The following is a 144,179-nucleotide window of genomic DNA, read 5'->3' as shown; positions in this document are numbered from 1 at the left end:
TCATTACATTCAAAACTTGAATCCACAACAGTCTGAAGCCTGTGTTGGTGTATCTGGTACCATAAAGCTGACTTCCCAGGGGAGGGCTGGACCTCTTCCAAGAAAGGCTTCAATAACACAGGAAATGGAAGGAAGGATAAGAAATATAACAATGCTGAGAGCAGACTGTAGAAGATAGATCATCAGATAGTGTAAATTGTGCTGGCACCATGGATGTTAATGATGCATCAAGACCTTTTCTTCCTCCAGGCCCAGCTTGAGCAGAATATTGATTGCTTTAGAGTAAGTTCTTGTTTACTGCAGCTAGATTCAAACACAGAGCTGAATGATAATGTGGAAGTGAAATTAGAAGTTTTCTAGAAAAAAAACAACATTGTAGAAAAAAAACATAGGCTCCAATTCCATACAGTTAGCCCTTAAACTATTCTATTTTTAAGCCACAGGCCAGAGCAAAAGAAGAGAAAAGAGTTACAAGATGTTCTTTTTACCACCAACACAATTAATCCTGGACACAGTGCTGAAAATTACCTCAGTTCTTACACTGGGTGCAGATAGCTCATGTAAAAGAATCTTCCAGATCATCACTACTTTGTTATCCCTTCTTCTTGTCTCCCACACCCAAAAGTGTTCAGAAAAATCACTGATGTTTCTGGTGCTTCTGTCCCCATGTGTTGTCCCAAAAAACACAGCACTTTAAAAGCCCCAGACACTGGTGCTGTAAGTACAGGAACAGGAATGCAAAACAGGCATTGTGTCACGCATGTCAGATAGTTGAAAATGCATCAGGCTGTGTGCCTGGCAGCACGTGGCAGTTGTCAAAGCCAGAATGCTGTTTGTGGGCCTACAAGCTGCATTCTTCATTTACCTTTCTGACAGTGAAGGAGTGAGCAGAAACTGGAATTCAGAGCAGGGGACTTGAGGCAATGGCTCTTTGATTCCTCCATTTATTTACCCAACTTTGTTAGCAGCTCGGTACTACTGTAAGAACGGAAGCACGTAAAGTATTTGTGCATTTCTGGATGTAAAGTGCCATTGAGAACATATTTCTTGACAGTATTCACAGTCAGTGTTCATCTTTTTTTCTGATGACAGGTTTTTGCATAATGGAAATAGTCCCAAAAGATCCTTGATAGCAGAACATACCCCACTGTGTACTACCCTGCTGGTCCAGGCATATTCTGTGCACCTGAGAAATGATAAACCATTAATTTGTTATTTCTTTCTTCTCCTTCCTGAATTTTCAGTGGACTCAGGGCAATTCAAGGTTATCCAGTGTCATACAAACATACTTTGCATCAGGAATCTCTGAAGCTCAACTTTCAACAGAACATATGGATAAGCCAATAAAAAAATGGAAAGGAAAGCCTTTAGAAAGGTCAATAAACTACTTTTAAGCAGGAAGTAGTAGAATTTTAACCATGGGGTTTTTTTCTCCATGAATTATTAACATATGCCATAAAAGTGCTATAAACAGACACCAAACAGGACATTCTGAGAGAATTTCAGAGTTTGATATTTTCTCCTGGAAACCAGAAAAAAAAAGTCCTCTTCAATGATACAGCTATTAAAATAAGGCCAACCATAAAAGCTGATAAACATAAGGAATTTTACTCTCATGGCTGTCTCAAAAGCCAAGGAGCCTGCTCCTTATGTAGCAGAGACAAAGTTTATCATTCTACCATTATGACCAAGAAATCAACATGAATACTTAGGAAAGTAGTCAGACAAACTGGTTCATTATATAAATGTCTTCTCCTGAAACTACTTTTCTAAGATACTGAATTAATGCATCTCTACCAGAGATAAATATTTTTCTTTTTACAAATTTAAGTCATGTCATAAATACTTCTCAAGAAGGAAAAATGAAGCCTTTCCTGGAAGATTGTTTCACAACATGTTTTCAGAACCTCAAAATCAACAACAAATCTTCCTTTGCCTTGCTGTTTTTTAATAGGCTGAGTGACACAGCCATTAGTTTTGCCTTGGTACACAAGTTGTTTCAAAGAGGTCATACAGAGAGGACTTTGGTGTTCTGCAATGTTTCCAGGTTTGCCTGACTCCAGGACAAATTATAAATAACTCCAACACTAACTTGGAATAATAAATGAGGGAACTAGCTCTTGCTTCAGCAGGCAAAGGATTCTGATTCCCACAAGTAGCATGGGGAATATTCCCCTGGCCAGCCCACACAGGAGCAGTCTGGCTTCCCAAGGTTCCAGGTTTCCGAACTCCCATTTAGAAGAAATCCTAACCTAGCCTGAGTAACACACTGAGGAAAAGCAAGAAACAAAAAGTACAAACCCCTTGACTAATATTTTCAGTTCCTTGCCTTCTGTGAACTGCAGTTTGTCTAAATTGCTGACAATTACTTTTATTCCTGAGGCTATCAATTTTCCAGTACCAATCAGTACCCTGCCCTTAAGCCTATCCAGGCAGAGAATTACACTTGAGAAAAGATGGGCTGCAATTGAAGGCAGCCACCTTCATAACCTCTCAGGTGCTACAAACATCCTTGGTTAGTTATTGGATTTTAGAGGACATGAGCAGCTATGAAGATTGCAGGTGTGGGTATTTGGTGAGGCCATCAGTCCTCTTTCTCCATGGGGTTCAACATTACATTTGTAATCAGCTTTCAGAAGCATCCCTGATGTACACTAAGGCACTCAGAGTGCAAAAGGTGAGAAAAGCTTTTGACACAAGTCGTGCCAGCCTTTTTCCTAGCTCAGCCTCCTGCACAGTGAGGTTTCCATGGGTGGGATAGGAAGCTTTGGTTTGCTTGATTCAAACACCAGATAAAACCCTCATCTGAACGACAGCCCACAGACCCACTCAGAGATGCAGGCAACAAAACCCCTCAGTTATCACCCTCAACTACAGTCCCAGTGGTGGTCAAATCCTACTACAGCAATGAAAAATTTGTGGGCTTTGCACCAATTCTTTATAACTCTCACAGAAACCATAACTTTGCACAAGAGCTACTGAGAAAGAAAATAAAAGCCCTTGCCCCCTAAGATAACTGTCTGCTTCCCACCAGTTGGATCCTCAAGCCGTGGTGAGGCCTGCCTCCTCCAGAGCCAGCTGAGTGAGGGACAGCCCTGGCACAGAGCAGAACCAAACACTGTTAGCATCTTGCAGAGGGAATAACCATGGTTTGGTTTCCCATGAAGTATATACAAAACGATACCCCCAAAAGCAAAGAAAACAGTGGATGATGCTGGAAGTTGGGCCATGGCCAGGCATCTGACAGGCTGTCACTGAAGTTCTGTTTGTTCTTAGGGTTAGGGTTAGGAGATGGAAGAATGGCAGAAGGCTGCAAGGTGATGTCAGAAGAAAGCTAGGGTTGATGAGAGCCAAGGGCTTTTCCTCTGTGAAGGACAGGACCTGCTTCCTGAACTCATCAAGATGGTCAAACCAATTTCCTCCTAGGTCTGGAGAGGGTATAGAAGGTACATGAATTAGCGTAGGCCTTCTGTTGCTTGAGTTTGTGGGAGTCTCTCTGCAGTTTGTTGAGCTGTGACTAGTGGTGGCATTAGGCTTAGAGTAGGAAAGTATTTCCAGAGGACAGGTAGGGTCAGCTTCTTCTATAGAACAAAGTGAATGATGAAGAGGTCTGGTAATTTTGTAACCAAAGTTTATTGCCTGAATGCTAGTTGTACAAAAAGTCAAAAAAGTATACTTTGATATTCTTGCACTGTTCTGACTCCAGTGCTTTAGAATAATTTGAACAGATATGCATATCAAGCAAAAAAATAACATATCTATGTGCTGGGCAGGCTGAACATGCCAGGTGTGTAATTAAAAGCTCAGCACTTGCTGCTTAAGTGATTGTATTAATCTGATACAAGCAACATTAGAGGGGTTAACAGAGGTGATCAGGGCAGGTGATGGTTTTCTAGTGGTAAGTGAAAAATTGGAGACAGCTCTGCTCTGAGACAAGTGGGTGGAGAGGAGAAGGTGGCCAAATACAGGCAAAACACCCATGGCCTCCTGTGAAGAAGGGGGAGACATTTCTTTCCAGAGAGGGTTTCAGGACACCTGTACTATGGGGGCTGTCTAAACTGATGGTCTCCAAAGCAGGGTGTGCACACATCAAGGCTGTGTAACACAAGCCATTGGGGATCCAGAAGGAAATATTTTTTGTGTCATTAACTAATTAAATTTAAAAATAAAATAAGCATTTTTTCACCTTTATATCACCTTAATTTCTGTTTTTGTGATACTAGTACAGTCCTATATATATGTAATTTATACATAAAGAAATAAATACACATATCTTGGGGGCGTTGTGCTCAAAACATTTTTACTGCCCAAGCAAAAAAGTTTTGACATCACTGATCTAATTTCCCACCAACAAATGCTAGGGGTAGGAGGGCCCAAAATCCTGCTTCTTGCTTAACTTCAGCCATGCACTAGCAGCTTACTTGAGACACAAGCCTATCTCTTTGTCTGGGTCCTAGCTTGTGGCTCTGGCTACAGTGACCACTCTGCTTCTTGTCAGATGGCCTCTGTTTCATTGCATGTGGAACTTTATATAAGACCTAAAGAGCAAACATGATTTTCTGCTCATTTTAGTTTCTCCTGTGAGGCTTTCCTGCTTTGTGGTGAAGCCACAGGTAGGAACTCCAGGCTACCTGCTCTGTCTTCTCACTCCTGTAAACAACCCTGACACCAAACATAAAAAGTGATGGCACAACCAGGATCCATTATGTTATAACAAACATTATAGAAATAGGCATCTGACCTGCTGCTGATAAATCCCTGATACCCACTGGGCCATTATTTCCATGATTTACACCATCTGAAAGCTCTGTACCCAATGCTGCAGATAGCACAGGGACCTTCTGCCTTTATGTGGGGAACACAGGAGAGACAATGACAAAAAACACATGTGGAAACTTAAAAGGCATTTGAGAAAAATTTTAGCTAACACTGGAGATTAAAAGCTGATAAACGTGTTATTGGAGGAGCAGGGCTGTTTTCTGTGGCAGATGGATGTACACTGAGTGCAGCCCCAGGAGCTGCAGCCAGGAAAGCCCAGCTGCTAGGACCCACTCCGGGACTGGTGAGCCACGGTCAGAGCCTTTGCAAATCCACAGTGGCAGTGAAAATACCACCAATTTGTTTTTTTATTATGCATGTGACCATGACCATAGGGCTGCCGAAGGAAGTGCTTCTTGAAGCGCTGCAGCATTTTGTCTTGCCAGCCCTTTCACCATTGTTAGCAATTTCTCCATCTTTTCCTACAGAGATATTGAGTGGATTAAATCAGTTGTCTGTTGTGCCAGTCTGTGTCAGTAACTCCCCACAAATGAGAAAAACTATCTACAGAGTTCTTTTGCCTCTTTTATGCCCATCAGCCCAACATTTAAGTCTCTGTGAAATACATCTTACATTGTTTTTACTGAAATTTTTTTACTTTTCTGCTCTTCATTTGGAAAAAAACCACAAGCACAATTCAGCAACTTCAGTGAAATTAAGCCAGCTATGACTAGTTCATAAGCTAACTATGTATTTTTACATACTTAATTGCACTCCACATCTCACAACCGCTGCTGCCATGAAAGTATCTTGTTTATAATTTTGTTATCAGGTGAATCTCCACAAGGAATCCCTCTCATTCCCGGTTTCCCAGCAGATGAAATGCAGACAAACTGCAGTACCTGATTTTATTCTCTCTATGGAGCCAGAAAACAGTAGTCACATATATGAATCTCAAGATGATTCCTGTCTAGAAAAATTAAATTAAGGCTTTTCAGTTGAAGTACAGGATGCTTACAGTACAGAAATAGACTGCTTCTAGTCAGCGGGATTAAAGGAAAGAAAAGCTCAGCAATAATGAAGTTTCATTGCAGAGTTATCTCTCTCTAGGCAGTAGAGTGCAATTTCCATAAACTAAATAGAAAATTTTCTTCTCATCATTGCTGTTCAGGTCAAAGACCCATTTTGGAATTCCTTTATCTTCTCTTTCTTTTCCTTAATTCCCTCACTGTCTTCTCTTCTGTGCTTTATTTGAGAATCAAAGAAGAGTAAAGTATAGGAAAACAGAGTCAGTGATTTTATAGTAATTTAGTTGTTTATATAATAGCATTATTTTTCAAGTACAAATTTAACAGAGGAGAGGATATGCCCTTTAATAGCACTACCTATTGCAAGCCATTCACTGAAAAGGTGTTATTGTCTCTTGGACACTTAAAATCAATGTGAGTTGTTTTTTACTAAAACGGTTGTCCTACAGACCTCACTACCTTCTCCTCATTCTCTTTAATACCTTCCTTGACCCAGTCCTACCTTTGCCCAGTCAGCTTCTGAAAATTAACCTGTCAATGGCAGTTACAAAAGCAAAGATTATCTTTGAGCCAGATAAACTGTGGGATTCAGCTCACTGCACTGCCATCCGAACACTGGTACCAGTTTGAGGGACACCAGAACAACATGCGGCCAGTGGCAGGATGAAAGGTGACGGAGGCAAGATAAAATCCCCTCTTTTGACACTAGCCTACCCTTAAATCAGCTTCTAGGGATGGCAGAGCAGAACTCTGAGCCAAGCAACAGGAGTGCAGTCGTGGAGCTTCCCTGTCAAAGCCATAGCTTGTACTGTGTTGTTTTCTATACAGCACGTTGTAACAGGTGTCTGAGCTGTCGCAGGCAGTCAATAGTCCTGAATACAGTACGAGAAGAAAGCGTCATTAATGAAATACTGAAACTGCAAAAAAGTGCTACTGCTTTCTCTAGTCTCTGATTCAAAGTCTCAAGACGAGGAAAACTGAAAATAAGGAGCAAAATCCTGGATTTCTCACAGCCCATGGAAGTACCAAGGCAGAGTCAGGTTTACACTCCTGAAGCAGTGATATGAATGTGGACAATGTGAAGTATGAATATTCTGGCTTGTCCAAAATCCACTGAAATTAAACAGAGATTGTAGAAGATGAAAACTTTTCCCTTGAAGTAAAGTCACAGGAGGAAGTCTTGGCAAACCAGACTCACTGTCTCCCTCCTCCTTGCAAAGCAGCCGTATGACCGGATATGTTGTCCCCTGGCTGTGAGATACAACACCCTTCATCACACTGCAGGGCATCCCCAGTGGGATTTCCAGGCCTTTCTACATTATTTATTAAAATTATTATTTTTTTCTGTTGTAATTATTATTTTATATTACTATTATTGCTGTTATTGTGATGATGCTGTATTTTTAACACCTCAGTCCTCAGTAAGTAATTAAATAGTATCTTTCCCATCTTTTGAATTTCACTATCCCAGATCAAAAGAATAAATACAGGAGATGATAGGTTTTTATTTTTCCATGATAAAATAAATCTCAAGATATTTTATACATCCCTTCAAGAACAACATTCTTGGTTAGGTTATCCAAATACAGAAAAAGGTAGGCCAAATGCTCATGCCTTTGTGAGCATGTAAAATAACAATATTTTTGATGGCAAAAGTGTTGCAGAATACCTACAGTGAATGCATACTTAAAAACTAATTGCACACCTTTTTTTCCCCCAAAATGTAGGTGAATGTGGACAACTCTCAAAACATATGAGATGTTAACTACACTATATACACCTCTGTGCAGATAGAAAGCTAGGAGAAATATCTATGAACACAGAACAGTGCAGAGCATATTTTCTAAATTCTTGCTCAGTAATAAATCTATTTATCCACATGCCTTGATATCCAAATAATTCATTCAACTAGTATACCATTGATTTGTCAAGCTGGCATGGTTTTCAACTAAATGAACAGCACAGTTTATGAACACTGCCTCATTAAGCTATTTAGGGATGGCATTTAGCACCAAGGAGAAGCAAAGATAGAGAAAATTATCCAAACAGCCTACAAGGATGACTATTTCTGGGTGCCTTCGGCTACATCCCAGGGTAACCACCACACAGCCTCCTATTCCCACTCCAGACCAGCCAAGGGGTTGACCCTCTGCTTGCCCCATTTGGGAAGCTGCTGGAGCAGGCCTCTTTTCTTGCACAGCTTTCCACCCTGTGGATGAAGACATGATCTGAGTTAATGCCATCCCATTTTTGCCATGACAGGTTTTTGCACATCTCTCTTCATTATGGGAGGAGTCAGAGATGCCTGGGAGCTGCTGTGGCACCACAGCTCAGCAAGAGTGGGTGAGCAGCACCCACAGGGACAGGGGAGCCCACGGGGACCATCACTCTCATGTACCATATGCCAGGTCTCAGGGACCACATCACTGCAAGCCCTTAAGATGGTAAGGGAAGACTAGTTTTGCTGACACTGGTGTTATGTTCAGCTAGAGGAATTGAAGATGGAAAAAGCAAAATATTATAGTAATCACATGAGAAAACTTATCCATATTTTGTACTGATGAGTACTGGCTGGGGAAAGAATTCTTTTGCATTTACCAGCAGTTTTTAAACATTTAAAATATTGTATTTCTATACACTACCTGAACTTCTGCAAAATTTTTACACAGTGTCTGTAATGAAATTCCAACAAGGTTATCTGGGACTTTCTATGTATAAACAGCTGTGATTGACTCACTGCTTCTGGGAGTCTAGAAAAAAATGTATGCGTGGCAGTTTTTGCAGCTCTTCATGAAAAGCACAGTTACAGACATCTCTGTATGTTTGCATCAGTGTGACTGAAAATGAATGCAAGAAACACTTTATTCTTATGCTAGATCTTGCCACTATAAAGACAGCACACACTTGTTCTGCAATGAAAAGCAGGACTACGTGGCATATTTGTAAGTTAAGTTCTGAGCAAAAAGAGTGTTTGAGAGAGATTTACACATCGCTGTTGTAAATTCTGTTTTATCCTTGCTAATTTCATCTCTGCTTTTGACTAAATAATAAATCCCCATTGAGTATCCAAATGTATAAATGCTGGCAGGACTTGCTGAGTGGAACACCCACCAGTGTTATTCATGCTGCCACAGGAAAAAGCAACTCCTTTATGTTGTACAGCTTAATTTCAATCAAAGCCTCTTCTCCAAAGCCTTTCTGAGGTCCATTACAGGCATTGTCTTGCTTGAGCTAAGGAAATTACTCCAGGGCACATCATTAATAAGATGCAAACTTGGGCAAAGAACTGAGGACTTTGGCCCTATCCCTCACTAACACACCTCTCAGTGCAGAAACAGATGTGTCCTTCGGACTGTTTGCGGGAAAGGTGTCTGCTTTCAGAGCAAGTCTTCACTTCTTTCTGGATCCCAGAGAAAAGTGGAGCAAAACTTGCAGCGCTGCCTTCTGCTCTGTGCAGTTCACAAAGAACCTGGTGCCAGCCCAACTGGGAGTGATGCAGAATCACAGCCTCTCCCCCTCCACACACAAGTTTTCCTTGGCCAACAGCCTTGACCAAAGAGCCCTGGGTTTTCAAACTGGTGAGTCTCCAAGGGTCAGATTTAGTGGCTTTTAACAACCACAGAAATTTGGCTTCAGCTTCCCCCCTTTCCCCCACGCCCCCAGTCCATCACTGACTTCTTAAGAGCATCTGGTATTTACTGCTGGAGAACGTGTGGGCATAGGGCAGGGAAGGCAGAACAGGCTCAGAAAGAGAAAAAAGATAGGAAACACAGGAGGCACGTAGCATAGATAGAAGAGTAAAGGTTAGGACTGCAGGGAGGAAGACATGAAGGAAGTTAGTGTGATATTTAACTCTGTAACACTATTGGTTCACTGTGTTGATTTAGGAAGATATACTGCTATTAAAAGCTTTTCTAGTGTTAAGAGATCTCTCCTGCACCATTCCCCAGAGCATTTTCTTCATGGAGCCCTGTAAGATTGGGTTACAAAGTAAAGGAGTGTAGGTACCACCTTGAATTCAGAGGCAGCAACACCAACATTGTCCAGTTTTTTTCCATTGTCTAGGGCCCCACGACATCAGATGATACCTTCAAATTCCCATGTATGGCTTAAGCAGGGAGATCAGATTTCTAATACAGAAAATATGTGAGGTAATGTACTGCTTCAAAGCCAGGTTTTTGGATGGCTGTAATCAGCCTGAACACCAAAGTCACATGTGTAGTCAAGTAAAGCCAGTCTATCACTGCACCTACAACAGTCCCAACACTGTCAGCTCTGTTTATTAAGTGATTATCTGAAAAGAAAATAGAAATAAATCTGTCAGAGAAAGCCTTGAATTACATCTCAGCATGTTCTGAGCAAGTGCTGGATGCTCTTCTCTGGTGAAGGAGGTTGTGCAAACTGACACTTTACCTCTCTCAAAGGCTGTATGAGCACAGCTGAGGACCACCCAGGGGGCCATGTCCTTGCTAGCTCACTCCACAGCCCCAGCACTCAGGGTGCTTCCTTCCTTCTGTGGAGGCAGTTTTGCAGGTGAAATATTCAGGATAAATGAAATGCAGTAGGGAGAATAGCTTGCTTATAGTATGAGACTCTGACAGGACACGCCCCTTCAACACTGAAAGGTGTGATTGCAGTTTCTGTAGTTACACCTGAGTTAGTGTTAAATGCTAAAACTCAGGGGCAGCTCAAAGACTGGTGCCACTGAAGCACTGGGTTCATCTGGGCTCACTGCCTGGGCGCTGTGAATTACATTTCTTGTGGATTTGGCTGACAGTTTTGCAGCTCAGGTGTTTCATGCCTGGCTCAAGCCTCCTTTACATCCTGTGTTCCCCAGTATCTTGCTCCTGCCCTCTCATCACCTATTATATATTTTATACATAATATAAATATATAAATGTTTATATAATATATCAATGTAAATATAAATATAAGAATATATATATTATATTAGTGCTGGCACTGTCACTTCTGCAGTTGCATGGTGACCCAGGTCCAGTGGAAGAATAAGCAAGCTGCAAGTGACCCCTGAGCTTCCTCACTGTGCTATGCCCCAGCTGGAGCAGCGGGCAGCGTGCTGGGATGAGTGCAGTCCTGGCATAGGGGTAAGGGGAGCAGGGAAAGGGCTGCATGGGCTGGAGCAAGCCACCTTTGTGCTGACTCTACTGTCACAGAGGTGCCAAAGGTGCAATGGTTAATGCTCCAGCCGCCCATCCACAAGCCATTGCCCAAATAGCAGGCAATGGTGCAGTTTCCAGTGCAGGTTTACATTTAATACATTTGTATTGGAACAACTGGCAGAGCCCATGATTGCACTGCCACCGAGGGGAGGATATTCTGTTGAGCTTTATGTGCTATCTGTGCTGCCTGTGCAGCAGAGGGCCATGACAGCAGCTAGAGCAGCACCCATTTCTGCCTTGGACTAATAAAGTCTGCCAAGGCCACCTGTTTTACTTCCCTGGCAGCCTCCTCACACAGCTCTGAGATGCCTGTGGAGAGCAAGTCAGACCCAGGGGCATTTGTTAACATGGAGTGGGACCTTTAAACTCCTCTTCTTCCTCTGACATGGCTGTTTTCCTTGGACAAACTGACTGGTTAACACTTTTTCTCATTTTGTTTTCTTCACTGCCTTAGTTTTTATGAGTCTAACGGCCAGGATTCAAAGACAGTGAGACAAGGAAGGCTACCACATATATCTACCTTTATCTTCCATAATATACAAACCACAGGACTGCTCTGATTCAGTCTTTGTTACTTTCAGGCTTTTAGAAAAATCTAGAATACGCCAAATGGGGCATGAACTGACTAACTATACAGTGTGTGTGTGCGTGTGTGTGTGTGTGTGTGTGAGAGAGAGAGAGAGAGCACACTGACTGGCTAGCTGGCATCTGTGCTAGACACCATGACACATAATCACAGCTGCCTTCCTCTGTGCAAGGGAATGACTGATTCCACACAGTGCTCTGCCCATGTATCCCTTGTTTTCTTTCTCAAGAAACGTGTTTTTCAGTCCCTCAGTAATTTCTGTGGCCCATTCTTGAGTCTTCTCCAGTTTCATCATCATCTTCCTTGAATTTGTAGGCATCAGATGAGACAAACATTTCAGCAGAAGCCTCTCAGTGGGCATGACACAAACCTCTCTGTTCCATTTGCTTTGTGCTGCTATAATCAGGATACAGCAAAGACGACAGCAGGTGGTTTTGCTATCACCATTCTTAAGCTCATGTTCAGCAGGTGATGTACCAGGACCTCCAGCCTCCACTACAATCCTCCCCAGGACTTAACTTGCGGTCTTTGTAGAGACACATTTTCATTATAGGCCACACTGAAATACATATTGTTTACTTGCATCTTATTTATTGACAGGCTTATATTGCTCTGCATCAGAGACCTCTTTTCTTCATAATTGTTTAGTACCTCTTTTATTTCTTTTAACATTTGCAAATGACTGCATTTCTCCAGGCTGTTACTGAAGAGTTTTAAATGGCATAATAATAAAAATTGATCTCTGTGGGAACCACTAGAAATGTAACCCTTAAAACAAAAATCTCCATTACATTTTGAGACCTGCCAGCAAGTTTTTAATCCACCCTGCCTCTTAATCAAAATGTCATGCCATACAACATCATACACACTGTCTATTACAACAGCCACAGCTAGCTTTTACAATCAATCTCATAATATTATCAACAGATAAAAAGCTACTTTTTCGTAATTGCACTTTGTTCAGCATTAAATATACCTTTTAATTTTGTATTAGTTGACTCTCAGATCAGTTACAGAGTATTTTACCTGGGATTAGTTTCAGGCTGTTGGACTTATAATTACATCGACTCTTTCACTTGTCTTACTTGAGAAAATTGGCAAGATACAGCTGATTACTTGGGTTTTTTTCCATGGGTGCAGCAGTAGATATTTATTCAAGATACAATGTGACCTCGGCTGGACTGTTTTGGGAATTTTTGAACTAGAAGATGAGTGTGTGAGACATTAGCTTTTTTTGTTGCCTGGGAAGCTGCTGGGTTCTGGTCCACTGCACAGCTTCTTTGCTTTTCCCGGGCTGAAAATCTTGGAAATGGAATGTTTCATTCTCCAAGGCCAGAAGTGACTTATCCAGAGGGGAAGAGAATGGAGAAAACCTCAGACCTGATACCAGGAGAGACGGGAGAGAGTATGCAGGGAGGCTGTGGTGGTGTGGGGAGGGTGGCTGGGGGTCCTGCAAGTGGCATCATCACTTTTAGAGTCGGTGTGCAGGACCCAAATTCCCTCTGTTGTGCTCATCACTGCTGCATCCCTGAGCCCCTGTCTTTCGTGCTTATGACCTTTTTGTGGGGGTGTAAAAGTCCTGTGTGTATCTCTGTACTCTGTTCCTTTGTGTCCCACTTAGTTCTTCATTAACCAGTGCTGGAAGGGATAGAAACTACAGCTTGTTGTACTTTCTGTTTCTTACTCTGGGTCTACAAAAGAGACCTTACATCTACTGAAGAGTTCAAGTTCTACTCAGGTTTCCTGATAAAAACAAACTTTCTCTACCTGAAGGTCATGGAGAGAGGCTGTTACCTTCTTGAGATTTGTCTGCAATGACAGCATTGCTTTTCTATTTTTTACCTTTGGTTCCTCCAAAGGGATTTGATGTACATCACAAGAGCAATAGGAGGGGGCTCCTAACTACAGTCTGAAGCCAAGAACAGGAGTTTTGGTGAAGCTGCAAGCCTGTATTTATTTTCACTAGCATAGTGTGGAGTAAAGCTGACGCTGGTACAAATCAGGACAGCTGGTGTGTCTTCTATAGACTTGTCCCTGGTGGGTCAGACTCTGAAATGCAGGACATGCTGAACAAGGAAATATGGAAGCAATTATTTTTTTCTGATTAATCCAAAATATGTGGAAGAATGGAGTGGGTCCTTTATATAGAAAAGAACCCAAATGAAATAGCTGAGATAATAACTGTGCCCTTTTGCCCTTCACAGGCAAGTAAAAAGTAAAATCAGCTCTTTCATTAAAACAATTTGGCAGTAGAACTAGATTTGTTGGGTCCCTGTAGTCATGCCTAAGACCTTGTCCCAGTTTCCTCCTTTCCCCTTCCACCCGCTCCTTTAGTAGCTGCCTGAATAGTTGTAAAAAAAAGACAGTGCTGAAAACCAGACGCATTTTTCCTAAATAAAGCAGCAATTTTAAATCCCCTACACGAATAAATAATCCATATGCTGCCTGAATCTTTTATGACATGAATTCCAAAAAACAACTTAAAAAGCTTTCTCTGTTGTTTTGTAACTGGGTCAGAAAACTCACTCAGGGAATTTTTAATGAGCTAGGAAACCTCTCAGCTCTGGGTTACTGGTTCAAACATGAATCAGGTTAGTAGGGAGCAGAATTTGTCACTGCAGCTGAAGAAGTTAGACACGCTCCCTAACCCAGACACCCACATCTCCACGGGCAGTAGTGGCATGAAGAGCAACAAAAGCCCAGGGAAAAATGGAGAAAGGGTCTAGAATATGAGAACTGCTGAGTCACCTTTCACTCAACACCTGCCCTTTAACCCATGCCTCAGCTTGGACATTGTCCTCCTGTGCCCTTAGTTTCTTTTAACACCTTCCCCACCACCTCCAGCTGTAAAGGGACCATTAACCTCAGCTGGCTCACAGATAATGAAATAACTGCTTTTGTCAAGGGAGACCTTAATACACATAAATTAATATCAGTCAGCAGAAGCTGAAAATATAATTTTTTCTGGAGTTATGAGTCTTCACTCTTGATAAAATTACCAGGGTTGATGTTGTCTTAATCAGCAAAGGAAGCCTGGTTTTGACCCTTTATCGTTGTTTTGTTAGATCTTATACAGACTATGCCAAAATTGTTCAGTGTTTTTCTCAATAATTTTACTAAGATTCACCCTTCCATGCTTTTTTCTTCCTTTCTTCCCCATGCTTACTCATTCCTTTTCATTTCTCAGCTTTTCCATCCTAATTTTCCTGGTCCCTTCAATTTTCAAAGGAAAACACTGCAACTAAGATCATATTTCTTTCACCAATTCCCTGACTACTGCATACTGCTCTTACTGTCATTCCTGGCTCTTCCATCAAACTACTCAAACACTTCTGTTTTCTTTCTAGCTTTCAGACACTGACCATAACCAGTCCCACCACCTCTATCATTCACCCCCAACATTTTGATTGATCAATATACCAGATGCACCATCTTAATGTTCACAGGTTGGGTCCCACAGCCCTTATGTCCCACATGGGTACAGTCAAGGGACAGTAGAAAGGACATGGAGATTAGAGGAGCTACCCAAGCTCTGCAGCAGCATCCCAGCACCCTGGCATCCCCAGCTGGCTTCCTATCTCAATTTCTTCCTCCTTTTTCCAGGAAACTGGGGTGCTGGCAAGGACTGCAGCATACTAGAATCTGTTGAAACAGAGAGCATGTGGGCTGGACAGTGTGTCTGGGTGACACTGCTGTGATATGTTTTTTCCTGTTTCTCCTATATTCCAGGCAGGTCAGTGGACTGGTAAAATCAGAGGGGGTGCTCACCTACTGCATGGGTCTCCTTTGTCAAACTGAATGGCTTACACGGTCTGTGGATCCTCCTTAAATGCCTCATCCAGCCCTGGCATTTTTCTGCCAATGAGGAAAGCATTGCCAAAGGATCAGGATAGGAACACCTATTTTGTTCAGTTACCCCTTTTTTATTATGAAGGATTGATAAATACGTAAAATGTATCTTTCACACATCAGAGGAAAACAACTAAGAACTAAGTTGAAGATACAAAATGACATTTCCTCTGTGTCTTTCACAAATTGATAACAACTATTTTGTGTCACTGATGCTGCTTCACCAGCGTGACTCACGGTAGAAAAGCCTTAGGGAAAAAGATGGAGGAGAAAGAAGAGCATCACAGAAGTGCCTTTGGTCAGATTTGTACTTTCTGGTATTTTTAAACACATATGCAAACATATACAAAGAACCTTCTAACATACGAAGAACCTCATTCTGTCTGACCAAGACATAAATGTTACAAAATCCTATAAAAATCAATAGTAAAACTTTCAGACTGTACTGGACAGGATGGCTATCTTCTCACAAATCTCATTTTCCAGTTGTCCAGCTGCTGGGAATGAGAGGATCTCCAAACAAAACAGCGTCTGTCAGGTTTAATCACTCCCCTTAGCTGTATTTCTGGAACTTACAGAAGGGAATCAGTTAGTATAGTGGGACAACCAGTAAAGAACATGTTTTTGAGGGAAGGGTAAAAAAGGTAAGATGTGTTTCAGACTTCACAGCCAGAGGAGATGCTACCTCTAGGACCTAGCCCAGTCATTAAAAAGCCAGGGGAATGACACTTTTCATGCATATTTCAGTAGAAATTGTGATCATGTCCTAAATATCCAAACACAGCATTTTTTGTATGCTTGAAGGGAGGTTGTGAATTGCCACAGAAAAATTTTACTGAATTTTTGCAAAAGAGAATTAGCAATAAGAAAATAATATAAAATAGAAGCAATAACAGACAATAATTTCTACATTATTTTACTTATTTCTTCTGTCAGATTGAGAGCAAAAACAGAGGCATTTACTGAAAAGCTTTTTTGTGAACACTACAGATAATACCAGAGTATGCACTCCAAATGCAGTGACCTGTTTGCATTAAGAAATCTATGTGTTATTTAGGGTGGAGTAGGAAAAGTAAATCTCCTGTCACTCCCAGCTAAACCAGAATCAGACATTTAGGATCTTTTGGTTTACCTGAAAAGAGAAAAGCCAAGGTTATGGCTGGGTGAATGACCTAGAAAAAGCCATTTCTGGAGAGAGGAAGGAAGGAAGGAAGGGAGGGAGGGGGAAGCCCTAAGGAGTCAAGCCCTAAGAATGCTAAACATAAAGGTGGAGGAAGGCTGTGAAATCTTGACTCCACTCACTTTGGGACCTTGTTACACTAAATAAACTATATTCCCAGAAGAACAAAATGTTGTTTGGACAGGCGCTGGGTATAAACAGATTATTTCTGAAGCTCAGTAAGGAACATATTTGACTCATCTCTATCGGTGAGGGTTCTTTGGCACCAAACTCGGTATTATTAAAACTTAGGGGAAAAAAAAACATGTAGTAGCTTACTTAGAGATGCAGAAGATGGTTAGTAAAAATCAAATGGCTGTCTGAAGAGACCTGGAAATAATACAAGACTGAAGGAGACTGCCAAGGTCACTGAACCACAGATCCCAGCAACTGCATCAGGTGATCCTTTTGTTTCAAGCCTGGTTAGATTTGGGACTAATACATGTGCTAGTCATTCCCAGGTGAAATCTAAATAAGGGGCAACCATTTACACAGATGACATATATTTGATATATATTCGATTTTTGCCTGTGTCACAGTTTGACATGTTAGGGTATTTTGCCTTGAAGCATGTGTCGTCAGCATTATGATGTACTGATGACACATGTCAAAGTGCTCTGAGGGAAAGAAATTTCCTAGGGAAAATTACCCACAAATGGCTTTTTGGCAACTTCTCAGGGATGAAATGGTGCAAGAGAGGACTTTGGACTCTTCTTCTACTAGGTTGTAATCCTTGATTTTTTTAGTTCATATCTGTCTTCCTTACAGGAATATGTTTTTAGGTGGTAAGGATTAGTATTTCAGGTAAGTATTTAATGATAGAAAAGTTGCTTTCCTCTGGTCCAGATGTCTGGATATGTGTCACAACAACTCTGTAATACTTTGTTACACTAATGAGCAATTAATTCATGAAACACCATGACTTGAAGGTGGAGATATCTCACTGTATTTTGACTTGCCTGACTGTTGCTTTTTACACTGAGGTTTTTTTCACTTAAGTTTCCGAGGACTCCAAATTTTTGTTCCCAGAAAAGACCTTGCAATCTGATAAGTACAAGCGATTTGTTCCAGTACTGATCAGACTAAACATGCACGTTTTGTTCTTTATGTTTCAACAATGAAGTCTTTGTGGTAGGGCATGGCTCCTTGCCACCCAGGAAAGAAAGGACAGAGAGAGCCCAGCACCGGTGCAGCCGTGCAGCTGAATGCCGCGTCGATCGGCACTTCCTGGGCACTCTGGGGCATGTCACCGTGCCAGACACACATACATACTGCTCCACTAAATCCATAAATATGACCTACTGCTGGTGTGCAAAGGCAAGTCACGAGTTTTTGACAGATCAGGGTATGACAGGAGGAAATTGTGCTGGCTTCCTCATATAAATATTTTTGTTTAAGGAATTATGATTGAAGTCTGTGAAATCATCAGACACTGCCATTGTCACCACTGCTTCCAGTTACTCTGCAGTCCTTCAGTGCAGGACAGCAGGCTCCAAAACAGGAAGGTAGCTACAATGAGGGACTGCATTTACAGCTGAAGCTGGGGGAGAAAACACTTGTCCACTTGTCCTGAAGATCCTTCTGTGACCATTCTTCACAGATAAATTTTAGGAAGTGTTTGCAGGAGAAAAAGACTTTCCTTTGGAGGAAAAGGATGTCTTCAGTGACAGGAAGGGATTCATGGGCTTTTCCAAGTAAACTCCTGCTACAGAAACTCAGTTTTTTTGTTTGTTTTGGTTTTGTTTGCTCGGTTTGGTTTGTTTTTGTTTTTGTTTTTCTTTTGGTGAGGGAGTGGGGCACAACCCAAGATTTTTTGGGGGGAGACAAAGAAAAAAAGATAATTGTTTCATAGTAGAATGTTGAGACTGAAAAATAAAAAAATCAAATGCCGAAACTTTAAGACTGAAATGCACAGAAGCAATCACACTGAGATACAGCCCTTGACCACTGTCATTAAGTTTGTTCTTCATCTTTCCATCTCTCTATTTGTTGTCTGCTTTCTAACTTTCCTCAATCCAGGCATATTCTTGACTCATAGAGAAGGAAAGAAAGGCTAAAAGTGATGAAAGGTCAGACTAGGGTGAAAAGAATTGGAGAAAAAGGAAAGATGATGAAAAGGGAATAAAAAATGGGGAGGAATTTGTTGTGTGTGTCTTATGTCTATTGACTTCAGATCTCCCCTTCTCCAAGGTGCATAATATGCAAGAATCTTCCTGGATCATGATGTGTAGGTCCTACAACTACAGGTGTAGGATCATGATGTGTAGGTCCTACAGCCACTACTGTGGAATGCCTCCCTCCAAGTATTCAAGTAGAATTTGGGTTTTAACCTCCACTATCAAGCAGGAATTCATAACAGCACTTCACAGCTTTGATGCTTAGAAATATAATTTCCAGGTGATGGTTATAGATGGCTGGTTCTGATGCCTTAAGATCCTTAAGATCCTAGTATATAGAATTTTAATACGGTTCCTATCTGTATGTTCTTGTGACAACAAGACAACACTGTTCTTTAACTTCAGTAACTCCTTTCATGGCTATATCATGTTGGTATCTCATAGCCATGAGTAATGAATGCACCCAGGTCTTGGTTTTGTTAATGGTAACATGCAGTGGAAATTTATATTGTCAGCTTTAAATGTCTATAGCTTAATAGTAGGAGTGACATTTAGGTGCTAAGGAATGAGTGTTCTGTCAATGCTTTTGGAGTGAGACATCCTAAAATAGAAAACACTTCGCTTAAAATACCATATGGTTTCTTACAATTTTATGGTCTATTTTACTAAGACTACTCCAGCTGAGAATGAGATTTTTCTCTTCTTACTTTATTTGCATTTCCTCTTCCAATCTGAGGATTTCTCTGTATCCCTTTCTTTGTATCCATTTGCAGAAGACAATATGGAGGTGCTCTTCCAAAATCTCCTTAAGAGAACCAGGAACAACAGGAAAAAGTAACAGGCAGCATATACAGAGAAGAAAGTAGAAGGAGAATGCATGTAGCAGAAAGCAAACCCAAAAGATCTCTTCAGGGATCATTAAGACACAGAAATGTATTAAACTCTCGTAAAAAAAAAAATCAAAACCCATGAAAAATATGTCTCTAGGTCAAGAAAATGAAGACTCTTTAGATTCTCTATACAAAAGCTGTGTGATTCATTGAAGTTTCCAGTATTTCACTTAAAACGTGTCAAGTAACAGCTGTACTCATAAAGAAATGCAAGCAGAGTTTGTGCCTAAACCCCCATGCTGCTAATGGTCAACAATTCATCGTAAACTCTACTATTTTCTGATGCAGAATTGTACAATAAAGATCAAAACAAACATTGGTTGAGAACGTGAAACATAAGTAACTTCAACATGTACTAAAGAGGCTTTCTTGCCTCACAACCCTTCATCTTTGCTGCAATGAGATGGAGTTTTTAAACTGTATCATGACATGTATTGCATCACTCTGGGAGTGTCAGGGATGTTGCAATCTAGTCAAAAATGATGAGCATGGAACTCCTTTGGCCTCTGAGTCCATCACTGGTGTCTCTCTTGTACTCCTGCCCCAATTCTTCTGGTTTAGGAATTTGTCATGAGAGAGTTAAGGACATCTTTGCATGAAACCCTGCATGGATTTTGTCAGAGTGAGGAATGTATAACTGATTATCACTTCATGGTCTTTGAAGCTGTGTGGGCTCTTTTGTTCCTCCCCCCCCCCCCCCCCTTTTTGAGCATTATGCATATTTCACATTGCATATTCAAATACAGTCAGACTAGACCTTACTGACTAAGAAAACAAATTTTACATCAATGGGATTTTTTCCCCCCTTTGAATCAGTGCCGCAGGATTGTCCTGGCATTAGGATCTGTGGGAATTCCAGATAACACACTTATCTGTCTGCCCACTTAGCAGCTTTTTATACCATTTTCTTTTTCTGAAGGATCAGCAGTCTAACTTGGTAGGACACCAGGGCTGGATTCTGCAAGAAGTGCATAAGCCAAAAGGTATTAAAAAAAAAAACAGAACACAAAAAAACCCCCAAACCAAACAACAAATGAAATAACCTGACTTCAAAAGCAATCTCTATAGCATCCAAATCAGTCAGTCACAAGAACAAAGCTTCTCTGGTATATTTTGAAATGGTGTACATTTACTTTTCAGTGGAAAAGTTATATATCCTTCTTGATCAAAGCCTGTCATTGCTAGATTTCAAACTGTGAACTTAAATGTTTGCAAAGTTTCCTCACTCTGAATTCAAAAGAAATATAACATTACACAGATTTCAACTTCTACTCTGACACTGCCTTAAGAAACATCTTTAGGATTAAATATTACATAACAAACCAATCCTGTCACCTGTCAATGTAACACTATCTGTGAGCAACATGCTGCTGACTTCTTCCCCAGAGGGAACCAGTAGCCTGTTTATTTAGAAATCTGTTATATGGCTCAATCAATGACTCCTATGTCTTGTTCCCTTGACTATTCATTAGTTCTAATTAGAAATAAATGCCTGGAAGAGCAAACTGCCTCTGCTCAGTTAATTTATGGATTGCAAAAATTTAAGACAATAATCAATAAAGACATAAAGTCCTCTCATTTCTAGAGACCTAAGGCCTTTCATTGCTGCTAAGGGCCACTGCTCTTTATAGCTGTTCAATAACCCACACTCAGAGACCTCTTTTCTAATATGCTAAATACCCTCCACTTCCTATTCCTTGGGGGAGTTAAGGGTTGAAATAGCCCAAGTGATGAAAGACTTAGCATGCCTTGTGGGGCAAGGACAGCAAAGTAGCACCTGGCAGCTTCTCCTGACTCACTGTGGTGCGGCAAGGGTTTAGCGCAGTGTCCAGTGGGATCTCCTCCTACTCACCGTGCACAGACTGGCCGGGGAAGCAGCAGGGTCACATGCTGTGTCCTGTCTGGGACATTAGACCATTTTAACCAACCATCTGGGATAACTCACCTCAGGGCTCAGATTTGTTGGTGTCTGAGATTTGAGTGTTGCCGGCAGAATATTGCCCGCTTCCACCTCCCAATCAATTTCTCAGTTAGGTGAAAGTTTAACATAAATAAAAGAAGTTTAACATAAATAGGTGAAAGTTTAACGTAAATAAAAGAAGTAATCCAGGATCCTGACCCACACTGACAGTGTTTAGTCTAAGTGTGTGAAGGGGTTTTCTTCCGTACATAATCAGGGAATTCAGAAAAAGTAGGGCTGGACTATTGAAGGCTAGGATGTGAGAGACAAGTGTCAAAAATACCCAGCATAGGTGTGTCAATCTCTTAATTAAAGCAAAATGTTCAGCCAGATTCATGTTATACTGAGAATTTAGGAATTTAGGAGAGAAGAGGAAGTGCATCTGGGAGTACGTTCCTTGTAACTGAATTATCTAGCTGAAAATAATAATAATGATGATATTGATTTAACTTGAAATCCTGGCTATCAGGAAAAGATTTTAACTTCAAGTAGTCTGAAAATGGCATATTTAGAATCAGAAGAATAGTTATCTTACATGAACCTTTATCAATTACTGGATTAGAGTTTACTTAAATCAGAAAAATTACATTTTTTGCATTTTAAGTATGTACTACCTTAGCTTTTAATGTTAGCCACCTAAAATATTAAAAAGTAAATTAATCAGGTGAACCACAGAGGAGACCATAATCAACAAATACCTATTGGTGTTGTAACATCTGGCTTTTGTGGCTGTTAACATATTTTTAAATAGTGCTTAATTAAAAAAGTGAGACCCTTGTACTCTCATTGTAGACACTGCCCTTGACAGGAAATTATACCTGTTCAGACACCAGGTAGAGCAAGGAGTACATATGTGTTCTGGTGAGTGACTATAACAACAAGGAGGACAAAAAGAGCCTGAAGCCAGAAATAAGCCGGAGATGAACATCCCCAGTTTTTGCACCAGGACCACTTTAGCTGGAGCATGGAAGCTAAAACCAAAGAGCTGCAAGTTAGGAGATACAAATTATACATTTACAGAAATGCAGGCCCAAACTAAAAAGTTGTCTTCTTTCAACATAGAGAGAAATTACTTCCCAGTGACAAAATTATATAAATTTGGAGAGAGCAAGTAAGTTGAAATAAGGTGCTCTAACTCAATGCATTTTTGTTTAAAAAAAAAAAAAAATTCTGCACAGTATTTTCCATGTTGAATACTCCTTTACTGCAAGAAACCAGAAGAAGAGAGAGGACTGAACCACATCTCTTTACATGAGCATGACTTTAATCACCTTACTACTAAATTTATGCAAAATGTGAAGTATCTGCAGTTCAGGAAATTTCAAGCAATCCTGAACTGTGCTTGTTAGATAGCTTTCAATGATGTTATGAGAACATGTACAAGGAAAAAACGTTTTCCCTTTTTTATTATTCTGCAAAATACTCACCAAATCGAAGGAGCACTCCAGGGGCAGGAGGATTCAGGGGAAATGTCCTGCTACTTCTGTCCTCTCTCCTCTGTGACAGGTGTGACAGGCTGCACAAACCTGCATTCCCTGTTTGGCACCTTTGACAGATGCATTTGATGACCTACTGCTGCAAGAGCAGCTGGGAGAATCTTGGAGGCATCAAGGCAAAACTGTCCTCCTTTTCATACAAACTGACCAGACACCAGAACACAGAGCATTTAGATAGCACAGATTTACATATGGGTGCTCGCAAAGGGAGACCATTAAAAAAAAAAAAAATTATTAATCATTTTGCAGTTCTTTAAAAAAACACTGAGCAGACCGGCCCATTTTCTTCAAAGTCTTCAAAGAATCACTGTCTTTCATCCCCCAAAAGCTTTCTGATGGTGGTAGGAGCCTGGCTGGTTGCTCTTCTCTACATGGTGGAGTAGAAGGCTTCTTGTGCCTTTCAAGGTGTGCCTGTGGAGGTCCTGGTAGCAGATGAGAACTAAAGGGGAACACTTACTTCCAGATATTCAAGAGCTCTCCCTATTGCCAAGGTCTTCAGGGCATCAGCCCCTTCAGTGTTCATGGGAATTGTGGTGGACACATGCATGCCTGCCCACCAAGGGACAGGACAGCTTGCTAGCCACTGTCACATCCTTCAGAAGCATCAACCCTCTCTGTCTGGGACAGGCATGGAAATAGGAGGAGAAAGTCAGAGACCTGTGGGCAAGACTCATGTTCCTGATTTGCTGCAGGGATCATGTAGGTGGTCCCAGTGCAGCCCACAGCAAAGGCTCTGCCTGAGGGGGCACCCAGCTGGCAGAAGTATGCACAATAAGAAAATTTTTATTTCAAATGACCAGTCTTCTGAGGCAGTTTATGGTGTCTGACTTTTGAACATCTACATGAAAAGACAAGGGAAGAAAAAAAAAAAAAAAGGAAAAACATTTTAATGTCACGGCTTTTTTGACAACACAGATGAACATCAACCCTTTCTAAGTTTTAAGCTCAGGATCAAAAAAATTGTTGGTTGCTTGAGTTTTCCTGCTGGAAAGACCAAAACCTTGTAGGGAGCCCACCCCCACTTGCTGGCTTGGCAGGAGAGAGAACAACAACCACACAACAGTATAAATGCACTTCTGAAAAGGCTCTTAATTAAAAAAAGAAAAAAAAAAGGATTGTATTTATCATCCACATGACACTGACACATTCCAATTTGTATTATATGACACATACTTGGAATATTTACATGACTGATAAGCATATTAACAAGCCAAGCTTTGACAGGAAAATATATTTCAAGGTTTGGATTTCTTTGACATAGAGTTCTTCTGTTCTGGAGATAATTAGTGCTGCCTGCTTTCCTCTTGTTCTCAGTAGAATTTTTTCCCATACTAGAAAGATTATTCAGAGCTTTTAAAAATCCTGTTCAGTTAAATACAACTAGTAAAGAGTGATGGAGCACATGTCAAATAAGAGACAAAGAGAAAATAAAAACTGATTAATTTAAGGAATCATTTGAAAATCAACTCTGCATTTTGTTTTGATTCTGAAATAGCTGGTAATGAATATTGATTTTGATAACTACTTTTACTATTTTTTTTTTTTTTTACTATGAATTGTATCCAGTGTTCCACTCTGAATAGGAATGAGCAAACCAGCTTGGAAGAAGATATGTTTACTACTCCAAACATTCTCTGAAACCTTACTCATTTAAAGCATGAAACCCAGACTACATCCAGCCTAAGAGTCTGAACTTCAGCATCCACAGGAGTTTCTGGTTTAGTCTCCATATAAACTCGAGCCACACCTCTTCTTGCATGGTGGCCTTTTCACTCAGTGTGCTATGCTACAGGAAAGGTGGATCCCCTGTCTGTAATCTCTAGTGTGTGATAAGTGTAAATATGTCTTTAGAGACTGAGATCGGATAGTTCCATTGTTTCTTCTGTAGTAGGGATGGAGGCAACCCACCTTCAGAGTGACTTTTCCCTATCACAGTGTTGTGCAGTGTGTCAAAGACAGAAGAGTTCAAATATCTGATTCGGTCATTGCTCTTACAAGGCAATCACTCAAAAATTATTGTCATAGACTTTCTGGCTTGTTTCCTGCAGTGCAGACTGGAAGGGCCCAGTCTTGGGTTTTTCTGCAAACCCCAAAGAGATTGTGACAGAAGACAAGCATATGTCAGACACATTTCTGCAGGTCCAACTGGGAGTAGCTGCCACCAGCAGAAAGTCTGCAGCAGAAATCAGCAGCAACCTGGGAAATCCAGTGGGAAGGTAAAAAGAGATGTTCTTTCTTAGTAATTTTAAATCAAATTGACCTAATATATTTTTAATTTTTACAAGCATGAATACCAGTTTAATTTGCTAACAATACTGTTAAAATACACAGTTAGTACTTATTAAACCATCCACCTCTTTATGGTGGTACATCATCACGTGTAATGGAGCAGTATCCTTTGGTCTGACAAAAGAGAGGTTATATTAATCTATAATAAACTGTCAGGGAGATATGTTTGGGGTTTTTTGATCAGACTTGATTCTTCATACTTTAGAAAATTGGAATTTGAACAAGTGTAATGCCTTCCTTATTACAAGGTGTAGCCATTTTATTTTTTTTTTTATTTTTAAATGAAGAACCACTGGTATTTTTGCACATCTGAGGTGTCCCAGAACAATTAGGGCTGGAAAGCACTGCAGAAGGTCATTGGTCCAACCTCTCTGAGCAACCTGCACCCCTGCATGGCAGTTCTCACGGTGAAAACTATTTTCAGCATATGTCCATTTTCTCTCAAGTTCTTGCCATACACCACTGGGAATAGCCTGGATCCCTCCTCTCACCCAGCACCCATAGGTGCTGGGAGGGCTGCTGTTATGTCCCCTCAAAAACCATCTCTTCCTCAAGCTTAACCAGCCCCATCCCTAACCTTATCCACAAAGCACAATTTCTTCAAACCCAACCACTTGGGGTCCCCCTCTCTAAACTTTGTCCAGTGAGACAACTTATTGATGTCTTTCTTGTCATCACAGGTCCAAAACTAGACACTGCATCTCGAGGTGGTTCAGTTAGTACTGACTAGAGACAGAACTAACCTCTTCTCTTAGCCTCCTTTCCTGTCAGGACACACTGCTGACTTGTGATGAGCTAATTGGTCTTCCTCATAGAGCTGCTCCCCAGCCAGCCTACATAGCCTACGCTATTGCCAAGGGCTCTCCCTTTCCAAGTACAGGACTTTTCATTTGTCTTTGATTAATTTCCTAAGGTTACTGTCAGTCCCTTCCTCCTGCCTGTCTAAACTGTCTAAAGTCAGTCCTAGAGTGGCTACCCTCCCCCTGTGGATATTGATGGTGCCCCCAGTCTGAGTTCACCTGATGAGAGTGCATACAGTCACCTATTCCAAGTGATAAAGCTGTTAAACAGGACAGGTCCCAGGATGCACTCTTGCAGTTTTCCTCATGTAACTTGCCTCTAGGTAAAGAGCAACCCATTACCTGCTACCGTTTGAGCACAATCCTTCAACTCTTTTTTGCTCAGTTGCCTGCCCATGCAGTTATTCACAGCTAACCCGGATGCAAGGCCATTGTGGGAGACAGAATTGAAAGTCTTGCCAAAGTCAATGTAAACTACATGCAGCGTGATCACAGAATCATATAATCATTAAGACTGGAAAATACCTCCAAAATCATCGAGTCCAACCTTTGACCAAACACCACCATGCTCTTGCCTCATCTGCAACGAAATTGGACTACTCAGGTATGACTTATCATTGGTAAATCCATGATGGCTTTTCAGTCATCTTCTGCTACATGTGCCCAAAATGTGTTCCAACCCCAAATAAGTTCACAATATAACAAGCACCTCTTCCTCCACAAGAACTAAATATCTCTCTGTCTTTTCAATAAAGCCTTCTAGGAATCCACCCTGTCCATCAGGTGCTATCGGGAAGCCCTATTAGCATTTCCAGAAATATTCTTGTCCTTGAGGTAAATCTTCCAGCTTGGTGTTTTGGTTGCAACTTTTGTGATGCTTTAAACCTCATCGCTCAGATTGTCTTTCAACTGTGCAAGAGATTCATGCTCTTACATACCTTCAGCATTTCTACAAAATCCAAATCAGTTTTTTCTTCTGAGAGGAGCCAAGGTGCAGGATGCCACGTGGAGGCTGGAGCATGCTCAGTTCTTGCTCCAGCATAAGTCAGGAATAAGGTTGATCAAATTGGGTGCCAGGACATGTGACTCACCCTTTGGACACTTTGGAGTCCACCAATGTAGATGTAGGTCCTGTAAAGCCAGATAGCTGAGAAAAGTCTGTGTTGGTGCCTGAGTGGAAGAGACATTTTGGAACAATGCTGCACCCCAATCGAAAACCAGGTCCACTTCTGGAGAGATAGCAAGTCCATGCACAAGGCACATACTGTTTCTTTCTTGGGGACTGACATCAAAATATTGGTAGACCAAGCCTCACATATTGTTAACTAGTCTTTGTCAGGTGAGAAGGTGGGGTGTTTTGATAAGTAAAGTGAACAAGATAAAATCTGACTTGGCCCAGTCACAGGGGTTAACAGTCTTGGCAAAACACATAGCAAGCAGTGGTGGCTGTAAGGGATAGAAGGCAGAAGAACTGTAGGCTTAAATAACTTCTGAAGTATGTCACTTAACGCACCAGCAGCATGAGCCATAACTTCAGGAGAAGGGAAGAGCACCATCTACTGAATAACAGAGGCAGTTGTCACTTTTCTTACGCTTTCATAGGACCATTAAGGTTGAGAAAAGATCTCTAAGATCATTGAGCTCAACACTAACCCACCACTGTCAAGTGACTAAACCATGGCCTCAAGTGCTCCATCCATGCTTTCAAATACCTCCAGGGATGGTGACTCAACCACCTTCCTGCGCAGCCTGTCCCAATGCTTGACAACCCTTTCAGTGAAGACATTTTTCCTTATGTGAAATCCAAACCTCCTCTGACACTTGAGGCCCATTTCCTCTTGTCGTATCACTTATTACCTGGGAGATGAGACCAACTCCCACCTTTTTACAACCTTCTTTCAGGCAGAGAGCAATAAAGCCTTCCCTCTGAGCCTTCTTTTCTCCAGGCTAAACAACATCAGTTCTCTCAGCTGCTCCTCATCAGATTTGTGCTCCAGACTCTTCACCAGCTCCACTGCCCTTCTCTGCATATACTCCAGCATCTCAGTGCCCTTCTTGCAGTGAGGAGCCCAAAACTGAACACCTTCAGTAGAGGTTGCTCATTCACAGACAAACCAGCAGATACTGGGAACTGTGTGGGTCACTGGGGAAGTTACTTAACCTGTATTAACAATTGGCTGGATCATATCAAGGAGACAAAAGGATTACATCCCTCTCAAACCTTTAAGACCTTTCTAGAACTCTTACAATTCACAATAGCTATAACATCTGAATCCTTTCTTCACACTGCTGTCTATTACTTACATGTTTATCTAGCGAAGCTAACTCATTAAACAGTAAAAATATTTTAAAATTAAAAAAAACAACCAAACAAAAGGGGATTAGTTCAAGGTTAATCAATTATACTGTTAATGCAGTGGATTGTGAGCCAGCCAGGAAATCACTTATTTGGGTTGACCTTCTTTCCTACTATTGTAATAATGTGCTCTTCCACCCATCTCCAGTCCTTTTCTCTCCACTTAGATATGCTCTCAAAATAAAATAAGCCTCAGATTTATATTTCTAGAATTTTTTGGTCATGACTTTATTATTTCTTAGTTTGGCTTTTTAAAGCACTTGCTAAATTTGCTTGTAATATGAAGCTACAGTAATCCACCATCCTCCTACACTGCAGTCTGTTCTATCCTACACTACATAAAGACTCCTTTGCTGTCACGGGGTGGGAACTGTGCATTGAAGCACCTAAAATAGACTCAAAAGGAAAAGAAGGGCTACAGAGAAAAATGGGAAGACATTCTGAGTGCTCGGTTCTGTGCTCAGGACAAAACTGCATTTTCATATCACCATGTCTTTTGAAAAAATGACTCCTTTACAAGGAAATTTGAGACAGTTTCACTGTTTTGATTGATTTTTTGAAAGATATAGCCTTCTTAAAAATTCACTTCTGAACTCTGGCCAGCTCAACAAGCACAGCTTTATCAGCTCTGTAAAAAAGGAATAACAGGTCTTGAACCAGAGATGCAGCCATTTTATTTAAAAAATCTGGCCTGCTTGTATTACTTGAACAATGGGAAGTGCCGATCTCCATAACACAGCCATTGCCAGAGACAGCATAATCACACTGAAAGCCCCACCTCCATGCTTCCTTAGCTGCTGGTACTTCACTAAACATTTTAGCAAAATTACATAGTGACATCTAATTCACTCCTGCCATGATCCAAATGAAAACAATACATAACATGATAACATTACTTTTCTTCTTTTCCTTGAAAGTAATTTTAAAATTATAATAAAGAATTCACAAATAGATGGGTTTGTTAGCTTTGGAAATAGAAAACATACCAGGAACATATCAAAGGATCATATCAAAGTTCTATCTTTCAGGAATACAACTTATGCAATTTTTTAAAAAGTACAGAAACATATCAGGTTAAGTTTTATAGGCAAGCAAGGAACAAAGCCTGATCAGCTCGTCAGTTCAAGGATGACAGCAAACGAATTTCCCATTTCACAAAGGTTGCCACAAAATCATAACACAGAGGTCAGAAGAAACTTCAAACAATCAAAATTAAAAATAAAATAAAAAATAAAATAAAATAAGATAAAAACCAAAAACAATTAAAAAACCCCTAAGGTTATCAGTAATTCTGTTTTGGTTTTAACAAAATATTCTTTCTGTTGAAATGAATGCAGTGCAAAATTCTTTTGAGAAATTGTTGACTGAGAAGCAGTCTCTGACAGAGAAGCAACCTTCTTCTGAGCCATCTTACTGCAATTGCCTGTGATTTTCCTGCTCATGTCCTGCTGGGTACTGCGTGTTTCTCACACACAGCCATACTACTGTCGAGATGACAGCAAGTGTGGGATGATTATTAGGGAAAGTCCTTTGTGGACAAACTCTCTGCAGTGATACACAAATCCTACTCGCTCTTACAAGCTGCTGCCAATGGCTGTAGTGTCACATTTTTCTCTGGGTTGGATTGACAAAACCTCTACAGCATGGCGGGAACACTATCTGCGGGATCTCTGGATTCAGTAAACCCCTGCAACTGCAGGTGCCTTTGGGCACTGGTACCATCTGGTGTCTGGCTCTCAGCTTAGCATACACCATTTTATTTTTGAAAGATTGAAGGTCACGCCTCAGCTCCTAGGAGGGAAACTGACTGATCTTTATGGGTTGTGATCTGCAGAAGATCATGATGCAGATGTAGACACCTCTCCTGATTTGGCCTTCTATAAAACTGATGAACTGCATTAAGACCAGGAGTTCTCCACAGAAATATCTAATGTGACAGTTTGGGTTTTTTCAGTAACAGCATGTGGAGGCAGAAGAATGTATAACCTATGCTTTGCAACCTGTGATGCTGGAAGAGCATTGAGTTCTTCCTTTGGTAAGTCTCTGAGTCAATTTGCTTTTAACTATTTCCTTAGCCACGCTGAACTCCTTTTGGTGTTACTGGTGAAGCTCATAGCTAGAAATGACACCCAGCTCCCAATCTTGGATTTGTCAAGTAGCTTAGTTCCACCTCAGAGAAGGTAATGGCCCTAGGCCATGACAGTTTCACTTAGAGGATGGGGATAAATACTTATGATATTCTAGTTTCTACAACATGGGAAAGGAGGGTGATTAACTTTGTCTTTTTGAAGCTGACCTTTCTGTGTTGGTATCTGCACAAAACTTCTTAATTTGTGGGAAGCTGAGCAGACCTCTTCCCTGAAAACTCAGTTGCTTTATAGTCTTCCAGACACCTGAAAGGTGCCCACATGCTCCCCACCCCCACAGGAAACTTTAGGTGAGTAGAACTCCTGACTCTGTGATTGGATAGAGGTAGCAACTCCAGTACAAGGAGAGTAAAAACACAGTGGTGTACAAGAGAAGAATAGAAAAGAACTCTACAAATTTGAGATACTTTTTAGAAGAACAAAGGCAAGTGCAATTTAACAAGTGAACAATTATTCACAGGAAAGCAATTGCCCAAGTACAGAGTAGGGGATGTTGGTTAGAGGGTGCCCTGCAGAAAACACAACATCCTAGACTTAATCACAGTCTGAGAGCAAGTTAAAAATAACCATCATCCTTAGGAGAAAAAAACCAGAACATCATCTCAGAATTTAAAAAATGGAGTATCTATTATAGTATAGTAACATATAATTCCTTTGGTTTACTCAGTACTGGTGAGACCCAGCTGCAGTACAATTTTGGTTCTTCAGGAAAGCAGCTGAGCAATGGGAGAAGGTCAGCTAAAGAGCAACAGGAATTATCAGTGGTCTAGAAAGTATAACCTACAAAAAAAAGTTGGAAGGAATGTAAATTGTTTGTCCTAGATAATAAAAGAAGCAGAAAAGATATGACACAAGTCTTCATGTACTTCAAAAGGGAAGATTTTAGAAGAAAGGCAATAATTTGCTCACAACATTTACTACAGAGAAGAGAAGCAGCAAATTGTCTCCAGGAGACAAAAGATCAACACTAAAACATCAAAGGAGGATTGTGAAGCTCTGAAGTTGATATGGTAATATTTCTCATTCATATCTGTACTGTATATTCTTATTTACAGGCACAGAAGGTCTCTGTTGAAAATTTTCCACAAGATTAGTTCCCATCCGTTCCACTGACAGGTGCACTGAGAGATTGATCATAAAGCTAAATGAAATGGTCGTCTGCTTCTGAGGAGTTAGGGCTGCCCTTCACTGTATTACTAGGTGAAGATACATCACAGCAAAAAAATTCTTACATGAAGATGCTCTCCTTACTGTTCACTGCCACCATGCTGATTTTGTTAAATGTGCATTCACAGACTAGGCAGACAGAGACACATATGGCTCATAACTGCTAATGTTGTCACTGTTCTTAAAGGTGATTGCCAAGAACAATTCACTGAAGTGAGTAATTTTCTTACTGTATAAAGAAAATTAGCACCTTTGAAGCCAAAGTCTGGAAAATTAAGGAAATGCCTTCACTATTATATATTTTTGTGAAATAGGTAGCAATTAATCTATGTGAGTAGAAGTGTACACTGGGTCAGAATAGAATTAGTAAAAGGATCTATTACCCTCTATTATCACTGAGAGGATGGTAATTGATAGGTACAACAGATACTTTGCTTTAGCATCATCTCTTTGTGATGTGGTCAGCTTAGCTGCAGCTGCAGATACTTTTTTTGTGATTAAACTGTGGTTTAAAAAATTAAGGAGCCCTCTGTTACAACTAATCTTTCCTTAGTTACCAGTGACCTGAAATAACACAAATGTGGTAGAACCAGCATGGATGCTACAGGATATTATTCCCCAAGATCATTCAGAATGCAGCCCCTCACTCAAGTGACTCAGGGTCCTGGGGACTACAGGAGTGAACAAACCCCTATCCCAGGCTCTGTGCTGAACTCACAGAACCGGTCTGAGCTAGAAAGTGAAGATCTTACCAAAAGTAATCAGCCTTAACCAAAGCTTTTCCGCTTCAGAGAAAGAACTGAGCCATGCCAGCTGGTGTCTCAGGAGTCTGCACACACAAAACACACATACTTCAGCAGCAGAAGTCAGTGAAGAGGGATACCCAGCTAACCCAGTGTCTTTTGGAGCCTGACTTACTTATGCACCTGATAAAGCAAGACCTTGTCTTTTTGTGTGAAACCCGTCACTGCTAGCTGTTCACCAGAGACAGTTTTGGAAGCACAGATTCTAGAAATCTAGCTGGCCTGGGGAGGAAATAGCCCAGAGATTTTGCTCATGGTGATTTTCAGACTGTTCTCTGATTTCAAAAGCCCTGCTCGAGCACAAGCACTGAGGAAACAAGGCAACCCAAGCTAGTGCTGTTGAAGTGCTCAGCAGAGCCAGCAGGGCTGTGCCAGTGGTAGTGCTGGCACCTGGGGCCCATCCATGTCTCACATTCTGCAGATCTTGCAAGTGGGATGAAGACATGACTTATGAGGCAGCTGGGAGCTGAATCTAAAGTGATAACAGAACACACAAGTATGATAACACACTAGTGATCCCAGAAGACTATGTTTTCCTTTCAGGGAAGAAAACAATATTCTTTGTGAAGAAATTATCCTTAAATACCGTATTGCGTTTTGGGAAGTACATGAAAGATGTAGGTCTTTAAGCAGGGTATTAGGTAAAAAGGGGATAGCAGTCAACTGGCAAAGAATTGTGGTTTCTTCAGGAATAAATCCCAGCAGTATTGCAAAGCAGAAACAGTAGACTGTGTTCAGCCAAGAAGTCTATCCTTAGAGGATGTTATTTTTAAGTACTGTGTGAAACTTGAACTTTAACTGTTTTTCATGACATACATTTTGAAGACATGACCACTGTGTTTTACTGTACATGAGAAAAGAGAAATCAGCATGAAATTTCAGGTTTGGAATGAGATATACATGTTGGCTGAGATATACATTATATCAAATAAGGCTTAAGTGTTAATTTATACCTTTACAACAGAGCAAAGTATGAGATGACATTGCTCTGCAGCACCATATGGTATCTAGTGTCCATCCATATTGGAAAAGAGGGGAAAAATAATTTAGTCTTGGAGAACAGGTTGCTTTTCATAGAACAAGTGCTACGGCTGTTCCTTTTAATAACAGGAACAGCAAAGCTGAGGCCCTAAAAACACTCTAGTCATGGTAGTACTGAGAATAGTTGCAGAGCCTAGTTACTCTGGTCACAAACTCAGACACTTGAGCATCAGATCACTTTTCAAAATATAATTACACAGTTCAATGTTTTACCTTTTAGTAAAATTCTGCCTTTAAATAAGGAGATACTTTGACCTTTAATTCTCCATATTGATATGGCTGGAATGTGTCATTATCACTCTTGATAATTTTTGATCAATCATGAAGACTGGGAAAAGTGCCTGAAGACTGGAGGAAAGTAAAGGACAATCTTGATATGAAGAAGGGCAAGACAACTACAGGCTGGTTAACCCTCCCTTGATCCCTGGGAATGTGAAGGAGCAGCTGATTCTGGAAACTATTTCCAGGCATATTAAAAACAAGAAAATCATCATGAGTAGTAAGCATGGATTCACCAAAAGGAAGTCATTCTAGACCAACTTGATAAATTTCTATAATGAAATGACTGGCCTGGTAGATGAGAGGTTATTTTCTACCTAGATTTCAGTAGGACTTTTGGCACTGTCTCCACAAAATCCTCATAGACAAGCTGTTGATGTATGGATTGGATGAACAGACAGTGAAGTGGATTCAAAACTGATTTAACAGCCAGGCACAGAGAGTGGTGATCAGACACAAAATCTGGTTGGTAGCCACTAACTAACAGTGTACCCTAAGGGTCAGTACTGGGCCCAATCACATTCAATATCCTCACTAACGAGCTGGATGATGGAGCACACTGTACCATCAGCAAGTTTGCTATGATACCAAACAGGGAGGAGTGGCTGATATGCTGGCAGGTCATGCTGCCATCCAGAGGGACCTCAACAGGCTGGAGACATAGGCTGACAAGAACCTCATGAAGTTCAAGAAGGAATAGTGCAAAGTTCTGCACTTGGGGACTAGGACATGCTAAAGGCTGAGCAGTTGGAAAGTAGCTTGGCAGAAAAGGACCTGGGGGTCCTGGTGGATGACAGATTGAGCATGAGGCAGTAGTGTGCCCTTGGGCAGAAAAGGCCAGTTGTGTCCTGGGCTGCATTAGGAGGAGTGTTACCAGAAGGTTGAGGGAGGTGATCCTTTCCCTCTACATGGCACTTGTGAGGCCACACCTGGCATTCAGTTCTGGGTTCCCTAGTACAAGAGAGACATGGACATACCGGAGGCTGTCGAGTGAAGGGCCACAAAGGTGATTAAGGGACCGGGAGTACATCTACTGCAAGTAAAGGCTGAAAGAGCTGGGACTGCTCAGTTTGGAGAAGTTTCAGGGGGATCTTATCAATGTGCATGAATACCTGAAAGGAAGATGCAAAGAGGATGGAGCCAGGCTCTTTTCAGTGGTGCCCAGTGACAAGAGGGACAGTGGAGGGCAGTGGACACAAACTGAAATACAGGAGATTTCGTCTTAACATTAGGAAGCACTTTTTCACTAATATGCCTTTGTTATAAACACTTCCTTGTAAAACTGAAATAATGTATTGAATTATGTATTTCAAAATGAGATTGTGCAAAACTGGAGATGATAGCTCAGTTATCCAGGAACTTGACATCAATCTGTTTTCCAGTGCAGTGACTACAGTATACTGCAGTTCTATCTTTGATTATTCATGAAACAAATTATTCTGGGTGTCCTAGTTACAGGGGCTGGGACCAGTTTATTGCTATGTGGATATAGCCAAAACTGTGTATTCTGCATCCTCTATGTAATTTCTGATGGACTGCTAATAAATGGATGGTTTGCAGCAGCTGCCCAGGGCACACCTGCCACCTCAGGCTACAAGCTGGGTGCTAAAAAACCCCTGTGAGGCAGAGGAGTGTTTCTTTGTCTTCACACCAATGACTCAGCTGTGGTAACTCCCCTCCAGAAAGGCATTAACACCTTCACACCCAGCCTGAGGGGTCATCTCTCCTAACAGGTCGAAATGGACTGGCATAATAGGCAGCTGCAATACATAGACCATCAAAGATTCCAAAAATATCCCATGACTCACAGAGTTAAATCACCCATTGTGAAACTCCCCATCCTGGGGGAGGTACTGGGCATTCCCACCTAAATTGAGCATATATAAATTTCAGGTTTTGGGACTTCTGGTACCACTCATTGGATCTAGAAGAGGACCAGAACTTCAAGAGGACTGTGACTGCCACTTTTGACAGGACTGAAACCAGCATCCAGACCAACAGGTTTTTGTTTTCTTTTATTTTGCACCCAGGGGGTCCACGTGGTGCTCAGCACAGGGGGCAACAAACACTGTTCTGCTCTTGTCCCAGGGTGCCAGGTTATACATCTGTTTGTTGGGGGTGTGTCGCAGTTGGGGTGGAAACGACATGGCTTTAGGATACCAGGACCTTTTATTACAGCTGTGCAGCTACTTTATACAGTGTTAGGTGACACATGTATAAGCACCATTGGTTTTTTAGTAACATAAATAACCCACAATTGGACATACATCCACGCATGTCTGAATACAATGAGCCAGCATTCTTGACAGGAAATCCATTCTGTGTCACAGTCCTCTCCGTACGTGGCTGACACACTGCCAGGTGTAGACGTTCCATCTTCGATGTCTCAGCTTACAGAGACCCCAGAACCAGCTGGGCTCTCCCATGGGGGTGAAAGACAGTTTTCTCTGTATCATTGCATTTATTGTAATCTTTTTTAGTAAATTGTAACTCTGACTTGTAATCTCTCTTGAGCTGGGTTCATATGAGCTAGATGGTATTATTCAGTGTAGAATACTTACTTTAAAGTATTGATTTTATTGAGTGCAAAATTCAAGCTATTTCTTAAGAACAAAAGTCTTCATGAAGTTGAAGGATTTGCTGCTTTAAATTTCCACTGGCATCAGCAAAAGTCTCTTGCACCTTCCAGAGTATGGCCCTTAGCAGGGCCCTTCCATTTCCTTTCTGCCAATCCCTCTACTAAGGTGTTGAATCTCAATATATGGGTACAAAAATCCATTGCAGAACAGGTTTTGAACACCAGTTATTTCATAGAACCCATTAACAAACATAGGTGATTGAATAACAAACAATTTTCACTCAGCAGCAGAAGCATCAGAGCTGCAACAGAACTTATGAACTCTGAACAAGTCTCCGCAGTTATGCTGCCACCAGATGATTAGCCAAACATTCCCCCTTTTCTTCCATATCAGGAGCATTATCTCCTGATGGAATAATGATCATAACTGTAATAGCAGCTGTGACAATTACGGAAAATGGAGGTCACATTGCATCATTGCCAATTCCACTGCAGTGGCTGTACTCTCGGTTGTTCCCTTTCATTTCTGAATCTGAGCACGACCCAATGAATAATTATAGCTTTACTACTGTCCTCTATGCAGTGAAATGATTTAAACTGAAATCCCTGTGATCATTGTTTCATTTCAGGCTTTTGACCAAATGCCATCTGAAAGGTCCAGGCAAAAATCCTGGCTACTAAAGGTAGCGTTTGGATGAAGCAAAATGTCATCATATATACACAGAGGTTCATTTAGACTGTCAGCTAACTACATTTTTAATAATGTCCTCAGAGCACTTGGAGTCAAGTTGCTTTTTGAAAACTCCCTTTGTCATTCTATTAAATGAATTTTGTATCTTGGAAATGAGTCAGATTTCTACTTATCTGGAAATAACGTGGCAGAGGTCAACATACTTGAATTAATGTATGAGGTTTCCACTTATTGACTCTGACCTCTAAAGCTCTTTTCAGTTCCTTTTGGTGCACCTGCCCAATCAGATTATTTTCAGTCACTGGGTTTTTGTCCAAGCCTCAGCCTGGCTGGAGCTGGGCTTCCCCTGCAGCTGTCTCCATGGGCTTCTGGGGAGGCTCAGGCCACTCATTTTTTCACAGCAGCACAGAATAATGCAAAACATGTGCCTTTGGCTCATCTAGTCTGTTATAAGAGCTTTTCAATCCCACTCTTTACCTCCAAGATTTCTGCTGAGAAATACATATTTCTTCTCTTCCATTCTCAGTGATCATCGTAGTTTTTTGGAATCCCAATTCTGGAAAAGAAGCTCAGATCTCCATGCTATGCAGCCCATATAAAATAGTGTTGTTGTTGGAGGAAAATTAATATTTCTGGCCAGAAACTATTTTGAATTGCCATCTAAATGGATGTTTTCTCAGACAAAGAGTTCTGGACCTGGAAACTCTGGGAAACCTTGAGGACTGTAGGCTTTTTAAATTAATTAGACATTAAGACATCTACTACTAGTACTTCAACTAAATCCCTCTGGTCTTGACTCCTCGCTCTTTTACCACTACACAGATTGACCATCAAAATGAGAGACCTGATGATGGCATCATCACTCTGTTCACACAACCAGACATGCAGAATTACTTGTATTACATCTGGGGACTGTGCTCCTTGATAGGGCAAAAAAACCCCTAATGAACTCTGCAAGGGGATAGATAATGCCACACAAAGAAAGAAATAGGCTCCTGATGGTTTCCTGGAAAGCGATAAAAGGATTAAAAGGAAGAAAGGAGTGATATGGAGATAACACAGCCTTTTTTCACCAACATCCCAGCTGCCAGGGAAGTGGACCCTTAGGTCTTTTTCATCTGTCTATACTCCCAAAATTGGTTTATTGACTATAGCCACTCAAAAACTGCCTAAAGAAAAAGGTATAAAAAGAGATTTGACATAAGCAAAAAACGATGCAGAGGTAACCGACAGGCTACCCTTTCTCCCTCCACCTTCTCGGGATGCCTTGGGGTGAGCAATCGCTTTTCATACATATACACTAATTTTACTTTTGCTCCATAGTACTTTAAAATCTTTATTTACTCTTTGTTAGTTCTTTTGGGTTTAGAGTTTTTGCTTAGGTTTTGTGGTATTAATATGCTTTGTAAGCTGCTTTTGCTTCAGCACGTGTGCCTATGCTTATTATTATTATTATTATTATTATTATTATCACTACATAGCTTAAGTGTGCTTTTTTTGCAGTTAGACCCTATTCCAGACACAGGGAACCCCAAAAATTGTCACAATTTTGTACTAATAAACGTGTTATTTTGTGAACTGTTAGAGTGAGTCTTAGGCCCTGAGAGTTCATCGATGGCGAAATAACTCCTAGGAAAAACCTACTGAGGGGTCTTTCTACTGCTATTTGGTGTAGTCCTTATATAAATAGGTATCAAATGTCCTGTCCTCTTGGTGAATCTGTTAAGTGAAGGGTCTCATTAGGTGAGACGTTAACAGATTGTTTTGGACATTAAAAGGCTTTGATCTCCTAGGTGAGGCTGGTAGCCAAAGAAAATAAATTAATACAAGTTGGGCAGAAAATTCTTCTTTTCTTCCCCTTTTCACGTGACAAACTCTCAGCAGGTTGGAGCTTAAAAGCCCAGCTCATGCTAATGTGACTCCACATGCCCCTCTCATTGCCTGTAGGATGCCTGTGAGTGATATCCCTCCTGCACTGAGAGTAGCTCAAAATCCTAACTCTATTTGAAGCAGATGCTGCCAGGAACCTTTTTCTGTACCTAGAAAACTACATGCAAGAGTCAGAAAAGGTGCTGTAGCATCTGAGAAGGCTCATGGTCATTGCAGTCAGTAACAGGGATAGGAGATGTTTCAGCTGATGCCAAGGGATGCAAACGTGGTGCGTCTGGGCAGGGAATATAGGCTGTAGGATGGGGAAGACTAGCACCCTCACAAAAAGTATCATCACAGTTGTGTGCCATGTAGATATGTCTGCAGCTGTTCTTGGAGCTGTCCCCAGGTTTTGGCCTTTTGGCAAAGTGGATCCCATGGGGAAAAGAGGGTAGCCAACAGCTGGGGAATGGGGGAGAGGGGTGGGAATGAGATTGAAATGAAAATGAAAACCATTGTCCCACTGTTGGTTTTAAGCTGTGCAAATTAATTTAGCTTTAAGCTGGTGGTCCCCCCTGACCTTATCTATAGCAGAAATGTCTGTGTTGCAGATTGCAGTGCTCTGGCTGAGCAACCACCGTTTCATAGACCTAAGGAGGAGAATAGGCTGAAATACCTAAAGGTAAATACACTGACATTTCTGTGACAAGTGGTCTTAGAGTTACTGACCAGTCAATGTAAAGAGGCTTAAAAATCTCACTAAATCTAACCAGAAAAACAAAGCAGGATGCTTGTTGGGCAATTGCATTGTCTAGGAGAAGCCTGAGTTTTCTTACCACAACAGTGATTTGTCTTTAACTTAAATCATAAAAACACAGAATCATAACATAACTAATTTTGGAAGTGATTTGTTTTAATTTTCACTCAAAGCAAGGCTATCTTCAAAATTAGAGCAGACTTCTCAGAGTTGTGTCCATCTGAGTTGCAATACCTCTAAGGATGCATAGCCTCACTGACACCTGGGGGTGCCACCCAGGGCCTGACCAGTCTTCTGTGATACTTCTTTCTCCCTATGTTCAATCATAATTTTTCTTGCTGCACCTTGTGTTTGTTGTCTCTTGTCCTTTCAGAGTGCACCTCTAAGAAGAATATGGCTATGTTGTTTCTAACACTATCCATAAGGTGATTGGTAGAAGAACATGGTTACCTCCAAAGCCATCTCTTCCAGATGAACAAGCCCAGCTCCCTCAGCCTCTCCTCCTATGTCATATGCTTGTGTTTTCCAGTCCCATACATTTGGTGTACTTATTATTTGGTGTATCCCAAACATATAGGTGTATTTACACCTATAGTAGGGGGTCCAAAGCTGAATACAGTGTTCTGGGTGCAGACTCACAAATGCCAGTTAGATGTAAATGAATCATTTTCCCCTGCTTGCTCCTTAGGGTCTGGCTAATAATATCTTCACCTAAGTTTCAGGAGGAAACCTCACACGGAGGCAGAGTGCTTAGGTAGGTACAGACCCACAGTATGTGTCTGCTCCCAAGCTTTTCCCCTGGAGTGTTGGGGACCAAGGTGAGCAGTAGCCAGGCACCTGTCCTCTTCCTCCTAAGTCCCAGAGCCAGAAGTCATCACCTTTGCTTCTTTCATAACAACTGGGAGCAGAACCAGGACTCTCTGGACCAAAAGAAAAAGATGGTGAGAAGATGAGGTCCTACATAAAATTGCCATAATATTGTTGGTGCAATACTAATAATTTTGTGTGCTTGCACACAGAAGGGTGAGATATCTGTAGAAGTTAAGCTAGTCAAATGCTTGCTGAAAAAACCCATGAAGGATATCTTCTCAATAATCTTCTTGCTACATTTTCATAAGAAAAACAGAGTAGGCAAAGAAATAATTCAGCCTAGCATTTATTCCTCCATTATTTCCAGACATAAGAGGCATGTGACCTCCTGCGGAAACTTAGATAAATCAGGGGGTCATCTAGAGTTTGCATATTGCAGCTTCTGCTCTGAAGCTGAGCATGTCCTAAAAAGATAAAAAATCAACCCTTAAATGTAACTGAAGCTGTGATGCCTTATGTGGAATTTAGCAGTAGGCATGATTGACACTCCTCCACACCTAGTTGTCAGCTGATGTGCTTCTTGAGAAGGTGAGTCAAGATAAGCTGGCTGTAAGATGCTGTCTCAACTCACCTGATGCTGTTACAGATCAAGCTCCTCCTCAGGTCCAGAGGAGGGTTTGCATCAGACAACTCCCTCAGTGAACTCATAATGACACCGAGAGACTGAGGGAGCCTTGGCCTCCAAAGGGCACAAGCAAAGGGTAATGGATGGTGGAGGCCTTGAGGGACCTGAGAAACATCGTAGCAGAGGGCACCAGGATGTAATTATAAATCATTCAGGCAAGTGCAGGTCATGGAAGAGATACAGCCTTCAGAGCTGAATGGACCAAATTTTACTTCACAACAAAGGAAAATAAAAAAACAAGTGCATATGTGTAAAAGCATCCATCTCTGGTGTGAGCTCAAAGAAAATAATATGAAGGTACTAAAAATGTGAGCAAAGGCAGAACAGCAAGAGCAGTAAGGGTTTAGTATAGTCATCCTTGCTAAGGACTCCACTCCTGATCAATGCCACTACTCACCTGCAGCAGGTCTTCCTCGCCTTTAGTAGAGTCAAGGCTGCTTTTTAAATTTCCGCTCACCATATTTTGTACTATATGTTGGAAATTTGTATGTGAAGTTATACTTTCCTCCACACTTAAGTAAATTATCATTTTAATTCTAATTTAATTCTGAAACATCCTTCAGATAACAGAAGCTTTATTGAGAGTAACACCCCATTTACCATTTATCAAACACAATCATCTAAAAATAATCCTTATTAAATTTACACACACTTCAGGCAACTGTAGGACCTGAGTCTGTAGGAGGGATTTTTCTCTGCGCAAAGAAAAAACTGATGCATTTGCCTCACATCAACACCTTACTAATGGCCATATCCACAGTCCACTGAAACCAAAGGCCTGAGTGTTGCTGAGTGTGGTGGTCTCTGGATTGGGCCTCTAGCTACTGAAATCTGAGTAATCTGTTTGAAGAAAGAACATCTGAGCTCTCCGAAAGTTGTGTTAAGTCTTGTAATAGTCAAACCATCATGTATACTACTTTCTAGTTTGCATTTGACATCTGCACTTCTCATCACCATGACAACATAGCAATGTGACCCATCATAGATTCTTCTAAAAATTTAGAACAAAGTGTTTTATCAACTTGTTAATTCTGAATTAAACCTTTCTAAACAAAGGGAACATCAAGACTTCTGTTCATTAAACTGAAGTGCAAATGCACAGAGTTTCCAGGGTTCACGGTAAACAGAAGTCTGCAACACTTTTCAGAAAAAAATGTTAATCAATTTGAACTACTTTCCCGTTCAGGCACAGAAGCAAGGATATGTTTTTACTTTATTTTTACTTCAATCTCTAAAATCATTGCTTTTAAGTTTGGGGTTTTATTGAAACTATAAAAAAGTACTGCATGACAGCATGTTGGAAAATATCCATCAGTTTAAAAGACAAATATGCAATTAAATTATGAATGGATTTCAAATATGATTTAACTAAAATTATGCAAGATTTAAAGACTGTGAGATAGATTATTCTTTTCTCCCCTGAAGCCCATGTTATGCAATGTAATTTAAGAAAAGTATTCTGTTTATTTATCTATTGGTCTGTATAATAAAAGGGTCAATTCCAAACAAAGAGGCTGACTTCACAGATGGATTTAGCAACCTCCTTGTCCCCAGAATGTATATGAACTACAAAACCTTCATCGCTGCAACCTTTCAAGTGTCTCCCATTGCTGGATTTTTGTGCTTCCTGTAACAAGCTCCTTGGGTTCCTGCTTGAGGCATCACAGCCCCAAAAAGCCATGTTCTCAGGGAGATCACTTCCCTCCTGACTCCTACTCTGGGATCCTGCTGGGGTTGGTACAAAGTGCCCATCACTCTCTTGTATATTGTGAACAAAAGCTATTGCACAGTGGGGATACTGTTCTATTATAAGTGCCTTAACCACTTATTAGAAGTCTCACCTGAGATAGGAAGACCAAGATTGTTCTCTTCATTGTTTGCATGGTGTTCAGCCCACATTTCCAATGTACTTATGGATAACACAGCCATGAGATACTCTGCAGCTTACCAGAGAGTACCTCAAGTCTCCTGGTTTGAACTATACAATTTTGCATGGCAAAAAGAATGATAAGACTCACTAGCTATTTTACAGCTTACTTACTGTGTATCTTGAACTAGGTCTTAGATATTTCATTAGCCCAGTGAATTTAATAAGGAATTTAATGGTCTAGACAGAAACCTGATTAAAAATTAAATATTACAATGTCCTGTTGTCCAGGAATATTTGTAGGTGCAAAACCTTCACCTGGGTTCTTACACAGAGCTACTCTTAAAAGTATGATACTGTTGCCTTCCAAAAGGCTCATGAGGGCCACATGGATCTGAATGTTGGATCAGACATGAAAGCCTCAAGAGGCTTTCTAACCTCAGGATAGGTTAGACCTAAAACATTCTTTCAACATCCTTGAATCATCAGCCCTTGCAAGTTATGCAATGGTTAATGCTAAGTTATGGAAAACCTCAGCTAGAGGCTGGGGAAAAGTTTCAACTTTCAGTCTGATAATTTGTGGCATCACAGGAAAATTTAGGTTGGAGATCATCTAGTCCAATCTCCAGCACAAAGTTTAGCTACCTGTCATACAATTGCAACACCAGCACCAAGAACAAGATCCTAAGGTTAATCCGTCCTACACAGTGAATCCTGGAGGTTCCCCAGTTGTTGCTGTGCTCACACAGACCAGACATTCAATTCAGCTGTGTTGGCCCACACCTGAAGCATGGAACTGGTGCTTGGATCTGGTACCATTCTGTCATCAGCAATTCTGCTTTAAGGCCCCACCTGGGGAGTCTGCATGAATCCTATTTGCTGTGTTACTCTACTACCTTTGAAAACCAAGCCTACACAGGCCCTAAAAAGACCTCTGCTGGACTCACCTGCAAATCTCCTTGAAACTAGTATTAAACTTAGGTCAAAGGTGTGACTTGATGATCTTTCAGGTCTTTTCCAACCTTAGGTTCTATGATCCTGTAATAATGAGTAAAAAATGAGTAAAAAAATGGATTTATATTAAAGGTGAAATAGTTGGGCTATCCAACTGTTCATTTACAGCTATTGTTCAGTAAAGAGAATGCAAAATAAAGAGTAGGTTCCCCAGATGCGAGCCTCCTTCTACCCTGTTGTTGTTCCTGTTTTTCTCTCATTTTTATTTTGTGTTGTAGCCTCAAATAATATTGTAATATCTCAGTGATGAGATTTAAACACATCTGGATTCACATAGCATGGTATTTTAATACACAGGAGTTTTAAGATTTTACCCAAGTAATTCCCATTTATGGCTGCTAAAATGCATGGCCCGACGCTGAGAAGAACAGGACAGCCCATAAAAAGTCCTACCCACAAAAAAAGACCAAAATCCTAAATCATACCTTATTTTCAGTCAAATCCCCTAAGCCTAGTATTTCCCCTGCCAGCACAGAGTGAGTCAATAGGAAATTCTTTATCTGGGGCTTCACACAGATTTTTGTCTTCTGAAATCTGGACCCACAGGGGCGGACTCAAATCCCACCTTGGTTCACAAGAGTCTTTCTGAAGAGGTGCATGTGAACAGGAGCAGACCACCATCTCACAAGGGAATATAGGATTATATAGCAGGTACAACTTTTCTATGCTTTCCTGTGGGTAGAGGGAGGAATCCCAGCAACTACATTAAAAGTCATTATTCCCTTAAAATTGTATTTCTGAAAGAGACAGGTTATCTGGTACAGAGGAGAGAAGTGGGTAGAAGTGAGTAATGTCACAGTCTGGCTACCCACAACTAGGAACGTTGCCTGATATTAGGAAGCAGAGCAAAGCCTGGATGTGTAGGAGTCGAGTGCACTGTGCTTTTTTAGAAAGCCTCTGAAGAAGAGAAGGCTCAAGGGAGATGTTATGGCTGTCTGCCACTACCTGATCAGAGCATCTGAGAAGACAGACAACATGAGAAATCTCTTTTAGATATTAGTAAAATCTTCTTTGGCATGAGGGTGGTCCAATATTAGAACAGGGCCCAAGGAGGCTGAGGAACCTCCATCCTTGGAGACCTGATTGGATACAGCACTGAGAAAAGCCATCTGGGTCAACATGCTTCAAGTAGGAAGACAAAGTAGATGGGACTTTCAGAGATCCCTTCCCACCTAAATTATTCTGTGATTTTTCTGGATCTGTGTTTCAAGACACACAGAGCCTGTCAGGGATAAGCTGTTGTTCTTTGGTCACACATTGGTATGATCCCTCTCTGAGTAATCTGGTCTAGTGGAGGGTGTAACTAGAATTAGTTGATCTTTAAGGTCCTGTCCAACCCAAACCATTCTATGACTCTATGATTCTTTGATATGTTGAACACAGAAATAATTTTCAGTGTCCACACATACAAGTGGACAATCTAGACAAGGTCAAACTTCATTTTCTTTAAATATGTTCAGTGGAATTAATCAGGAAAATTTTTATTTCTGAACTTCTGCACAGTACTCCAGCAGATAATCTTGGAATTTTGATCCATACTTTTGACAGTAAAAAAAAAAAAAAATTCATTCCCAAGTCTGGATTTCCCAGATGGAGACTTGGACTTTGATATAGACCCCATTAATTGCAATACATGGGTTTATTGTTGTTTTCAGCAGTTTTTTGTCTGAGGAATTTCTGGAGATAATTTCCACAGAGATATACTCAAGTTGGTGTTGGGACATCAGTACATTATGGATGAACCCCTGGTTATACTCCAATGCCCATTCTCACTCACACGCATAGAAGCATAGGATTTTGCCTCTTTTGCCTGTTACTTGTAGGTTCTTGTTAGAAGCCTAAAGAAAAATAAATTATACTGAACATGATCAAACTGTCACACTTTTGAGGTCTGCTCATTGTCCACATGGGCATGCTGCAAAAATTTGATATAGAAGTAGACATCAGTCCAGAGAAGGCTGGTGTTGATTTCACCCACAGCCTGTACCATGAAGGTACCTCTGCCCCTGAAAGTGGCTGTGATGCTTGTGATTCAGGCTTATAAGCTGTGCCTGAACTGATGCAGACACACAAAGCTTCATGCTCTCATCTGTTCCCATTCTAAATTAATAAAGCCTTGATTATAGGAACAGGGGAGCGGAAACTATTTTTGAACAAATTAAAATACTCCATCATGTGTTTTGTGCTTTTTTCTAAGCAATTGGGTTATTTCCCCTCCTCATTAATGCTTTTCACTGAGGATGCTAATGACTCACTCAGCAATGATGCCATTGCTTTTAGTTAATCAGTGCATTAGCAGTCACTGCCGGTGTCAAAATGAGACCAACCTCCTTGTCTCCCATTGAGTATAGTTCACACAGTGAATGTTAAGCAGTGAAAACATCTACAACAAAAGGTTTGTTGTAAGGTAGCTTTTACCCAGCTACCTTTCTGTTGCAACCATCATACCAAACTCACAATGAATTGTTAATATTTGTTCTCCATAAAGAATAAAGTCCTCTGCATTTTCTTCTCATCTGAAGAGAGAAAGTTACACAGTTAGAACAGAGTCAACCCTTCAATAAAATGGAAAGAAAAGTTTTCAGTTGAATAAGTTATCTAAAGATTATGTAAGGCATGCAAGGAAACAGGCTACAGTAGAAACTTTTGAGGAATTATCCATTTACATGGTAGTATTGTCAAATCTTGATAGCTGGACCAGGGATACAGAACTTCATACTCTCATTTTTTTACTACTGTTTAGGTATCTGTTTTCACAATAATTTATCTTTTGTAAAGATGAGAAGAATATTGGTTTCAGATTACAAGAGGCTTGGATAACTGTCTGACAGACTATGGTGAGGGTAATTGGCAGGTTTCACTGTCAGGATAGACAGAGGATGTGAAGCAAAAATACAAAACAGTGAAGACCTGACTGAATTTTTTCCATTTGGTTTGCTTGTTATTATTTCTATAGGTAGATTGGCAAGAAACCATTCTCAGTACTGCTCATTACTGGTTCCTTTTTTTCAGAGTTTATTTTTTGTTTATGCTCTAGTGCTGTATTTTGGACACTTTGTGCTGGCTTCTCATACATGTTTCCTCCCACTGAAATCCCCTTCTTTGACCCCAGGATGAGCCAGCCAGCCAGATTGCCCATGAATATGGACACTGAACTGGAGGATACAGAAACTTTTGAGAATTTCTTGAATTTCAATCATTATCTCTTCTCAGAGCCAGTGGAAAGACTCTTATGAAATTCATTAGTTATGAGATTGGGTTCTTGCCAAACACCTACTTTGACAATGATGAAGATAGAAACTTTCTATTTAGCTAATGTAATAGAAGTGTAGTGGAAATAGATCAACACTGTTGACTGTTTCTCCTGCAAGGAATGAAAAAGATAGTTTAGCATCTCAGCTCAGGAAAAATTTGGGAACATCAACTAGAATTCCTCCTCATTAGGCCTGGAGTAGAGGGTACAAGGAAGGATTGTAGGAAGATTCCCCTGAATTTTCCAGAACAATTAGCTGAAGTTACAATTTTTACTCAGTTTAATTTATAGTCCTTATGCGGTATCTGATGAAATATGTAAAGCATCCCTCCTGACAACACCTTTCTAGAACAGAGGTCTATGAGACAAGACCACAGGTTCAGAGGAAGAATAAACAGTGTAAGCAATCTTTTTTGAGTTTTGATCCAGTGCCTTCATGCAAGATGATCCACCTCCTCCAACCTGTAGCATGAAAGCTTTCACAAAGAAGCTATTGCCTTCCTATCAGACTTGATTCTGTTTAGATGTACAGCAATGGAAAAGCATGAAATAGTCTTACCGCCCTGATATTCACAGAATCACAGACTATTCTGAGTTGGAAAGGACCCACAAAGATCACTGAGTCCAACTCTTAGCCCTACACAGAATATACCCAAGAATCACACCATGTTCCTGACAGCATTGTTCAAACGCTTCTTGAATTCTGTCAGGCTTGGAGCTGTGATCACTTCCCTGGGGAGCCTGTTCCAGCACCCAACCACCCTCTGGATGAAGAATCTTTTTTCTAATATCCAACCTAAACCTCCTCTGACACAAGTTCAGGCCATTCCCACAGAGAAGAGATCAGTGCCTGGCCCTCCTCTTCCCCTCACGAGAAAGTTGTAACTGCAATGAGGTCTCTGCTCAGTCTCCTCTTCTCCAGGCTGAACAAACCAAGTGCCCTCAACCTCTCCTCATACAGCTCAAGGCCCTTCACCATCTTCATTACACTCTTTTGGACACTCTCTAAGAGCTTAATATCTGTCTTGTATTGGAGTGCCCAAAACTGCACACAATATTCAAGGTGAGGCCACACCAGTGCAGAGCAGAGCAGGACAATCCCCTCCCTTGACCAGCTACCAATGCTTTGCCTGATGCCCCCAGGACACAGCTGGCCCTTCTGGCTGCCAGGGCACTGTTGACTCATATTGGTTGACTTGCCATCAACCAAGACCCTCAGGTCCCTTTCCATGGCACTGCTTTCTGGCATCTCATTCCCCAGTCTGTATGTACCTACAGGGCTGCCCTGTATTGAAGGAAATTATGAAGGAGATTCTTAGCATTTTATGTAAGCAAGATTAATGCAATAAAAGTGCCTATCTTCTGTTATATTTTCAACAGAAGGCACCAGAACATTACAGTTCTTCAGGAAAGAAGGCAATTTACACCTGATCTCACCAATTTCAATGGTACAGAGTAAACAAATATATTTATAGTTATTGTTTGTAAGAAAGTGTAAATCACTATTTATCATTCAATTCTGTCTGAACTTCCATAAAAATTCTGTTTCACAACTAGCCTTTGGTCTTATTGAATCTTGTGAAATATTAAAAAATAAAAAAGCCATACTGAGGAGATTGTTGACAGAGCATCCTCTTAAACAAGCAGAGCCTTAGAATAGTCTTTAAAAATATAATATTGCTCCTTGCAACAAAGCAAATCTTATACATTATTGAGTCACTTTAGAATAGTTAAAAGTATCCCTTTAGGAAGAACACCTATTTTGAAGATCGTGTGGAAACTATTTGTCATCAGTTCCTTTTTCTTTATTCAGGTGAAGTATTTATAGGAGCATTTGGGTCACTAAAGCTTTACTTCCCTAGCATGTATTATGTTTTCACACTCACAGTTCCAGTGTCATCTGCCTTTGCTGGAGCTTATGAACAAATAGGTGGAAATCTGCCCCTCTGTAGGTGTGTTGGTGTCCCAGCTCAAACAGGAATGACACCATCAGACCATTTGTTGTTAACTCCCAAGCACTGATAAAAAGCCTCATAGCTTTCCTTCACCATCAGATTGTGGTGCAGTCGGTCAACCTTCTAAGGCAAAAGCTGTGACTGTTAGAACAATAACAGAAAAGGGTTGTTCCTTACTTTGGCTTATGGTGATATGACTGCTGATAAATTCAAACTAGAAAATGCACCTCTATTAACTCGCTGGGTAGTTGCTTGTTACGTAATTTGCCCTGTTTGTGATTCAAACTACTCAAGGATAAAAATAAGGCAGAGTCTCACTTGTATTTTTTTTTAAGCGGAATCGGTAGCAGTGATGCTGTTGTCCTAATTTTGTCCATGTCAAAAGCCAAACAGAGGCTACTACTGAAAAGTTTTTTCATCATAGAGAACGTTGTATGATAAAATGTTTTCCCCAGGCAGGTTTAAGAGGGGCTGATCCTCAGATGTGGAAATGCACAGGAAACCACTGTTAAAGAGTAAGCTTTGTGCAAACAAACTTGTTCAAATAAACTCGTCAGTGTCCTCTCAAGTTGCATAGATAGTAATCACTCATTAATCCAAGGACAATTCACATGCTTTTAATGGCCCATTAGCCAAAGGCAGGGCTGTGGGAACATGCTGGTGAGATGAAAGGACATGCTTCCCACGAATGGGAAGCGTGGCAGAGTGAAAGTGAAGGGAGGAACCACGGGGAGATAATGGGATCCAGAGGGCCAGGAGACTCAAACCAGGCTCTTTTGGAGGGTGTCAGAAAGGACACGAAGGGAAAGTGAGCCAGGTGTTTAAATGCACGGCTTTAGGTCACACGTGAAGAGTAGAGACTACCTGTCCTCCCTTACTCTTGGAAACAAACAGCTCTAATTATTCCAAAACAAATATTAACCTCTCAGATCAAAACAACCTAAACAACTCAATAATTCATTCAGCTAAACCAAAACATGTGCATAATTAAATTCCTTTCAATTTTGATGGTTTGGTTGCTTTTTAAAAATTTTCCTTCCTTTCTACCTTTCTATACTAAAACCTGTTGTTTTGAATGAAACGTCAAAGCATTGTAGTTCAACAGCATAAGCCCTTCGACATTTTCAAACCAATACTTTGTTTCTATGTCACTTTTTTTTTTTTTTTAATAGATCTATGTTGTGAGGGGAGAGAATGCAAGCAGGAACTGACCCATTTATATATGAGGGGCTGTTTTCTGAGGTGCTAGTGTGCTGTAGCAGTGAGGGCTATCTGAATGTGTACATGTAACGTACAATTAGATTTAGAGAGGAACTGGACAAGATTCATGACTTATTACTATGCAGGACCCTATGAACATCACTTTCAACAGCAAATTCTTAAATTGCATATTATGAATGGTATTTACTAAATTATTGACATGCATAGAATTATTAAATAGTGTATATTAAACACAAAATTATTGAACTATTTAAATACAAGTATAAAATACTTTAATAGGATTTTATTTCTACTAAGATCATGATTTTCCCCTGCTCTGATAGAAGCCTACATTAAAAATTCTTTGGCCCATCTGTTGGTAGGGAAAAACAACCCCACCAGAGATGGCTTTTGCTATTCTGGCACTGGCTTGTGGCCCACTATATTCACTCAAGGTCTACAGAATCCAGAAATTTCTCTTGAACTTCAAAAGCTTTTCTGTAATCTGACTTCCACATCTTTTCTATTGACAGGGAATCAAAAGTGTTTACAGAAATGGGAAATGTGCAATGGCATTGTAGTAGAAAAGGCTCCTGATAAAGATGTATTGCATTTGTCAGAGCAAAAAATAAATGTTCCTGGTTCATATAAGGAAGATATAAGATGTGCTCACACAATATAGGCTGAGCATGGCACTGTGGCCTCACTGCTGGGCAGGGCTAGGCAGTGTGCCGTGTGGTTTCTGACCAACCTTAAGAGTAGCGGTTGCCAGGGACGTGAATATACAAGCCCACTGCGTTTGCTGCAGTGCAGGTTCGCCCTTCCTGCACTGCCACTTGTGACACGGTGTTTAAGCTGCCGCCCAGTGGCAGCCTGCAGCTGCAAGGAACAGCATCGTGGGCAACCAGCACCAAACTCGGCTCTTTTTAAGCCTCCCTGGGGTGGCCCCTCATCCCAGGTCCCCTGATGCCATCTCACCATGCTTGTCTCAGCCTGGGGAGACTGGTGCACATTGCCTATCCCTTTGCCTCTGCCCCTGTAAGGCAAGTTTCTGCCTACTAACAATCCGTTCAGCCTGAGAAATTATTCAGGTAGACAGTGCTCAGGTGAACAACAGACTAACCCAGAGCATCTCTAGCTCACTGCAAAGCTTGCTCTACTCATCCTTGCTCTCCTGACCCTCAGCCAACACAGGGAAAGTCTCTGCATAGCAAGAAAACACCGCAGTACATCTTACCTTTCTTTCTGTTTCATTTCAAAACATACTGACAAAGAACTGTCCTCTGCTTTTCTTTTCTTTTCATGTTATTTCCTTGTGATTTTATGTCCTAATCAAAGCACTTGTGAATCCCCCACTGTGCTATCACAGCGTTTTAGGGGTTGAAAAAATTATAGTAGTCTTTCCCCAGCTGAGAAATAATGAAGGAACATCCCTGATCTTTATTGCTCAAATAAACCCAAGAAAAACAACTGATAAGTATAAAATCTCGCATGTGATATACTTTTTTATCTTTAATGCGGGATTTGTACTTGTGCCCCAATTTCACTGCTGTTCACTACATGTGTCTGACTGTCCTCCTTTGTGGAGGAAAACTGGGGGGACAACTGGGCTGCTTAAGGAAACTCTAGGTTTGAATTTGTACCTTTTGTGAGTTTTTTCTTTTGTTTTTTCCTTTTTTTCCCCACAATTTTCTCATTTATTTAATGCACAAAATTACAGTTACAATTCTACGTATTGCTGAATACTTACAACCCTGCTACTTTGCTAAAATCAATTCCACATAGTTTTGAAGCACTATCACATCAAGGTTTATTATGGCTACAGCACTACTCAGTGCAAAGGTGAACACCTAAGACTGGATGAGTGATCTTTGGAACATATAAAATGACTAAATTTCCATCTATAATTTGCTGGGAGTTTATATGACAAAGGCACAACTCTTTGAAAGAGCGTGCACCCAGCTTCATTCTTTGTGAGGCAAAAATCCAGTACGCCTGGAAGTTGGGAATTTTTATTGAAATGGCAGCATCATCAATCTGATGAAGGTTGTTATGTTAGTATAAATACCTGGATTTAGTCCCCCCTCTTCAGGAAGCTATAAAAGATTCTTCTAAATTGCAATTTATTGAGTTTGTTTCAAGGATCTTAGCCAAAAGCATGAACAGCAGAGGACTATTTCATAGCTTTCTCATCAGGACGAGCAAAGCTCTTGAGGGATGCTGTGCAGACATTTCAAGGAAATGTTAATATCTGCAGCTTTCTATATCTCTGAAGCTCTGGGGCTTTAGAGCACCTAATTTTGAAGCTTAGCAGTGCCTAAAAGTCCTGCTGAGAGACATTAAAGCTCTGTTATAGAAGTTACTGGGAACAGATGTAATAAGAAAGAGAATTTCTGTCCCAGGGAACTTTAGACCTTGTACATGATGAGACACAATAGACAAACATGCTAAATATGTAGGGAATTTGGCCAATTTAAAATGATCATGTTTAGTATGAGCATCAGTTGCAGCTGAAAGACAGTTTAATATCTCACTTGTAAACTGAGGGGAGTAGTAGAGCTGAATGTAATATTTCTGTGAGACTACTGGGACTTCTAAAGCACTGGTCTGTTACCTGTCTTCTTTCACACACTCCTGAAACACCGTACAAAGCTTTGCGTGACACCACCCAAAACTTTTTTCTCTCCACTTTCTGCTGATACAAGCAGCTGCTGGTTTGGAAGCTGTAACTTTGGCAAGGCTCTACAGCACTGTGCAAGCAAGCTCTTCTTATGAATGTTCAGAAAAGTAATGGAAATGTCTTTGTTATGAAAGGGAGAGAAGGAAAGGACCAAATGCTTATGCCTCTATCTGAAACGCCTTTTTCTACCCTTCTTTCTCTGTGGAAAACAAAATCCACCTCCATCTTGATGATCATTCCAAATTTTTATCTACTTGAATTGTGGTAGATTTTGTATGGGGCCCTTAATCCATGATTTCAGATGCTACAGATGTTGACCAAACAACTGAAAATTTTCTGTAATACAAGAAACCAGGGCAGCAGTTGACAGTGACAATGGTGGCAGCACAGGAGCACAGGTTTGAGAACCTCTGCAGAAGCCAAAGAGGACCATACCAGGCTCAAGGGAAAGGATGCACTTAGCAGTTATTTCGCAATTTTTCCCGTTATTTCCCTATGGCCGTCACATGGCCCTAATTACCACTATGCATATATGAGTACATTACATTCTTCATGGACCTACTAGGAGGTAGGGAAGAAGTATTTGCCAAGTTTTAACACATAATTTCAGAGCTTTGTCTAAAGTCACTTGGGAAGACTGTGTCAGTGAAGAAGAACAAATCTAGATTCTTGCAGTTCCTTCCTGTAACTCAGCCATGAGCCTTGATGGTTTGTCAGCATTTTATATTTTAATTTCTCAAATACTCCCACTCTGTAATGTTTCATCCTAATGCTTTTTTAATGCTGTCCTACTTTTCTGTCTTTTAGCTTGTCTAATTTCAGGGGAAAAGATAGACAACTGATGCCAAGGAAACCTATAAATCACTTTACATAATTCGTAACACTACTGAAAAATCTGTTTGAGATTTATGTCAGTGCGAATGAAATATGCCATTTGCAAGCTGCCTTTTATAATTTACTAAGCAAGCTGAAAATGTTTGTTAAAACAAGCTTTGTTAGTGTGTCATCTACTGGAGTGGAAGAAATAGTTTGTTGACAGATCACAAGAATTAGATTTTTATGGTTCCCCATCCACTTCAAAGGGCTTTCTTTTCTCTGACAGGGTTGAGACAGGATGCCACTTAAGAAGCATTGCACATACTCTAGAGGACCATCTCTGTTTTTAATTCATACAACTATCCTTCCTGAATTTTCCTCCAGTTAGCTAAATACTATATGTTCCAACACCTTAATCTGAAAAAAATAGGTATATAGACACACAAGTTAAATGTTTAAGGGTATGTGATGCACACTTGAAAAGCTTTAAATAAAACATTTGTGTCACATAACCTGCTTTGGGCACTCACTTGATCGTGTTTGCTATCAGGCAAATCTGGTGGCTGGGCTGTGTGTGCCAGTCTGAGAAGAAGGCCAAATCCCAGATCCAGATCCCAGTGAAGTGATATTAAGATTCCCCTGGACTTCACTGAAGTTTGACAGAGGACCTGAAGAAACATGCTGAGCACCCTCTCCATTTCAAGACTTTTTTACATGAGCCAAAACACTGGGAAGGTGCCTAGAGGAAAGACTATCCTAAGGGATAGATACAACACTAGAAAAACCTCCTGTGCAGGACAACTTGAACACACTGCACACCGTTTCCAATGTAAATAAGGCCCAGACCAGGAATGTGTATATAGAAATCTGTTCCACAGCTTGCAGTGCTGCAGGTTCTGCTTGCACACTGGCTGGAAATGTTATCAAGCCAACATCTTCTTGAGTGTTAATTTCACACACTGAGAGAAAAGGAGAGTATAATTAGAGCACCCTATTATTTTCATTTTGGCAGGAGCCCTCATTTTGAAGAGGAGAAAGAGGTGGCCCAAACTGCATGCGAGAATCGTGAGAGCACCATCGTCATGCTCAGTAAAACCCTTTGCAGGCTGGGAGGTTGGACCGTTGCCACAGCTCTTGTGATAGCCCATCTCTCAGAAAGCTATGGAAAATAAAATCAAATAGTGGCATTCCTTTGCAAGGTGGCGAATATCCTAATCCTACTTACATGTTAGGGTGACTGAGAGAAAAAAAACCCTAAAAAAATAATTGCTATCAAAGCTGCATGGCATATATGGTTCATTGCATTTTCCAGAATTATCAAGGGATTTTTATACTTCTTCTGAAAATAATAATGAGAAATTGCAGTGAATGTGCTTATTATTTTCTTGATTATTATAATTTCTCTTCTCTCTTTCAAGGACAAAAAAATCCTGTCTTCACCAAATGGTTACTTCCATTTGCAACATGGCTGCTTCACATGCTTGCAGAGGTGAGGAGTTCAGAGCTGGGGGAGGCTGAATCCAGTGGCAGCTGTGGTTGGTGGCCACTGAGGTTCTGCAAAGGAAAGCCATGAATTACAGAAGTGAGAGTGGGAGCATGTTAAAGTGAAAGATGTGGGATAATGCCAGCATGGAGGCTGTGGAAAACCAAGAAACTGCATTGCAGTGGCTCATGCATGACAGGACCACCCTTCGTGGGCTGGTCTGATGTCTCTCCAGTTGTTCACTGTGTGAGAGAGGAGAAAGTCAGGAGTGCAAAAGCTGAATGGGGGGATGCCCAGGGAAGCAGGCATAAAAAGATGCCACGTGTCTACACTCTCCTCCCAGGGTGTGTTGCCCAGTTGTGCCTCATGCCTGGGGCAGAGCTTCTTGCAAGTACTGGAGCACAGAAATTTTTCTCTGAAATGTAGCAATGCTGTAGGGAATCATGAAAATCTTCTGGCCTTGCTTTGGTGTGTTTTCTCCTTCAGAAAATGCTGATTAAAAAAAAAAAAAAAGGTTTAAAAACCCCAAGGAAATCTCAAAGGGAATTTGAAGTAGTTCCCAGAGTGCAGAGGTGACAGAGTTGTTATGTGTCAAGGGTTATCCATCTTATTAAAGCAAATGCCTCAGCCTAGAGTAACATTAAGCTGTTGGGGGAAAAAAAAAGGAGAAGAGAGAGAAAAAAATGATTTGACCTAAATTATAAATAGCAACATGAATCATACTCTGTGAAAGCTTTTTTCCCTCAAAGATACTCTAGAGTGCTACCCAGAATTGTATGTCATGGAGATGTGCATTTCTTAAAAATTACTGAAGAGGCATTTTAGTGATATGACAGACTGCAAAACAACTGTCTAAGAAAACAGTAGAACAATTACTGCCTTGCAAGAAGCTCAAGGACAAGAAAGCAGTAACTACTGCTGCTGGAATTGTGCTTGTGTTTTTCCCGTGGACAGAAAGAAAAACAAGTTCCTCCTTACAGCAACTTCAACTCTGTTGCAGGTGTCATAATGACTGTCAAGTTGAAGCCATGAGCCAGAGTAATTTGAGCTCCTCATTCAAAAGTGACAGGAAAACAGCATCTCCAGCTTTAGTTAGACCAATCTAGAAACACTTTTGCTTAGAGCACAAGTGTGAGGCTGCAAATCATGAAACTGCCACTGACTGAGACCTTTCTTCAAGGCTGTTCATTCCTTTGGAGCAAAAAACGCAGAGCTTTGTTGAAAATGTCATAGCCGTATTTTTTTCTAGCAGGAGGAAAAGGAATTTCCATGAATGTTTCTTTCAGGATTAACATTTGCTGTCTGTTTTGAACTTAACATGGGGGATGACTGGGGAAAATCAGAAGTTAATTTTGTCCACTGTTGAGGATGACTGAGTCCCCTCAGCAGTGTCTCATCTCACCCCTCTCTTTTGGCTTATTTTTCCAAAACCCAAACCTTGCAGAGCTCAAACCCAGCTATTAAAATGTGTAAAACTGAATCTAAATATTGGAAGATGCCTTTTTATTAAGAAAAAAGAAGAAGTTAAAATTCTATTAATATGGTGGCTGTTCCTCCCATCTGTAGTGTGGGAGTTTTACTTGTGCTAATGAGTAGAGAGTTTAAAATTCTCCATTCAAAGAGTGGAGATTGGCACACAGCTGCCTTGACATAATAAAATAAACTTATTTGAGGCTACTTCTTGAACTAGATACAACACATACAGTGCTTCTGACATTTAAATTTGAGGCCCATGGGACTCCAGAGCATAAGGTAAGGTCTGGGTGTGTTCAAGCTTCCCTCAGTCACTCAATTCTAGAGGTGGAAGGCTCAGAAGAGCCTTTGTTGTGAGCTGTTGAAATTCATCTTGACCCGTAATGTGTGAGGTCCCAGCACATTCTTCCCTGCACCTACAGTCAGGGCCCTCTGAGGAACAAGCAGGAAATGGTCCATCAGCCGGGAAGTAGCAGGAGAGGTGAAATCCTCTCCATTCTGTCCTGTCTTCAGGAGGGCCATAGCACTCCCAAGGCATCACAGGTTTTAATCTGAGATCATAGGTGGGAAGGAAACTGTAAGGGCTCTGATTTCAGCTGTCCCCGGTGCTCACACTCAATGTCTCTGAAAAAGGCGTTTTGCTGGAAAAATCTGATTCTCCAGCCAAGCTCTCATAAGGAAAACAGGCACAAAGCCATCAAAGAAGAGGAGGTGACGTGGCTGATACATGACCCACACTTCCAAAGTGTGGGAGCATGCAGGCCTAGCAACCTGTTATCAGCGTGGGCTTGGTCCTTTGCAATTCAATCAGCAACAACAGCCTGTGCTGGGGCTTAGCTAGATCAGCATCACATCCCCCATCTTCCTTTCCAACCTCACAGGGCTTTCCCCCATCCCCAGTCTATCTCAAAAGCTATTAAGCAGCCCAAACATATGGGTTCCACACTTAGGACTTCATTTCACGCTGGTAGCCCTCCATGAGCACATTCACCACAGGTTGTATTGTGTTTACCACAAGTTGCATCTCCTGCAGCATGGAGGCTGGGAGAAGCTCATGATGCTGATATTCCCCCAGGCCCTGGTGCTCATCCAGCCTCTCCCACGGCAGCTCCTAAACAGGATCCACTCTCAAAAGGGAAGTGTCCTTTTTATTTTCACAGGGCAGTTCTGCAATTAGGGAGGAGGGAAGTCACTGGGGGCACAAACAAACAGAAGAGGTAGGAAGGGAGAAGTAGAAGGCAGCGTTGCTGCTGAACTCTTTTATCATGTAGTTTAACATGGCTTTCACTCAACAGAATAATGCTAATTCTGCAGTGGCAGAGAGGATACATTCTCTGTCTTTCCCCTTTCTACCCATTGTCAAAGCACTGCTACTGCTTAAGAGGCTAAGTGTCTGCTAATGGCAGATGACAATCTGTGTCTACTCTCATGCATGGAGTCAATCTACACTTCCCTAGTCATTTCATCACCTTTTAAAGAAAGGCAGCAGAAAAACAGGGGATTTACTTCTGCAAGGGCCCTTAAAGGCTAGTTCAGCCAGGGCTAAATAATACAAAAAGCAATAGAAAAGATTAGCTACAGTCAGGACTCCTTTCAGCTAAATTATATCTTAGAAACAGCATTTAGGAAGGAAGGACCCTATGAGGATTTTCTTAGAGAATTCAACCTCACAACCCTTCAGAGAACATTAACAGTTTTCCTTTCCCATGTTTATCTCATCCTCATTTCTTTAGATTCTTCTGCATTTGCCAAACACCTCCATAAATTCATTCAAAGATATCACACATGCATCCTGCTTTTGCAGCACTCACAGGAAAATTGATATGCTAATAAGAAAACCCAACAAATTTTTTCTTTCTTAAGTACACAATGTTATGCTTTCTGTACACCTTCATTTATAGATTGTAAGTTCTTCAGTGCAGGGACTGGTTCATTCAGGACCTTGTTTTGTGCTCTTTGACATATTTATTAAATAAGGGCATGTCTGAGCTACAGCTGCAGTGAGAATCAACACTGAATTTCTCAACTTCACTTCAATCATACAGATAATGCTATGCTGTCATTTCACACTGAACATGTGAATTGTATTTTATACACCTTTCAGTAGAACATTACTAATTTTAAATATACCTGCTGTTGATGCCATGACAGATACATTCTTCAAATTAGTGTGGAACAGGCCCCTGCAGGACTTGTATCTCAGTGCAAACGTTATACAGGACTGTCAGACTGCTTTCTCTCTGCTCATTTTTTGCAGTTTGTAGCCATTACTCATGTGTTTATAATGATGTCTCGTAACTCACCGACACTTTTATGTCCTCTCGTTGTTTATCTTGTTGTATTTAACGTGTCCAAGAGATCACTAGGTATTATATCCCATCAGCACAGCCCTTGTACTGATGGGATATAACACCTAGTGATCTCTTGGACATGTTACCATGTGGATGGTAATCACACAACCCAGTATCCCGCACCCAGCTTCACCAGTCAATCTTCCTTGACTCAATGAGCAGCAAATGGGGAGTGGCAGGCTCCTTCCCAGAGGCCACTCCAGAGCAAGAACCAAACCCTAGAGGCTTGCAGCCATCTCTCCTCTGGCTCCAGAAGGACCCCAGCATTGCTCACCCTCCCAACTGCTTCTTTAATGCAATACCAACCAACCAACCCACCCGTTCACTCTCATTCGTCTGCCTTGTGCATTATGTCCAGTACCGGAGAGGAAGAATGAATGCTCTAACACCTAATCCAACTCTGAGGTCATCTGCGGCTTGTTTTATCACACATTTTCCAGGGAATGCAATGCAAGCCTTAGCCTATTCCCTTCTAGCACCACAGATGTAACAATATTCCCTCTCAGGCCCCCAATACTACAGAGACATGCAGTAAGGAGGGAGGTGTCCAAAATCCAAACTCGTGGGGACCATTAAAATATGAAGCATATGAAACTTGGTTCATACATGTGATGAAGAAATCTGAGAGCGATTATGAGAATGGCTCTTCTGGATGTGCAGGCTGATTTAATTTGGCTCAGCCCACAGTGAAAGAGGATCACCTTGCATTTCTGGGCCTATAGCCCCCACAGCTGTGTTTCAGTCCACATGTAAGTCCTACCTCTAATAAAAAAGCAGCAGCTTTAATACAGAGAAATTATTTGGTTTGGTTTTTTTTTTTTTCTACATTTCTTTCTTGAATCCCAATGTCAGCCAACCGTAATTTGCTACTGTACCAGTGTTTTCTGCTTTCACTTTCGAAACACAAATATCACCCTCCCAAATCTTCAATAAACAAATCTGACCCAAACAAAGCTTTACATTAGTCTACATAGCTCTTTTCATGAGTGAAAAATCAATGGAGCCCCACCTTAAATCTGGAACATCAAACTTTCGATTTATTTCTAGAACAACAATATGATCAGAGCCCTGCACAACGTGCAAACTATATACCTAGCAACTATTTCATGTTGGGGTTTCTTCCTGAGCCTGCACAGCCTCTCTCAGTCTCTCCTTCCTCATGCAGCTCAGCCTTTTGCTTCAAAGGCATCTGGGTTCCTTAAGAATTTCTCATGCAGCACTGATGGGGGGGCAATTAGGTGTGACGGCTTTTCAGCCTTTTAATTAAAAGTTAACCTATAAAGCAGCCTGGGCCTGCTTGGGGTTGTGGCAGAAATAAAGATTCTCTTTAGTTCTTTGATGGCTGACAGGAACCCACTGCGTTCCTCTCACCAGGACACAGGATTCCCTCACATTTCAGCAGAAATTTATTAGAAGGTGCCCATTTACCTTTAAAACAACTCACTCCTATTAAATCTGACATCAGATGCACACCATCAAGTCATAGAGGGTCTCTGTGTGAAACACTAATGAGGTGAAGGACCAGACATGGACAGCAATACAGTTCACAAGAGCTTATACAGAACTTATACAGAGACAGGAAAGAAAAAGGAAAAAAATACAGGCCCCCCCCCAAAAAAAAAAAGAAAAGAATCTTTCTTTTGATTGAAAAGATTAGAAGAAAGGATGCAGAAGCATGGTGGTATCTCTCTGATCATGGCTCACAGCAGATGTGCAAGTGAAGAGACGGGGGTTGGATGGGAACCTCTCCATGTTGGATTTCTGGATCCTAAACCAGACATGCCCTACTGCACTTGTATTTGCTGAAGGAAGAAATGCACAGGGAAAGCCAAAAACATTCAGCACCTTTTAGAGTTGCAGAAGGCACTGCTAGTTAAATCTTGCATAGACATTTGATTCAGCTATTCACTTGCTATTGTAAGATTACTTACAACAACAAGTGCGAGGGGGGTAAACTCACCTTGTGGAGAGTCACAAGAAAGTTAACTCAACAGTCAAAGCAACCATTTACAGTGATATTATCCACTGTTTGGTTCACCTTCAGAAAAGGTTGCCAATTTCGGGTACAGCCTGCCAAGCCACAGGTATCCACTATGTCCTAAAAAGTCTTAGTGCTAAAAATCAAATATAGCGCTCTCATCTATTGCCTTTTTTTTTTTTTTTTATTTAGGTGATCAAGTATAAAAATCTGTCAGCTCTGGCTCTGGTAGCTCTTGCATGCATCAAGTGATCAGTTTCTTAAAAAAAAAAAAAAATATTTGTGACATTTTAAAAGACTAAAAAATCTTTGTTTTTGTTTGGAATATTTTGCAAATCCCATAGCTCTGTGGAGTCCTCCAGTAAACTTACAAGGAAGACAAACAAAACATGTTTCAAACATCAAGGACAACAGTGTAATATGGCCTCTAAGTTGTCAAATCTTGGATCAAAATGTTGGTAGTTCCAAGGAAGATCTGAGTGTTCAGAACATTGCATCATACTCACAATCAACTGTAATCAGATTAAATTTTTTTAAGAAATCTCCCTCTGGTGGCTAAAAAAGAGAATTCAAATTTTCCCTAATCTAAATCTGTTTTTTTTTTAGGTTTAGGAATCTACTGCCTCAGCCAGTCATATTAAAAAAGACTGTTCAAATCTTACTTAATAAATATGCTATATGACAGTCAGATGAGGTGAAGGAAGACTGGTGTAATTGTGTCCATTCCATTCTGGCTACCTGTAACTTGGAATACAAAACAAAAAAACAAAAGCCAAAACCTAAACCTCAGATTTATGTTACCCGTCACTACTCACAACTACTCTGAGTTCCATCGGACAACAAACACAGTATTTTGAATTTTAAAAACCAACCATAGGACAGCCATAATCAATTACAAACACATGTCTGAAATTGCATTGGAATTTTGTTTTGCTGTGCTAGCACTTTAGAAAGTGAGTTTGGTTAGCTGGGTTTTAAATGGCAAGACATTTAACTCAAAGCAGGCATTATTAAGAATCAATTTTAGACCAGTACTGACGAAGATGCAAATGTAGATTATTGCAAAAGAGATGCCTTGTTCCAACTCGTGAGCACCTTCAGAAACCTCATGAGCTTTGCAGAGAAAGAGTACATGCATGTTCAGAGGAAGGCACAGTCTTCCCCTTGCATTTTTTAACATGTAAAACATTTAAATCACTAATCCTACTAGGTAAGTGAGGGTCCTGATTCATAGCACTGTTGGTGGGATGTACATCCTTTAAGGTCTAAGTCAAAAGTTCAAATGTAGTCTACTATTGATGAAACACAGCTTTCTCAATGACTTGCCAGTGCCAGTTCACCTGAGGCAAACCCCACCCACATAATGCCAGACCAGTGTATCAGAGTCAGCTTCTTAACATAACTGTACATGTGGCAAGGACACAAAGTGGAATGAGGGAACTTTAAAGTATTCCAACAGTTCTCATCATTTGTTTCCGAGGACAACTATTCAACTTTCCCAATGCTCTCTGAAACCCCAGTGATTGAAAACAGCTGAAGAGTCTGAATATTAAAAGGGATACTCTGGGTCCTACACAAAGCACCAAAATTATTTCAGTATCAAATAAGACAATTCATAAAGATGCTCAGTTAGAACATGCATGCAGAATAGCCATGAAACATGCCGTTTCTACATGCTTTTCTATTCATGTGCTCCAAAAACTGTTTAGGAAGCGAGGAAGTCTCACTGCTGACAGAAATTTGCAGACCCACAACCATAATTTTGCATCTCAGGTCTGCCCAGAAAGCCTATGGGAAAGTCTGTGCAGTACAATTCACTGGATTTTTGGAGACCAACTATGTTCATTTTGTTATCAAAATCAAGACCAACGGCATTAGAGTGACTTGGCTCTGGAACGGAATATAGGACATTCAAAACCAAACACAGAGTCATAGAAGCATTCAGAGGTGAAAAGACCTTTAAGATCATGGAGTCCAACCTTTGACCAAGCACTTCTATGTTCACCACTAAACCATATCTCCAAGTGCCACATCCACGTGCTTATTCAACATTTCCAGGGATGATTCAATGTCTTCCCTAGGAAGAGTATTTCAATGCATGAACAATCCTTCAGGTAAGGAATTTTTCCTAGTATCAAAACTAAACCTCCTGTGGCACAACTTGAGGCTACTTCCTCTTGTCCTTTCACTTGTTTCTTAGGAGAGGAGACTGATCCCCACCTGGGTACAAATCCCTTTCAGGTGGTCTAGAGAGCAGTAAGGTCTCCCCTGAGCCTCCTTTTCTCCAGGTTAAACAACTCCAGCTCCTCAGCCACTCCTCATAGGACTTGTGGTCCAGACCCTCCACCAGCTCCACTGCCCTTCTCTGGACACGCCCCTGCACCTCAACATCTTCCTCGTAGTGAGGGGCCCAGAACTGAACACAGAATTCAAGGTGTGGCCTCACCAGTGCTGAGTACTACTGGCACACTTGTATCCTAATGTCCTACCGAGTACTGCTGGCCACTTCATTTTTGAAAGAGGCCAGGATGCCACTGGCCTTCTCGGCCAGCAGGGCACACTGCTGGCTCACGTTCAGCTGGCTGCTGACCAGAACCCCAGGCCATTTTCTGCAGAGCATCTCTCCAGCCGCTCCTCCCCAAGCCTGTAGCACTTGCATGGGGTTGCTGTGACCCAAGTGCAGGACCCCCCACACTTGACCTTATTGAACTCATACCATCGGCTTCAGACCATCAATCCAGCATGTCCAGGTGCTTCTGCAAAGCCTTCCTGCCCTCCAGAAGATCAACACTCCAACCCAACTTGGTGTCATCTGCAAACTGACTGAGGGTGGCCTCAATCTGCTTGTCCAGATTAGTGATAAAGATACTACGCAGGACTGAGCCTGGGAACACCACTCGTGACCAGCTGCCAGGATACAGCAAACATAGACAAATGTGTTTTTCTGTCAGACTACAAATTCATTAAAGAGCACTCACAGTTCCATTACTCAAATACACTTGGCAGAATTTAGGATCCAAGCACAGTACAAATGACAGCAAAAAAAACCCCCAACAAAACAACAACAAAAAAAACCACCAAAAAACCCAAACAAAACAAAACAAAAAACCACCAAAAAAACCAAACCAGAAAGAAACAACTTCCACCCTTTAAATCAACAGCTCCGTTTCGTAACTTAAATTTTTACAAAGAGATATAAATCTGACCTAGAGTTTACCAATCTGGACTCTATTTGTAACAGGTTAAAACTGTCATTAATGTGAAGCTGATAGAGAACTTGGGACATGGAAGTATATTTGCTATGGTTAATCCTTATTTTTAAGGTAATAGGTATCAAAAATACATACACTTAAAAATACTAAAGTGGAGTTTTAAGTTGGTTTTTTATTTTTAATTAAAAATTCGTCCAAAAAGATGAATATTTACAAAACATTGAGCCTTTCAATTCTGTTATCAAAACCTGCTGAGCCCAGTCCACATAAACCTTACAGTAGAATATTATACAAATCCAAAATATAGTAAGATCAATAAAATTCATCTGATTGACTTAATAAAAACTACACCCTTTCCCAAATAGGAAACATCAAATATGAACCAGTGCAGCTTCAACTGAATATGCAGACTTCCAACAGATTTATTAGAGACAGCCTCTGGGCTGTAACCCAACAGTCTAGTAACTGATACTAGATCAAACCCATTGTTCATGTGTTTAATGTAATCTGTACATACAAAATTTACAAATGTTTTCAAAGGTTCATTTTTAGTCTTTGGAAAGATGTCATAATTAACTCAATAAAATCCCTCAAAAACTCAAAATCCCTGTCTAGGAGTGTTCCTGTATAAGGGCTTAAATTTTGTCTGCCCAAAAGACAAAAAGAATTTAAATTCTTCTGTTAGATGAAAAAATAGAAAATAAGGCAGAACCCAAATTTTAAAAGGCCAGTTTTTACCAGGTTACACACACTGAGTGTCCTTTCTTGTTACAGGCAGAAGAAAGGAAAAATCCACATAACTCAGTCTGGGATAGGGAGCAGGATATGGTAAACTCTTCAGAAGTCCATGTGTTTGCTTGCAGACAGTCTTTACTCAATGCTTCTCAGAGAAAGGCAACACAGACCTCATCTAGTGTCTAGCATAAACAGCTAAGAAGACTGACATGCACAGAGATAGGCAGCTTCATGATGCAAAAGAAATCAAAGCAGAAATCTGTACATGGTTCTCTTTTATAAAGCACATCAGATTTCAGAGCAGATGGTGTTTCACCTTGGTCAGTCATAGGAGGAAGCCTTCACATCAAGGTCAGCCAAACACTTCATTTCACTGGGTTACTGGCAAAGTAACATTGACAGGCACTTGGCTGGGCTGTTGTGCTGGTGATCCATTACTGAGAGGTTGTTGTGCAACAGCAGCTGATTCCATTTTGCTGATGTGTGTTATGAAGCGTAACCGAAGTTTCAAAGCTGGTCTTAAATTACAAATAATTTTCTCAACCTGTTAAAAAAATAAAAAACGTTCTGTAAAAAACAGGAGTATTTTTACGTGTGTCACTCCTGTACACAAACATCACATTAGCACAACTAAAAATGGAAAAATATATAGTAAATGGAGGTATTTACATTAATATTTTATTAATCATGCTAATGTTTGGACCTCTTCTAACAACTAATCTTAAAAACCCCTCCCTGCTGTAACAGTTATACACCAAAGCTCTGTAAAACAAGTCACATAACTGATTTTTCCCTGAGGGTGGATGCAGTCTTGCTTTTGTAACATGTGAAGATACGTTAATTAATCAGAAATTACGTAAAAATTTAAAAGATTGCTTTAATAACAGCATTTAAAGCACCCTAAGGCTGTATTTTAAATTTTGGACTAAAGAAATTAATCTTGGAATATGAGATACTTAGTCTACTGCATCTGAAGATTTTAAGTTAGAAGTGCACTGACTTCCTAATTTGTATATAGAGACTAGTCAACTGTTAAGCAATTTCTTGTACTGCTACCTATGAAAACAACTTATAAAAAGGCTAAGTTACTATACAGGAAGAAAGATAAATAATGTATCAATATCTACAGTTTACTTACTTGGTCTTTCACACTGTCACCTGTAAACATATACTTCATATGATACAAAAAATCGCATATAGGATCCATGTAGTTCAGGTGGGAGCTGTACCGATCTGCATTCAGGAGCATTTCATAAAAAGCCACTCCAATCTGTTTCCACGGACACAAAGAGCAGCCCAAATGAAAACAATTTTTAAAATGCTTTAGAGTAGAAATACAGCTAAACAGTATAATAAATATGTACTGCTTTTCAGGTATCCATGATTCATTTTCTTACAAATGGGCAGGTCTAAGTCATCCCATTATGCGTAACTAAATGATTCCCAAGTTAAGCTCTTCTTTCTAGAAGGGTCCCTGCAATCTGATATTTTTCGGCTCATCTGCCTACTGGCCAGCTCTATCTCTTTTCTCCTCCCCTACCCTTATTCACACTGACATGAATGTAAGAAACAGCTTATGTTCCTCCACCCTCACAATTCAGCTCTTGCACACTTCCTTCCAATGCACAGGGCTTTTAAAAGAGGCTGATGCCTATTTTGCATGCAGTTTGAGAGCCAAAGAAAGAATGTATTGCTTGATATTTTTGGGCTGTATTTCTTTTCTTGTTTAAAAAAAAAAAAAAAAAAAAGTTCTACGTGTTTTATCCAATAAGATTCCAGTTAACTGGGTAGGCTGAATACCAAATCAGCAATTCAGATCCTTGCAATTACTGTTTAATTCGTAGAGAATTTAATTCCGAATATTTGTTTAAGATTTTTATCATAGACTGCTTCGTAATATAATTGCAAAGCTAAAGTAATATGTACCACATAAAGCAGACCACAAGCTACACTTTACCTCTATCATGCATCGTGTCCTCTCCTGCTGGAACCGTTGTAGAAAAGGACCAACAAGGTGGTAAACGTAGAGCAACTGGAACTCTGTTTTCACTATGGGTATCAGTGACTCTGTGAGGAACCTGCAGTACGTCAAGACATTTATACTTCAACTTTCTGGTTATTTTGCGTTTTTTTCTTCCTCCCCCTGCCCTAAATTCTAGCCAAAACATCACATTCTCTCTCACAGATTTAGACCTTTAATTTAGAAAAAACAGTGTACCTCTGCAAATATTAGTTATTTCAAATATTAGTTATTTCAGGGATGCTCTAGAATTAAGAATAACATTTACTGTTATAGTTGATGCTTTAGAAATATGCTACAGTCAAAGCTTTAAGAAAAATTCAAATTAATAAAAACATAAAAGCTAATCAAGACAAAAAAGGCTCATTAAAGACAGTCACACTTTATACGATAGCCCTAGAGCCTACAAACAACAGGAGTTATGTCAGTGGAAGAAGGAGCTGGAAAAAACTTGCGACCCATCTGGAGAGTTTGGGAGCCTCCCTGTACATATTTATTTGCTGTTGTAAGTGCTGTTAGGTAAGGCTTTGTCATCTACAGTACGTATCAAATTCAAAAGACAAATTATATGATCAAATATCATTACACCTACTTAGGAATGAGAGAGAGCTGTCCGATGCTAGAATGATGCCAGACAGCATGTGCCAAAGCCAAAGTGTAGCTACAGCTCATCTCAGAGTAAGACTGGTGACATGCTGTGAAGTCAAACAGCTGGAATGGGTAACCAACCCACTCTGTCTCTGATGTCAAGCTGGGACTGTTGATAACATTCACAATGCAATCATGGAGAACAATCCAGTACGGTTCCTGGAAAAAGAAAAAACAAACCAAAAAAAACCCAAACCAAAAAGTCAGAATTGCTTTTAAAAAGAACACTATCTAAGACAATGTTTCAATGTTTCCTCAGCTCTTTCTACTATTACTGCATTTCTAAAATGTGTATATATATCTCTATATAAAAATAAATGTTATAAACAACATGGCACTTTTTAACCATGCCTGATAAACACAAAAATTGAAGCAGGACAGTACAGAAAGCATCTTTGTTAGCAGGTATGGCACATTCGAGAGTGTGGCATAATCAAGACATATGTAATGAATTTAATTATTTAATCAGCTATTATAAAGGTCTCCAAAAGAAGAAAAGCAGAGCCAAAAAACCTTAATGGAAGGGGACTGAGAATTTTCTAGTCTTCTGAGTGCAGGCAAGAACAGACCAAAAAAAAAGATGGAAACAGGAATAACAAAAGGCAAAGATTATAGATGAAGATGTAAGGAAAGAGAACAGGAAGAATAATAAGAAACATAATAAAAATAATAAGGATTAAATCCATGTTGGCTTCTTTCCAAGAAGAGGAACCATTTTATTGTGGAAGAGAAGTCACAAGGAAAGGATGGCTGTGGCACATATAAGCAACAGATATAGAAGCATCAAAATTATTTGCACAGTCTTGGTCAGGTATCAAGAGTCATAATATTCAGAAGATCAAAGCTCCTAATGATACATGAACTGTAGTATTGCACACATTTCCTTTTGCAGTCTTAGACACATCTCATTTACATGGTTTAGGAACTACAGGATCTGAAAATGCAGGTATTAATAAAAAATTAGCTTGGCATCAGAACCCTTATAGATCTTATTACATTGCTCCAGTTCTCAATACTATACACACAGTATTTAGCTGTATATTTAAAAAGAAGTCATTTACTTCTTTTCATCCTATCCCTAAAATTTAAAAGAAAACCCAAAAAGCTGGTCAATTTTTCCATGATGGAGGAGTAGGTGTTTCTCAAACATGCACACAGCCTTCTGTGAAATCTACAGATGTTGGCTATAAGTTTTTACAACATACTCTAGAAAGATGATAAACCTTTCATGGAAGAAGAGATTTTGTATTTTAAAATACAACATATTGACTCACTGGTAAGGCTGTAATAATTAGTCCAATTGCATTCATCCAAGCTGTGATGTTCTCTCTTGGCACCAGTGGCTGACTAGAGACAAAGAAAAAAGAAAACGAAAGCTCTGAAAATACACAATTACAATTTGTGTTTCTCGTGCATCTAAAGGCAAAGAGCATTTCTCTAGCTGAGAGAACTGTAAAAACACAGTTAGGTATTTAGAAAAAACAAAAGATGATATAAATGCTACTGTGATGCTGTGTGCAAAACTTTGGGCACATTTTGCATTAGTAGCAGGTTTCCTTCAAAGCCTTCAAACTTTCTCCTTCAAGCTTTAGTGCTTAAGGTTTGTTTGTCCCCTTATTGACTCTTTCCCTCCATGATCCCCAAACAGAGCTAACAATAAAACATTAGTAAGCTAAATGAGGCTTAATCCAAATCAATTCAGTTTGTCATTGCTCAAAGGTGTCAACTGAATGATTACAAGAATACTAGGTCCTTTATTTCACTGCAGTATTTTTCACAGTGGCTGAGCAAGAAACAGAGCTATGAGTCAAATTTAATGCATCATGACAAAAGGTTAGCCTTGGCACAGCACTGTTTCAAAGTACCTCTGATTTACATTAGCATCTAGAGGATTCAGAGTTCTGCCAATGCTTCTTGCCCCTTTCTTTGCACTCAAAGACGGTGTGATGTTAACTGATGAAGTGTCCTCCTTTCAGCATAGCTGAAAGAACAACACACTTTTTCCAGTCTCTGTTTCTGAGCCCAAAGGATAAAACCTTCACCTGTGTGAGATCTTCCCTCTAACTTTTATGGGCATCATGCCAAGTCAACTGTTCCTGAAGCACACACAATCCACAGCAATCTAACACATGCTTTTTCTGCTTGACCCCTGTAGCCTTGTTTGTTATCCAAAAATGCTTTACACATATAAAACTTAATCTATGTACATTTAATTAAAAATTTAAAAAAAAAAATTAGTATCATGAACTACCTTAGCAATCTCTAATTATGTATGATATATTGCAGGAAACTATTTCAGAAAGACAGCATACCTCTTCAGCACAACATTCAGTAGAGCATTGCCCACCTCCTTCCCTGGAACAGCCAGAGCCATAAGCTCCACACAGGTAACGTGCAGAGCATGGGCAGCTGGGTTAGGAAACTCATTAAATCTCCAGTCACAATTTGGAAATGGACCAGGTGATTTGCCTGCCATAGGTGACAATGATTAAGGAAAAAAAAGCTGCCCCAACACAGACTAGTGTAAGCAGTACACTGGTTAAAAAAACAAACAAACAAACAAACCAAGAAAACCCAACGCATATACCACATACTAAATTAAACTGAAAGTTACTGAAAACAAGTAGAACCACATTTCATAAACAATAAGACATACAGAAGTATTAGTATAAGATTCTGATACTCAACCACTGAAGGACAGCATGAATACAAAGCTATAAATATACTACACACACAAAGCCATGCAAAGGATAAAGTTCTCTGATTAAGAGATGGAAAAAACCAATCACCTCATTTCACTCTCTGCTTCCAAAATGAAAAAAAATGAAAATAACAGGGATTTTCTATTCTGCATAATCAGAAACCATTAATTTTCCTCTCTGTAAGATCCTCTATCAGGCTTCTAGGGTGACAGTTTATGCAAAAGGAGCACCTGCTTATCTCTGAAAATATTCCACTTTCCCAAACAAGACTAACTTGAACCACATACAGAAAAGGTCTCTAAACACAGTTAACATTTACATAAAAGCAGAGGTTTATGTAATTTTAGCTTTCTTTGGAGAGATCAAATAAACTTCTTTCAAGTTACATATCAAAGGAAGGGAAGTTCAGGAAAAGGAGTGAAGGAATACATAAAATCCCCAAAATTGGTCAACTCCTGTAAAGCTGCTCCAGAAAGAAGCCAAAGTTCAGGGAGATTCCAATAGTGCTATTCCCTAGTTTGCCAGCTATTCCCAACCTTAAATCAGCTCTAGTCATAATGGCAAAAATTAATAACAGGCAGCAATTAAGAAAACGTAGGTTTGTATTAAATAACTTCTAGCTTCTCCTTCTTAAAAAACAGATTCTCAGCAGTTTTTAACAGCATATATATCCATCTTCAACTAGACACAGTTAGTTATATACCATCTTAAATGTGTCGCTGCTTCCAATACTTCATTCTTAGTAATACTGATAACGGTATTGGAAAACAGCAAGTTCAGTTTAGACAATTATTTTAAATACTTATGCTTTGCATCAAGCTTATTTTTTTGTGGCAATTAGAATTCAGTTCAGAATGCATAAACATCAGTAATTGTATTTCCAAGTGATGCTTTCAAAAGCAAAATATTTATACAGCTGTACTGTACTTTGTTTTCCCCGTATCTTTCAAGATGTTTACTAGGGCAGCACAGTCCCTGTGTAGAATAATAAAGTACAGGGAAGCAATCTGAGTTTAGACTGATATATGCAGCTAAATAATGACTCCAAGCTTTATTTCACATCTGAACAGACAGAAATTGAACTTTATATTTTGATGAAATGAAGCAAGAAATTGTCATAGCCGACTTAATGCAAACTTTCAGAAGGATATTGTCTACCAGTCTTCCAATGAGCTTGCAATAGTAAGTGTCATCAGGAACCCATGGATTTTCTTCTCGGGGATTCATAGCACATTTTAGGTAAGTATCACTTAGGCACCAGCCCAGTGGGCGATTATCTTTGAGAGAGCCAATTATGGCATGAACAAGTTTTCTCTTGAGGTTTGTGCGCTCTCTGAGATGTCCCTCATAATAGTGAAGAGTGTTGTATAGGTAAGTCACTGGTCGGTCTGCCAAGAAGAAAAGGAAAACAGCAAAAACCAGAAATAACTTCTTGCATCACTACTATGTTTATGGTGGCAAACATAAAACTAAAACCAAGAGCTATACAAGACTAAGATGTATGTATTTAAGAGCAGCACATACGGAATTGATTCACGTTCTTTATTTCAGTACGCTCTAAAAAACTGATCTTCCTTTGTCTTGTACATACTTTAATGTGTTTGCAGAACAAAAGAAATGGAACAAAGAAGGTCAGTATTACTAACAGTTCACATCTTAATGATAATATTAATATATCTGTAAACAAATCAACTAAATCATCTCCTCATATAAAATAGGAAGGATTCAGGCATGAAGTCACAGTAAAGAAAGAATCTTGTAAATTGAGCATAACATAGCAACAACATCTATAAAAGAAGACCTTAATAGTGCAGTTATTAAAGCATTAAAAATGTAAAGTTACTTGAATCTTAAGTAAGGATAGAGAGAGGAACTGCTTTTCAGTTGTTTCGATCTTGGTAATAGAAAGTTTGGTAGGACATTAGTCCAAGTAGTTACTGCTAAAAGGGAATGAACGGGAAGGGTCTGAAGGAAGCATGAATTAGCAAGAGATACCTGATTTAAAGCAAGTTCACTGTTAGTAAACCGAAATTCACAGGGAATGCACCTCTCTGTGTAAATGTACATAGGGTTTACAGAATCTAAAAAGCAATAAAACACTGCTGTGCTAGTACATGAAAATTATGAGTGAAGGAGAGAGATAAAGGAGAATAAAGTGACTGCAATGGGAATATATCTGTGCGTATTCATGGATAACTTACCATGGAATTTGTATAAACCTCCCAGATGATCCAATAAAGTTTCTAGTGATTTAGACACTGGAAGCAATTCCAGAAATCTATGAATTACAATATCAAACACTGGCAGAAAGCGCAGGCATACATTTCCAAAATAAATTGGTAAGTACTGGGGCTGGATCTGAACTGGTGGATTGACTTGTTCTGCCAAGCCCTCGAAATACAGTTTTTCAGGATATTTCTGGAGGGAAAGAAATACAACAGAATTTAATAGATTAAACATTCAGCATCTACATTGCTTTAAAAAAGACACTTCATAATCCTCTTCTTATCACATTTGAATTCAGTGAGATGATTTCACTGTAAAGCTTCCTGAAGAAAATTCAACTCTGACTGAAATCAGTTATTAGATTAGTAGATAACAACTTAAAAAAAAGGCTAAACAAAATTTCACCACCACTCAGAATGGGCATAAGAGAACACTAAGTATCCCAAGGCAAAACTAGAAGCAGCCAGCACTTAAGTGTCCTTTGCCAAGTCCTTCAAAAGAAAACCTAGGGGAAATCAGCACTACTGAAATTTTCTGCATCATATGCTGAATTAATAATAATGGCCAGTCTTCGCGAGCGAAGATCCGGGGAAGGTCTTTACACCTTCCAGCCTGCGCATTGGATTTTTTAGGTGAGACACAGTGTGCGCGGAACTGAGCCCACCCTTTAATCCTAAGGTTCATCTGCCGGGGCCAAGCGAGCTTGGACGGTGGCAGTGAGGTCCTTAGGACGTAGGTGGGTTGCCTTTAAGGGCTAACGAGCCCCACCTGCCCGGGAGTGGCCCTGACCGGGAATCGAACCCGGGTCTCGGCGGTGATAGCGCGGCGCCTTTACCACTAGACCACCAGGGGCTCCTTATACTGAATTAGAACACTAGAAATAATATGCATGGAATAATTTCCCTGGGAATGAACTCGAGTGTACACAAATAACAGATGGGTACTGCTGATGGCTGAGCTTATGATGTTTTACCTGTTAAAACACTGTATGGCTAAGGCAGAGAGCTAATATAGACCAAACAGCTTCTGGATCAGAACTAGATGGCATATGTTAAGTTACATGAGAGTTTGCTTGTATCTGTTCCATCTCAGTGTTAATTTCTTTTTTGACAGAACAGTCCACTGGTACATCCTTTTCTAGTCAGCAGAAGCCAGCACAGTAACAGCAGCTTTAAAATCTCAGCAATTCATATCAGGCTATCATGTTCTTGCCACACAAAAGATGGAAGAAGCTTTAATAATTAAAAGAAAATACAGGTTCAACTCTTGGTATAGTGATGGAACACCAGAAAGAAATACCTTCTCCCTGATGCATAAAAACTGTTTCAGTAAATTTCAGTAAAACCAAAATTTTAAAATTATTTGATTCAGATAAGCACAAATGAACTTCCAACTGATTCTTAAGCTGCTTCTTTCTGTGAATATTACTGGTTTATAATTTTAAAGTTATTACATATAGTGACTTATTATTTTCACACTAGCCCAAACAAATTACAACTTACTAGGTAACTCCAAAAATTGATAAAGCTGACCTGTAAGTGATGGCTGATCTCACCTCCACAGAAAGTATTACAATAAAAGAATGTTATTAACTTTAATACCTTGTGGTAACTCATGTGCTTTGTATGCCAGTCATTCTGCAGCCAGTGTTCTGGAGAATTCTCCTTCACAAAGTCACTCACTCTGTTTCTGAAATCATTAGGCTTCAATAAGAGTAACTGAATTATGAAATAGCAAACCTGAGCTTCATTTCCTTCATGACTACGCATAGCCTGAAACAAAATGGATCAGATAACACGAAATAACAGTTGACACTGCTGTCTGCTTTGCAGCCCCTAAACATTGCAGTCACATTTCCTAGCCACACTAGGTACATCCACACACAAATTTACACTGAGCATATGATCTTTCAACTCTAGTTTTCAATAGGTTCAATCCCCATCCCATTCTTTATTCCACAGGCAGAAAGTCTTATGAACTTCCTAGTGACAGCACTTTCTCTAAGAATTCTATCTCTCTTTTATCTGCCAGTTCTCTTACTGAAAATAACCAATTAATGGCAATGAATTTAAGATTGCTTCAAACTTTTGGCCATTCTGACATGTTTGGACTTCAGTTTGAAAACCAAACTAGAATTCAAACAGTTTTACATTAAGATGAGGCTTTTAATTATACATAAAGTATAATTACTGAATGAAAATCTAGTTCTCTCTAGGCAAATACTACTATGTTTTGTAGGATAACATGAAAAAATAGAACACCATTCCTCTCTCATGCTAATGGGTACAAGATTTTCCATTCACTTCTTAATCATGTCATGCCATATCCCTTCTACCTTTTAAGGTTTCAGAAATCACAGGACCATAGAATCATTTAGGAAAAGACCTCTAAGATCATTGAGTCCAACCATTAACCCAGCACTGCCAAGCATAACACTAAACCATCAGTGCCACATCTACAAGTCTTTTAAATACCTCCAGACATGGTGACTCAACCACATCCCTGGGCAGCCTATCCCAATGTTTGACAGCCCTTTCAGTGGAGATATTTTTCCTAATATCCAATCTAAACCTCTTCTAGCACAACTTGACGCTGTTTCACCTTGTCCTATGGCTTCTCATTTGGGAGAAGACACCACCCCTCACCTGGCTACAACCTCCTTTCAGGTGGTTGTAGAGAGCAATAGGTCCCTTTTCTCCAGGCTAAACAGCCCCAGCTCCCTCAGATGCTCCTCATAAGACATGTGCTCCAGACCCTTCACCAGCTCCATTGCCCTTCTCTGGACTTGCTCCAGCACCTCAGTGTCTATCTTGTAGTGAGTGGCTCAGAACTGTCCATAGTACTTCACGGGATTGTTGTGACCCCAGAGCAGGACCTGGCACTTTGCCTTGCTGAAACCTCAGACAACTGGCCTCAGCCCACTGATCCAGCCTGTCCAGTTTCCCCTGTAAAGCCTAAATAACTGCACAGCTCTGAGGTCAGAGACCCAAAGCACTAATCACAGCATTTAGTAATACTAGTTCAATGGCTGCCACTAAGTAACCAAGAAATGCTTTTCATGAAGGCTCAGAGAACTACTACTACTTCCAAGACTTGGAATTTTACACTGCTTGAAGAAGTAATCTATTATTTTACTTGATTATTGGTTTAGCAACTAGTATTTAAGACCAATGCATTTTTAAAAAGATTGCTCCTACAAAAGTGACTCAGAAAGCAGACTCTGCATGAAGAACTGTCATCGTATCTCCTGAAGCAATACTTACCAAACACAGTATCAACCTATCCAGTGTTACAATATTGTACTTCCACACCATGTCATTGAGAATCTCAATGCATTTATTGAGCTGCTGGCCTCCTGCAGAGGTAGAGAATTCATACACCAAGAAATCTGCAAATGTTCTGACATGTGCCACCAGAGCTCTGGCCCCAATTCTTTCTAACACTCTAGCAGGGAAGACAAAGAAATGAAAAAAAAAAAAAAAAAAAAAGGAACAAGAAGTTGTTACAGTTATTGATCTATTTGATACAAGTTAGCAGGTTTTAACACAATTGTCTTATTAAAAATAGACAAAACTCCCTCTCTTTAGTAAATTAATTGAAGAAAACCCCAAAGTAAAGAAAAACAAACCAAAACAAAAAAAAACAAACCACAAAACCTTAGAGCAACAGCAGTCCAAAGTCTGACTACTAATCAGGATAAATGCTTCAAGTTCACCAATTTCATCTGCAGTATTCTGCCCAGAACCCACATTTTACTTATGCAATTTTAGTTATACACCTCTTAGGACAACCTTCTGCACCTGAATTTTTCCACGGAATGCACTTTAATACAGCCACAGTATTATACTATTTCCTCACTGCACTGAAGAGTAACACATGCTATCATAAATATTATTGTTTCAACAGACCTAACAAGGACTGAAAAGAAATAAATATCCTTTTCACAACTGGAGCTGATGCTGCTACTACCAAGAACAAATAAAAAAATGATAGGATTACTACTTCCATAATGAATTTTCATCTTAATCCAACATTTGTTTTTTAAAAAATACTTAGCCTTTATCCATGCATAAATTATAAATAAATGTGCTGTATTTTGTTTATTATTTAAGATTGTGTGAAATACTGCTATTACAAATAAACTGATTAATTCAAACACCTCATATCCTTGTTTCTCACCAGCAAAAATATGCATTGCAGACCAATGTTAAATGCTACACAATTATTAGGGTATGCTGGCTAGTACCTAGCCCCACTCTCTTTTTCAATGCTCTGCATGCTCTGAATTAATTTTAAAAAAATCCAGCTGTTATTGTAGAAGGCCTATGTCCTCAGAACTGGGAATGCTGCTGTAATAAATTTGAAATAGCATGTCTTTTAAGCTCACCTGAAGCCAATTTGATTAATGTGATCAGTGTCTAACAGCATCTTCCATAGGAGACAAAGAAAAAGCGGGGATGAACCTTGAGCAGAAAAGTGTGTGATTATGTCATTTTCATTGGTCATAGACTTCCACTTTCGGTATTCTTCCTCCACATTCTTCTTCAGGTTAAAACGGCTTTCCTGAGGTACATTATTCTGCTTGAAGAACACCTGAAAAAAGTAGGCTTTGCTGGGACTGAGAGCCTACAGCACAACATTTGAACAGGGAAACTTTTGCCTGACGTAGCACCTTACAAGTTCTTACTTCCTTTTACAATACAACCTACCAGGTAGGGTTGTTACTTCACTGTGACATAACAGTGACTATTTCATCACTAACATGACAAATTGCCAGAGAAAAAAAGGCTTCTCCAACTTTTTATTTTATTTTTTAATTTTTAAAACATCTGATTTGTCTTGCACCAGAAGTATCAGTTGACCAAACTTAGCCCAAGAATACTTCAGGGGAAGCTAATGCATTTCTGGAGAAATAGCAATGCTGCATTCTTCAGGGACTTGAGATTAATGCAGTCTAGACAGGGGAAGAATCCCACCCACTCACAAAAGGCAAAGGATGTTGTTAAGAGAGTAAATTCACTGTGTTTCCAATTGTAAAATCATCAGTTTTAAACTATTACCTGCAGAGGAGCTGGAAAACAGCTTAGTGTATGTGATGCCCAGTTATGTGGAGTAAAATTCATGATAGTCTGCAGTATGTCCTTGCACCAAGTTCCCTGAATTGAATCAGAACCTGTGAAAAAATCTAGAAAATGGATTGATGATATTAGAATTTCATAGAAAAAACATTTCTTAATGGTATTCCTTTTGTCACCATATGCATCAAGGCTTTGCTAGTTCAACTCAGTTTCCATTTTGTCCAACTTCTCCCAGCACTTTTCTCTGACTCTTAATTACTCTACAGAATCATCTGGATATTACCTTTTCTATGCTATTAACAATAAGAAAATTATTTTTAGGTTTTTGAACTAGAAATAAAGCAATCATGATTTTAGCATTTTATATTTAATTTCCTGTAATGACAGTAAGATAAGTTTCTGCTGATTAACTGATTATAGACTTTTAAAAAAATCCTGAGGAAGATAATCATGATGAAGTTGCCAGATGAGATTTTATATTGCTTTAAAAAGACTTCTCAGAAACACCTGTCCCAATTAAACTGTAGAAATAAACCAGAAGCCTCATTCCTCCAACCCTCGTGTTGATTTCATTAAACGTTCAGAAATGGTTAAAAAAACAACAAAAAACCCACAAAGAAGTCCTTTCCCTGTAACCAGTCTTTGTGAATCAGTTGTTGTAACTCTCCAGCAACTCTCCAGATTAGAATCATTAAAAAGGAGAGAAAACAACTGCCTCAAAGCTAACAAAAACCTGATCCATGTCACTGCACGTTGTTAAAACATTAAAACACACCACAGAAGCTTCCTTTTCTCCCTTCCCAAGAAAGGAAACCCAAAACACACACTATTTTTTCTTAAATGTAAGCTGTAGAGGCTTCCACATGAGCAGCACAGTTGCTGTGAACATTCCATGTTTTTTTTTTCTAAATGGCATGTATCATTAATCAATACAAACATTTAAATTTAAAATAATGAAGCTAAAAATAAGACAGTAAAAAACTCCACACCCTAGTCACATGATACCTCTGTATACACTTTAAACAATGTCTGATTTCACTAGGGCTTTAATAACAGCTTCTTGCCTAAATAAAAGTAGCTAGAAGTTAAGATTACACTTCTTTCAAAACCAGAAATGCATGGAATATGTTTTATGACTAGATCATTTCCATGATAACCTATTGAATAGTATTTTAGAGAAATGTCTTGACCACAGCTTTTACTTGGATGTACTGCTATTACCTGTCACATGTGTCGCCCTTGCTAGAGTTAAGATCAAAGCCCTGTTGAGTTCTTCTGATTCTCCTGAAAGAACTGTTTTGGGATCACTGAGGAACCGTGTGAACTGTGGTTGGACTTCTGAGCTGCCCAGAGCTGTGATTAGCCTTAGAGCAGTGCTCTCAACACTGAAAGAAGGAAACAGTCCAGTTAGCAAATAATGCTTATACTACTGCTTCTAAGGTTTCAAAAACACCTATTTTTCCTCCATTTTCTTCTTCAAATAATACAAACCCAAAAAGATTTGTTTTGAAAATTATTAATCTTTTGGAAAAGTTTGCTTTTTCTACTGTTTAATAAATTTGTTATCAACTATTTCAGTACTTTATTTTTAAATAAAGCACTCTAAAGTAGATTTAGTGAAAGTTATAGTTGCAGAGTCCCTGAAAAACAGCCTAAAGTCTTCCAATTTAGAGCCCCCTCATTGTTATCTTTTGCACATCTTCATCTAAAGAAGGGTACACAGATGAATAAATATATGCAAAGCCAGAATAGAAAGGCATGAATAATGCATACGAAGCTTCAAAGCTAACTATCACCTTGAAGTAGACAGTACTAAATTGTCCTTATTAAAGAAATGAGGAAGTTGAGGAAGTACAGCTTTTGATTAAAAGTACTTTCATTTCCAGTGCTTTAGATGGAAGCACTTTTCACACCAGGTAGTTTGAAGTAATTGAAAAGACTTTTATAACATTGTGTCTTTGAAATACCAAAGCCATACAGATAAGTTTACTCCATCCTAGTTGCATGCAGTGCATATTAAAAGTGACTAACACCTATATTTCAGTCTAAGACGACTAAACAAGAGTGAGGTGAATAAAGAGTGCAGGACCTTGAATTTAAGGAGAAACTTGTCTTAATTTCTTTTATTTATGTTTGATAAAGCATAAGCAACTGGGCAATTTGAATTTGGACTAAGAAACTGAGAATCCTGGTCCAGTAGAAGGTGTCTCTGCCCATGGCAAAAGAGTTGGAACTAGATAATCTTTACGGTCCCTTCCAACCCAAATCATTCTATGATTCTATGAATTCACTGTGTAATTAAGACTTTCTGGATATGAACTGATAATAATGAAGTCTCACATACTCCTGCAAGCTTTATTATACTCTTAAGAGTGAACAGACACTATTTTTTACAACTTTTCTACAACAAACCCCAGATTCTACACAGAAACTGAATCTCATACTCTCAACTTTGTTAACAGTAAATTAAACTCATGGAATTAGTCCTGGAATTATCTGCATCACCACTCTAGAATTTCTCTGAACCAGCTTTTCCATCTTTTGTGTATTTAAATTAGCCACTGTTTTATGCATGGTTTACACTGATATAAGACACACACCTTGATGGAAGTACTCATGTCCTATTCAAGCACAGTTCTCACTGCAGCTTTCATTATATGATAAAGAAGAAATCCGGGATTATGGTTAAATATGGTAAACGTCACTCACCACAGATGAAGCTGGTTCTGATTAGTCTGTGGCACAGCAGCCAAAGAATGAAGATGGCTGAGGAGCTGGACTCTGTAATGAGGCTGGATGTGATGCATCCGATAGCTAAACATTTCTAGCAGAGTATGCAAAATTCCCCATGCGTGGGATTTGAACACTGTTGGCAGGAGCTGACCTTATGAAAAAAGGTTTGTAAAGTAAGTTTTAAAATTGATCACACATTGAAATACAGGTACAGAGTACACTGGTTTTATCAGGCTACAAGTCAGATATCTGATTTGCGAAAATGTACTGCCTCCAAAGACCATGTGCTCTCCGAAGAGATGCAAGTGCTGTCTGAAGATGCTGTAAATGTATAGAGGTTAATAATTTCTTGAATGAACATATACAGCAGACATGCAAATTATTTTAATGAGGGCAATTAAGTATCCTGTGTATCTAATTAAGTAACTCTGCTTACAATTTTCCATTAAGCACGTTTTTGCACAATACAGCATAACTAGGAAGGTCTTGACCATACAAGTGATGGTATAAAGGGACAGCAGCACATTCATCTGAAATTTATTGCAACATTAGGACAACTTTTACAATTTCTTTTATATATATATTTTCTTTTCTCTTATATATGCTGTATCATTATATTTTCAGTGCTGGAAGGTGTAAAGACCTTCCCCGGATCTTCGCTCGCGAAGACTGGCCATTAAAATTAAAAAGTTGCCATTTAAAGAAAATACTACTTAACAAAAGGAAGGGGGAAAAAAAGTTTTCTTTCTTACTGATAAAGCCTTTGATGCCCAAGGATTCTATTTCCATATAAACCAAAAGGCGACTATAGGTTTCCACAAGAGCTGGAGCCAAGGCCACACTAGATTTTGCATGGGCCAACTTAATCACCCTTGTAGCTATGCTATGAATTAGACTGAGGAAAGAGAGAAAGTGTTTTTCAGTCAAAAACATGGACTTGAAATTTAAGAAATTTATTAAGTAATTAACAAATCTACACACAACACGTCCAGGCACAGGAAATCTTTCTGATTATCATTAGCTACATACAGATTTACAGATTAAAAAAAAAAAAAAAAAAGAGCTAGTTGCATACTGTACCTCATTTTGGCATGAACTGTGAGTGAATCCAAGAGGTTCATTGGCAACGGGGTAATAGACCCTGATGCCGTGCAATTAGTCCCTGGAAGAGGTGTTCTCATGTTGCCATTTCCATAAATAGTCTCTACTAGTACACCCATTGGCAAAGTGAAACACTCTGAATTGGTTGAATAAGCATTGCACAACAAGGCAATTTTGTAGTCATTCATCTGTAAGCTTTTATTCCTTAAACTCTGTTGCAAAAACCTGTGTGCCGAAGAGACAGAAAGAATGCATGTACATTCCAGAAATACAACCACAACAACCCCAGTCAAAAAATCCATTATAAAACTAGTAGGAAAAAATCAAAATAGTTGTTAATTGCACCACATCAAAACAAGTACAACGTATGTCACAGTTTGTGTTACAATGTTTCTGTATTAAACACCTCAGCAGCTAAATAAACTTTAAAAACCATCTTTCAGGACAAAAACTTAACCCAATGTACTGCTTATCCACACTTTCCAAACCACAGCATAACAAAACCAGTCAATTTACTTTCAGATTCTCCATTAGCAATAAAGACTTATTATTCTGCAATAAAATATATCATTTCCATTAGCTGGATGACAGCATTTCCCTTTTTATGAAATCTTTTGAGTCTGAACTGTGTCTTTTTGAATGACTTTGAACTCATTCCTTTGATAACCTTTATACAGCATCCCATCACACAATACATTCCGAATACAGACTTGGAACTTCCTATGTCATTATGTCAAGGCACAAATCAAAACATAACAAAAACCCCACACTCACTCATGGTGAAGTTTGAGAGAATGAGGAATGGGAATCTGTAACTTGGAGTTGTCACTATGGGCCTTCCGATTCAAATGAATCCAAATGCAGGTCATTGCAAAAGCATGAGTTGACTGAGGTTTGTTAATATCAGGTACAGGAATACACTAAAGAAAGAACACACAAATGTGACATATCACATGGATTAATGTGCAGAAAACTGACTTAGACAGTATTCACAAAGTCAGATTTTTCTTTTTTCTGACCTGCAGCACCATAAGGAACATTTTTAAAGAACAGATTCTACCCTCACCATTGTATGCAATTTTAAATCAAGAGCTCTGGAAGAGACCTGGACCTCAATAATTATTCTGAAAAACACCCAAACCAAACAAATTATCTAAGACCTTGGCAAAAGGAAATTCATGCTTAAAGCATACAAATTCCAGACATATATAGTAACAATCAATATGCTTTTCCTCTCAGCCTCACACATACATTTATTCAGAAATCAGTTATGTATGTGCTTCCACAGTAGGTACCCAGTAGGTTCACCAGTATTTTCTGAAAAATCTAAATTGTTTAGCATCACAGTTAATCCTTAAAGATTAATACATTTCTTATGAAAAGGTACAAATACACCCCTAAATTAAAAAGTTTTGGGTACAGACTCAGGTATGTTACTGCCATTGGAAAAGGCACTCTGGCTCTCTCCTTTTCCCAACGCCTGCAGTTCTTTCCCTTTGATACAGTTACTACTGCACAAGCACCACTGGCTGCACAAGTGAGACATCACCACTGCATAATCAACAGGACTGCAAGACAGATACTCATAAGAGCAACAGCCATAGGTAACATTTAAAGGGCTTGTGAAATTGAATCCTAAGAAATGGTCACACAAAGACTTTAAACAAATGTAAGTTGGAGCCATCACTACAGCTAAAGTAAGTAGTCCCATCACTCTTCCCGTATTTTATGCTGACAAAAGCAACTGCAAGCTCTTGACGCAAGTTGTACTGAAGAATTTCTGTGGGTCAAAACTAATATATTGGGGAAAAAATTGTTACATATCAGTTTGATACACCACACATTTGTATTATCACGATCACTGACCCAAAGCAGAAAGCACTACGAAAAGAGTAAGCAATCTGGACTTCACGCTGACAGTGCTATCATGATAAAAGTTTAAGAACTTCTAACTGTCCCTTTTGGAGGAATGTATAAAGCATGGATACGATTGGATCTGTCCCAGTAGAATGAATTTTAACTAACCATTCACTTCTTTGCAACTGGAAGTGTCTGGAATACTGGAAGTGTACTATTCTCTTACAGCTCAGATGTAACAATAAAATCACTCATTTTTCCTTAACAGTCTCCTCAGTGCTTCAACAAACTCCACAAAACTTTAGTCAAATCAAAGTCAAGGAAGAGAGGAGTAAACATAAGTTTTTCTTGCCCCTAAAAACAAACATGTTTACAAGGATAGGAAAGCCAGGTAAATCCTAAATCCTAAAAAAATCATTTATGAAGCATCTCTCTTCAACTATGCAGCACATAAGTGTTTTAAGAATGACTCAAGAATGATAGTAATACTGACATATAAAGGTTCCAGTTGAATTAAAAATTGGAGACTTACTTCTTTCTCAGGGTACAGGAGGTCAAAAAGCTTCATAACTGGGAGGAAATCAGCCAGTGCATTCTTCTGGATGCTGCCAGAGATGAACTGGAGGAGCACCCACATCAAGTGGTCTCTCCCCTTAATGAGACCACGGCCTGCCAACTGTTAAAAACACTCAGTAACAAACAAATACTGCACAAAGGAAAAAAATCACTACAGAGATTCCTATAAAAGTACAAGGACAGACTAAAACAGCTCCAGTAGAGATCACTGAGAATTTTATAGCAGGACTTAGGTAGAAACGTACATCATGTTCCCAGGAAGAAGAGAAACAGGTACATTAGTTGTAACACACAAACAGACTCTGGGAGAGGCAGAACAATTAATGGTAGATTTAAAATGCATTTAACTCTTGAGGATCACTGTTTTATAAGATTAGCAACACTTAAACACTATGTTAAATTGTCACCCTGTAGCCTTGTAGTGAAGTACAGTATTGCCACTAGCATCAGGCCACAGGTTTTATGAACTTTTTCAATAAAGGAAGTCTCTGAACCAGAACAACTTGGACTTGCTTCATCTGGACTCATGGGGTTTTTTTTGCATGTTATTTAATTTACCTGTAACAGCAATTCTCTAATAACCAATACACTACTTCTGTCTTGCTTGCTGTAGCGTTATATTAGATTTGTTCAATTGTGTTGTGTCACGACTATTGTTTCAATGGTTTATCAACAGTAATTACAGAAAAACAGCCCTGGTAAAATTACTTTTAGGGATAACAAAGAGCAGAGAACTACAATCCATGGCCAGTACAAGATAGCATACAGAGTTATATTTTTATGTAACATGGAACTGTGGACAAATGAAGATGGAGCAATGTGTAGTGCATGTTAGAAACTGTATCTAAATAGCCACAAGCTACTCCTATAGTGAGGAGAAAGAACACCCCTTTCCTACCACGAACAGCACACAGCTCTCTCAGCAAAGAGCTCGGGATGTCACTGACTGACTGTAACCCCTCGTTTCCCTTCTTAGGACTGGTATCACCACCCTTAGAACTCAGAGAGGCATTCAGCACCAGAGAAAAAGGCAAATACTAGTATCAGTTTTAATGGAATTATTATTATTATTGTTGTTATAATAACTTGGGACTTTGATTGTCAATATCACTGCAATTGGACAAATTACCTTTGATTAGATTGCTCTGAGTTGATTGATTAGACAAACAGCGAGTTCCTGCATTCATTTACACGGCATGCTTTTTAGTCCATAGACAGAACAGGGTTCTCACTCTGTTTGAAACTCAGTCGAAAACTAGGTGCAACACCACAGTACTTGCATCTTCCAAATTACACCAGTTTATCTCTTTATTCTACTTATTCACACACTTTCAATCCAAATATAATGCAACATCCTATAACTGAATACACTAAAATCAGATCTAGCTCACAGCACCGTAACTTGAGAATCTGACTTACTCCTATAGAGCACAATATTAAAAATGTAATTAATTCTTGCACATAAGGTACTTCTTTTGCAGGGGTGTATGACACTTCTTTAAAACATACTTGTTTTGTTTTTTTTTTCAATCCTTCTTACCACGTGTGAGTGATACAAACAATTTACCTTTTGATGGAGTGACAGGACCATATGAGGAAAACTCGCAAACTGAAAGAGCACAAAGAAAATGAGCTGGCTGGAGAGATGCTGCCACAGAAGCTGACTGGTTCCACCATCATCAAACTTCTCTTCAGTCTCAGACCGTTCCATGGCATACACCACAAGATCCACCAGCTGGTCCTCCAGCACAGGGCAACGTTGCTTGTGCTGTAAGGCAGAGATCAGATACAGTATTCCAAAAGCCTTGCCATTAACTCCAGAACTTGCACAGTTGCAGTTACAGTACAGCATTTTGAAAGAAGGCTGGGAAGCATGAGATGAAGTCTGAATTTAAGTTAAGGATAAGTCAGTGTATTAAAGCTGCACTACGTTACAGGTCACAATGACTTTTACATTTTATCATACATTACACAATTCCCTACTCAGTTCCAAAGTACAGCTCATCAATGCATAGATAACATCTGGGGATTTTGTTGATTTTTTTCAACAAACTCAACCAGAATGTTATTTCTTTGATCTTGCATTCAAAGAAAACAAAGTCTTTTAACACGTTGGTGGGATTTCTTTTGTTGGTTTTGGATTTTTATGTTAGGGTTTTTTTCTTCCTTCTTTTCAAAAGTAGGGCTCACCACAAAGAAAAAGATGTATCAACTATACTACCAGAGGAAACATCCCAATACCTGATGCAGGCATTTAATAACTATTCTCTTTTTCAGTCTCATTTTGGGCTCACTTATAGACTACAACTAGCAGTAGAATTAACATCTGGTCATTACCCCTATAATTAGATGCTGTCCTATTGACACAACACCACAAGTTACAAGACAGCATCAAAAAGGATTGAAAATAAATCAGTGGTATGTTCTACATACTATGAATAGAAATTACATCTCATAGTGATGAGCTCTTTGGATGTTTGACAACCACAGCCTTCACACTGAGCTACACAAACCCAGAAACAATTAAAGATACACACCAACTCTGATGACTTCTAGTAATTATCAGATAAGGAATGCACTACATATTCAGATACACATTAATACAGATGTATGTAAAAGAAGGCCCCCACAATACCTGTGATTTTGCATTCAGATTAGATCTTCAGTTGAAGCCCATCAAACATAACGTCACATGTTACAAGTTATTTAATGCAACAACCTTTTATTATTACTCTGCATTTGTATTATTACACCCATATAATGTACTATTGCCAAGGACAAAAACTTAATGGGAACTAAACTTATTTTAGAAAGTGCTAGCACTTTGGAAATAATCTAACCTGTTTGTTTCAATGCAATCTGTATTCCAGAACGGTCACATATATTTATTCATTTCTTTGGCCTGATGCCTGTAACATAATGCAGCCTTAAAGAAAAAAACTATTACTTTAATGATACAAAAGAAAAGGAGCTGAGCTGCTCAAACTCTAAACATGAAAATGCAGTATCCGTTTCTAGAGGCAAACAGGTGTTTGTAAACAAGTCTTTAAAATATCACTCAAATACTAATAAAACATTTTAGGGATGCCTTAGATGAGTTCTTTGACTTACTAGCCAGGCAGCCTAAAAAAAACCTTTTAACTAATAAAGAGAGATGCTGAAAGGAGATGCTTGTTCTACCTTCATTGATGGTAGTCTTTTGCTTTGGAAAAAAAAAAGATTCTCTTCAATTAAAGACAGAATGCAAGAATTTGAAAAGTTGTCAAAATACAGTGAACAGCATCCCCTGTTGCATGCTCTTCGCCAGCTCAAAAGTGCAGAAAGCTACAATTCCAGCTGTGCTTTCTTGAAGCATGCTTAACACAAACCTCTAACTAGAACAGAAAGCATCAATTATACCTTTTTTCCCAGAATGCCATGTCACTATCACAGACCAACCATGATACAGGTTTACACAGAGCAGTGTTATCACCATCAGGTCAGAATACTTTGAATCTTTTGTAGTCCCATTTTTTTTTCCCCCTCCCAAAGCAACTAATTATGAAGCAGAGCAGGGTGCAACAGACAACACTAAAGACTAGTTTATAATCCAGCATGCAAAACTACTATGTACAGGGCTTGAAATTTAATAGTTTTCTAAGCACTGGGTTAATGTCCAAAAGCCTAACCATGTTAGGCTGTATGAATTTAGAATAAAGTTATTCAAAGAATACAATAGGAAAAATATTACTGTTAAAAAGAGAGCCAGAATTTCCAGCAGGAATTTTCACTATTCTGAATAATTGTAAGATTGGGAAAAGTTTAAGAGCCAGAAAACTAAAAAAATTAATTCAATCTTTTATTCTGAAAATCATACTTTTATTGCTTTAAGAACAATCTTCAGTAAGAAATATAGCAGTACTTCATGTTCTATCTTCATTAATTTAATTTTCTGGGACTTTTTTTTCTGTATTTTCAGTGAATATACATTTTTTCACAGATTTTGTATCTATAGTTTTAGAATGCTCAGAAATAAAATACTGTGCTGCACAGGAATTTGCAGGATTGGGTCCTTGTTTTATTAATTGCTCAGAACTGAAAGAACATCTCTGTATATACTGAGATGAATAAAAATACAGGTGAGAGCTGATTACCCTCATAAATATATAGGAATTCATGTTATGGTATGGCTTAAGTAAAACAAAAACAAGCAACAAAACCCCCCCAAACACAGTTTTGGATTGCATATGAAAAATATAGCATTCAAAATCACTAAGCTTTTCTCCTGAAGAGAACATAATTCAAATTTTTATAATTTGGTTACACAAACACATATTCTCCATTTTGCCCTGAAAAAAACATTTAAAAATCTGACAAATAACCTAACTGAAAACATTATTAAACCATAAAGAAATACAGTGGGGGGAAAAACAGCTACCACAACACTTTGATTTTTAGAGACTAGCCCTCTGATGATGGAAGTAGTGATGGTACTTTAAGTGGATTAAAGCTTCTATTGGATGGTGATTTGTTGTTCTTATGTGAGTTTGGACTTTTTTTTTTTTTTTTTTTTGGATGGGGTGGTGTTTGCAGGCGCAGGGTTAGCATTAGAAGTGTTTCCTAAAAGAAAAGTATTTTAAGAAGTCAGTAAGGCTGGCTGACAGTTATGATAATTTTTTGAATATTTGAATATTTTAAACAAACATTTACTATACTTAAGAAATGTGTTCAGAAGACCAAACCACAGAGACCAAGATCCCTACAACAGTAAATGGATAAATGGTGTCTCCAAAAGTCCAATTCAGAATGCCTGAAGTAGTTAATACAAGACAGAACTACTCCCACGCTTCTCTTTTCCACGACCGCATGCTACAAAACCACAAAACCTTAAAGCTTATTCTTTGTATTATGCCTGATTCTATTTCTACCAAGTTGGGTAGCCATCCTCAAGTTTTCCTCATCAAAAAACAGACTAAGTTTCAACAAGAAACTTGGACTTGAGTGTTCTCAATGTACACCCCTACAATCAGAAATATATCAAAATAATAATTGGAAATATATAAGAGATAATCACACCCCTTAAATTAAGTACTTTGCCATGTTAACATGGGTAATATTGGATAGTAAGATCCCGGCTATTTTAAAAATAAAAGTGAAAGGAAAGTCAGTTTTTGAATATTGCATTCTGTCACTCCTTTCACAATGCATGCACAGACATGAAATAAACAACAGCTTTCCAAGCTAATTATCCTAGTTTGTAGCCAGCAGAGAATACAACTACACATTCACCCAAACAGAGTATGGCATAGATAATTTCCTACCCAAAGCTGCAGATCACCATTGCTGGTTTAAAAGGTGGCCAACCAATTATATTATTTAAAGAGCAAAATCATTTAATACAATTGCTGCTAATTAAAACTTTGCATAACATTACAGAAACAAGACACTTGAAAATTACCTTCTCTTTCAAATATTCCCCAAACCAGAGAAATCAAAGTAACAAAGCTTGTGGCTCTTTAGAGGACTGCAATAAGATTGTAACTGCAGTAATGCAAGTTAGAATGGCTTTTTATTCTTCATGTAAGTCTGTACATACAGAGAAAGTAAAGATATAAATGAAAACACCAAAAGTGATTTCATGTCCTTAAGACATTACTTAAATTTCATTTTAAGAACCAACTGTAGGATCCCTAAACTAAATCTCAGTTTGGTATCAGTCCACTAAGACACTTTGAACCATTAATAATTTTCAAAGAAACATAGTTACATAGTTCAAAAAACTTATTTAAAAGGTAACTAAGAATCAGGAGTAACACCCCAGCTAGTAGCAGAATATAAATTGACACAGAATCGTAGAATCATTTGGACCCTTAAGATCGAGTCCAACTGCAAACCATGAAAGCAGACATGATAAAATACAATTTAAACCTCTATTTCCTATAGACTAATTCAAACAGGTATACAAGAGTATGTACTACCCCACACAGAAGTACACAGTAGCAAAAACTCCAAGTCCCCAGGAACCAAGAGAAGACACATTTTGAAGTCTGTATTATTACATCTGGACTTAAAGCCAGACAACTGATAAGGGTATTAGAAAACCTCATCCCTCAAGAAAACTTAGAATCCTCAAAGGAACACGTAAATCTATAAACATATAAAATTTTACCTTCATTTTTTTCCCTGCAAGGTTAACAGGACAGCTGGATTTGTATGTTTTTTACACAACAAGAGATGGCTTGAATGAACAGTTTTCTAACACCGATCTGCTTAGTTAAGACTGAACCACAAAATTTTGTTGTTCATCTTCAGGAATATTTGAGAACTAGGACAAATCTGGCTGAACCATACCTAGATTGTGATGCCAAAAGATTCAAATGAAGGCTCCAATCCTGCAACTGGATCTGTGTAAATAGTTGACAGGGCATACAAGCAACTTCACATAAATAATTAATGATCATAAATAAATAATGATCATTGCTTTGAAGTGTTTCTGTATTTACTTTGAAACAAACGTGGCACTATTTGCATTTCTATTATAGCAACAGTTCAGTTCATTTCTGGAGGTTATTTCTCTAACAATAAAGCACAAAATTATTAGCCATTTTACTGAAAGCATTGATATAGTTACATGACTTCTGAAAAGCATGCTACTATTTCTGTCAGGTGGCTACATTAACAAATTCAGCTATAACATGAAGTTAACTTGTACCCAAAAGAGAGTAAATTTCAATGTTCTCCACAGTTTCAAGCAGAGTATACTAACGTTTAAACGGAATATATTTCTTGATCTATACCACTATACCATTCACCTCTATATTTGTATTTTTAACTCACATATTTTCAACTCACAAATTTTCAACAGCTCAAAACATCTTTATGCTGGTGTAATTGCAGCAGCACAGCTATAGTTCACGTTCTGTCAGCATTTCCTTTATAAGCTACATTCTTCACATTTGTTCCTTGGCCATAAAAATTCACGCCAGGATGAAACTTTGTGTAGGAATTCCTATACTAGTAAACAAATTTTAAGGAGTATAGTTTAATATGGTAAAGTAGAAGTTAAAACCCAGCATTTTTAACATAAATGTTTTTTGACCTGAAAGCACAGACCACTCACAGTTAAAAGAATAAAATGGGTTCAACATATTTTTTGTCTAGATCTTGTATAATTTACTAGCTACAAGATGGATAGAGGAATAGTTTGGTTTATTAAGTCAATGCAGACACAGAAATAGACACACAAATACTATTTGTTTAAACAGGAAACCTAGCAGCTCATTTCCAAGGTTTAACATTTCAGCTGCTTTAAGTCTCAAATACAAAAGATTGTCATATACAACACGGAGTACTGTTTGCCAAGATGTAGGAATCTGCTCATTCAAAAACATTGTCCCAGTTCAGAAAAAGTACTGGTGTACTTCACTCACAATGGGAAATATACACAAGGTTTCAGGACCATGTAAATTTTATAGTCAAGTTACAAATCTGAAAGAAGTTTCTTAAATGGAAACACTGACACAACCTTCACTATAGTATTGCAAACAGCAACGCTATTTTATAAATCTTATTTTTTAAAGTAGGTGTGGGAATTTTTAGTGTAATGTAAATATACTGTAAATATAATATCCATAATTTCAAATTTCAAGCAGAAGTCCACTTGGTTGATTTGCTCAGGTGTTTATTTATTTAAACAAGTAGTCAAAATTTTAAGGAACTATTTTTCGTGCAGTATTCTGCACTACTTTTCTTTCACCTAGCTTGGGGAATATTATAATTGCCTATTGGTAAGTTTTTTACAGAGGTTTCCTAATGATAAGAAAATTCCACTAGTAAACCTTTTTTTTTTTAAATTATGCATTTACAGCTTTATAATTTTACAATTAAGTCCAGTGGTTGTTTTGCCACCTGCTTAAAGAAAGAAATTTTGAAGTAAGGATCTCTCCTCATCTGAAAATTCCAGCCAAGCAAAAAGTTATAACTGGAGAAATAGTAACAGTCCATTCCAATGAAAATTTTAGGATCAGAGGACCACTGACTTTATGCTACATCTCTCATATCTCTAGAGATTTGTAGTGAGAATCTGCCCTTGACTAATAGTCCTGCCAATTTCAAGCCCTGCCTGTACATGTATTCTCTAACTGGAATCAGTGGCTACAAAGCGGCCAGCGTATCGTTAGTCACAATACAACAGTAAGGTTGTGAACATACCTGAGCAATGTTCAAGGTCTAGAGCATTGGAGGATGGGCAGGACAAGACAGGACAGAACAAAAATAAAGGAAGAAAAAAAGAAAAGACAAAACAGTGACTATGAGGCCAGCCTCAAGGGTCCCCAAGTCAGACTAAGCCCTCCCATTCTAAGGTATAAAAAGAAAAAATGTTAACAAAACAAAACCCAGCTTTTCAACTACTCTAGTACTATAACATGCCAATATAACAGAGTACAACAATGCTTTAAAAATTAATGAACAATAACCAGTCTCCTACTGTCTGTCAAAGGTGTACTTGAGGCTGGCCTTATAGGAAAAAAAAGCAATGCAAAAAAAAAATCATATTTTAAATCTCTATTTTTCAATTTAACATTCGTAAAGCAATATACAAATGATAGGAATAACAGGTCCAATTAACCTAATATGATCTCATAAAAAAATAAAAATAAATTAAAAAAAAATCACTCTCTGTACCTAAACTGTTTTGCTTAGTTAGCTATAGCAAAGAAAAGAGAAAAAGAATAGTGCAGATTCTATGCAGAATTAAATCATGTTACAGCACAGTACAGTACCTGCTTATTCAGACCTAGCATATTGCAGACCATATCCCTTGAATACGGTTGTTCCAGCACATATCTCAACAAAGCAGTCTGTGGCTCAAACAGATCCTTGAAATAGAAACAAGCAATCACATACAAACACAAATTGCCTTAAAGTTATGTTTAATACTGAGTTTACATTTAACTGAATTAAACAATGTAAGAATGAATGTTTAATTTATGCAGATATGTATTAGCTGGCAAATTGTCTTGGTCTCTGATAACTGAAAGGAGGAAATAATCACAGCCCTTAGAACTGTCAGATTTTATGAGGACCAAATAGAAGTACATTGTTCATCCAATAAAAGGACGGAACAGCCTTGAATTCAAAGGAAACAAGGTAAGACAACTGAGGAAGCACATGACCAAAATGCATAAAAGTCATGCGTAGTGTGAAGAAATCAGATGTGGAACAACCGCTCACTGCATCTTCCAATAGCTGAATAACTTTAAAGAAAAACATTATCTGAAGCTGGGTTCGAAACAAACGGAAGGAGCTGATTCCTCAAGCAACCTGAAGTTGCAATGTGGCACTCCTTGTCAAAGGAATGTTGAGGATGCTAAAAGCTCAAAGGGGCTCAAGAAGAGTCTAAACAAATACTTGGAAAATGAAGGTTTACTAAATACACAGAAACCACATCTGTCTCAGGAAACACACAAAATTATAATTGCCGTAGATTATGAACACTATATATGTTAATAGAGACACTATATATCCTTCCCTAGACAGGATACAGGGAATTGGATGCTGGACAATGTGGATTTCTGTCCTGATCCTTTACCGTTTTTAAGTTCTTTCAGTACACCACTATTTCACACTCAGAGTTTTAGGTTTAAATAAGCTAATTTAAATATAAGTTTGAATTGTAAAATTATCTTTCCAATGGAATAACAAAGAGCACAGAAAAGATGAAATTACCATCCTCTTCTCTTTCCCACAGCCACTGCTTAACTACTTTTCCAATATAACATGTTTAAGAAGTTTAATAAGGCATACCTTATCATACGGTAAGAGACCTTTCAAAGGAAAACGAAGGGTTGTAGGATCCAGCTTCCATGAGTTACACATGGCACCTGAGTTATTTACCACAGGAAGGAGACTACAGCGACCTAAATGCAAACAAACATAAATTCTAAACCAATGAAACTGGCCTATTCCCTAATCATCTTGATGTAAAAACTGGCCTCAGACATTTTTATGCTCTCCTTAAATTTGCACTGCTTAAAGCTTTTGACCATAGGATTGCTTCAGGCTGATTTTACTTTCCTAATGAAATTTCAACTAATAAAATACCTAAGGAGTAAAATCCCCATTTATTCAGATTAGGTACCTTAAAAATAAATATTTTTGCAAATATCAATCTAAAAGTACCTTTTTAAGTTACCAGAAGACTGTTCCCTTACCATTGCTTGACCTAGGGATTTGATTTTGGTACACTGATGTTTTCCACAAAGAAAATGGCATTTTAAATCTAATTATATAATCTAGTCTTACAATTTCCCTTAATTCCTCCTGTGGGCAAGATTCTGTTCAGCAAACTAGTCAAATGCAAGGGTGTGCATTCCAATTGCACTCAGTGGAAATCTAGTCAATTCAGACCAACGTGATTCAGCTGATCACACATGAAGAGTGTTCTGTAAGCTAAATTTACACTTGTTAGTCAGTGTAGATTAGACACCTGGGATTTATTTCATAGGCCCCAAGCACACCTGTATATCAGCATCTAAATTTAGGTGCCTCAATTTTGACTTCTGACAGTTCAAATTCCAAGACTTCTATTATCCAAACTGGTCATACTATTACCAGATAAAACAAAAAGCAAATAAATATTTATTTTTTCCCTTCAACCACATCTATACAATTCATTTACACAATGCTTGGGGAAAATTGTGTGTGATCCCCATGAGCCATATAAATAAAAGCTATGCCACACTTTCAATACAAGAATAACTACAAGCTTCTGAAACAAAATGCTTTGAAACATTACAGATGAATTTACATTCTTAATCTCTACACTGAATAAGCTCAGCTGCAGTAAAATCCAAGAAAGAAGGGCAGCTGTTATTAAACTCCTTAATTCTCAAAGCAAACATAAGACATTTCTATCTTCTGCAGAAAATGAAGCAAGCATCACAATGAAACTAGCAAATTTTGATCAGCAGATTTCTAACAATAAATGAAGCTTAGCATTTCTTTCACAGAAAAGTAGAACCAGTACTCATATGAGCAAGGAAATGTTGACACAGAAGCCTGCAAAAACAGAGAGAGGGCTGAGCAGCTACAAAAGCTGCAATGGAAGTTGAAGTCAGAAAACACTCCATGACTAACACACCAGTGGATATGTATTAAATCAAAATCCCTGAGCATAGAAAACCTACAGTTTTCTTAACGTCTACAGTACTTGGAAAATATATGACCGTGTAACAGGTGGTTAGCACTTAGTGGTTAAGACTTCCATTACCAGGTTGTAGCAAAAATTATTTTGATCTCATCAATACGAATTTTCCCCTTCAAAGCAAAAACTGAAGGGAACCAAGCCTGAGAACTGACAAGAGTAAAGACACTTCATGAAACAAAAGATCTGAATCGTATGACTTAGACGATGTATGTGACCAAAAGTTATAAGAAACAAAATAGTTCAAAATAAATAATTTATTTTAAAGTCATTCATTAAGTCATTCTCTTACCACAAATGGAATTTATCCTTGCTGTAGGTCTGAAGGTATCCACAAAATCTGATACTAAATTACCTAGTAACTGGGTGAGAAAAGGAGGAAAAAACAAGGATTTAAGTTCCAGATAATGATAAGGAGTACTCAAAATGCAATACTTTACACATTTTACTAAAAATAAAGGAATCTACTAAAACAACTAGCTTCCTACACATTTCAACAAGTCAGAAAAATCATTCAGAACCTAACATCACAAAAGAAAAAATGTGACTAGAAAGAAGGTGCAGGAAGCACTCTTCTCAACTTGCACTCAAGTAAGAGTTTATATAAAGAATTGCTTCTCCTATGCAAACTATATTATTTCAATGCATAACACTTAGTAACAGATAATTTAAGACAAGCTACAATTTCTGTTCATAATACATCTGTTTATTTTACCAGAATGCAAAATTAAAAACTGGATCATTATTACTTTTTTTTTAAACAATTACCATTTTCATGGCACCAAATATTTTTGTATCACTGAATTTAAACACAGAGAGCTGCTGCTGCAATCACATCAAGCCTGTAACTTAATTTATATGACTAAACAAAGAGCTTACTGTTGAATATAAGATTTTAATTCTTCACGTAAACCCTGTTTTGAAAAAAACAAAAGTAATTTTGGTTTGTGTGCAACAAAACTCCAGATTACATTATTTTGTATCGTATCATTACCCAATGGGGAAGTTTTCCTTCGGGATATAGCTTTCTGATTTCTGTAACTGCAAAGTAGGCAGGTAACAAACATGCATTTCTTTCCAAAATGTAGGCTACCACCTATAAATGAAAAAATAAATCAGTGTAAAAGACTCTGGATAAGGTAAATGAAAGTGTAGTCTGCCTACTAATATGAGATAGTCCATTAAAACAGACAAAAGAATTAAAATACTTTTTCTTAAGTTGTATTCTGGTAGTACTACTCTAGTCTAAAACTTATATTTAATTGTACAAGCCTAAGTTAGACTGTCTAAACCTAAGTAAAACCATGCCCCTATGTCTGCCTACAAAGTACTGATAACAATTACTATTTTTATTCATTAAGAAAAAAAAAATAAAGAAACTAATCTCAGTATTAAATCCCACACATTTCACCTTAAGCACATCAAACATTGGGCCTTATTCTGCTGCTAGGCTTTCAATGCCTATTTACAGTATTTACAAAAATTGCTTTGTTTCCTGCATAAAATGCATTTACAGTAAAGAATAAGGGCACAATGACGCTTTCCTTATGAAATGTACCAATACTCAGAGCCATCCCACCCATTACAAACTCACTAGTAACAACAGAATGAGGCCCATCGTCCTCTGTAGTGATACAGTGTTCAGACAGTTACCTCTCTTGCTGCTAAAAGCTGCTGTACAACAGCTGAGCTCACAGTGTTGGGAATTGTTAAGATTTTCTCTAGGATCACTTTCAACAGGTCTCGCACACCCTGAAAGAAAGCACATAAAATTAACATCCCCAGATATTCTTTATTTCTGGCAGAAAGATTACACAATCAGTATGGTCAGACAATATTTTGACAGAATTAGCTCTTTGTTGCTAAGTTTCAGAAGAGAAATGGCTGCTGAGAATTTGAACACTAACAACCTAAAACTGCTTTGGAATGTCTCAATCTCAGGATACCCCAGATGAGAAAGTAACTGTTGATATTTTCATGCAGATCCAGAGACATCCAACCTACAGTGCCTTGTGCAGGGTGACCAGAGCACTACGTTGCATTTTATTTTGTAGTTTATTTTGCTCTAACACAATCAACAACGCTGATGAGGTGATTCTCTGCAAGACATGCGTGGTTTCCTACTCCTTCTGCTGGAGTTGTACTCTGCCAAAGACTCAGCTTTCCAGACCCCTCTGCTATGTAGCAAGAGGGGTTAAAGCAGATGGTAAAATTTCAGCCTTAATGCTTGATAGTGTTACTTTCATATGTATACCACTTCTGCAACTGCATTAGAGTTACTTAGCCTGTAACTGAGAAAGGATGAAATGGCACAGTAATAGAGAAAAGAGTAAGAAGAGTTACGTTGTAAATACAAAATTACCTCTTAAGGTAAAGCTTCACTATGAAAAAGCATTACAAGTGGTCTCACTGAATTTTTTTTCTCTTGTAAGCAAAGCAGACTTTGAAAGACTGGGTGTCTCTGATATAAAATCATAAAAACAAAGCTACAGAGTAACATATTTTAGCACAGAAAAAGGAATGGGTGGAAGATACCTTGTAGTCTACACCTCCAATAATCTTCCGGATCAATTTAAATGTTAATGCCCACAACTGAGTCCTTTCCCATTCAAGTGTATCGGAGTTTATCAGAGATTCACAGACCATCCTAGCAGAAGATAATGCAAGAGTAAATGAAATATAATAAGCACGTTTTCCAGAACTAGTTGTACAATGTCATTGTAAAAATACCTCCAATATTATAATTTCCATGTATCTTATCAATTCATTCCAACATAACTTACCTGGGAGGCAAAAGTCCAGTTTCTACTGCCATTGCTAGGCAGTCATAAAGAAAAGAAATTCTTTTAGGACTATGTTGGCTATGAATGAATCTTACAATCCACTGGACACACTGTTCATGGGACTCCTGAAAAACCAATAGAGGAGAGAAAGAATGTATTTACAGGTAGTGAAACAAATGACAAAATTCACGTAGTATCCTACATGGAGGAAATGAAACTAACACAAGAACAAGACTATGCATTGGTGGAAGTGATCCAGCTGTCCAACCTATAGTTTTTCCTACAAGTCTTTTGATCTTTTTTTGAAGAAGTTCACTTGTCCAACAGAAGTTGTTCAGGTATCCAGCACAGAAAACATCTCCTAGCTTAACCACTGATTTCTACAGTCAACTTTGGTTTTCAGATATAAGTTAGCATATAATAAAGTAAGACAGAACTGTTCTATATTATTCTTCCCTTTTCAAAGTCATAATAAATTCAATAAAAACAAAGTTGACCAGGTCTCCAAGGATGGAACAGTGCCTGGAAGCACCTAGATTTTGAAAGGTAATTTTTAAACATACATATATAGCTTCTTTTTTTTTTTTAATTTTTGCCTACTTATTCACTTCTACTAGAAATTCTGTAACAAATTACCTTTATCTGTTTATTTTGTTACTGTTATACTTCCATTTGTTTATCTTTATTTGCACTGCACACCAACTTCCGCTGAAAAAACTATATAACATTACAAATCTCAAAACTAATTTTTGTCTTGCAAAGTCTTCCTATATTCTTTACTACACAATGTCTGAAAGCAGATTCTGAATGACTGGACACAGACCTTACAGCTTAAGTGTCTGTCTACTAGACGAGGTATCTTTATTTAAACGAAAGCATATAAAGTACACATAAGCACCAAATAAAATGTTAACCTGGGAAAGACTGCTCCAGAACTGTCTAAAAGCTCCCAGGCAGCTGATCAGTTTGGTTCTCTCATCTTCAGGAGTGTCCATAAACATTCTAATGCAAATAAGAACATCAGTTATTAGCAGTACCCAATGAAACAAGTAGAAAAATACATCTTTGCAGAAAATCTTGCACAAGTAAACTAATATTACACTTACCCAGGAAAAGCTTCTTCAATTACTTCTGTTTTCTGTAAGAGAAAACCCCAGAGTGAGCTACTGTTAAAAGGTGTTTTTTAAAAGGTTTTCTAGGAGTATCACACCACAGGACCTTATCAGCTATTGTCACCCCAGCGTTTCCAACTGTGAAGTTCCCACATCTACCAAGTGGTCCATTCCTTTGTGCTCTACAAAACAATGACTAAATGACCCAATGACTTGGGTTCATATAGGGGAAGTCCCGTTTAACTAATTTAATATCTTTCTATCATAAGGTCACTTGCCTAGAGGACAAAGGGAAGACAGTGGGTATACTTTTTATGGATAATGCTTTTAGTACCATCTCTCACAGCATACTTCTGGACAAGCTGCTGAACTGTGGAGTGAGTGGGTTCACAGCACGCTGGGTGAAGAACTGGCTGGAGGGCAGAGCTCAAAGGATTGCAGTGAGTGGGTCTGCATCTGGCTGGTGACGGGTCACTAGCAGTGTTCCTCTGGGCTCAATTGTAGGGTCAGCCCTGTTCAACACATTTATCAATTATATGGATGCAGGGGTTGAATGAACCATGAGCAAATTTGCTGATGATAGTAAACTGAGAGGTGTGTTGACCCTCTGAGGGATGAGAGGCCACACAAAAGGAAGTGGCAATTGGTGGCATGAAATTTGAAAGTACCAGATCCTGCACCTGAGACAGGATAATGCTGGGCACAAGTATAAATCAGGAAAGTATTGGCTGGAGATCAGCCCTTTGGAAAGGGATCTGGGGGTGCTGTTTGACAGCTGGCTCAATGTGAATCAGCAGGGAGCCCAGGCAGCCAGGAGGGCAAACCCCAGTGCTTGCTGTTTGCAAACACTGTATTTAACCAGCTGGCCAAAAGAGGTGATCATCCTGCCGTATCAATCCTTGGTGTGGCCTCACCTTGAGTAGTGTGAGCAGTTCTGGGGCGCACAATTTAAGAAGGATGTGAAGGTCCCTGAATGCACCCAAAGAAGGGAGCAAAGCTGGTAAAAGGGGTGGAAGGCATGTCCTGTGAGGAGTAGAGGACTTTGGGCTAACTGTGCTTCATGTGGCAGGCACCATTGTGTGAGCGTATTTCCACTATTTGTCCACACCTTACGCTGGCTGAAGAGAAAGGTCTCCTCAAGACATTCATCTTCTCACAGTCTCCTTCAAAACGCCTCTTTAAAGTGCTTGTTCTGCAGTGCACTTAGCGTTTATGCCCCTTTTTATGCCCAGTCCAACTCTGCGTCACCTCTCCTGTAACACTCAGCGGAGGGCGATTTCAGCCCTGAGAAATCCCCTCTGCCTCTCACGGATCCCTCGGGCCGCGGGGCCGCCGCTGGAACAGCGCCGAGCACGACCTGGGAGGGCGGCGGGGCTTCACCGCACCAACCGCGCCGGGGGAACCAGTGGCCCCTCTTCCCGCTGCTTTACACCTCCTTCGGGATGCCTCCACCCCGCGGGGGTGCCCGGCGGGCCGCAGGGGCCCAGACGAGTCCCGGGCCCACCCACAAGGCTGCGCCCGCGGCGGCGCCCCCGGGGACGGACTCACCACCACCTCCTCGAAGATGCTCTGCAGCTGCGTCTCCATGGGCACCATGGGGATGGCCATGGGGCCGGCCAGGCCCCGCCGGGCCCTTTGTCAGCCGCAGACAGAGGCGCCCGCCAACCCTGCTCCTGCTCCCGCCCCCGCCGGAAGCTCCTCCCGCATCCTGCTCCCCGGGAAGCGGCTGCTCGGCACGGCCGTTCCGGGAGCCGCCGCTGCCTGCCCGGCAACGGGGAACAGCGGGAACGGAGGGCCAAGGGGGAAAGCAGCAGCCACTTGAAACTTGGGAGTGGTTTGGGTTGGGTTTCGTTGGTTGGTTGGTTTGGGTTTAGGTTTGGGTTTTCTCTTTACGAAAATATTTTCTTAGGCTTCTTTGGTTTTTTGAATAGTCCGTCCTTAGAATAATTTCTGGCGAAATACTGGTTCTGGTTCTTATGGCAAGGATCCCTTGCATTACCGTGGGACTATAGTTTGCTGAAATTACTGTGGAGTCATTCATGCCCATAGTAAGTCACAGGACAAGCTGAAAATGCATTTATCTAAAGACTAGAATATCTAGGAATATTTTATCACAGAATCGCAGAATTTGTCAGATTAAAAGGGACCACAGTAGATCATCCAGTCCAACCTCCCTGCTCAGGCAGGGTCATCCCAGAGGACATTGCACAGGACTGTGTCCAGAAGGTTTTTGAATATCTCCTGTGAGATATTGCCCAGAACCTCTCTGGGCAGTCTGTTCCAGTGCTTGGTCACTTGCACAGTAAAGAAGTTCTTCCTCATGTTCAAGTGTAACTTTTTTGCATCAGTTTCTGCCTGTTACCTCTTGTAATATTACTTGCACCACCAAGCAGAGCCTGGCTCCATCCTCTTGACACCCTCCCTTCGGATACCTATAGACACGGATGAGGTCCTCTCTCAGTCATCTCCTCTTGAGGCTGAACAGGCCCAACTCCGGTCAGTCTTTCCTCACAAGAGAGATGCTCCAGTCCCCCCGTCATCTTTACTGCCCTCCGCTGGACCCACTCCAGGAACTCCACATCTGTCTTGTGCTGAGGAGCCCAGAACTGGACACAGTAAAATACAATAGTATTACACTACAATCACAGGGTCTTGTCTTACACCTTGGTACATGGGAGATGAGACTGACACCCACCTGTCTACAACCTCCTATAGGGTAACTGTAGAGAGCATTATATTTATGCAGTGGTTTTTATACTAAAAATAAATGTAAAATACCAAATCAAGACAGTTTTAAAATTTTGTGGGTCTCTGATGCTGACACTGTATTTTCTGAGCCATCTGTGGCTGTTTGGCTGCAAACCTAAATTCAGCTAGTGCTGGTAATCAGATACAAACGTATGTCTTCAGCAGAAAAATAAAATTGATTGTCTCTCTCTTTGATCAGCTATCAAGCTGATAACTGGAGGCCTCAGAGCAGTGAGAAATTAACATTTCCAGGCTTGGAATTGAGTGGAAAATAGCGATTTACCTGTAGGGGAAAAGCTCACATGGAATTGGGCAGATAATTATTTGTTTTAAATGTAAACAGCTTTTGTGTATATAGTCCTAGAAGAATGCATAATATAAACAATGAGAAATGCTGTAAATAAATTTAAAAAGTACCATGGGAAATTGTGATATATGGGGTACCAGTGCTTGCATAGCTAGCAGAGACATGTTGCAGCCAACAGTATAAAATATAAGCATGTTCTCATATAAACAGCTAGGAATGTACAGGTTTACATTCTTTGTCCTTACAGAATGCACAGTTGCAAAGCATCAAAGGACCTATGGAACTACTTTAGGATCTTATCACCTGATTTTGGTGCTTTTACTCACCCATCCGAAAGTGAGTGTTCTTTGGGCTGGACATTCCCTGCAGGCGTTTCTGCCAGGACAGGGGATCTGCCTGGAAGTTGCCTGCAATCTTGGGAGACCAGTTGGCCCAGTTGGCTCAGCCTCCAGCCCTATTTTGAACACTTTTGCAAACTGATATGTACCAAAGTCAATCAAAATCATCACAGCTCCCCATCTCTTGAATGCATCATTATGCAAGCATCCAGATGGTTCCTCCTGCAGGGCCCACTGGATGTTCTTATCTTAGTACAAATTGTCTTTCTCATCAGAGACAATTACCAAGGGAAGGGTGTGAACCTGTGTGGGGAAGGGCACACTCAAGACCTGGTTATCTTATCTCAGTCACACTTTGACAGAGAATCTAGTTATTGGGGTGGAGCTGAGGACCAGGGATGCCACAGCAGGTCAGGCCTAAGTAAAGGTCATCCTGCTTTGCCTAAGGGAGCCAAGTGTCCATAAGGAGAAAGAGTAAGGCCCTTATGTGATGGGATTGCACCCAGGTGTCTGCCAAGGCATGAACCACTATCAGACCCTGTGTTAGGTAACACAGAGCCGCACAACTCACCAAACAAGGAAGAAAAGCAGCATTTGCATGAAGATGAAATGACCCTCTTCACCCAGACACAGAAAAATAGATGCACTTTTCAAAATGACTGTAAATATCATGTTACTCTGGCAAACCACCTTCATCAAAATGACCATTTGTTTAAGGATGAGAAAAGTTTATGAGAAAAATGGTTAAGCTTTGGAGTTCTTTTCCCTGAATGCAATTCATTTTAGAAGGTGGATGATAAATGAGTATAAAGGTGTCTTTGAACTCACAGTATGTAAAGCTTATCTATTTCTTCATGGCCTTAGAGGACTTATCTGTATTAGTGAAAATTGAAAGGGTCTACAACACAATGCTCTTTAAAAATTACTTTCCCTATTTTCCTGACATGCTTGCTGACCTGCATGTCAGAGATGTCCTGCCTGTGTTCTTTGAAAATATCTTTCAGTTTTTGAAAGTGCCAGATGAATAGAGGACTGCAGTTTAACTATAGGGGTGTGGGTTTGTTTGTACCCTAGCCCTGCCTTTGTATAGTGTCAGTCTGTGTGCAGAATGGTCACTTACATTTATGATTTAGTAACTGAGAACAGAAAGGATAATTGATAATTATTTCCTTCTTCCCTGTTGTTTTCTTTACTCTTAAGTATTGATCATATTGATTGCTTTTTTTTGAATGCGAATTTTCTTTTGCTGGAATGAAAAGAAGTATTTTTAATCATGTGAGGCCCTTGATCTTTAAATAGAAAAGTTTGGGTTCTTGGTTAATGTTTATTAAGTTTTATAATCTTATTTTATTGGTGAGAAATGTAATAGAAATTCATCACATGGGTAGTAAAGTATGTGAAATTAGAGCAATGATTAGATAAAAGTAGCAAAATCAAGTATATGAGGTCACATCCTGTTCATTTTAGCTATTACTGAGCAGTGCTTAAACAGCCTCAAAGCCTCCTCTGTGAATAGCCTGGGGGTGCACAAGAGGTTGGGATGGGTCACAGATGGGCCTTCTGGCCCCAGCTGACCAAAGGGATACCTCACATCATATGAAACAGTGCTCAGCAATAAAACTTTTATGGGAAAAAAGGAAGGAATAGGGAATGGTCAGTGATGGTGTTTGCCTTCCCAAGTAATCATTACACGTGGTGGAACACTACCTTCCTACAAGTGATTAAACACCACCCTGCTGATAGGAAGTAATGATGAACTCCGGATTTTGCTTTGTTTGTTTGCTTTATTTATTAACTGTCTTTATCTCAACTCACTCTTTTTCTCACTTTTACCCTTCCTGTTCTTCCCCTTTCCCACAGCAGAGAACTGTGTGAGTGGATGTGTGGGGATGAGCTGCCTGCTCAGATTAACCCACAAGTGTGCTTTTTGGCATCCAGTGTGGGGCCAGAGGGATTCAAGATAATGGCAGATTTGATAGAAATATGCTATACTGGATTTATAACTGCTACAGCTGTTTAGCTATTAATTGGTAGACTATTGCTCTCACCACAGGACTTTCTTGCTTTGGTGTATATTAAGAGTGCAGAAATTGGACTTGGCTGTCATTTGCTGTAGTGCTTATCCTTTTTCCTTCCTATCCCTAGGAACATTTTGATAAAAGGACTGGCTACGTGTCCAGACTGGTGGATGGGCTGGACATTGCTGCTACTTCTGTACTGCTGTGGTAGGCATGCTGTAACTACAGTCTGAACTCTGGTTAAAGGGTCTGTTACCTGTTAATAACTCCATACTGGAGCAGATACCCTCCAAAGCGTCTGTGGCTGTGGATAGGTTCATAGTGCAGCAGGTACACCCCTGAATCATAGAATCATTTCGCTGGAAAAGACTGCTTAGTCCACCACTAAATCATGTCCCTAGGCACCACATCTACATGTCTTTTGAATACCTCCAGGGATGATGACTCAACCATGTCCCCAAGCAGCCTGTTGCAATGCTTGACAATCATTTTGGGGAAGAATTTTCCTAATAACCAACCTAAACCTCCCCTGGTGCAATTTGAGGCTATTTCCTCTTGTCCTGTCACTTGTTACCTGTGAACATGCTCCAGCACCTCAATGTGTGTCTTGTAGCGAGGGACCCAGAAGTGAACACAGGATTTAAGGTGCAGCCTCACCAGTGCCGAGGGAAAATCTCTGCCCTGGTCCTGCTGGCCACACTAGTGCTGATAGAAGCCAAGGTGCCCTTGGCCTTCTTGGACAGTGGGGCACACTGCTCGCTCATGTTTAACCGGCTGTCAACCAGCAGCCCCAGGTATTTTTCTGTGAAGTATCTTTCCAACTAAGGGAAAGTCTGCAACCTGTGGATAAGTTTATACCAGCATAGCAAGGGGAGGAGTTAAATGCAATATTAAAACTTATATCCTGGTTCAAAGGGACCAGGCATGGAGATTGTAATGGATATAACTTTAAACTGCTGTAATCCATTGTTTGAGTTGCATGTTCTAGAAAGTACTATAGCAGAAACCACCTGAACAGAAGGCAAGCCTCACGAGAATCCCTGCAAGTGTGACCCAACATGAACAGGTGTTGGAAACAATGGCTCCACATAACACACTGCCTCTCCTGTCCTGAGCAATCACCATAAGAGATGGAACTCCAGTCATGGAAGAAGGGAACTCAATGGGCATTTTACAGGGGTGCACATAGAGTAAGGAATTGATATCTGTCTATAAATTAGAGGACACGAGCAGGGGTGGGGAGGGTGTGATTAATGGGGATGTTCTGGATAATGTAGGACTTGAGCATTACACAAATTATATAGAATAAGGAGTAGAGATTGTGCTAGTTTGGGATGCAATGGAGTTAATTTTCTTCATACCAGCTTGCACAGTATCATGTTTTGGATTTTTTTTTTTTTTGTAATTATACATTTACTTATAAGCTACAGTTCATGTGGTGCTCAACTTTAGAATTAGATCAACATCTGAATAGTTACTCATGCATAGCCCTAGTACACTATAAAGGTACATTGTCGCAACAACCAATCCTTCCATGAACCACCAAGTTGAAAATCAAATAGATTTTTAAATTGTAATTAAACAAAATTTTTATTTTTTTATTGACTTTGATTTGGCTGTATACCATTTGTGTTTAATCAGAACCTCCACAGCTACTGAAAAAAGCCCATATAAGAAGTTAAAAGAAGTGAGAGGCAAAGATGGATTGAAACTAAACGGGAGGAATCCCCGGATGCCAAATAAGGGAAGGGATCTGAAAACATAGGCGGGACACAGAACACGAAGTGAGAAACTCTCCCCTTTCACGTTGGTTTCGGTATATTCAACACGTTCTTTCAAGATAACGAATTCTCTGGAATTTTAACCAAATAGCTGAGTACTTGAGTTTGCATTTTATCGCTTAGCAACATATTACTCCTAATCTCCGTTTAAGAGTTTGCCCAGTGCCATTCTTATCTTGAAGAGTTCCCTGAACACAGATAATGCTTTTCAGCCTTTGACCTTTCAGAGTCGTTTTCCTGCTTACTTTGGATTTTTGCAAAGCTGACATTGATGCAAAAGCTAAGATCTCATAAAAAAACTTATGAGCAAAGTACTAGGAACTCTTGAAGCAGGAGTAGCATCTCGCTCGCAGCTAACCCAGCTGGGGAGGCTGAGGAAAGCAGAAGACGCGCAGTCGAGGGACAGATCTCAGCAAAATGGAGCTTGAGCATGATATCACCACGGATCACAGACGAACTTTGGAGGAAGAGTCTTTAAAAGGAACAGAGTATGTGAAGAAAAAAAGCGTCCTGAAATACAAAGTAATCTGTGCGGTAAGTAAGTGCTGCTCTTCAGTGCTGCTAGTTTAACAATTCTCAAATCTGCAGGAAGAATAGAAGTTTATAAGTTTAATTCTATTGATATAATCATTCAGGGTAGCTTGGTAATCAGTGGTTAAAATTTTACTGCATGAGTGCGCTAGCTTCACTGGCAAGTTCTTCTGGTACCTATCAAGCAATTTATTTTTTTTTCGAGGAAGTTTTTGTTTTACGTCGTTAACCTGACAGATTTATTGCACAGCAAAGACATTGCTTCAATGTTTTTAGGCACTCGCTTAAGACGGATGCGTTTGTGGCAGAAACAGCCGTAGTTCCTTTTTGCTTACTTTTTTATCTTTAGATTTGTCGTTAACAAAATAGATCATATAGGCAAGACGTTGGCAAAAAGCACTCAGGAAGCAAGGCGTGGGAAAAGCCTAATTAACCATTTCGTTCAGTATTGTCAGTCCCCACATCTAGAACATGGTGTCAACTTTCCCTCTTCCCCAAGGCTTTAGGAGTCATGCAGCTGCCTTATAAATAATAAAGTGTTTTGTTATGTTTTTTAAATCTTTTGTTGTAGCTTCTGTTTGTGATCACACACGAAACAAATATTAGATATATATATGCATGTGTATATGTTTACACATAGGTCTTGCATTTGTAAATTGGAATTTGGAGAAAATTACAGATACTTATTTTAGAAAGACTCAAGACTTAATTTGGAAAACAGGACCAATGAAAAAAGAGAATCAAGCTACTACACTTTTCAGCTCTATGTCATCAGAACGATTTCACATAGTACGATTTCCTATTTAATGCTACACTGTCCAAGGATTGCATAAAACATAAGGGAAATACTGGAAATTGTGAAAAAAACCCACAGAAAAAAAAAAGAGAAAAAAAAAAGAAGATAAAATAGGACTTTTTTTCCTTAAGTCTCCAGTGAAAAGAAATGAATCATGAGAAACAATGTAGGAAAAATGTGTAACTGAAGGAAAGTAAATTATGCTTTGAAGAGCTACTTGAAAGAATAAAGTGAGAAATTTAAGTATCCTAAAACATATTCATGCACTAGTTTTCAAATGCCTGCCTATACAAACCCCAAAATCTAAATATTGGAGGTATAAATTGTTGATATTCTACACCGTTTATCTATGTTTTTGATAAACTATATGCACGAAGTACTTCCTTGGCAACTTTTTGCTGAAAGCTTAGGCAGAGAATTGTATGCTCACTAACAGTAATCACATTGCCTAATAAATCCTCCAGAGAACAGAACATATGTTTTAGGAACAACTTTTCTATCCGTAAGTAGCTGTAATCTTGCATTTAGGCATAGAAGTTAGGTGTGGAAAACCTGAAGATTTGAATAGGTGCTACCAATGCCATTTCGTGTTAAGAATTAATGTCCCAAAATTAAAGGTCTTTGTGTAAATGTTATAATAAATGCAGCATCTTTTCGGTATACCAAATACGAGGTTTGGGGGTTATCTTCAGCTGCCTCATTACTTGCAATAGTTGAATTACTTGCTGCTGTAATAGCTGTACTTTCAATTTAGTATCATCTAGTTATTTCATTAGTTACTGTTTATTTCAATTATAAATGTAATTTCACCAATTACAACACGAGACTAGCCACATGTTGAAAGGCCTCTACTTGTAAGCAGTTCACAAGGTGAACTGAATTCTTGTGCTTCTCTTGTCTTCAGCCTCAGAGTGTCTCTGATTTTTTGGTTAACAAGTTCAGAGATGGGATAAGTTCATAAGAAGTCACATGTTCATAGAGATATTAATCATACGGTTGATTTCTATTAAACTTAACAGTTTATCACAGTTATGAACTTTGGTTTTCCTGTGTCTATGAAACAGATTCTGCTGTGTGCTTTGGTGACTGTATCCCTGGGACTAGGTTTAGGACTAGGACTGAACCGTGGTAACCAGGAGCAAGGTATGTATGTTTATGATACTTTCAGCATAGTTACCAATGAAGCTGGATCTGGTAAAGACTTTTAGCAAAGGCTCTTTTATAGTGTAATGTAAATGATCCGTGGAAACTCACCACCTGTGAAAATAAAGTTATTGCATTTTTCAATTTGGACTGTACAAAAACTGAACACTCACAGTCTATACTCAAAAAACCTATTCTAAACTACCAAGTGCCTTGCTGATCTTTCCAGAAGTGTGAACCCTAGTTCTCAACAAATTTGGAAGTTTTATTACATTGATACTTTTGGAAATTTGAGATATGCGTTATCTTATTACATATAATGTCCTTCAATATTTTGTAGAAGAAATATCATTGGACCATCTTCAGGACTCATACTTCGAGTGTATTAGTTCAGGTGGTTTATGCTAAAACTGATAATGAATTTTCTCTGAAAACTTAAATTTCTGTAAAGCTGTGCTAAAAAGGGGATAATGGTTTGAATTGATGAGATCTTATTTTTTAGTTAGAAAAACAAAGTAGTGTTTTGATAAGCTGGATGAGAACAAACAAACACAGCACACAGTGGATTAAATAAAATACTTCCTTTAGAATCAGAACAACAATAATCTCACATTGGAGGAATTCAAGGAAGCACAGTCTGTTTCTCATTCCTAACCAACACATATTGTAGTTGTTTACCTAGTAGTTTATTGTCTTAGCTCTTTCTGAAGTCTTTCAATGCTATGGGCCTAGCAAATAAGGTGAAGTAGAACTGTAATTGTTTCTTGATGATGTGTGTGTTGTATTACAACTTTCTGTGTAAAATGTGTAGATAATCACTGGTTGAGTCTCCACTGACATTTACCTGAGGAACTTGCTTATAATTGAAGTAATGGCACCAAATCAGCATGTTACCATTTTGGTGCCTCAGAATGCAGGTGTTATAGAGCAACGCTAAGTAGGGACTCATTAACTTTATTTGCTATTTTCATAACCAGACTTTCTTGGGAAAGATGAATTAGCAACCCATGGTATTGCAGTGCAGACTGGGAGGTGCAACCTCAGCCCTGAGCATCATGCACTTTTGTGCAGCTGCATTTGCTTTGAGTGGGGTGGGAAGGAGTGTTGCAGTTAAGGAACAAAAGGAGTCACAGTTGAGGTGGGTGCTGGGGGTTTGTGGTCTTGGAGAATGGGCCTAGAAAGGAATCAGGACTATCTGTCATTCTCTATGTTTAAAAATTAGCACAGAGCTTGTGCATGGTGATATTAAAATTGATTCTGTTTATATACTCAAGGTAAATTTCCTTATTGCTCCTGTAATAGTGTTGACTATGTCAAATAAAAGTTAATGAAGTATTAAAGTCTTGACCTTGAACAGTTATGTAAATATTGTAAAGAATTAGAAACATGGGCTGAAAATTATGAGGGGTATGAACAGTTCTGTTATAGACAGAGGAAAAGGTTCATATTTTTGTATTTATTTTTTTCTGACTCAGACTCATGACTCTGTATCATTTTAAATCAGGTAGACCACTTGAGCAAGTCTGAGTTGTTCTAAAGCCACTGTATAGAGAAAAAGATAAAATTAAATACTCTAAACTTTAGCCAAAAGAACACACACTTATGTACATTTGTGAAAAATTCTAGCTCCTTCTTGACAGAACAGACTCCAGTCATAACACGCTTAACTGTCAATTACTTCTTACCAGCTCTACTTTTGACAGGTCCGTTTTTGACTACCACATATATTGTTTATTATTATTGTAATTATTTGCAAGGCTTTCTTGTATTGAACAATAGTTGTTGATTTAACCACTTCAAATGCAAGGTACAGCATGAGAACTTTCTACACGTGGAATAAGCTATCTTGCTTGAAAAAAGTCTTTTTAGCTCTGTATGGTTTCTACACAATGGATATGAAAGCCTAAATTTTGTAGGCAGTGCACCGTGCAAAAGCACAAACTTTCTGGCAGTTCTGATAGAATTGTGCTGGCAAACCCAAGTAGTTACTTATACCTATCCCTGTCTAACAGTGTGAGTGGAGAAGAAAACTGGAAATTAAGGTGCTCACCATGATTCAAACAGTATTTCTTCAGTACAGAGAATGTGGACACGAGGTTTTTCCATGTGGAGGCTATTGTGGACCTGTGGTTGATGTTTGGACATTTGCTCTGCTGTCCCCAGCTACCTTCCCCTGGCTGGAGTGGTGGGGTGGGCCTTGGCTGCTGGTCCCTGCCCAGCTGCCCCTGGGGAGCCCTCATGGCTCTGGGTGACCAGCCCTAAGGGAGCCCACGTCCCATGAAGTTCCTTGGCAGGTATATTAGGGAATGTCCAAAGTGGGACTCACTCTTCCTGTTTCATCTCAGACCCAGAAATCAACAAGGGAGATGCGAATCTCCCCCTGCTCATGCTGGAAGTATGGAACACCCAGGCATTGCCTCCCGTGCCACTGTTCCTGGAGAGACTTGTTGCAGAAACAGCCCTGCTATAGGCTGTGGGCCAGCATGGTCCCAACAGCTGTCAGGACCATCAGCACCCAGAGGAATTTCTGCAGCTTCCGTTTTGCCTTGTTGGCTTGTGTGCTAGTGACTGCATTGGAAAATAGCTTGGGAAACCGATTTGGGAAATTATTCAGCACGTTTGTCCTTGCAGCCCATGTCCATGGCCCATTTAATCAACCTACCTGGGACAAGGTTATCCAAACACTCAGTTTTTCTGCCTTCTCCTTACAGTCAGCTGCAGACACAAGTGCCATGAGCCACGCAGGAAAAACGTGCCTGGCTGCCAGTGTGACAGTGCATGCAAGGAGCGTCAGGACTGCTGCTGGGACTATGAGGACACCTGCGTGGAGCCAAGTATGTTCCTCTACAAGGAGTTTTCACTGGTCTCCATTTTATTTTGAGTTTGTTTTTTCATGTGACTGTAATAGGAAAAGGGTAATTCTTGTATTTATGCAGATATACAGAAGTTACGTCATATTCCCACAGGGGACAGAATCACAGAATAACAGGATGGTTTATGTTGGAAAAGACCACTGGAGGTCATCTAGTGCAACCTCCCTGCTCAAGCTGGGTCTCTTAGAGCACACTGCTGAGAACTTGGTCCAGATGACTTTTGAATGTCTCTAGGAAAGGAGATTCCACAACCTCTTTGGGCAACCTGTTCCAGTGCTCTGTCACCCTCACTTGAAGTTCTTCCTTATGTTCAGGTGGATGTGGATCTTCCAGGGGACCAGCCTGGCTCTGCATCAAGACCAGGCTCCTCTCCAGTTACTGGCTCTGCTTTCCCAGCAGCTGTTCAGATATTTCTTCATCCTTATTGCTTTTTATGTGGGCTTCAGCCCTTACTTCCCTTTTTTCACTCTCTGCTGGGAATCATGTGCAGCAGCAGGAAAAAGATCAGTTTCCTTCTCTTAATTCTCTGTAGAAAAAATATGAGATGGTTGAGATCTTCCTGGAAAGATGGAAGGCATTGAGGAGGATGACTTTGGGGACACCTTTGTAAAATAAATTATTCTGTAACTCTGTGTTGCCATTCAATGACCAAGGAAATAGACCTTACGTGTTAAGTGAAATGTTGAGTTTTCCTTTCAAAGAAAACTTGTAAAGCAACTCAAGCAGTATATGCAAATTATAATTTTTTCTTTCTTAGTACCTATCTGGGGGATTTCCACACAAAGGAGTTTACATAAGGTTCTGTGAACCTAATCATAATATTTTTCCTGCAATTTTCAGCTCGATCTTGGAGGTGCACTAATTTCCGCTGTGGTGAGACAAGGATAGCTGGAAGCCACTGTTCTTGTTCTGATGATTGCTTGCAGAAAAAGGACTGCTGTGTAAATTACAAGAGCGTTTGCAAAGGTAAATCAAAATGCAAAAAAGTTTCAAATATAAATTATCCCATGAAATAGATAAATGGACAAACATGGAAAATATAAAGGTAGATGTATTTTTTTCTCAAGACTAGAGTCTGACAGTGACACTTTAGAAGCAATGTGAATGTGTGTCATTCATAAAAAAACAGAATGATTTGAATATTGCAGAAGTATATCGAGTGTGGGGGCTTTGGGTTGTTTCCTTTTTTTTTTTTTTTTTTAATTTTATTCCAAGAATAGATGGAGACATTTTTCTGCTTCAAACTTCATGCAATACAAAGTACATATCGTAGTAATCATCCCTAATTTAAAATGTCCCATCCTTTTTATTAGAAATCTATTTTTAGGTTGTATTTCTTATGTTTTCCTTATTTCTGAATAACTTTGTTCACGGCTAATTGTTTCATTCAGGCACTAGCTAAACACATAAAGATAGCACTGGTATATTTCAATTACAGGAATGATATCTGAGGAGTATACTGATGACAAGCTATCTGTTATCAGAATTCCGTTATGTTGTGAAGTGGCAGAGATTTAAGGCAACCCAGCCAAATTATATTTGTTATCTAAACACAAATTAAAGCTAAATGCAGTCAGGCGTATGACTAGGTGTTAAATTGATCGAGCTGACGTACTTAATTTACTGTACATCCCTGGCATTGGCTGCTTACTGGGAGAGAAGCCTTCTGTGCTGAACTGAGAACTTCAACCTCCACTGCTTCTTCTCTTTTCTTTATAATTTTTCCTTTTAAGATGCTTTCCTTTTTTCATCTCTTATTGACGTCCTTTATTTCTTCCAAAGAGATGGGCAAAGTTCAGAAGTAAGTATAGCTGTGAAGCACATGGAAAATATTCAAAGGAGAACAGAAAGAATTACTTGACATTTGAAAGCCATGGTCAACAAGGAAAGATTTAAGAAATTTGGGCCCTTTACAGCATGCTGGTTTTGGCCAGTTTGAGGCTTAGTTTTCAGCTGGGGTTAAACCACAACATACAGAAAGAAAAAAAATGCTAAAGGGAGCCCTGGCGATCATCTCTGAGTGTAAGTGGTATCTGCAAAAGAAAAATGCAGTAATCCAGTTTGGACAGGATACAGTTTAAATATTTTTCATTTAAAACCAGAAAAAAACTAAGCTAAGCTTTCATAGTGATTTCTGCTCCATTTTGTTCATTTGCTTTGCTCTCTAGTATATGGGGTTTGTTTTTAACTTACAATGGTAAGCATTAACTCTTCTAGGATTTGAGAGCTTAATAGGTTGATTTCCAAAAAGTGTCTTTAACCCTACATTTCTGTATCAAAGCAGCAAAAAATTCCAGGAAGAGCTCTAAAAAGACCATTCAGGAAACTTCTTTGTTTTTTTCGGTGTGTTTTTGTTTTTCAATCCTAACTCAGTATTTTCTTTTTCTTTTAGGTGAAACATCTTGGGCAGAAGAACCATGTGTGTCCCTTGAAACTCCTCAGTGTCCAGCTGGGTAGGATAAAATAATTTTGTCTTCTGAGCAAATAAAATCCTTGTGATGGTTAGAAACACTGCAGTGTTCTGAAGCAGATTTTCATATTTACTGAGAGTAAGGTTCCTGTTCTGAGGTATATTCTATAGAAGTGTTTTGTGGCTAGGAATGTTTTTTCTTTCTAAAACCTTTGTCATTTTGTTGTACATTCATTGATCATTTACAGTTTAGAGCAGAGTACAGGAGTTCAAATCCAGATTGAAAGTCAGTCTGCAGACCTGGAAAAATTGTTAGACTTATCTCAAGGTTCATTTATCACAAATTGTTCATAGTCCATTTTATGTTACCATGTCGTATCTGTGGCAATTCAGATAAATCACCTTATGCAATCAGTAACAAGTGTTAGAATCTGTGATTGCAACAGTGTTGTTTTGGGGTTTTTTTGCATCAATTATTTGTGGGAAGGAAGGTGTGTGAAGAAGCAAACTATGAAAGTAGCTTTGTACCTACAAATTCTAAAACAATTTTGCTATTTTTGCTGTGTTGCAGAATCATAGGTAGAGAATAGGCAGAAACATAATTTTAAAGTTGTCCTCAAAGAAAAATGACTAAATTTCTGGTTCTGTTATGGTATTTGTAATGTTATCCATTATTGTATTTTCTACCAATTTAGTTTAATTATAGCAGTAAGACCATTAGTATTGTGGCTTCTTCATGGGCTCCTGCATGCACCTCCCAACATAGGTATAAAAATATACTTCTTAGGTTAATGTATAACTTACTGAGTTAGCACAATTTCATAGGCTACAGCTTGGAAACTAGGAGAGGAGGATTTCTTTACAGCAATACAATATAAAGCTCAATTTAATTTCAGATTCAAAACAGGATACTCTTTTATACAAACTGTTTTTGTACAAACTGTTGATGCCAGTGTAATTCTCTGTTTCGGAAAGACCACTGTGAGCAAGAAACAAACTAGGATTACTACCTGATGTCAATATGTAACTTTTTAAAAATAGTTATGACTCAAAGTATTACTTAAAAAACTTGGTTTGCAGTCAGTTATCATTAACTTCATTTTATCAATCATTTTCTCTTCTAATATTTTCCAGACTTATTTAATGAACTATTCCTATAAATTACAAATACAGATTTTAATTTTTTTTAAAGATACTATGTTTAGTGAAGCCTACTTCAAACTACATTTTTACCAAACTACATGTTTACTACATGTTTATAATTTTTATGTTTCATTATATGTTTCTAAGGAGATTGCAGAATATATAATGACAGTTAACATAAAGACTGAGTTTGCGGAACTAGATGACTTAACTTACTGATTTTGTCACTTGGTATTAAGAAAAGAGATGTTAGAACACCAGTACTTCATAACCACTTTTTTCCACTTTTTAAACAGTTTTTCTTTGGTAATCCTTTTACATTGATTAAGAGAAAGCATACTTAATAACTTTTACGTTTATTTCACCTCCTAGTTTGAATTTTTGTAACAAGAATTGAAATACTGTTCTAGAGATCAGCTGCAGTTTGTGTCTTTTATTGTACTTACAGTGTGAATTCAGATCTGAGTCTGTTATCCTTGTTTCTTTACGTAAAATCTTACCCTAAGCGCATTAGCAGCTGCTGCTTTTCTTTCGTAGCTTTAAGTTTAGTTTGTCAGGGACCTGGAGGCAAAGAAGTGTTCTCCAGCTCCATGAGAACTGGGAAACTTGAAAGATACAATCCACAAAGAACACAGGCTGCTTAGTGATGTCTTAATAAAGGAAATGTGGTAAGGTAAGGGGTTAGCCAAACCTGACATGGCAAATAGATTACATTTCTCAGCACTGAGGCTAATTGACCGTAATTGCTTGCTGGGAGACTGCTGTACTTTTGTAGTCCTCGTGCAGCTTCCCTGAAATATTTTTTAAAATTCATTAAGAGTCAAGAGACAGAATTTAACCCATTTCTGTGTACAGATGCACTTTGGCTGTTCTTTAATCTGGGTTTGTATTTAGGTGCTAGTCTGCAGCATTTCTATCTATTTGTACTTGTAATTAAATATCTTTAATTAAAACATTAACATAACCCAGTTTCTTTTTCTAGGCTTTCTATATTTACTGATAAGCTTGTATTTTATTCATCCAGTGTTTTCTTACCAGGTGAATTGTGTATTTGTTCTCAATATTGAATTATACGTTTATCTCAGACTGTGATGTTAATTCTGTGAAGTACATGGGTATTCTGGATCCTGCTTTTAAAAGCAGAATTTATATTGTTAAAGATCTTAAAAAGTCACCAACTCTCCAAACTTCTTTATTGTGATAAACTCCTATTTTCTTACAGTTTTGATCTGCCACCACTTATCCTTTTTTCAATGGATGGGTTTAGAGCAGAATACTTGGAAACTTGGAGTTCTTTGCTGCCAAATATTGAAAAACTCAGTAAGTTACCAAGAGTGCTTTGACTACATTCTTTAAAGTCTGCATGCAACCTCTCCAGTCCCTTTTGCTACTGTCATGCACATGTGTTGCTCAGCAATAAAAAAAATCACAATTCAGGTCTCCCTCATTGGTTGTATATTTTCATTATTATATTTTCTACATTAATTCTTGTATTTGACTGCAGAGCAAATATGACTTTTTTTAACAAGGCCTTTAGTATTGGTCAGCAGCTTTTTATTAAATAAGCAGTTTAACACTGAGAAAAAATTACGGGGAAGGATTTCCTGCATTCTCTGTACTGCATTGAAAACCAGCTGAATAGCTGATAAGGAGATCAACATAAAGTTTAATACTAAGAAAAAATGCATTGGATTATTGGGAAATTTTCCTCAAAGATTCATTTTTTCAAGTCAGATATTTTAAGATGTTAAGGAGAAGCTCCATGTTTAAAAGTATGACAGTGAATATTATTTTATTGGACTTAAATGCAATATATTTTAAACGTTGGTATAATTTAATATCTTGATATTATTGCAGTAAGGCTCAAGTAACCATTTTCCAGTATTTCTGAATATTGGGAGGAAGAGTAAGTTGAAGATCTTCAGCTTGTTCTCTAAAGAGTTCTAAAAAGTGAGAGCCATTAGTGTACATTTGGTTAAAATTTCCTGACTATATAGAGCTCAGCTCTCAAGACACTTTGTACCTGGACAAAATGTCTGCATATTTATTCACTTCTTCTCAGCAGTAATATTCTAAATTGACAGTATTTTTATCTCTTCTGAATATGTCATATTATGTTTCTATTGTGCTCCTTTGAAAACTTCACCTGAGTGGTACAAAGTACTAAATTTTACTAAATAGTTAACAATCTTGTTTGTGGATAATGACAGTATCCAGAAGCCTGCATTTAAAGCAATATGCAAACCTGACTTCTTGTGCAAATGGTTTATTCTTTGATGTCATTCTGACTTGAAGGAACTTGAATCATTGAAATCATGCATGCTGAAGTAGTGCTCAGTTCCAGTCTTTGAAACAGGTGTAAAGGAAATCACAAATTGACAAAAGGCATGAATAGCAAGCTATGAGTATGTTTCCAAGAAATCCTTTCAAGAAAGAACAGATATTATTCAGCATTACTCATATTTTTGGTCAATTACTTATGGACATTCATGCTGTTATTTCTCATAAATCTACAGGAAATGGAAATTCCTTTCTTTGCAAAAGAAAAAAATGTAATGTAATGTCGATTTGTAGCATAAAATATTTTCTCTCTATTAACTCCAGTAACCTAGAACTTTCCGTAGAGCTATCAAGCTAGTTGTTACAAAATATGTAAACTATGAATATATCTCCTTTACTGTTCCAGAAAATCCATAAAAAATTATTCTGATTTTCTCATGTATTTTTAAATTACTCAACCCTTCTTCAAACACTCTTGAAGCCTTTTTTTTTTTTCAGTACCTACTGGGACAGTTTTGTTGAAAACTTTCAGACTTCCATTATTTGGGTTGTTTAGTTGAAATCAGCTTCCATTCTTTGACTGGAATGCTGTACATCAAAGAGTAAAGTGTTTGAGAGTGAATGAAATAATCATCTGACTACAGCTTAATATAGAACTTTGTCCACATGAGTTAGATTTAAAAATGGCATTAAGGCATCTTCCAGTCTTCACACCTTTCTTCAGTGGTTAAATAAGTTGGATACTACCATGAATTTAGGCATTAGAGATGCTCAGGTGTGCTACGTACCTTGGATTCACGAAAAATTATGCAATGTTTGGAGATACAGGTAGGACACCTGGGGTGGGATTCACTCTATGTCAAGACACCTACGTGTCTACATATATCTACATTTAGACATATTCGTGGAGGTGTCTGCATGTGAGATGTCAACATGCTCAGTGAAGCCAGTGCCTTCATGGTTAGTACAGTCTCTATAGTGCAGTGCAAGAGCCTAGAGAACAAGTCAGCTCAACCAACAGACAGAGAGGGCCACAGGACAAATTGTTACCTTAGCCTATGTTAAGTATTCTTCAGAGTGCAGATGTCTTGGGCATGAAAGGGTATCTGGAAAGGCACTCAGCTCCAGCGCTTAAGCAACTGAGTCCTTCCCTACCAGTCACCAATCACCTCTGTAGAGTATCTTTCTTGGTCTGATGTCAGACTTCAGTCTCATTTGCATAAAGATGTATGTCTAGGACATTCTGGATCTCAGAAGTATCTGAGAAACTTATTTGGGTTGGCAGACAGGATGTAGGAGCAGCATCTAAGGCCAGACAGGATCATAAAAGACTTCTCAAACAACCCTAGGCCTCTAGGTTTTAGGCAGCTGAATCGAGCATCCAGGTCCACTGACTACAATGGGACAGTAGGCTTAGCTCACAAAGAGACACTGGGAATGCAGGCATCTTAATTTGGAGTCACATTTCTCCATCTAATACTACAGCAGCTGCCTGTGGTGATTTTTTGTTTGTTTGTCTGTTTGTTTTTACGACTGTTAGTTTTCAACTAAACAAATTATAAGAACATTTATATTACTACCATGATCTGTTGCAGAAACATGTGGCACACATTCAAAATACATGAGAGCTGTTTACCCCACAAAAACCTTTCCAAACCACTATACTATTGTCACAGTAAGTGAGAATTTGCTGGTTTTCCTTTTCATTATCTGAATGACAGAGAAAGGATTCTGTGGTGCCAGTCTTTCTGTGGGACGTGGGAACTCGAGCTGTAGGTATAGAAGAGAGCTGGAGATGCTGAGACAGGCATCATCTATGTGGCCTGTGAGCCCATTAGTCTTGATCTTTGTCAGTCTAAGTGGATATGGGTGAATATGGGTGCAGACGCAGCCTGTGGATGAGCAGTATGTGTTGGGAGGGGTTTGGGAGCTGAGATTTAGCCATGTGACATAAAGGGTACTTAATCTACAGCACATCAGGCTTTAATGGGGCTGGGAAGAAAATATGGAAATTCAAGGAAACTTTACAGGTGCACTTAATTCATTGGCAGGAAGTTGATGCTCTGTGTGAATTAAGAAAGTTCGTTCTGTTTCTGTGATAATACAGTCCTAAAAAAATTGCAGTGCTGTAGTATCACTTTTGAACATAATTTAGGCTCCATTTGATTTCAAGACTAAGCATTTTATTTTGTTTTTTTTCATTTTGCAGGGGTTGTATCCAGAATCTCACGGTATCATTGATAACAACATGTATGATATAGACTTGAATGAGCATTTCTCACTTTCAGGGATGGAAAAATTCAATCCTTCATGGTGGAAAGGGCAACCAGTAGGTTTCTTTCTCATATAGCATATTCTTAAGTCCAGAGTGGCTCATGTGTCATACAATAAAACAACACAAAAAGGGAATAAAATGCAAAACTGTGCAATATATTTGCAGAAGGTACTAAATAACTTGTAGGCTGCCTGCAAAATAGTTTGCTTGTTATGAAAGTAAGAGAACTCTTAAAAGGTTAATTCTGAGACTTAAAATTTTCATTTAATGTGGTATTAGTTAAAAAAAAAAAAAGACTTAAATATTTTGGCTAGTATTGAAATGGATTTCTTGCCACAAGGAACCAGAGTAAATTTCTGGTATCATTTGATTTTGGGATATTTTTTTGTTTGTCTTTTGGCAACTAGCTACAAAATGAAATCTTAAAATCTAATTCCAAATTATATCAATTTACAAATACACTTAAAATGTTCAGGCCTATAAAAGCAAGGAAGAGAATAGCAAAAAGCTTAATTTCCAGAAAAATTAACAATTATGTATGACGTATGGCACATACATAATATACATATATATATACACACATATATACATACATATACATATATATATACATATGTGTGTGTGTATATATATATACACATACACATATACATATACATATGCATATATAACACTCCCCAATTGTACTTATGGCTGTGGTTAGTATTATGAGTTTAGTAGAAATATCAAGCTGTAATAACAGTTCTAAAAATAAAAAAAAATTACATAAGCAGTATATAGTACATCTACTTAATATACACTGATATTTGTGTGTGTGTGTGTGTGTGTGTGTATGTCTGTATAGTCATGTTTATAGTATACTCAAATACACGGGTTTTAGTGCTATTGATTCTTGAAGGATTCCATCAGGCTTGTAACAGAAACAGAGCCATACTTTTTAGAATTAATAGAAATATGTCCTCTTATAATAAAATTATATAACTAGAATCCATATCTAGAATAAAAATAGGAATAGAATAGAATAGAATATTTTAGTTGGAAAGGACTTACAATGATCTTCTAGTCCAGCTGCCTGACCAGTTCAGGGCTGAGCAAAAGTTAAAGCACACTGTGCTTTAAACACTTAAACACTGACAGGCATAGGGCAGCAACCACCACTTAAGGCAGCCTGTTACAGTGTTTGACCACTGTACCTGAAAAGAAACGTTTCCTGCTGTCAAGTGTGAATATCCCTGAGGCAGCTTGGAACCACTCTTCCATCTTCATGATCCATTCCACTGGTGTCTTCCACAGGAAGAAAGATCACTGCCTATTGCCAGTTGTGGAAGTACCTGTATGATTTTTTTCTTTGCTGACAGCATCCAAGAACTAACAACACTGTCGCTTCCATGCTACTAATTTTTCTTCAGAATGTACACTTAAAAAACAAACTTCAGATCAGATATGGTCATTAGGCAACTGTGGGATGTGCAAAAGAAAAAAGAAAAATGCATACTTGCAGTACATATTTCTGATCCAATGATGTATTTCTACTTTGGTGATCTGAGGTGAATTACAGTGATGTAAATTACATAAAATAATTTGTTTGTATCTTTACCCATAGATCTGGCTGACAGCAATGTACCAAAATTTGAAAGCAGGCACCTTCTTTTGGCCAGGCTCTGATGTTGAAATTAATGGAACATACCCAAACTTGTACACCATATTCAACAGGTAAGATTTTATAGAGCCTGTACCAAATTCCTGCAAATTACTTCAAAAATCCAAGTTGCTATTTCACAGTTGAAGGAAGGAAGTTAGGTACAAGATATTTAAACATCATCCAGGTTTTGCCATGAAACTACCAAAAATAGTAGAAATTTTCAGAACAATTCTGGGGATTCACAATGAGGAAGTCAAAGGGTACCATATACTCTGCTCTCCTAAATGGTTTTGAAAGTTTCAGCCAACTGCAAAACACTAGGAAAGCATCCTAGAACCGATTAATAGCCACTGCTAAGCTGAACCAATGACTGCCATATTTCCATGCATAAAATCTACACATATTATGCAGCGCTTTAAAAATACTTGCACCTGAGAATAACCTTTCAGATAATCTACCCTAACAAAATGAACACAAACTTGGAAGCCATGACAAGAGGCTATAGGAGACAGAAAGTAATTGAAGAGAGGATGCTGGATAGGAAAGTTAATGAAGGAAGATGAGCTCTAAATCAACTCATTCTGGTCTTGCTTGCATGTTTAATAATGTGCATGCTGCTACTGAGTCATAGTTCTCTGGTTTTTTTAGCTAACTCATGGGTTCCAAGTGTGAAGTAACAATTACCTTCATGGGTTTTTTGTGAGTTTTTTTGTTGGTTTCTGTTTGGTGATGGTGGTGGTTGTTGTTTGGAGGGTTTTGTTTGGTTTTTGTTTTGTTTTGGGGTTTTTGTTTGTTAGTTTTTTTGATTATGGAAGGCATTGATATTAATTTTCGTGATGATTTCAGGAAATTTCCTATGATTCTTCACATTTACAAAGATATTCTAAAGCAAGCATATAACTGTAAGTCTCTATAGATAACAGGCTTTGCAGTGATATGTAGGATTGGTACTCAGAAAACACTTGAGTACTGTAAGTAACATAAAGCTAGTGCATGACTTTGAGGGAAAGCAGAGCTATTAATGGATGACTTGTTTCACAGAAGAAAGCATGATCTCACAAAGATTTTGATGGGGATATTACTTACTTTTAAAATAAGAAAGCCCAAGGTTTAGATATGCTGGAAAGAATAAAAATTATTCTGACTTGTACTTTAGGTTTATTTCCTGAATTTGAAATATCTTTTTTTTTGCTTGAATATATTTACAAATATATGAGTAGTCCCATCAACATCACATGTTTGTGTTTGCAAAATCAGGATGTGTCTAATTTACCATTAGAAGTGAGTGACAATTTACCATTAGGAGTGACAGTCAGATAAAAATGAGAGTAATAAAACTAATGGCTGGTACTTTGTTAAAATGCATAATTTTTGAGTTCCAAATCTGTGACTTTAATATATGACTAAAGTATGTATTTTGGAATTAGAAGCACTTCTCAGAAAGTCTTGTTAACATAATTTTTTTTTTTCCAGTTCAGTTATATATGAAAAGAGAATTTCAGGAATATTGAAATGGCTTGATAATACCAAATCTGAGAGGTAATACTTAGTAATGTCTAAGAGACTACACCTTAGAAAGGTTTTAATGCTTAACAATTGAAATTTCTGTAGGTGTTTGTGGTAGCTGTTTCTGTAGGTGTATGGATAAAAGATTTCATATGAAAGATATTGCACAACAAAGGTTAAATATTTGAAAGTAATTGCAGGAAGTAATTCAAGATGGAAATTAGATATCTGTACTGATTGTGGTGTTAATTTTGTGACATGTAAGCAAGTGAAATTTTTTATATGATAATGTTTACAAAATCCTAATGTGAAGTTAGGAGATGCTCTCTAGAGCCTCACTCCTCAGTCAGGAAGAGATCCTTTAGATGGTAGTTCCATTTACATCTCAAAAAGGAACAGCTTGTTCTGGTGTCTGATGTCTTGAATTTTTTCAGAGTGATTTCTGGATTCCATTGCAGACACTAGATACTGTTTTGGAATGGTGATAGCCTGTGTTGTTTAATTACAAAACTCAAAGGAAGTTGAATGATTATATTTGCTGTATGGACTTTTAAAGTTTCATTCAATATTTATTTTTCAAGTTAAAGTGTTTTTTTCAAGTGTTGCCTCCAAATTCTCTTCTTTATTTATTTATTTATTCTTATTTATTTCTAACTTGAGGCCTGATTTCTACACTTTATACATTGAAGAACCAGATTCTTCTGGACATTCATTTGGACCAGTTAGTGGTGGTGTAAGTAGTTTATACTTTTCTTAGATTAAATCACACTAAAAATGGTGTTGTAGTATGAATTTAAAGAATTTTTATACCTGGATAGTAGGTCAAAAATTGCCATGACTGTTTTATGAATTTTTTACTAAGAATCTCAACTTGTGGTTGATCCCATTGTTATGATTTCAACACTGTGTGAATCAAAAGAGCTGTATCCAAACAGACTGACAAAAAATAATTTAAGAAATACTATTAGAACTAATATTAATCGTTAAGTTTAGACTGACCTTTTTATTGCCAAGTGATACTGGAAACACGTGGGTGGCCTGACAAATCCTTAGAATTATCTTTTATTTATTCCTAACACTGTACTTCAATGTTTCTTAATTTGTTACCCGAAAATATTATATTTTTACTTCCATGCAGGCAAAAAGTTCAGCCTTTACTATGATATCAGCTCCTTCCTGGAATGGCCTTATTTAATGTATCTGAATATGGTCTTCAGCAAAGTGGCTTGTTGTAGTGGACAAGGATAGAAAACCCAGTCTTTGTAGGAGAGTTTTAGGCTCCCTGAATGGAAAGGGAACTCCATTATTTTTTTGGTACATAAAGGGCTTGCTGTATGTGTAATTGTATACGTGCACATTGTCTAGGCACACGACATTCAGTGCAGCAGTCAGGGAAACAAGCAGGGTGTAAATGCTCAGACGAGGAGCTCTCAGACTCAGCTGAGCATCATTCTTGCTGTAGGACTTACAGAAGAAATGTAAGTCAGCTGCACCAAGCAGGAAGAGGCATCCTCTGTGAACGGCTGCAGCATGAGCCGTGTCGGATTTCTCTCCTTTTAGTTCAGTGGGGGTCAGTGTTTTTTTGTAGGAAGTTTAAAGGGACTCAATACATGAGACAAAGGCACCATGCCTTCTTGGATGTTATACTGGTCTTAAAGATAATACACGTGTGTTAATATCTTTGAAACACCACTTGTTAGTATGATGACATGTTCATACTAGAACAAAAATAGTATTTAATGTTATAAATATGATATTTTTATACAAATTTAGGAGTGAGGAACAAATTTTATCTAAATGTGTTTTTTTATTCTTTTCAATAAACATGTTTTAACACTTAGTTTTTCTGGGGTAGTAGAAAAATTATTTTTGAGTCTTTTTAAGTTGAATATTCTGTGGTAAAGTAGTGGAATTCTGCATATCTATACTCTAGTGGTGATGGAAAATGAAAAGAGGAAGCAATATCAAGAACTAGAAAACTTAACAGAAAACCTCACTTTTTCAGACTTTGATGATTGCATTTAAGTGAGAATTTGAAATCAGAAAGAAAAATTCTAATGTAACTGGTTTATCTCACAGGTAATCAAAGCCTTACAAATAGCAGATCAAGCACTGGGGATGCTCATGGATGGACTTAAACAAAGAAACCTCCACAACTGTGTAAACCTCATTGTTTTAGCTGACCATGGTAATGTAATACTTCTTTATTCAATCTGAGTTTTACAGAGTAACCGTTTTCTTCCTCTGTAATATGTGTGCTTACTAGTTTTAATCTATTTTATAATTAACTTTATCTTTCTTGCCATATATTGAATGCAAAAAATAACTGTTTCTATATTTTCCTTTAGGGATGGAAAAGACCTACTGCAAGCAGTTAGAATACATGACTAATTACTTCAAACAGGTTGATTTCTACATGTATGCTGGGCCTGCAGCTCGCATTCGAGCACAAAATGTTCCAAACGACTATTTTACCTGTAAGTGTGGATAAATCCTGGGATTGCATAATCAATATAGCAGGAAATAAATATATAAATAAGGAAAATGGATAATAAGTAATAAACAGCAGAGTGAACTTAATCTAGCTCAAACATCCATGGAAGTACTTCAGGTATTTTTTGCAAGAATGACTTCTTTAGATGAAATTGAAGGTTAGAAAAGCTTGTTTCAGACTCTTTTGTATTTTCTTGGCATGGAAAGATGAAGTAAAGGTAGTTTTATTGTTTTGAGCCAGAATTCGGGTCTTTCGTAAGTGCACCGCTCTTCACAAATTTCTTGTGCAACATTGGCAGAGTCAGTCTTTTTGAAGCAGTGATTATTTCTAACTGGGTGTGCTAAGTTACAGAATCTGTACCTTAGCACAGTGTAATCTAAGTCCTGATTTAGCCCTTTAGCTACTATCACAAAAGAACAGAAAATTGAAACCGTGTGAGCTGACTCTGACTTGAAATAGATACCATGCTACCAGACTGGAAAAAAAAAATACCAACCCTTTCTGTGTCAGGGAACAGAATGCAGGTAAAATCATGGAAGTGCTCTATGTATAGACCTCATGGAATTTTTAAAGAATTCTTAGAGGTATATTTCTTGCAGATCTCGAATAAGAGCTGCAATTTTTATTTGTCCTTTCTAACTGTATTTATATGTGTAGACAAAATATTTATACAACATATGAAGCAGCCTTTCCTTGGTTTAAGTAGAAAACAGTCTAAGTCAGACGAGCAGAGTAATGAGGGGAGGAGAAAATGTTTTGGATGTGTCTCAATCTCAACATAATTGTTAGCTTATTTCCTTTAACAGTCTTACTTTTCTGTGGGAATATTCCTTCTCTAAAATGCTCGGATTTGCTTTTAGAAAGCTAACGTCAGAAGCTAATGCCAAATTAGTTTTAGAAGGCTAATGTCAAAAAGTCACTCTCTGAAAATGTGGAAGGTGAAAGTACTAAGAGACAGACTGAAATTTTTTTCTGTGACTGTTGCTGGAAGTGGACTACAAGATGAGTACTCCAGGTACAGCTCAATGTAAAAAGGTTACACTTCAAACAGAGGCTAGATGATATAAAAAACTTTGGGTCTGATGATCTGTCAGCTTTAGGTGTTGGCAGTCATCACCATGGCAGTTTTCTACAGTCTGTCTTGACGTACCCAAAGTGCTAGGTACTTCCACAGGCATGCTTACAGGCAATTACCCTTGGAAGTGTAGCATTCCTACCTCACTGACAGTTAGCCTTGGAAACATAACATTTCTACCTGTTATGTCTTCACAAACTAGTAAAGAAAATCAATTTTAGAGACAGAAAACATGTTGAAATTTTTCTCTTGAGGCTTTGGACCTTCAGCTAATTTGAATGTGTGTTAATTCATCTTTTCTTTTTAACAGTTGACTCCGAAGGAATTGTTAAAAACCTCACAGTGAGTAAATATTTTCATAACATTTCCTCATAGCTACTCTTAACAGGACTCTGATCAAAAAGGACAGTTTGTAAAAAAAATGAGACTGCAGTGCCAGTTTAAATAGTGTACTGACTCCAGTATACTGTCGGAGGCAGTTCTGGAAGTCATTCAAAGATGATGCACAAAGGTTTGCCATGGGGGACCTCTGTTCAGAGCAAAAGAGTTTTCTGTACTTCACTTTGGAAGAGAAGTGGCAGACTTTACATGGAGAAAGTAGTGTATGTATTCATTATAAAACACAATGCAGCACAGAGATGCTTTACGTAACAGGCGTCTCTTAGCTCTGTACCACAGTTGCTGCACCCAGGCTTGGTTTAGTAACTTTTCCACACAACAGATAATGACATCATAGAGCACATTGCCACAGAGTGTTGTAGAGGCTGGAAATATAAATAGGGAAGGGGGATTTTAGACACATTAATACAGGACAGCCCTGTAAGGGCTTATAAACTTGATCCACAAGGAACCTCTGTCTCCGAGTTAGGCACGTCTCTGATAAATCACCACTAGAGGTCTTCCTTTAACCTGTTGAACAGCTCAGTTATGCAATATTATACTTGGTTTTTACTTGCCTTTGAAGTCCAAAGGGCAGTGAAACTTCCTGTTTAATTTTTTCTTGATTCTAAATGCCTAAGAGCATGTTCTTTATTTGCCAGCATCCAAAGCAGATGTAGGAGTAGGAGATCAATGGTTGGAAATAACTTCTGCTATTCAGTGCTACATCCCCTATCTCACTGTAGGATGTGGAGTCTGTCATATCAAAGAGCATTAGTGTGAGGGGAATATCACAACTTGCATGTTCTCAACCTCAGTTGAAACTGTTACTGCTAATAGTTATAGAGATGTGATACCTCATGCCTTATGGGAATAGCCCAGTATCAGGATATGTCCTCTTTTCTATTCACAAATGATTAGTGTATTTTGTCCCTCTCAAGTTCTTAGAATGAGGGGTTTGGACAGAGAAGGGAATTGTGTGTTGTATATTAGTTGTTGATCAATAGGCTTACAAGTCATACGTTGATTTCCTCTATTTTCCCCTTTAATTAAACCTGTTCTCCTGGGCTAGCAAACACAGTGAATCCTTATTTTTCGTGTGCCTGGATTCCTCTATGCTTCTTTGATGACTACTGAGGCACACTTACTTTATGTGTTAATGTCATTCTATGCAGACCATACAACTCAAGTACTTAGAGGTGAAGATGTCAGATCAGACTCTAGGCGTGCTATAGTTTTACAGCCTGTGTGGTGAAAGAAGTCCACTTCTGTGGCTTACCCAGCTTGCTAACAGCACTTCCCACAGTATTTTAGATGTTCTGTGTAGTCCCAGTGCTGGATTCCTTATCAGGAGCAACACTTCTGAAACTTTGCCATGCTGCTTGCAGCCAGCTGGAATGGCTTCTAATGGCCATATATAGTTAAGTCTTTGCAGTATGTCATATGGTTATCATTAGGCTCTCAATTCCAAGCTCATTCATGGCATGCCTTCTAACACAACACTTTAAAATGATATTAACACAGTAAATGTGGATGTAAAAGCTAAGACCTTTAGCTAACAGCTGAGCAATGGACATTTACATAGCATGAGAGTACATGTTCAGGCTTGCAGCTGAAACCCTAGACTGTGCTATGTTATGTGTACTTGGCTGGCTTTGTTACTTATTGAATGGTAAAGTAACAGAACATGGCATAAATAAACTGCCAGGAAACTTTCTCTTGTAATCTTACCAACTAGATGCCAGTGACATTAGTTCGGGCAGATAGACTAGACAGTACTATTGAATGTCTTTCAGCCTTGGGTGTACCTTTACCACAGTATTTGTGGACTTGGTATACATATTATATATACTATATTTTTGAACAGTTCCAAAAACGGGCCGCTTTTCCTTCCATTGCTTTCTGGGCCAAAAATGACATCTGCAGATTATCTGAGAAGCTATCTGTGAATAATGGGCTCTGTGATTACATTCATGTCACTAAGATATTTGTGATAATTTTGAATGATGAGTGGTTTTTTTGAAACAGTGGAATTCATGACTGGACTCTTTGCTCTTGCACAGTGCAAAAGCTCCCCTCAGCACTTCAAGCCCTATCTGACGCCTGACTTGCCAAAACGATTCCACTATGCCAACAACATTCGTATTGATAAAGTTCATCTTTTGGTGGATCGACAGTGGCTGGCTGTGAGGTAATATAATTTGTGTGGCTGTTACCCTATTTTTTTCCTTCCCATTCTCATCCTTTTTATTTCCTTCACAGATGCCTCATTTCCTCTAGGCTTGTTACATTTCCATGTTTGTTACATTTAAAATCTTTACTATGTGTAAAAAGGATACATGTTTTATACATAAAGCCAAGAATGTTATTAGTATGATTCAAACTTTAATAGTCTAATACAAGATTCATCATTACTCCAGATCTAATTTTTACCAAAAAAAAAAAAAAAAAAGTAAGTAAAAAGAAAGTAAAGAAATGAATACTACCTCACAGCAAAATTATCAAAAATCACAGGACCACAGAATAGGCTGTGTTGGAAATAACGCAACTAAAATTGCTCTATAAAGTATTCTAGTGTCTAGTCCTTTTCTTGACGTTGCAGTCACCCCTCCACTGCCCTTCTGGGTTCTAAGGTTGATGACTTCAGTCTGGTTCATATGTGGATATGGCCAATGATAGTATTATGAGTCCATTACCAGAAGGAATGTGTCCAAGATTCTTCCTCACTCTGTGATCTGAATGGGGTTTTGACCATATGTGTGCTAACACTATAGTTTGCTCATTCTTCAGTGGTTTGCAAGTTAACATTACGTCTCAGTTCACTGAGATATGGTGCATTCTAAATGTGTCAGATGTATTATCATGCAAAGATAGACTGATAAGGTAACAAGGTAGACACAACCACCTGGTCATTACAAAAAACTGCTTTAAGAGTGAAACATTAAAAAAATATCTCTCAGCAAGTCAAGAGCAGTTCAGACAAGCCGTAGACCCAAGGCTTTGAAAAATCAATTCAAACTCTGTGGTGTTTGCAGCAATGCTATATTCACTGAGTTACAGTACTGCAGTAGGAGAAGCACGATCCAACTTGGAATTTCAAGACTATTAAAAAAGTAGAAAATTCCTGATCTAAATGAATATATGACTTGATTGTTTTGGTACAACCAAATAATCTTGCTGGACATACAAAAAGAAATGTCCACTGAAAAAATCTTATCACTCTTTTTTAAACTATGCTCAAGTGTTCTTGGGCCTCTGAAAACAGGATGCATGTGCTTTGTGCATTGAATTAATATGGGGTGACTTATGTCTTTATCTTTCCATGTGTCTCAGCAATCGGCAAATTAAAATAAGTATTAGTCGCTATGTCAGACTATTCTGATATGTTATTAATTCTGTAATCCAACCCCATGCTTTCACATCTCACCCTTCAAAATCCATGATGAAAATGTCTTGGCTTGTAAGGCAAAATCCATTGCGTTCTTATTTATATTGTTCTACAGAGGCTAATATCAAAGTTCTCCTCTTAAAAGTTTTCTGTTAAAATGCGAACACAGAATGTAACTGAGTAATTCTTCCTAAACAAACTTCTTAAGCAGAACTAAAAGTTCTAAATTTGTAGCTAGGTGAAGTCCTCATTTCAAAAGTACCATTTTTTCAATTTATTTTGAAAACATTTTTTCACTGTACACTTAGAGCCAACTAGGATAATTTATTTCTGTCCATAGCAATTTCTATTACAGGGGAAGGACACCTTCATGAAAGTGAACATTATAATAAGCAATAAGTACTGCAATATTATGTCAGAGTCAGTTCTTAAGACATGATCCAGAGTCCAGTGAGGCACAGTGACTGTTATTAACTGGTTCTGTTTGTGCCATTTTTATTTACACTCTGTGGTGGTTTCTCCTTAGGGATGAAAGTTACACATTTTGTGATGGGGGTGACCATGGCTATAACAATGAATTTAAAAGTATGCAGGTAAGATGATTTCTGTTCAAGTCTTGCACTTTATTAAATACAAATCATGATGTGCTAGGTAAACCACCAGAATACAGATTATATGATCGTTTTTGCAGTGTGCTTTTTCTCCTGTGTCAACAAGATATGTAAGCTGTTAACCCACATTCTAGGTCCACATATTTGTATTGCCTTCCATCGATGTGTACAAGGCCTGCTTCATTGTGGTCCTGTAGTAAAACCTCTCTGGGCTTACCTTACCTGCCTGGAGCCAGGTAGACTACAGTAAATCAAGTACACCATATTTATCTCCGGGACACCAAATTCTTTTGTTATTTCTTTCTTCTACTGAAGCATTAACTGAAAAATCTCCATAGGCTCTGGATGTTCACCTAGGCATCTGAAAGCCTGTATACTCAAATAAGCCAAATCTCATTGTCTCTGTTTATCTTACAAGAGTTAATCATATCATCAGAACCAAAAAGTTAGTATAGTTTCATCTAATTTTCACTTCTGGTTACAATGAAAATATTTCGAGGTCTTGAGCTTTTGAGTTTTCATGTACTTTCTGTGATGTGAACCTTTAAATAATATCAAGCATGCCACTACATGTCCCATATTCTGTGTCCAAGAATCAAATTCTTTCAGATCTTCACAACTTTATTAAAACCAAATGTCTGTATACTGATTAGAATGACGCTGAATGTTTGTATGGAAAGAAAAGGTAAATTCTGGTTACTCTGGAAACGTTAATCATAGAAAACCTTATTCTGGTGGCACAAGGACCAATGCAAATTTTTTTCTTTATAAGGGAACAAATGTCATCTTTCTAAAATAAGTTTCTATTATGGAAATAATATTGCTTTAGAACAGTTTGTTGTCCTTTTTAGTCATGTTTCCTGTGTCTTATGGCAGGGAGTCAGGGGAGCTGTAAAGTAGTAGAAACTACTGTGAGATTGTATGTAGTGTCAGTGTTTTGCTACAATACTTGCAGACTCCAGCAAGGGTCATCCAGCACTGTGTTGAAGCATTGGTGATACAGATGTAAGTCTTTGCTGATCTTGGAATGGGCCTTTGCAGTTCCCTACTTAGTGCTTTAGCCATGGCTATAGACTCTTGAGTGACCCAAAGGCTTAAGAATGCAACAGGTATTAAAGGAAAGCCCCCAAACCCCAAACAAGAGTCATTATATAGTTCAAAGTATCTTGCTAAATGAATTTATGTTTTGCAATTTTCTTCAAATTATATGCAATGGCCAAAATTTGCCTTCTTTACCAGAACGATTCTGTATTTTTAACTTTTATGATTGCAGAAAGACTATCTTGTTTCACTGTCCCAGTTTCCATAAAATGCAACTGAATTGTTTTTGAATTTGGATTCCTTTAGATGATCTTTTCTTTTTTTTTTTTTTATAACAATCTAGGCTATATTCTTAGGATATGGCCCAAGCTTTAAAGAGAAAACAGAAGTGGATGCTTTTGAAAACATTGAGGTTTACAATCTTATGTGTGGTGAGTAGAAATCATCCAGTATTTGAGATAATAAACTGTTTTCAAATGCCAGTGTTATAAGTGCTAAAAGAAGATTCAGTGAATGCATTCAGAAATTAGGTTTTTCCTGCAAAACACTAAAGAGATGCTCCTATGCCTTCTGTACAGTGCTAAAATGTTAACTGCCAAAAAGTTGTTCTGCTTTGAAGGTTTTTTCTGTTTGCAGAAGAATTCCATTAAAGAATCACAGAGAACAATACCTGCCATGTGGGCTTGCTGTTGAAATGATGCCTGGGAAACTGTGGGATAAGAATCTTGTAGCTTGTGTCGTGGTTTTGTTCTGGGTCAATTTGTTTTCACACCCCCCACACAATTACTTTTAGTTGAGAGAAGGTTTATGCAGATAAAAGAGACTGGATTTGGGGAAAACAGTATGAACATTTATTACTAGCAAAATAAAACTACTAAAGAACTATATCTACGACAACAGTAATACTTCTCCCCCCTTTATATCAGTCCAAGGAGGAGGAGCAGTTTCTTTCTCCATTCTCGGAGCTCCAGGTCTCTTCAATAACTCTTTAGCACTCTCGTCACAGCTGGAACTCTTTCTCTTTCTCTCTTGCTCTGTGTTGGCCTCCAGGGTTGAGCTTACTCCCTCCTGGGCTAAGACCGGAGGCTGGGGGTTACCCAGGCCCTGAAGGTTTTTCTTCCATGATCTTGCCTACCATGGATCTTCTTCCACGGGATTACAGGGGATAATGGCTTATGAGTCCACCCCTGTTTCCTGTGGAGGTCCCTTTCCACGGGAGAACAGTCCTTGATAGACCTCTCCAACATGGGTCTAGTATGGATCTCACGCGTGGATCCCAACATCCTTACCCGAGCCGTTTTCTGCTCCGGCGTAAGGCTCTCTCTCTCAAGGTCACAAATCTTCAGTAGCAGCATGGATTTCTCACTCGGATCCCAAGCTTACGTGAGCCGTCTGCTCCAGCGTAAGCCTCATCCCTTCAGGGTCATAAATCTTCAACAGGACTCTGCCTTATCTCAGTCCCTCTCATGAAGTCTCGGTTCTCTGGTACATCCACAAGCTCCTCTGTGAGTCGCATGGGGTATCCTCACCCCAACAATCTTCTACAGGTGGCAGGGATTACTTTTCAGTCTTTTCCTGCTAAAGGAAGAGAGTACGAAAGGGGGAGAAGCAGCCCCTCCTCCTTTGAACTTTCTTCTCTCTCCTGCAGCTGCCAGCTTCGAATTTGGACACTGTTATCTCTTTGCTGGAATTCCTTCTGCAGCTTTTCTCATCCAAGCTCTTCTCTAAAGTTTTTTTTCTTCACTCTTGCAAGAGGAGGGCTTCAGTACCACACCTGCCCCTGGCCCAAGCCAGGGGAGGAGGAGGCCCTGGCCCTCCTCAGGGCCCGCTACTGCTTCTACATGGCTGTCCTAATTTTAACTGCACCACTAGCCTTCTCTTCCGTTTTCTTAAATATGTAATTAGCAAAGGCGTCACTAAGAGTTTTGATTGGCCTTTTTGTCCGGAAATCCACCTGGACAAAACCATCCTCAGCCCCAGGGGCCAGCCAGTTGGGCAAAACCACAACACTTGTAACACATGGGGGACCATTACAGTCCTGGCAATCAGCAATTAGGAAGTAGGTGCCTCAGGAAATATGGATTAAAGCATCACAGGAAAATACAATAGGTTAGGACACTTCACAATAAAATGCAGTTGCAATCACATTTGTACTCTGCATTAAATCATCTAATCTTGTGAATGTTATGGAAATCTATAAAACTATATAAACAGTACTCAAGTCTATAATTACCAAATTTTGATGCAGTGGAAGATAGCAAAGAACTCCCCTACCTAGAAAATTGCGGGTTAATAGTTTAGACAATGGAATAAGCTATGTCTTCTACATTTAGAATGCATAGCAGGTGTGTAGACTTGGAAAGTGAGTGTCTTTTTTAAAAGCCATTTTAGTTTTAAAATATGTTTAGAAATTTCAAATGTTTCAACAGATTTGCTGCGTATAACACCAGCACCAAACAATGGTACGCATGGCAGCTTGAATCACCTCTTAAGAAAACCTTTTTACAGTCCTTCACATCCAAAAGAAGAATCGTCTCCTTCTTCGTGTCCAGTTTCCAGTTTGATTCCTGAACATCGACTGGGATGCCAATGCATGCATGTAAATAGGGACTTCTGGTATCATTTTCAAGTGTTTTCTGCTTTCTTTGTGTTTTCTAAGTTGAGGATTAATTCTGAATGATTCTCTTATATTTTACAGATGCCAAATGTGACGGAAGAAGAACTAAATGAGAGGTTAAATCTCACTACAGAAGAAAGTAAGTATCAAAATTGAAAAGTACATCAGTATTTTTAAATCTATACTTGGTTTATATTTTATGTAATTGGTATCAGTGGGGATGTTTGCAACGTTAATTACAGTTAAAAGTGAAGTAGAAAAGCCAAGTCAGAAGCATATCTTTTTTCCTTTTTCTTTTGTGTTTCTTTAAAGAATGCTAATGGACACTGTTATAGCAACATGTATATAAGAATAGGATCTGAATTCCATTAAAATCTTGGAAAAAATTACACAGGTTCCAGTGGTTTTGGGAGAAAATACAAGTATCTCCAGGCTATATGTTGTAACTCTTTTTTCCTTGTATCCATAACATTGACTTTCTCTAATCAAAAACTCCCATAGATACTTCTGTGTGCTTTTTTATATGGTTGCTGGAAATTTTAGGAAACATTGTAATGCTTCCTAGCCAAATACAACGTAATTTTCACTGCACTCGAAGATAAGTTAAAAATATATAGATTGGTATGAGATTTCAAAGAAACAAGAATTTAAAAATCTGATACATTGGCTTTTATACATTGAACATAATAAGAAAACTATTTTCTACATTTTTATTCCACTCATACACTAAAAGCTTAAAGAAACACCTGTCCATGTTTAGTGTTTGTTTTATTTCTATTTATTAAAGTTTTAATTAAATTCTTTCGTCTTCTCTCTTAAACCTTTGTGCCATCCAAAATGTTAGAGAATAATAAATCAATAATTATTGTTTAAATTTTAGTAAAGAAGGCAAGCTCATATCATTTGCCATATGGGAGACCCAAAGTTCTTCAGAAGGAAAATGTGTACTGCCTTCTTTCCCATCATCAGTTTGTGAGTGGATACAGCTATGATATCTGGATGCCACTGTGGACTGCATACACTGTGAATAAGCCTGTAGGTTATCAAATATCTGTACTATTCTTAAATTTATGATATAATGGGTTGAAAATGGGGTCCATTCATCAGGAATCCTGGTTAAGTACTGATGGCCTAAGGCCCTTATGTCTGAAAAACAAAAAGTGTCTTTGATATCATTTAAATTTCAGCTACCTTATAAATACAGTTTTTAAAAAGTGGGAATGGTCAATTTGTTAGGGACACAAAAGATATAGAAGAGTACAGCTGCAGGTAGGCTGGTTCCCTTTAGCCTGTTCTGTAAAAGGGATATGCTGTCAACACAGTGCTCCTACTTGCCTGTCAGTTTCTGAGAAAAAGCAGACTGTGATTACAAAAATCAGAAGCTTTTAAGCTTTCCTAAGAGTATCATGATCTTTTTCCTATTTGGAAAAAATTTTGGAAAAAAAATTCCTATTTTTTTTCTTGAAGACAGTTTGTACTAATGCATATTTCTGTATATTCTGCTTATTTGCTCTGTGTTAAATGACATAATTTCTGAAAAATGTAATTATAGTTGAATGAACCTCTCGGGGTTCAAGGATATGTGGCTCTGGAATAAATTGTTTGAGTTTTCAGGGTCAGTAAACTAGTGGACATTCATGGGATTACTTGCCCGTATAATTTGACCCTTTTACTAAGTTGTCTTGAGGAAATAACTTCTACATTGACTTTTCTGTCTGAAGAGGTCTGTTACTGATGTCTATGAGGTTTCTTATTTTACTCAGCACAAATATGGGGAAATAAGAGATCATAAAAAGTTGTTTAATATCACAACTTAATTATTAAGTTTAAAATGCTAGTTTCTTCCTGATCTTCCTGACCCTGATCCATTAAGCTTGCCTTACTGATTTGGACACTATAAAGGACAAATTGCTGAAATGAATTGGATATCAGATCTCCACTGGGATTTACATTTGCTTGACAATGACGTGATGTGCTCCACTGGCAAAGAAAGTCTTTTGTATTTTATATTTCATTCCATGTGGTAAATATGTTTTCCATTAATATATAACCTGATCATAATATGGGCATCTAAAAGAATTTTGACAGAAGAAAGATTAAATTTTGACAGAAGAGAGAAAAATTAAATCCAGGAGTACAAAGAAGCACAAGAAGAATGTTTTAGTTCTTTATTTCTATTTGGTTTTAATCAACCAAAATAAACAATCTACTGAAAATCAATTTAGATATTTATTCTATTTATAAAGGTACAAAACAAATACATGGAAATAAATTATATGCAATCTACCTGTACAGGATGAAAAAGAAAATGCATTTAAACACAGAAAAGCGTATTCAGAATATTTAGTTAATTCTAATTTAAAATTCTGAAAGAAAAGGTTATAGAAAAGGTTATAGGAACAAAAGTTAAGGTTAGAGAAACAATTAGACACATCAGAATCACTTTTGGCCAGATCTTAGCTAGTGTTCATGTTTACATGTCTCAGTGAAGTTAGTGAAACTAGACAGTAAAATGTACTAAATTTACTATGAATTTCTTTAGATATAACTCTTCAGCAGCACAGATTCTTATTGAGACAGCATCCTCAGATGCTAAGATGAGGTGATAGTGTCATTTTTATATACTAGCTGCTTTCCAGGAGGATGTGACATCAAGTTTGTGTTTCCAGAAATATGTAAAAGTGACAAATGAGGCAAATGTCATCTGTTTTTTGCCTAAGGTATAACCTTATTTTGCTACTACAATTTTACATGCTTCACAAGGATTTCCCTGAATTACCTAAAAACAGAAGTAGAGGAAAAACACTACCCAAAAAACATTAGTATCCCTTACTTGCAGTGACCTGATTCACTATGAAAATAGGAGAAGATTCAATGAAGTCCATTCTAGAAAATTAAAACCATACAAAGCACTGGCTTAGCCACAGTCGTGGGTGTAATACCTTTTTATTTTTTTCCTTTTCACAGGAAAACACATCTTCTCTTCCTCCCACTGTTTCAGACTGTCTGCGGGCTGATGTTAGAATCCCGGCTGCTTGGAGCCAAAATTGTTCCAACTACCCAGAAGGGCTGACCTTCACCCGCAGTTTCCTCTATCCTCCCAGTGAGTGTGGTTCTTTTTATAGCTAGACCTTAGAAAGTCTTAATCAGCTGGATGTGGGTTTATGTTTAAACATATACCCAAACACCAAAACAAACTTCTTTCGGATCAGCATGTTGGGCAGAAGAAGGTTTCCAGTGTTTGCAGACTGACCAAAAGCAGGAAAACTGCTACTTATATCCAAATATTTTCAGTTTAGAACAATTAAGTTTTTCTTTAGAAAATGGAACAACTTGAATGTGATGAAAACTGCTTGGAAAGATGTAAAAGGTTAGAAGGAAGGGCTGTCCCTTTTCCTGTGCATAAATACTCATTTCCTATTGTCAAAATTGATAATTATTATTTATTGAACAGATTGTCCAAATGAGGAGATATATACCTGCAATTCTTAGTGACCTATTGTCTTTGTATAGTATTCCATTCATTTATACCTGATCCTTTTTTACAGACTTCAGTTCATCTGCTCTTGAACAGTATGATGCCTTACTTATTAGCAATATTGTTCCCATGTTCCCAGCTTTCATAGGTAGGTTGAAAGATTTTTATTACTTATGATTAATTTTCTGTAATTATTCTGGATTTGATAAAGCTATCACAAGGACTTAAAAACATTAATGCATGGCCTGCTGTATATCCAGATGTTGTGAAAATACATTTAAAACTTTTGAAAACTTTCGAAAAGTACGTGTTTGAAATTTTGAAACACGCTTTCTCTTTTTGCAAAGTCTCAACAGAAGACAGAACACAGTTTGTAAACGGTGCCCTGATAAAGTGCCTATTTTCATCAAGCAGAAATTCAAAACAGATAATATTAATCTTGGAATATTATTTCTATAACAGATGTTTCAATTATACAAATGTAGTAAGCTACATTAACTTTTCTTATCAAGCCTGACTCACATTTGTTTGTAATCACTGATAAGAAGTTTTCTACAACTGCATATCATCCTGTTTTACCCTTAGGCCTAGGCTCATTTTCTTAGAAGAAAGATAAAAAGAGGAATTGTGTAAGGAAAAAGCTGGAGCAAAAGCAGTGATGTAACTACTTTTCTAATGCTTTCAGACCTTATTTATTTGCTCACTCATGTCATATACAAAACAGAGATCCAGAAGACCTAAGTGTCTTTAATGTCCCAAGCAAATCAAAGACATTATGAAAAATTTTTCCAAGTAAAACTACCAGAAATTCTCTAGACCATAAAGAAGAGGAAAATCAGTATGAGATGCCCTCAACCCTCAAAACACACTTGTTCTTTTTTCCATGCTAGTTGTAAATATTTGAATAGCTTCACTAGCTTATATCCTACAAATTGCGTTTTCTCTAATGACATCTGTGAAATAGGCCAAATTGTCCAGTGATATTAGATATGAGTTCTGTAGAGTTAAACTAACTCTCAGGTGGTGAATATTTCTCTCACAAAACCATTATCTCAATTCCTACTAATTGGCATACTGCAGGTATTAACAAGTAGACCAGAAATTAATGACCTCTCAGCTCTAGAATTGTGGCTCAACAGATTGAATGCGCTATGTCTCCAGTTGTGCAATTTACCTTGCAGAACTATAATAGCATTTACTGTGCCTCTTTCAATGGTGAGTGAATGTCCCTTCTGATGAAATCCAAATTTTGTGTAACAAAGAGTTGATTTTATAGGCAGTTCACTTCTGAAGTTTTTATTATTAATCTATAGCAAAAAGAAAAATATATTATTTTTCTATAGTGGTGAAATGACTTCAAATTTGTATTAATTATGCTTTTATTTTCTTTTAATGACAGACATATGGGACTATTTCCATAATGTGCTTCTTCAGGAGTATGCTAGAGAAAGGAATGGTGTAAACGTTATCAGTGGACCAGTGTTTGATTACAATTATGATGGCCATTTTGATAGTCTTGATGACATTAAGCAGTAAGTACATGGAAAAGCTGGGAGTCAAACTCATATTATTATCCACTGTATTTCCACATAAGCAAGCTGCTATTTAAAAGGAACAATAAACAAATATCATGGAGATATTATCTGTATTATATGGAATATTCTCTTTATAATCCTACATCCCCTATTACTCATACAATAGCAAATACTCTTGCAAACAGATACACTACTGTAGAATTTGAAGTTCCAGTAAAGAGTAAAAAAGCTTTGCAGTTACATGTGTATCTCTGTACACAGGCACAGATACAGACCAGTAATTAGTTTCCCAAGCTTTATGCCTTAGATTTTGGCCTCTGCGACAGAAATACAAGGAGAATATATGGCATCTAAATATGCAGAAACATACTTAAGCATAATTTTCTCACTTTCGTGTTGTGCTTGCTCACGTATTTGTTGTTTTTTTCCTTTGTATCCAACTGTTGTGTTTTATCAAAGAACAGATTTCTGTGTTTGCCTTCATTGAATTGTGTAACTGGGAATGCAAAATGTAAGATTCCTGAGAGGTACTTTTGCATAGCTATGACTTACAAAGCTCACTTTGACAAACATCTGACATGTTTGAGGTTCACATAAAAGATAAAGACTGATTATTTATGTTAGTGAATAAGGACAAAAGGAAGAAAAAACAGAGTTAGAACAACAACTTAGATTAAGGAAAATGCCTTGTGACGGTAAGAACATTTATGGAGTAGAAAGGTGCTGGGAAATCTGCACAGTTGAATCTGTCACTGGAGATGTTTTATTCAAGGCTAGACTTAATACCACATCTGTTAAAAATGGTTTGAGAACGGGAAAATCATCTTTGCCACATAGTAGGAGGGTGGAACGGAGGAGAAACTACAACTTCCTTCCAAGCAGAATGCTGTAATACCCAGCTGACCACATAATGTTTTCTACAGTTTGGAAGAAGCGTATTTTATTCAGCATGGTTAGTCAGTCATACAAAGCAGCATAATGATTTTGGTGATGGTGTTTTGTTGAATACTGAAGGTATACAGAAAGCTTGGGAAGCATTCAGCTCCTCATCAGTTTATACACAAAAGTGATCATGTTCACAGAATAGTTAGAAAAGGGTGGCAAAGACATTTTCAATTGGTTATCCTAAGCTGGTTTCTATAGCACATAGCCACAAGTCATAATTCTGGCATTTCTTGATGGCAAGGAACCAGAAGTTAATTTTCTCATAACTCTTCTCCAATTCACGTGGTTGAAATTCTTAATGTAATGAAGGGCAAATATGATGTTCTATCCTACCTCTTCCAGATGTAGATATCTCTGGCTTTGTAAAAACTAGTATTGACCATGTAAGCAGGCCTGTTGGTTTCAGTGGGACTGTTTGTAGAAAAGGAATAATCCATGCATGCTTGCTGTTCGTGAAATAGATAGTGAGGCTGCCTATCCCATCAGGAATTTTTTTCAATTATAAAAGAAATGTAAGTCACATATAGTATTGAAAAGTCTATGCTGAGAAAAGGTCTGTACATTGTTAATGGCATCAGTGGTTTTAATACTTGATATCTCAATGAATCCCTTAATTATTGTTCATTTTGTAGGCATGTAAACAATACAGAAATCCCTGTCCCAACCCATTACTTTGTGGTTCTGACTAGCTGCAAGAACAAGTCCTATACTCCACTGAACTGCTCAGGGTCCTTGGATGTTTCATCTTTTCTCATTCCTCATCGACCTGACAACACTGAAAGCTGTGCTGTAAGTATAGTTCTATGCTCCTGTGTGCCAATGAGCTCTGTGAACTGATTCCCATTGGAATCCAGCCATCAGGAGAATCTTTTTAATTAATTCATTCCCAATGGGTTGAGAGTGAGCTGAGAGTCCAAGCAATGACTAGAAGAGCAAGGAGCTCCAGTAGAGGTAATCTGAAACTAATGAGCTGATAGGAAGCAAGGAAGAAGAAAGGAAGGTTTGATAAGAGGACTTGGAAATACTGTCACCTGGAACAGCTGAGAACAGCAGTACAGGCAACAGGGTAATGAGATAGCTTTATGGAAGATTACAACATAAACCTACTCCAGAGGTATCAGAGGATTTCAATATAGCTGGAAGAATGCCTTCAACCATTTGTTCCATCTCTATGAGAAATTGGACAGCAGGCATTTAGACTGATGGTTCTGCAGTTGAAATGCATACTTTGATTAAATAAAATCTATGCTTAACACAAACAGCGTAAATCCCATGTTTTGTAGCAAATAAAACAAATTATCTGAGTCTAATATGTATCGTTGTGCCAGCTGAGTGTCTATTCTGCAAACTCTGAAATTGCAGAAGGTTCCTTAACTCAGTGTGTATATTACAGAGAATCCAGAAACAAAAATATAGCTGTACAGACTTGAACTGGCTCTCAAAGCCAGTTTTTAGTTTATTTATAACTTTGAACTTGTAACTCCAGACAGGTGAAAGTTTGTGCTACTTAGAAACAACTTCTGTGTCTCCTTATTTGTGATGTGGGTAATCCACCACTTACCAGTGATAATTTTGGTAGTTTGACTAATTGTACAAAATAAATAATTAGAATTAATAAGTTAGTCTTTATACTATGGAAATCAACTGTTATTTCTAAAGTTTAGCAAAACCCCCCAAAATTGTTGCACTTTATATTCATTGTATCTTGCAATAACATAAATTTAGTGAGTCATTTGTGTTGAAAGCAGATATTATTAATTAAAAAGCGAATTACCATCTGTTTGCAAAAAAAACCCCTTTGTAGTAAAAGAGCTGAAAAATAACATTTTTGATTGATTAGTGGTTACATTTCTATTGTTTTCCCCATCTAGCTAGCATCTATTATTGCTATACAACAATCAAGACTGAGCTGTTGTAAGGACTTTGTTCGGCTTGTCAGGTGCCTGTTGTTGGACTAGCCTTGGCACTGCAGCTGATTTATACTGTAACTAAAACTATCCTTACTTGTGTGTTTAAAACATGACTCATATGTACTTAGTAGTTAAAGTCATACTTGCCATTTCAGCATAACTTCCTTCTTTGTGGCTTTGAAAGTGGGGAGGTGGGAAGAGGAGACATCCATTTGATTCTGTTTAAATGAGATGCCTAAAAGTAAGGCTGTAAAGATGCCTAGGAAAACCCAAAAGAAGTTTTCCAACTGAAGGCCTTTAGCCTGTGAAAGCAGTTCAAAGACTGGTAATTGCCTAGCACCACCACCAAACAACAGAGCGCCTTTTATGTGTTTGAACATTGTTCTTTGTTTTGACAGGAAAATAAGACACTTTCTGAATGGGTTGAAGAAAGAATTCAGGCTCATTCTGCACGTGTTCGGGATGTGGAGTTGCTAACTGGGCTTGACTTTTACCAGGAAAGAAATCAGGAACCCATCTCCGAGATCTTAAAGCTAAAGACATTTTTGCCAGTATTTGAGGCTGAAAATGACTGAATAACTGTGAAAAAAGTGCCAGTACACGGAAGAAAGTAAATTCAAGTGATTTCACTTTTTTTCCTTGCTAAAGTACGTGGGAAACATGACTCCAGGTCTCCTATAGGAAATTAGGAGCTAATTTCTTTTTTTAAATTAATGGGTTTTTGTCAAGGGTTTTGTGCCAATAAAAATTTAATAAAAATTATGAATAAAAATTACTTAGAGTGAATTGAATCATCATTGTTGAGCCAGGCTTTCAAAATACAGATTATCTTTTTATTATGTAAAGATTAATTTACAACATCTTTATATAAAATATACAATATAAAATATTAATACAGATATTTTATTAGTAGTGGGGAAAAAACCAAACCTGCAAAAGGAACATATTTTATAATAGAGAAACACCATAACTGTAAACTGTATAGAAAATATTTCAATAGTGGAATTGGAAAATGAAACTATTTGAAAGGAAGCCCTTGTGTTTATCGGAGAGATTATGGTTATCTAATACTAGCATTCCCTTAAATGTTCTGAATTTCTCACCTATTAATTCACGTGAAAACATATTCAGAGTCACAAAAAGTTTGCATGTTGTGGAAATGTCTTCTATGATCTTCTGCTGTGTTTTCCACTTGGGTTAATTCATTATGCTAGTAATGTGAGGTTGGAGTAAATGAGCTATACTCTGTACCCTTCAGAAATCTTAAAGCATTCTGAACATGAAGAGGTAAAAGAAATGCTCTAGCCAGAAGAATTTTGTCTGGATATTTACCTGTATTTTCAATAATTTCCAAATGCCTGGTGACAAAATGTTTGTGTGTATTTTTAAGTAGTTAAACCTCAGATTAGAGTACAAAATTAGTGGTAACATCCAAAATAAATAAATAAAAAAAGGTCAATATTCCTTTCTGCAGAGACTCCTTAACTCACACTGTGATGTACACAGAACATTACTGAGGGCAG

The 144,179-nt window shown here is 38.6% G+C and overlaps 2 protein-coding genes across 3 annotated transcripts; one reads left to right on the top strand and one right to left on the bottom strand.

Moving 5' to 3' along the window:
- Positions 1–64,789: 64,789 nt before the first annotated feature.
- MED23 (mediator complex subunit 23) lies at positions 64,790–101,083 on the bottom strand. Of its 2 annotated transcripts, XM_050316662.1 has the most exons (30): positions 100,942–101,083; positions 99,388–99,419; positions 99,196–99,283; positions 98,282–98,406; positions 98,034–98,145; positions 97,152–97,250; positions 96,493–96,594; positions 95,791–95,860; positions 94,100–94,212; positions 93,076–93,171; positions 92,504–92,521; positions 85,881–86,081; positions 84,270–84,413; positions 82,655–82,800; positions 81,860–82,105; positions 81,532–81,674; positions 80,756–80,930; positions 79,268–79,431; positions 78,029–78,153; positions 77,356–77,561; positions 76,232–76,412; positions 74,570–74,740; positions 72,944–73,160; positions 71,894–72,130; positions 70,353–70,518; positions 69,315–69,387; positions 67,985–68,199; positions 67,330–67,450; positions 66,511–66,642; positions 64,790–65,916 (listed from the first exon to the last, which is right to left on the bottom strand). In XM_050316662.1, exons 1-30 carry the CDS (start codon positions 100,999–101,001, stop codon positions 65,743–65,745), a joined length of 4,152 nt encoding a protein of 1,383 aa, XP_050172619.1. In that variant the 5' UTR covers positions 101,002–101,083; the 3' UTR covers positions 64,790–65,742. The 2 variants fall into 2 exon arrangements, with proteins under 2 accessions (XP_050172619.1, XP_050172620.1); XM_050316663.1 differs by lacking the exon at positions 92,504–92,521.
- A 5,333-nt stretch (positions 101,084–106,416) lies between these two features.
- Positions 106,417–143,380, top strand: LOC126640675 (venom phosphodiesterase 1-like). The gene is made up of 25 exons (XM_050316668.1): positions 106,417–107,119; positions 108,977–109,055; positions 111,767–111,889; positions 112,769–112,894; positions 114,321–114,381; positions 116,704–116,801; positions 119,357–119,436; positions 119,971–120,090; positions 121,640–121,749; positions 123,152–123,217; positions 123,845–123,917; positions 125,264–125,372; positions 125,533–125,661; positions 127,064–127,095; positions 129,195–129,322; positions 131,046–131,112; positions 132,515–132,602; positions 134,601–134,770; positions 134,870–134,927; positions 135,669–135,823; positions 137,756–137,891; positions 138,337–138,414; positions 139,666–139,798; positions 141,379–141,535; positions 143,055–143,380. The coding sequence occupies exons 1-25, from the start codon at positions 107,003–107,005 to the stop codon at positions 143,229–143,231; spliced, it is 2,670 nt and encodes an 889-aa protein (XP_050172625.1). The 5' UTR covers positions 106,417–107,002; the 3' UTR covers positions 143,232–143,380.
- The last annotated feature ends 799 nt before the right edge of the window (positions 143,381–144,179 follow it).

The sequence above is a fragment of the Myiozetetes cayanensis genome, unplaced genomic scaffold, assembly GCF_022539395.1.
Source record: "Myiozetetes cayanensis isolate MyiCay16 unplaced genomic scaffold, myiCay2020 scf2-11, whole genome shotgun sequence".
Classification (NCBI taxonomy): domain Eukaryota; kingdom Metazoa; phylum Chordata; class Aves; order Passeriformes; family Tyrannidae; genus Myiozetetes; species Myiozetetes cayanensis.
This window is presented reverse-complemented; position numbering and strand designations above follow the sequence as displayed.

Excerpts from the sequence above, each read along its gene's own strand:
- LOC126640675 (XM_050316668.1), top strand. The coding sequence starts at position 107,003 with ATGGAGCTTGAGCATGATATCACCACGGATCACAGACGAACTTTGGAG. Across the intron at positions 123,218-123,844 it reads GATAATACCAAATCTGAGAG|GCCTGATTTCTACACTTTAT; the intron begins GTAATACTTAGT and ends TTCTAACTTGAG. Across the intron at positions 134,928-135,668 it reads AAATCTCACTACAGAAGAAA|TAAAGAAGGCAAGCTCATAT; the intron begins GTAAGTATCAAA and ends TTTAAATTTTAG.
- MED23 (XM_050316662.1), bottom strand. The coding sequence starts at position 101,001 with ATGGCCATCCCCATGGTGCCCATGGAGACGCAGCTGCAGAGCATCTTC. Across the intron at positions 99,420-100,941 it reads GCATCTTCGAGGAGGTGGTG|AAAACAGAAGTAATTGAAGA; the intron begins GTGAGTCCGTCC and ends TTTCTCTTACAG. Across the intron at positions 97,251-98,033 it reads TTGGAGGTGTAGACTACAAG|GGTGTGCGAGACCTGTTGAA; the intron begins GTATCTTCCACC and ends GCTTTCTTTCAG.